Below are 137,856 nucleotides of genomic sequence, written 5' to 3' on the forward strand. Positions count from 1 at the left end.
CAAAATCCAATTGAATCCAATTCAAGATCCCCTCGAGAGAGATAAACAAAATCTAAGCTGGATAAAAGCAAATTACTGTGATGCTGGAATCTGAAACCAAAAGAGAAAATGCTGGAAAATCTCAGCAGGTCTGGCGGCATCTGTAAGGAGAGAAAAGAGCTGACATTTCAAGTCCAGATGACCCTTTGTCAAAGCTCTTTGACAAAGGGTCATCTGGACTCGAAACATAAGATCTAAGTTGACAAGATAAGGCATTGCACCCCATCTTGGGCTTGACCTGACACTTGATCTTAGCCAAAAGACCGAAAAGCATAAATAGTTAACAGTCAAGGAGTGTTTAAGTCAGTAATTGTAGGTTAATTGGTTAAGTACATCACTGGGTGTATATAAAAGGGAAATGGGCGCAATGGTGATAGAGTTTTACGTCATTGGGAATAAAGCTGCAGCTGGAAGAAGTCATGACTTGGTTTCATTGTTACCAACCAGCCTTCGGAGTTTATTGTCCCTGCCGGCTCAGGTTTTCTCACCAAGAGCTGTTGTTCCAATCACATTCCTTTGTCCACTTTGAGTCACCAAAGTGCCTGATTTTTGTTCTTCAAAACATTTGTTATGTTACTTTGTTTTCACACTTATTGTACAATAACCGGAATGTATTGGGCAGCAGCTGGTTGAGGGGCAAGTAGAGAAGGAATTGGGAGGCTAGAGAAAAAAAAGGAGAATTTGGGGTGAGAGGACAGAGACGCATGTGGGGTAAGGAATGAGGGGTACTGTATTTTAGGATTTTATTGTAGTTCACAGGTTAGGGAAGAAAATAGGTTAAATGGAGATGAGAAATCCTGCATGAATTTAGAGGAATGAGAAAGAGGTGTGAGGATGCTTGGGTGCCTGTGATAGAGCAAATGGCGGGCGGGGGGGGGGGGGGGGCGGGTGGAGGAGGGGGGGGACAAAGCTTGGGACTGGTAAAATAAAAACAAATGAAAGAGATACAAACAGTATTGGAAGAGAATTGTGGACTTGGGAAGGGGAAGGCTAACAGAGATAAATGCATTGATCTATTGTGTGGGAAGTAAGAAAGACAGCAGAAGGGATAAGATGAGTATCAGGGGAACAGGCAGAACAATGGAGAGTGGGAAAAGGAAAAGAGAGAATCCTAGGATTTGAACAGCTGAAAAAGAGAGTAGTTGTTGAGATGCAAATGACAGAAAGTGTCAGAATGAGGCCATTGGGTATTATCTACTTGTCCTGTAATGTCATTACCCATCACCCCATGGCCAACTTACACTAGTGGCTACCACTATCAGCCAACCCAATCTTCAACAGAAACCTATCTAAACCCCTCACCAGAATCGTTCCCCAGTGACTGCTTGTGTTTCCCATTAACCAGTGTCTGCATCTTTCAACAGAAAAAAACCAAAAGATTAAAGAGAACAAAGCAATGAAAGAAAGAATAGGACACCCATTCCAAAAGAAGACAAAGAAAGAGTGGGACAAAAGAGGGCACACATCCAAGCAGAAAGAACAGCAAGCAGAAAGAGGAAGACAGAACCACCAAACAAAAGAGAACCACAAGGAAACATGAAAGATGGATTCTGATTTGTTGTGTGCAATGTTAAAGCAAGGTCACTGTATCTGGGGAAAAAAACCTGGTCCATTGTGTCTATTGATTAATCTTCTTAAAACAGTCTCCGCTCACTCCAACTTTTTTCTTTTCTCCCTGAAACCTCAAATCCTTCCCTTATGAACATGTTCAAACTCGATGAGCAGGAATTTCCAGCCGCGCTCATCCCAAAACCAGGAAATCCCACCCGAGGTCAATGGATCTTTGCATGGTCCGTCCCCCACCTGCTACAGTTCCCATGGTGGGTGGGACGGAAAAATTCCCCCTGATATCTTTCCCACTCCCTGTTTCCCCCCTCCAACCTGTCTTCCAATTTACCCTGAGTAACACGATAGTAGATATGCCAGTGTACATTGGTTTAGAAACTGCTCTGTGCCTGAATTTGGCAAATAGGAACCTCCACATCAAAACTGATGGCACTGGAACAGAAGGTCTACGAGGGGAAAGACCTTGCATGCTGCCCTTGGACACCAACCACTATCAAGAATGAACCTGAAACAAGCATTAAGACCCTGATTTGTGTTGGCAATAGGTGTAATACCTATTTCAGATGGCATCCGTATCAATATGGCATGCAATGCACATCTGGTATAGAATGAACATGCCAACATCACATGCTATATTGGGCGTAGTGGTGGTGACACTGGACTAGCACTCCAGAGGCTCAAGCTGATGTTTTGGGAACTAGATTCAAATCCTATCACGGCAGCTGGTGGAATTTGAATACAATTAACAGTCTGAAATTGAAAAGCTAGTCTCACTAATGGTAACCATGAAACCATTGTTGATTGTTGTAAAAATCAATCTGGCTCACTAATGTCCTTTAGAGAAGGGACTCTGCCATCCTTACCTGATCTACTTGTGAATTTTATTGCCGGTATGTGTGGGATATGCAATCTGAACTAAGCATAATGGCGTCGTTTGCAAGTAATTTCACTGGATGTTGGAGCCATGTGATACATTCCCGATGTAGGCTCTTAACTACCCAATGTTGTGGCATGCCACTCAGTTCAAGGGCAATTGGGAAAGGCAACAAGTGCTGACCTTGCCAGCGATGCCCACATCTCATGAATTTCAAAGCCATTTTTTTCACTTGCAATTAATTATTCAATGTTTTTCAAAATTCATTTGTCCAGTTGCACGCTCTTCATAGCTACATTTAAATACCACCCAGCTAGATGTAAATTGTATTCCTGAAAAATTTAGTATCATCAACAAGCTTTGACGTTCTGCTTCCAATCTGGATCATTAATTAACTGAACGGATCTATGTGGGGTTCCTTGAGTTACTGCAGCCAAGTTTGTGTAAGTATTATATAACCATCCCCTTTTCTTTTATCATGCCAATTTTGTGTTTAACTTTTAGCTTCTTCCTTGACCTCTTCCACTTTCATTCAAGCAGTAAGTCTTTTGAAAGTAATCTTGTCAAATCTTTCTTCCAAACTTATAATCCTTCAAAATTGCAACAAATTTAGACTTGACCTCTCTTTCATTTGTGTCAGTGATCCTAAGTAACCTCTTTTATAATAGTTTCCAGTACTTTTCCTGTTATCTAATCTAAAGCCCACAGTGATGCTTCTATCCTCCCTTGAACACTGGAAACATTTTGGCACTTTCACAAACTTTCAACTTTGTTTAGTAAACTTCTTTTTTGAAAAATGCAAAGCACCTTCTGTGGCATTGCTGAGATGTTAAGTTTTTGCAATGGGGTAATGCTGGCTTTGGGAGCAGAAGAACTGAACACCTTTTTACTCAAAGGAACTGAAGAGAAACAACTGAGTGTTTTGTTCCTGAAAAAGAATGGAGATTGCAAACTTGGCAGCTAAGGAGGAGCAGAGCAATATTTGAGATGGAGAACCTATTTTTCTCCTGGCATAAATTCCTGGAGTTGTGGTGCTCCAGTTCACTCAGTGAGTCCATGTTACTTTACATGCAAATTGTCACCTGGAGCTTTATCATTATGATGGTAGAAGTACCAATGTTCTTTCTATCACATAGCTGATCAGGAATGTTCTGCTCTTACCTCCTGCCCTTGGCATGTGTAGGAAGAATTTGAAAATTGATAACCTGTTTGGCCATATTACCTTCCTTGTAAACCTTTAAACAGAGCCTCTGGCTTAGAGGCAAAGATGCTATCCATTGTACTAGAAGACTGATTCTATGATTCTTCTACGATTCTATGATTCATCATAAAGGCTGCAAAAGTCATAAAGTCATCATAATGACTTAGAGGAGGGGGCTGAAGGGTGGATCAGTAAATTTGCTGATGACACCAAGATTGGTGGAGTAGTGGATGAGGTGGAGGTCTGTTTTAGGCTGCAAAGAGACATAGATAGGATGCAAAGCTGGGCTGAAAAATGGCAAATGGAGTTTAACCCTGATAAATGTGAGGTGATTCATTTTGGTAGGACTAATTTAAATGTGGATTACAGGGTCAAAGGTAGGGTTCTGAAGACTGTGGAGGAACAGAGAGATCCAGAGATCTCTAAAGGTTGCCACTCAAGTGGATAGAGCTGTGAAGAAGGCCTATAGTGTGTTAGCTTTTATTAACAGGGGGTTGGAGTTTAAGAGCTGTGGGGTTATGCTGCAACTGTACAAGACCTTGGTGAGACCACATTTGGAATATTGTGTGCAGTTCTGGTCACCTCACTATAAGAAGGATGTGGAAACGCTGGAAAGAGTGCAGAGGAGATTTACCAGGATGCTGCCTGGTTTGGAGGGTAGGTCTTATGAGGAAAGGTTGAGGGAGCTGGGGCTGTTCTCTCTGGAGCGGAGGAGGCTGAGGGGAGACTTAATAGAGGTTTATAAAATGATGAAGGGGATAGATAGAGTGAACGTTCAAAGACTATTTCCTCGGGTGGATGGAGCTATTACAAGGGGGCATAACTATAGGGTTCGTGGTGGGAGATATAGGAAGGATATCAGAGGTAGGTTCTTTACGCAGAGAGTGGTTGGGGTGTGGAATGGACTGCCTGCAGTGATAGTGGAGTCAGACACTTTAGGAACATTTAAGCGGTTATTGGATAGGCACATGAAGCACACCAGGATGATAGGGAGTGGGATAGCTTGATCTTGGTTTCAGATAAAGCTCGGCACAACATCGTGGGCCGAAGGGCCTGTTCTGTGCTGTACTGTTCTATGTTCTGTACTGTTCTATGTTCTAAAAGGTTCTGCAGGAAAAGGGAATCAATTCTAGGGGAGGATCACATCAGCTTTGCAAACCATTGGATCCATGATCCTCTTAAGAGCATTTGACCATCTTCACAGTCTTTCCTCTTTGGTCTGGCTTGACATACTTGGTTAGACTGAACGTATGGCAGGTGGTGAAAGGGAAAAACATACTTCACCTGATCCTCACCAACCTGCCTGCCACAGATGCATTTGTCCATAAAAAGATCATCCCACACACAGTCCTTGTGGAACCAAAGTCCCATCTTCACATTGAGGACACCGTCCATTGTGTTGTTGCACTACAACCGTGCTAATTGGGATAGATTTAGAACAGATTTAACAACTCCAAGACTGCACAAGTATGAGGTACTGTGGGCCATCAGCAACAGCAGAAATGTATTCAACCAGAATCTGTAATCCTATGGCCTGGTAGAACAGAGACCACTCCATCTGACGAAGGAGCATTGCTCCGAAAGCTTATGGTATTTGCTACCAAATAAACCTGTTGGACTTTAACCTGGTGTTGTGAGACTTCTTACTGATATTACCACCAAGCCAGGGGACTAACCCTGGTTCAAATGAAGTGAAGAGGAGTGCATGCTAGAAGCAACGTCAGGTGTCAACCTGGTGAAGCTACAACACAGGACTATTTGCCAAACAGCATAAGCAGCATTAATAGACAGAGCTAAGCAATTCCACAACCAATGGATCAGATCTAAGCTCTGCAGATCTGCCACATCCAAGCTCTGCAGATTTGCCACATCCAGCCATGAATGGTGGTGGATAATTAAACAATTCACTGAAGGAGGATGCTTTATAAATATCCCCATTTCAATGATGGGGGAGCCCAACACATTTTGTAAAAATAAGGCAGAAGCATTAGCTATAATCTTCAGCCAGAAGTGCAGAGTTGATGATCCATCTGGGCCTCCTTCGGAGGTTCCCAACATCACAGATGTCAATCTTCAGCCCATTCAATTCACTCCACGTGATATCAAGAAACAGCTGAAGGCACTGAATACTGCAAAGGCAATGGGCCCTGACAATATTCCACCAAGAGTACTGAAGACTTGTGCTCTAAAGGTTGCCATGCCCCTGGACAAGATATTCCTGTACAGCTACAACACTGGCATTTACCCAGCCATGTGGAAAATTGCCGAGGTATGTCCTGTGCACAATATCCAGGCTTAGACTGATGAATGGTAAGTAACATTTGTGCCACAGAAGTTCCAGGCGATGACCATTTGCAGGAAGAGAGAGTCTAATCATTGCCCCTTAACATTCAATGGTATTGACGTTACTTAATCCCCCACCATCAACATTCTGGAGGTTACCATTCACCAGAAACATAACTGGAATAGCCATACTGTGGCTACAAGAGCAGGCCAGAGGCTCGGAATCTTGTGGCGAGTAATTCATCTCCTGACTCTTCAAAGCTTGTCCACAATCTACAAGGCACAATTCAGGAACTCTGGCTCAAAAGACGTGGGGGCGATCTTACCTTCTTGTCCCACCAGTTGATGGGCAGGGCAAGCTGATAAGATCGCGAGAGAGACAAAAAATTGGGTTTGCGCCCGATTTTTCACATATCGCGATCTTACCGGCCCTGGATATTTTGCGAGACCAACCTCACGCCTGGGATGGAAGGCTGATTATAATATTTAAATCAATGGTAATATTGATTTGAATATTATTAATGAGTCCAGGACAGAATCGTCTGGGCTCACTTGCCTTAGAGGCCTCACCGGTGAATGTCCTCACCGGCAAGAATCACGTGTGGTCCCCATCAGCAGGGACCTGTCGTGATGGCCTCGCCAGTAGCATACGCGGACATTGAGGCCCCCTGGGCAGTCAGGGGCAGGGAGGCCTTTGAGGTTTTCCTTAGAACCTCTTTTGCTTTCCAAAGATGTAGCTCAAATCAAAGTAGATAAGAGCATAATAACTAGGAGCAGGAGTAGACAATTTTGCTCCTTGAACCTGCTCTGCCATTTAATACGATCAGGGCTGATCTCATCTTGGCCTCAACTCCAATTACTTGCCCATTCACCATAACCCTTCAAACCCTTACTAATTAAAAGTCTGCCCACCTCTTCCTTCAATTTACTCAATGTCCTGACATCCATAGAACCATAGAACCATAGAAAATTACAGCTCAGAAACAGGCCTTTTGGCCCTTTTTGTCTGTGCCGAACCATTTTTTGCCTAGTCCCACTGACCTGCACTTGGACCATATCCCTCTACCCCCCTCTCATCCATGAACCCGTCCAAGTTTTTCTTAAATGTTAAAAGCATTTCCCACTTTATCCGATGGCTCATTCCACACTCGCACCACTCTCTGAGTGAAGAAGCCCCGCCTAATATTCCCTTTAAACTTTTCTCCTTTCACCCTTAACCCATGCCCTCTGGTTTTTTTCTCCCCTAGCCTCAGTGGAAAAAGCCTGCTTGCATTCACTCTATCTATACCCATCAAAATCTTGTACACCTCTATCAAATCTCCCCTCATTCTTCTACGCTCCAGGGAATAAAATCCCAACCTATTCCATCTCGCTCTGTAACTCATCTTCTCAAGTCCCGGCAACATCCTTGTGAACATTCTCTGCACTCTTTCAACCTTATTTACATCCTTCCTGTAACTAGGTGACCAAAACTGTACACAATACTCTAAATTCGGCCTCACCAATACCTTATATAACCTTACCATAACACTCCAACTTTTATACTCGATACTCCGATTTATAAAGGCCAATGTACCAAAGGCACTCTTTACAACCCTATCCACCTGTGACATCACTTTTAGGGAATTCTGTACCTGTATTCCCAGATCCCTCTGTTCAACTGCACTCTTCAGAGTCCTACCATTTACCCTGTACGTTCTTCTTTGGTTTGTCCTTCCAAAGTGCAATATCTCACACTTGTATCCACCACAATTGGCAAACAATCTCTGGGTATAAATTGTGATGTAACATCAGAGAAAAAAAATAATTAAACTGAGTGCTGAAATATTCTGTGATGCAAGAATGAAACTACCCAACTAGATGGAGAATGTGTTTGAACAATGGTAAATAGCTAACACACATTATCAGCAAATATCCAGTGAAGCACAGGAACCTTTGACGGGACTTAGGGACTGTAACCACTAGATGACACTATAAGATTCAGTATAACATAAATGCATGTCTTCAGGTTGAATAAAGATCACTCAATTTAAAATGAGATTTTAAAAATCATGGTAATTGAGAACAAATATATTGAAGAATTTGATAAAAGTTTAAATATAAATCTTTACCTGGAAACCTTTAAAAATATATTTTCTGCATCCTAATTTTGAAATACAATGACCAGCATTTCTGTCAATCATGAAAACATCGACACTTTCCTCGAATAAATGTTCCCCTCAGATAACACCCTACAGCTCATAGTTCAGATTATCATCAAGTAAGATTGAAGAATTTGATGGTAGTTTGAAAGTGAAACTTTACCTGATTTATCTTCATCTTCCATTTGGTTGTAAATAATTTAGGTGTGAGAACCTCCAGGATTTACATAGGGAATCACTGATTGTCCTCCCAGTAGGACTCGTAGAATATGAGTTCTCAGGTGATTGGTAATTACCTTACCAGATGGGACTTGTATCCCGAAGCCTTTATAAAGCAGGCCCCTGAACGGATCCATTATTGTAATGTCCCAGTTGGGACCTGTATGTTCACCACATGCTTGTGCTTTTGCTTTATTTTTACTTTGTGCAATAAAGCACAGTTCCTTTACAGCTGACTCCTGAGTTTTTACATTAGGAAAGCAAAAGGAACTTGAAAAACCTTATATAGCATTGGAAGAGAGAATTAAAGTTAAATATACGGATCAATTTTGCACTCTGCACTGTTCAGACTGCAGCATCCAGTGTCTCATAGTGGTCTTTATGGGAAAATATCACCTGCAAGTTTAGGCTTTTGCAAGAGCTCCAAAATCCTGAAGCTCAGAGAGACAGGTGTGGTCATGTTATAGTGAAATAGGAAACATTTCAATGCTTTTGGCATATTCCAAAGTTGGTGGTGTGGGGGTCAGGGGGCGGGGGGTCTAGGGGATGGCAGAGAAAGGGAAATGGTATATGGAATAAAATCTCAAAAAACCATCTTGAATAGTTTGCAAATCAACAAAACAAATCAAGGTGCAATAACCTGGAACTGAGACAGAATTAACTTGGTAAATGCAGCACAGGAAATTGCATTGTACAGTTGTGACGTTGACATGAGATTCTTGAAGTTCTTAAATCATAATAGTGATCACATTTCAAAAAGTATTTCACTGGCTTTGAAGTGCTTAGGAATGTCTGCTAGTAATGAAGGTACTATGTAAATACAAATCTCTCTTTTATATTTAGTGTACATCAGATACAATGTTTTTAAAGTGTTATAGTTACACAAATTTAAAGTGGAAAGATTTGTATGAAAATTTATTGCAGGTGAATGATTCAAAAACAATTGTGACCATGGGAACATCACCACTTGGAAGTTCCCGTCCAAGCCGCACACCATCCTGACTTGGAAATATATCACTGTTCCTTCACTGTTGATGGGTCAAAATCCTGAACTCCCTTCCTAACAGCAGTGTGGGTGTACGTAAACCACAGGGACTGCAGAAGGCAGCTCACCACCACTTTCTCAAGGGTAATTAGGGATGGGTAATAAATGCTGGCCTAGCCAGCAATGTCCACATCCCGTGAATTAATTTTAAAAAGTTTCTGTCAGATCTGATGAGTATTTGCAACACTTTCTGTTTCGAGTTCAGATTTCCAGCATGTGCTTTTGTACATGCTGTGGAGCTGAGAATCTAGTGTTTATTTTCCACTGCTTATCAATTGCAGAGTTGTTTGCAGTTCCAATATGGATTTTTAAAAAACAATAATTTTATATCTTGCAACCCTACCCTCTTACCCAACCCTAATAGAGCAGTAATGTACTGCTCAGAAACTCATTGCCCCAATGTGAGACAGACAAACTAATTTGTGGTGCAAAAATGGTTTGCTGAAATTTCTGCATTCTCGCTCCACTGTGGGTGTGCTATGGGGCAGGATTTTCAGCCAACAGTTTGCCCCACCCATAATCCCACCTCAACCCCATTTCAAATCCTAGTAATGGGGTCATTCCATTAAGAGAACATGTGCCTGTATCAATGACCAATACTTCGGTCCTCTGGTTATTTGCATTGTTTTTTTCTTTTTCTGTTTTCTTATTAAAGGTAGTTATAAGTTTGGGTTGTTGAAGAGTGAACATGCATGTGAAGAGGGAATAGTCCCTCTGAAAAGCAGAGGGGTAAGGAGAAGATTGTATTGATGGTGACATCAGGCAGAAATACTCAAAAAGGATTTTGCAGAGATGGAACCTGATGGAAAGAGATGGTGAATGGTGGGGGATAGAGTTAGTGGGGGACAGTCCTTTCGTAGCTATGAGTAGGGGGAAAAGTGAGGACAGAGGCAGGGGTTACCCTATTATTTGCATCTTGCGGCATTAAGGAGGTAGAAATAGGGTGTGTGAAGGTTTAGTTGTGTGCTTATTTTGTGTAAGAGAGGGAGGAAGAGATCTGCAGAAAAGATAAAATTGGTAGCCGTTTGTGAAATGGTGATTTGATGTTCAGTAACAGGGTTACTGGAGAGCCTCCAGACATGTGGTTTCTAGCTATTAAGATATCCTTGTACTGTGCCGGACAACAACAGTTTACATCAGCAGATTTAAGGGTGATATGAGGGTTTGAACTGAGAGAACAACACATTACCAGCTCAGAGGGAGATAGATTAGAGAAACAGATGATATATTTATTGAGCCATAAGGTTGCAATTTTCCAATTAGTGCAACTGGATTATCATCACCATGGTGCAATATATGAATTAGCACATCTGGATTACTATCACAATGGTGCAATACAGGAATTAGCACATCTGGATTACCATCACCATGGTGCAATATCGGAATTAGCACATCTGGATTATCATGACCATGGTGCAGTATAAGAATTAGCGCATCTGGATTACTATCAACATAGTGCAATATATGAATTAGCGCATCTGGATTACTGTCAACATAGTGCAATATATGAATTAGCGCATCTGGATTACCACCACCATGGTGCAATATAAGAATTCGCACATCTGGATTACCACCACCATGGTGCAATATAAGAATTCGCGCATCTGGATTACTATCACCATGGTGCAATATAGGAATTAGCACATCTGGATTACCATCACCATGGTGCAATATAAGAATACGCACATCTGGATTACCATCACCATGGTGCAGCATAAGAATTAGCACATCTGGATTACCATCACCATGGTGCAGTATAAAAACTAGCACATCTGGATTACCATCACCATGGTGCAATATAAAAATTAGCACATCTGCATTACCATCACCATGGTGCAATATCGGAATTAGCACATCTGGATTATCATGACCATGGTGCAGTATAAGAATTAGTGCATCTGGATTACTATCAACATAGTGCAATATATGAATTAGTGCATCTGGATTACCACCACCATGGTGCAATACAGGAATTAGCACATCTGGATTACCATCACCATGGTGCAATACAGGAATTAGCACATCTGGATTACCATCACCATGGTGCAATATAGGAATTAGTACATCTGGATTACCACCACCATGGTGCAATATAAGAATTCGCACATCTGGATTACCATCACCATGGTGCAGTATAAAAACTAGCACATCTGGATTACCATCACCATGGTGCAATATAAAAATCAGCACATCTGGATTACCATCACCATGGTGCAATATAGGAATTAGCACATCTGGATTACCATCACCATGGTGCAATATAGGAATTAGCACATCTGGATTACCATCACCATGGTGCAATCTAGGAATTAGCACATCTGGATTACAATATTAATATTACAATATAAGAATCAAGAGGCTCATTTCCTGCTTGTTAAAATGCTAAATTGTGGTGTTCACTGTTGAATCCTGATTGGATACCTTGAACTTTCAGCAAGCCGGATTCATGCTGCTGCTGATTGGGACATCCGATACATTCCAGTGTGGGGGAGGGACTGTTGTCTGTTTGCCAACTAACTGCATGAAGAAGGGTTCTAGTGCCTGAATTTGGAAAATCATCTGTTGTACTCTATTACCATCCCAATTAGCACCAGAATGCCATGTCAATCATCATAAAATGTTAACTATGCCCATGAAAATTGTACTGCCGTTATGGTGCTTACATGGCAGATGTATTCATGAACGATTTTTGATTAGTTCTATTCTGCTATGTTTACCTTTTTTATCTTTATTCAGTTCTTTGGTGGAAAATCAAAGTAAACTTTCAAGACATCACACCTTGCTGCTAAACTAAATCTGGTGCCATTGGGATATTTCCTGAATGGGGTGAGTAGCTTCTGTGTTTGTACTAATAACATGTGCATGAAAACCATCTTAAATGCTATCTTTCTTTCGAGTGAACCAAGCAGTGATATGTGCGGGGCCTAAAAAGGGGATCTCTCAGGGGGCCAGCGACTTGATAGCGTGGAAAGCATTAAACAAATGTGATGCTGATGTATATATTCTTGTTTATTTCAGGCAGATACTTAATGAGTACTGCTTGGGGTAGAGGGATTGTGAAATAAGTATGTGGGGCTCTCTGGAGTGAGCTTATATATTATTGGGAGAAAAATCTTATTTGTTGTAAAGGCTCAAAGCTATTTCTTAAGAACTTGTTCAATTTTACAGAGAGGTATAATTATTATAGCATTTAGATGGACATAAAATGCTAAGATTCTGATTAAAGAGCTACACAAATTGTTCCCTCACTGTTTGATATCATTTTTTGACAGTGTTGTATTTCGGAAAATTTTTGAGTATTCCAACATTAGGACAGCATACATTTTTTACTGTATTTTAGTAACTAAATGTTGTATGACTTAATTCAAGGGGATAAAGGGAAGAAAACATAAATTGGCAAGACACAATATACCGTGACAAATCTCAATAATTTCTACACTTATGTCATGTGCAATTCACTGCCTGAGTAACAAAAGTTTGGATAAAAAGCGATAGAGACTGGAAAATTATGCATCTAATTTTAATTTTTGGGGCCTAAATGTTGGATGTGGCTACCGGGTCAAGTAGGAACCTTGCATGATCCTGTCAGCTGATCATAAGATTCAATATCCTGATCCCACCTTCCCCTCATATCCATTGATCTCTTTCGCTAAAGAGCTATACCTAATTCTTACAGGCATCAAAGGGCCTCACAAGTATGTTTGTAATATTACTTATCTGCCACTTTCTAAAATTTGCTTAAGATGGAATTTAACTCTGTTCACTCCTCCTAAAAATTATTTTTTATCCTACATCCTGGTCAATTAGCAATATTTGTCTGTGCAATTTATTTATTGTTTTATTTCTCTCTTCTTGAAAACTCATTTTTCCTCAGTCATTTAGAAAAGATTTTTATCTGCTTTATTTTCCCAACTGGATTTCTGCTTCTTGCTGACTCTGTCATTGACCTAGCTAGAGGAGGTTAGCTCAGTTGGCTGGATGGTTGGTTTGTGATGCAGAACAATGCCAACCGTATGGGTTCAATTCCTGTACCGGCTTAGGTTATTCATGAAGCTCCTGCCTTCTAAACCTTGAAGTGTGGTGATTTTCAGGTTAAGTCACCACCTCAAAGGGTCATCTGGGACTTTACCTTTTTTTTGTGGAATTGTATTGGCCAGTTTTCTGTTAATTCTTTGTTTTTGAAAGATAGCTTTGAAAAAAAAGGAAAAATTTGAATTCTCAGTTTTCTGCAAGTATTTCTTTGAAAGAGCCAACTCTATAGCTCTTCAAAGACCCAGCAAAGGCATGTCGGGCTGAATGGCCTCTTTGTGTCTCAGGTCATTCTATGATTTGAGTGACGGTGCCAACAGGGAACAATTTAACTGCGGTTGGTGGGAAGTCGGGGCAGGAAAAACTTGATGTGGTGCAAAGGGATTTCAGCACCTAATGATAAAACTTAGCATGCACACACTTCACCCCCTCATGTTTTCCTTGCACTTTGCAGTTTGTTTTTTATTGTAAATGTGCAAGAACAATTGTTCACACAGGAGAAATATTGATCGAAAAATATACACATTAAGAACTGCAGCTTCTTATTTTTCTCCCTCCCAGGAATTATCATTGGTTCACATGGCTTCAGCAATCTGGCTAAGGTCAGTATTAATTGAACACCCTGCAGCAAGGTTAGCCAAAGCTGGAGCACGTCTCAGATACACTAAAGCAGCAAAAAGGGAAAACTATGCATGTTGATAGTAACCAACAATAAAATGTTATTTAATTTTTAAAAAATCAGTGCAACTGCTTATTTTTAACCCACAATTTTCTAGAACTTGCCCTTAGCAGAAACATTGAAAGGGTAGAATCGTAAAGTTCAATCTCCCTCCAGTTCCCCACAGACCAGACAAGACTCAATTTCTCTTTCACTGGTTTATTCGATCATATGCAAGGGAGACCGCACTACAGGCCATCTGATGTTTCTGCCCTGTGGCTACTTGCATTGCTTTTTCTTCTAGCTAAGAGGCATTGATGTCTCTATTCATTGTGAGTCTTTATTGTCTTTAGATATTATGATGCATTACCATTAAAATGGTTGTTTCAAACTAGCCTTTATTTGGCAGGGGAAGGGTGGAAATTTCTTCAGGACTATGTTCAGGACTCAGTCGTGCGCTGCACTCTGAGTGCATGTCCCAACCGAGAGACTCAAAGCCAGCCAGACCCTGAGCCTCAGGCCTCTTTAATGTTACATAGGAAGCGTTTGTGGTGCCTGTCTCAACTCCACATTCACCTCACTAACTTTTACAAAGATGAATATTGGTCCACATGCTTTGCTGGGGAGATGGTGGTGTAGTGGTATTATGACTGGATTAGCAATCCACAGACCCAAGGAAATGCTCTGGGGACCTGGGTTCAAATCCCACTACGGCAGATGATGAAATTTGAATTCAATAAAAATGTGGAATTAAGAGTCTAATGATGACTATGAAACCATTGTCGATTATCATAAACACCCATCTGGTTTACTCATGTCCTTCAGGGAATGAAATCTGCCGTCCTTACCTGGCCTGGCTTACATGTGATTCCAGACCCACAGCAATGTGGTTGACTCTCAAATGCCCACTGAAATGGACGAGAGTTAGGGATGGACAATAAATGCTGGACCAGCCAGTGACTTCCACATCATATAAAAAATGAATTTTTAAAAGTCCAAAAGTAGGTCCCAGGATGGAGGTTGGAGTGGCAACCAGGGTGCCCATTCAGGAGTGCTCTGAAGGAATGACTTTTGAAAATATTAGAAAAATAATAAAATTTGTCTTTTTTGTTGGTGACGGTTGTTTAGTCCTTGGCAGCAACTGGAGAGTTTTGAGTGGAACTGGCTCTGCTTATTGGTGTTCAATATCCCAGAAGAACCTAAAACATGTTGCCCAAAATGACCCTTGGAAAACAGGCACAATGAAGTCCAATGTGCTTAGGATGGAATTAAAGTAAATTAAAATACAAAATAAGAACTTGGCTCTTCTAAAGAGAGGCTGCCCTTTGCATCTCATTGGAACTTATTTTTCTAAAAAAGCTCAGAAATGATAACACTGAAATATATCACAGGATAAGCATAATCGAGGAGACCACCTGACACCTTTCGTTTCTCCATCTTGGAGACCCTCAAATTCCTCTCCTTTATCATCCAATTTATGTTTGAATGGTTTCAGAGTTTTTCGCTTTGCTATTCCATCTGAGATTCCATAATATGCATTGATCACTCGATATTTTGAGAAAACTTTCAGACGTCAGTCTTACATTGTCCCTCTACCAGTTGGAAGCTAAAGACCCTTATTCTTACCTTGCATTTTAATTTTATGGATTTATCATTTCTAAGGCATTTGCAAACTTATACCTCAATGAGATCAACCATCGGACCTTCTCAAGACACAGACTTCAGAAATTGGGGATCAGCTTTGTGGGGCTTCTTTACACTGTCTGCCACACCTGAATGTTTTTGTTGTGACTCCATGCCCAGATTTGAACACCAAACTGAAGGTGTAGTCTGACCAAGTAACATTCAGTTTTATAACTCCATTCTCTGACTGTCTTTTGGCATTTTATTGTTTTTGTTGGTTCCAGCCCTGCATTGATTGACATGTTAAGCACAAAGTCTACAAATATTTCAAATAAGGAATTGCTTCAACCTTTGCTTTTTCAGTGCCATTAATAATGCATAAGTTTTACTATTTTATCTTCTTACGTGTAGTTCTTTAATTTTGTTCATATTAAAACATCATCTTCTTTTCTTCGTTGCATATTTTGTCTATGTTCTGTAATTTCATGAGTTGCCTCTTCCAATTCAACTGCTCCTCATAGTCTGGGTAGCGTATGCAGATTTGGCCATTATGTATTGGGTATCTGAGTCAGTGACTCATTCATTGACTAGAGATTCTCATCCTTGCCTTCCATAGCTCTTTCCTCCCTATCTCTGTAATCTCCTCTTGTGTTACAACTAACAACAATAACTTGTATTTATATAGCACCTGTAAAGTAATAAAATGTCCCAAGTTGTTTTACAGGAAGATGATGGAAAAAATTTTGACATTAAGCCACATGAAGAGGCATTAGATCAAATGACCCAAAGCTTGGTCAGAGAGGTAAGTTTTAAGGCATATCTTAAAGGGAGAAAGAGAGGCGAGAGACCGAGAAGTTTAGAAAGAGAATTGCAGATGTTTAGTGCCTTGACAGCTGAAAGCATGGCCATCAGTGGTGGACCGATTAAAATGGAGAATGCTCAAGAGGCCAGAATTACATGAGCGCAGATATCTTAGGGATGAAGGCATGGAGGGATTTGAAACAAAGACGAGAATTTTAAAATCAAGGCGTTTCTTCACTGTAAGCCAGTGTATGTTACTGAACACAGGACTGGTAAGTGAACAGGACTTGATACAAGTAAAGACTTCGACAGCAGAGTTTTAAATTACCTCAAGTTTATGGAGGGAAGCGCATGGTAGGCCTGTCAGGACTGTGTTAGAATAGTCAAATCCAGGGTTAATAAATGAATGGATTTCAGCAGCAGATGAGCTGAGGCAGGGGCAGAGTTGGGCAATGTCAATTAAGTGGCAATAGATCAGCACGGATTTGTGAAGGGCAAGTCGTGCCTCACAAATTTAATAGAATTTTTTGAGGAGGTAACTAGGTGTGTTGATGAAGGTAGGGCAGTTGATGTCATATACATGGATTTTAGTAAGGCGTTTGATAAGGTCCCCCATGGTCGGCTTATGATGAAAGTGAGGAGGTGTGGGATAGAGGGAAAGTTGGCCGATTGGATAGGTAACTGGCTGTCTGATCGAAGACAGAGGGTGGTGGTCGATGGAAAATTTTCGGATTGGAGGCAGGTTGCTAGCGGAGTGCCACAGGGATCAGTGCTTGGTCCTCAGCTCTTTGTGATTTTTATTAATGACTTAGAGGAGGGGGTTGAAGGGTGGGTCAGTAAATTTGCTGATGACACCAAGATTGGTGGAGTAGTGGATGAGGTGGAGGGCTGTTGTAGGCTGCAAAGAGACATAGATAGGATGCAAAGCTGGGCTGAAAAATGGCAAATGGAGTTTAACCCTGATAAATGTGAGGTGATTCATTTTGGTAGGACTAATTTAAATGTGGATTACAGGGTCAAAGGTAGGGTTCTGAAGACTGTGGAGGAACAGAGAGATCTTGGGGCCCATATCCACAGATCTCTAAAGGTTGCCAGTCAAGTGGATAGAGCTGTGAAGAAGGCCTATAGTGTGTTAGCTTTTATTAACTGGGGGTTGGAGTTTAAGAGCCGTGGGGTTATGCTGCAACTGTACAGGACCTTGGTGAGACCACATTTGGAATATTGTGTGCAGTTCTGGTCACCTCACTATAAGAAGGATGTGGAAGCGCTGGAAAGAGTGCAGAGGAGATTTACCAGGATGCTGCCTGGTTTGGAGGGTAGGTCTTATGAGGAAAGGTTGAGGGAGCTGGGGCTGTTCTCTCTGGAGCGGAGGAGGCTGAGGGGAGACTTAATAGAGGTTTATAAAATGATGAAGGGGATAGATAGAGTGAACGTTCAAAGACTATTTCCTCGGGTGGATGGAGCTATTACAAGGGGGCATAACTATAGGGTTCGTGGTGGGAGATACAGGAAGGATATCAGAGGTAGGTTCTTTACGCAGAGAGTGGTTGGGGTGTGGAATGGACTGCCTGCAGTGATAGTGGAGTCAGACACTTTAGGAACATTTAAGCGGTTATTGGATAGGCACATGGAGCACACCAGGATGATAGGGAGTGGGATAGCTTGATCTTGGTTTCAGATAAAGCTCGGCACAACATCGTGGGCCGAAGGGCCTGTTCTGTGCTGTACTGTTCTATGTTCTATGTTCTAGATGGCCTTAGTGATGGGGTGATAGTGGTTGGAAGCTCATCTCGGGTCAGATATGATACCAAGGTAGCGAACAGACTGGTTTAGCCTCGGGAAGAGGAATGGAATTGGTGGCGAGAGAAGGGAGTTTGTGGTGGGGCTGTTCACACCCTGCCGCTGCAAGCGAAGGTGGAGAATTTGGCACTCAGCTAAATCTCCGTTAACTGCAGTGGGACCAGAAAATCCCACTGCGTGAATGGCCATAAAATTCCCCCACCCCCCAATGTCTTTGCCTTCCCAGTGTTCAGATGGAAGAAATTTCTGCACAGCCAAAATGGATATCACACAAATATATCTGTGCTATTCCAATTCATGTCCCTTGTGTATACTCACCAGCCAAAGCCCTAAACTCTGTAATTTCCTCCAGGAGTTTTAAGATGCTCCTTAAAACCCAGTTCTTTGACCTAGTCCTTCGTCATATGATCATGTGAAGTGCTTTGGGGCATTTAATATGTGAAAGCAGCTACATAAATAAAAGCTGTTGCCATAAACATATCAACTCTCGTGGATTGATCATAAGAGATATAATTTCTCAGCAAAGCCTCAGGGGCTCTGAAATCTTGGGATTTTGTATCATGCAGGGCTCCAAGCTGGCGTCTGTGTCTTGGCCTGAAGTAATGAGATATTAGTAAATTTTTTTAGTGGTCCAAGACAAGATGACATTGGACTCAATTCCTGCACCTATGCTTAGTTTGTTGGGTCGAGCCTAGCAATGCAAGGGTTCCCAGTTGGTCTTATTGTTCTATGAGCATTGGAGAGGAAAGATAGGACAGAGTTTCTCCTTCTGAATTGCTGTCTAGTGATCTCTTCTAGGAAGTGCACACAGGTATGGGTTTTTTTGTGCTTGCATAACTGTATGTTACATGCAGATATTGGGTACAAACAAAATTTTACTCATTTCTGATGCTCTTCTGGGCTGAACAGCTGACTGAAAGTCTACTTTGATGGGATACCAGCTGAACTGTTAGGCAACAGGAGCTGGTGCCTAAAAATGGAGGGTGTGGGGAAAAGGGAATTGGATAAATAGAATCATAGAATCCCAACAGTGCAAAGGAGGCCATTCAGCCCATCGAGCCTGCAACAACAACAATTCCACCTAGGCCCTATCCCCATAACCCCACATATTTACCCTGCTAATCCCCCTGACGCTAAGGGGCAATTTAGCATGGCCAATCCACCTAACCTGCATATCTTTGGAGTGTGGGGGGAAACTGGAGCACCCAAAGGAAATCCACGCAGGCACAAGGAGAATGTGCAAACTCCACACACAAAGTGACCCGAGATCAGAATTAAAATTGGATCCCTGGCACTGAGGCAGCAGTGCCACTGTGCCATCCATAAATACTCGAGGAGGTAAAAAAAAGAACTTCAATGTCTCTGAGGATAGATGGATTCGATAGCTCTGACATGAACTGGCATAAGCACAATGGGCTGAATTGCCTTCTACTGTGGTGGTGGGAAGGGGGGGGGGGGGGAGAGCAAATCCTTTTTCATATGTGCTGGGATTACAAGTAGATTTAAAAAATGTAAAACACTTCCAAATACAATCACATCGTTTTTGTAAAGAGCTCTGACAATGCTTGGGATTAAATACGCCACTAGCAAGGTTCAGAAAGCAGCTGTCAATCCATATTAGATGATGTTTAGGGGGGAAAAAATAGCAATTCGTGATTTTTATGCTAAGTGGCTTGAATTGGGAGACGGTGTGGGGTTGGCATTATTGCTGCTGTTTCTCTTTTAACCACTCACACAGGAGCTGCATTGATTGACCGGGTCCCTTCACAGCAGGCAGCTTTTAAATAGAAATTGTCCTCTCTGCACTGTCCATTTTTTTTTGTTCTAACCGACGTAAATTCCCGACCCTGGCAGTTTCCATGGTTTCTGGGATCACGTGTAAACTGGGAGTTCTCTTGCGAAAGATGCTGCAAATGTTATCCATTGGGAAGTGGCAAGGGATGGGAATGGGAAGTACAGTGTGACACTTTCACTCAGCCAAGCGGCATTCCCGCCCCCCCCCCCAACTTCCCAATGCAGAGTATTCAGGTCAATTCCAGCTTTCACTGCGGTCTCCAGTTTGAGACTTATTTCGGTTAATAAGTTACAATCACTCCCCCCCCCCCCCCCCCTCCGCCCTCGCCCTCGATACATCCATTTGTATCCATTCTGCGAGCGCTCATTCCCTGGGCATCGCAACATTTAGGAATGAGCATTAAAATCCCCGCTGGTCTGACTGACTTGCTGCAGAGCTTCACGGTGGAGGTGCTGAGGAAGCAGCCGGCTGACCTGGTGGAGTTCGCCGTGCAGTACTTCAGCAAGCTGCAGGCGAGCCACAAGCTGCCGTTCAGCAATGAGAAGAGCGGCGGCGGCGGCAGCAGCGCCTTGCGGGCCGGCAAGGCGGTCAACTTCGCTGATGAACCCATGCAGACCGACTCGGAGAACGGCGGAGAAGAAGAGGAGGAGGAAGAGGAGGAGGACGAAGAGTTTGAAGGTGCAGATTTCCCTCTTTCCTTTGTAAAGAAACTTTTATGCGCCTTCGGTTTTGAATAAATGAGATTTACTTTTAATTATGCGGGAGAGGGGATTTAAAAAAAACATCATAGTCATGTCATTAATGGGAAACTTGTTCAGTACAAGAGGGAGAAAGGACTGGAAAGCATATAATATAGCAAAACAGGAGACCATTCGGCCCAACTGGTCCTTTTTTAAAGTTTATTTATTATTGTTAACACTGCAATTTAGTTACTGTGAAAATCCCCTAGTCGCCATACTCCGGCGCCTGTTCAGGTACACTGAGGGAGAATTTAGCATAGCCAATTCACCTAACCAGCACGTTTTTCGGACTGTGGGAGGAAACCAGAGCACCCAGAGGAAACCTATGCCAATCCCATGTGAGCCTCCTCCAGTGCCTAACCCCCTCAAATGTACAAGATGACCTGAATGCCCTCCTCCTACGGTATGCCGGATTGGGTGATTAGTGGGAGGAAGCTTGTATGCAGCTCCCATTCGCTTGTTGGGCCGAATGGTCTGTTTTTCTGTGATGTGTGTAATTGGCTATGTTGGCAGTCCGCCTCATTAACTGGAGCCCCACAGGACACATCGTCTGATCTACACTTGATTAAAAAATCCCCTGTAGCTTGTTTTTTTTTGTCGGAGTAAAATGTGGATGTGGCAAGTGATGGTTACTATTTTATCATTTTAAAGTTGTTTCCAGTGTTAGTTGGGCGCAGCATTGGTTAATGCACAACTCGCTGATAACACCCCAATGCGCCTGTGAGCAGAAATGCTGCCAACTTGAAATGGTGCTTTTCTAGATGTGTAATATTTTTCAGAAAGGAATCTCTTTAATTTGGTTTCAGTATGAGAAACTAAACAGGAAGGCTGAAAAGCAATTGATTGACATGCGACAACTGTTAGTGCAAAGTTTAATAACTTGTGCAGAGATCAGAGTTAACCTGCTCATTATACAGAGCTATTAGTTAACCTTACTTTGCTCTTACATGAAGTGTTATTGTAATTTGTAATGCTACAGTTTGTAATCCTATACATTCTAACCAGTATCTCCGCACCTTGTTTGACATCATTAAAGTTTATTGCTCCTTTCTCTGCCCCTCCCCTCCATAAATCCATTTTGAATAACTCCACTCCTAAATACCGAGGAGGGACCAGATTATGTCACTTATTATGTTGAACTCCCCTCACTTATTATCTTGAACTCCCCTCACTTATTATGTTGAACTCCCTTCACTTATTATGTTGAACTGTTTGCTGCTCTGCATAATTTAAAGTTTTGAGTTTATTTATTAGTGTCACAATCAGGCTGCAATTAACATTGCAATTAAGTTACTGTGAAAATTCCCTAGTTGCTATACTCCGGCGCCTGTTTGGGAACACCGAGGGAGAATCTAGCATGGCCAATGCATTTAACCATCACGTCTTTCGGAATGTGGGAGGAAACCGGAGGACCCAGAGGAAACCCATGCAGAATGGGACAGTTACCCAAACCTGGGAATTGAACCCGTGACCCTAGCGCTGCGAGGCAGCAGTCCTAACCACTGTGCCACCCCAGTATCGGCAGGTATTGTGAAATTTACATTGTGACCTGTATCTGACAACATCTTCAGGCAAAGCATAAATAAAGCCAGCTTTAATGCTGTGCCCAAGGTTTCTCAGTTGTCGATTGGAGAAATTGCTGAGGCAGCATAATCTTTCGTTGATGGAAGTTTCCAAGAATTAAATGCCCACTGTTAACAGTGATCCAGCATTTCAGGAGGGAAATCTGTTGCTTATAAATGGAGTTTTGTGCCTCCCAAATTTAACCAGTAATCATAATTTGTGACTGATCTGCAATTAGGGGTTTAGCAAGGAATCACTAACTATTCTGATCTCAAACTATGTTACAGCAAGTTAGCATTCCAATCAATTGTGTGCAATAGGAAGCAAACACTGTCAGAACTGATCTACCATAGCATTGCACAAGGAAAGTTGAGCCTAAGTGTTGTCTTCACATGGCAGGGTGTAATTTAAACTCATGAATTCTGGACTTTTTAATATCTCTCAAATTCTTACTAAATGTTGTCTCAGCATTGTTAGTCTTCTGCCATTGTAGAGCTTCCACTGGTGGAGATTGTAATGGCAAGTGTACAAAGAATGTTTTCATCTTCAATGTGGTTATAAGAATTTATAATCGAAAATTGACAGAAGGTGTAATCGTTTATGTACGCGTATGCTTGTTTAATGTAGTAATGTACAAAAGTTTCAAAAAGCTCACAGAAACATCTGGGGTTTTGTTGAATTGAGTCAAAGAAGGAGCTAGCTGGAGAGATGATCAAAACGTTTTTGCAAAGACAAGTTTTAAGGCGGATAATGAGGTGGAGGTGGAGGGGCTTTATCAGTGTTATAATATTATACCTCAGATCAGTAGAGCATTAGATGTACATTGTTTGTGTAATTTTAATGCTGTTTTTAGATATGTGACTGAGCTTGATTAAAAATGACAAGGCAGATGTCCGCAAAGTTCTCTTTAGTCAGTCGGATCAGCCTTTGCCACACGTTGCACTCTTGTAATTCCAAATGTCATTTTGCCATCTGCTCCTTTCAGCATAATTTTCGGACACATCCGTCTAGCTCTTCTAATTTTGGTTTCAGTATTTTACAGCTGATGTTAACCCATTATTCTACTATTAAAATACCAAGATGACGAGGCTTCTGTGCCTTCTCATTCTCGTTTTAAAATACAACTGAAATCATGGCTGTTAACCATAATACAAAATATTTCAATAATCTGGAAATACAAAAACAACACTTTCATTACAACTTTTGTAAATCACTTATTCTAACATTTCTCTCGAACTTTATGTGACCAATTCTTTTGTTCCTCAGCACATTTGATTTATTATTGTCACATGTATTAGTATACAGTGAAAAGTATTGTTTCATGCACGCTAAACAGACAAAGCATACCATACATAGAGAAGGAAAGGAGAGGGTGCAGGATGTACTGTTACAGTCATAGCTGAGGTGTAGAGAAAAATCACCTCAATGTGAGCTAAGTCCATTCAAAAGCCTGATGGCATCTTTCCCAGTACATCCCAACTCTGGAACTCATCTTTAATTTTCCTAATAATCTAATCCATATTTTTGTTTTATCATCTCTACTTGTTTTTTTCCAGCCTTGATTGTGTCTTGATATACAGGCTTCTGACATTTGCCTGAATTTCTCCCTTTAGCTTAAAAAAAAGGTTTTGGCATGTTAGCTGAACTAAGAGAATGCAGAGTGCAGGAGGGTACATTAGGGGCAGCACCAATCATACTTAAAAATGAGGTGTCAACCTGGTGAAGCTACAATACTGGACTACCTGCATGTCAAACAGCATGAGCAGTAAGCGATAGACAGAGCTAAGCGATTCCATAGCCAATGGATCAGACCCAAGCTCTGCAATCCTGCCACATCCCGTCATGAATGGTGGAGGACAATTAAACAACTGGAGGAGGAGACTCCACAAATATCCCCATCTTCAAATCGAGGAGCCCAACACATCAGTGCAAAATACGAGACTGAGGAATTCACAACAATCCTCTGCCAAAAGTGCCGAGTGGATGATCCATCTCAGTCTCCTCCGGAGGTCCCCAGCTTCACATGTCAGACTGCAGCCAATTCTATTCACTCTAAGTAATATCAAGAAAGGGTTGAAGGCATTGCATAACAACAACAAAGACTCTGGGCCCTGATAATATTCCGACAGTAGTACTGAAGACTTGTGGTCCAGAACTTGCTATGCCCCTAGCCAAGCTGTTCCAATATAGTTACAACACTGGCATCCACCTGGCAATGTGGAAAACTGCCCAAGTATGCCCTGAACACACAAAGCAGGACAAATCCAACCCCATGAATTACTGCCCTATCAGTCCATTCTCAATCATTAGTAAATGTTGGAAGGGGTTATCAACAGTGCTGTCAAGTGGCACTAGCTTAGCAAAACCTCAGTGACATTCAGTTTGGGTTCTGCCGGGGCCACTCTGCTCCTGACCTTGTTACAGACTTGGTTCAAGCATGGAAAAAAGAGCTGAATGCCAGATGAGGTGAGAGTGACAACCCTTGACATCAAAGCAACACTTGACCAAATGTGGCATCAAGGAGCCTTTGCAAAACTAGAGTCAATGTAGAGTCTATTATCTCAGCTCCCGGACATTACCCTGAGGAACTCCTGCAGGCCCAAACACCTTCAGTTGCTTGATCAATGACCTTCCTTTCATCGTAAGATCAGAAGTGAGGATGTTTTCTGATGATGTTCTCAATGCACCATTCACAACTCCTCATACTGAAACAGTCCATGTCCAAATGCAAGACCTGGACAATATTCAGCCGACAAGTGGCAAGAGCATTTGCACCACTCAAGTACCAGACATTCACCATCTCCAATAGGAGAGAATCTCACCATCAGCCTTGATATTCAGTGGCATTACCAGGTAAGCTCAACAGATTTCCGTCCCTTAAGGACATTAGTGATTGCTTTTTATGACAATTGACAATGGTTTCAAGGTTATCATTAGACTTTTAATTCCAGATTTTTATTGAATATAAATTTCACCATCTGCCATGGTGGGATTCGAACCCTGGGTGCATTACCCTGGGTCTCTGGATTCCAAGTCCAGCAACAATACCACTATGTCACCTCCTCCCCTGTGGCAAAGCCTGTCCACCATCTACAAGTCAGGAGTGTGATGGCATACTTTCCCCTTGCCTGGATGAGTGCAGCTCCAGCAACACTCAGAAGCTTAGCACCATGCAGGACAAAGCAGCCCACTTGATTGGCACCACATCCACAAACATTCACTCCCTCCACCATCCAGCACAGTAGCAACATTGTGTCCCATCACCAAGATGCACTGCAAGAACTCTCCCAAGATTCCTTAGACTGCACCTTTCAAACCCGTGATGGCTCCCATCTCGAAGGACACAGGCAACGAACATGTGAGAACACCATCACTGGAGGTTCCCCTCCAAGCCACTCACCATCCTGAGTTGGAAATGTTTCATTATCCTTCCGCTGTCACTGGGTCAAAATCCTTGAACTCCCTCCCTAACAACACTGTGTATACCTATACCATATTGACCGCAGCTAATTAAGAAGGCAGCTCACCACCACCTTCCCAAGGGCAATTGGGGATGAGCAATAAATGCTCGCCATTGATGTCCACATCCCGTGAATGAATTTTTAAAAACTGGACCAATGCCACTGGGGCTTATCACCACTCTGTTTATTCCAGATCAGAATGCTGTTCAATCTTGTAGTTTCCTTTACCTAGAAACAACAAAGACTTCTTTGGGAAGTACTCTTAATATAATTTGTGGGGAATGGTTGCCTGGTGGTAATGTCACTGGATTAAGGCCCAGGCTAATGCTCTGGGGATAGGTTCAAATTCCACCTTGGCAGCTGGTGGAATTTAAACTTAATTAATAAATCTGAAATATAAAGCTAGTCTCTGTTTTGGTGACCATGACAATTATCATCGAAGGTTGTGAAAACCCATCTGATGCACAAATGTCATTCAGAGAAGGAAATCTGTGCTCCTTACCCAGTTTGGCCTACATTGACTCCAGCCACACAGCAATGCAGTTCATTCTTAACTGTCTCTGAAGTGGCCTAGTAAGCCACTCACTCCAAGGGCAATCAGGGATGGGAAACAAATGCCGGCCTTGCCAGTGATGCCCAAATCCCAGGAAAGATTTTTAAAAGTGCATCAAGTGCTTTCTGTCTAATTCCAACCTTAATAAATCACTATGTTTTGTTTTCTTTCAAGGAATGTAGACATAACTGGCTTGGTCAGCGTTTGTTGCACATCCTTAATTGTTCTTGCAAAGGTATAGGTGACCTTCTTGAACCGCCGTAGTCCATATGGTGTAGGTACATCCACAATACTGTTAGGGAGGGAGTTCCAGAATTTGAATCCAGTGACAGTGAAGGAATGGTGTGATAGCACCAAGTCAGGATGGTGTGTGGCTTAGAGGGGAACTTGCAGGTGGTGGTGTTCCAATTTCTTAGCTGCTCTCTTGTCTTTCTAGGTAGCAGAGATCACAGATTTGGAAAGTGCTATTGAAAGAGGCTTGATGGATTGCTGCAGTGCATCTTGTAAACCGTAAACACTGCTGGCACTGTTTGTCAGTGGTGGAGGGATGAATATTTAAGATGGTGGATGGCATGCCACTCAAGTGGGTGGTTTTGTCCTGGATGCTGTCAAGATTCTTGATTGTTGTTGAAGTTGCATTCATCCAGGCAAGCAGGGACTACTCATCACACTCCTGACATGTGCCTTGTAGATGGTGCATAGGCTTTGGGGAGTCAGGAGTTAGTTTCTTGCAGCTGTATTTCCACCTTCTGACCTGCTGTTATAGCCATGGTATTTATAATCCTTGTCCAGAATACTTTTTGGTCAATGTTAACCCCCAGCATTTTGATAGTGGAGGAATTAGCGATGTTAATGCCAATTGGAGATTGTATTCTTTGTTGGAATGTTCATTGCCTGGTATTTGTGTGGCACGAATGTTACTTGCCGCTTATCAGCCCAAGTCTGGTTATTGTCCATACCTTGCTGCATTTGGACACAAACTGCTTCAGTATCTGAGGAGTCCTAACAGATGCTGAACATTGTGCAACCATCAACGAACATCCCCATTTCTGAACTTGTGATGGAAGCAAAGTCATTGATGAAGCAGCTGAAGATGGTTAGGACTATGACACTACCCTGAGGAACTCCTGGTTTGATGATCTAGGACTTGGGTGATTGACCACCATCGTCCTTCATGCCAGGTATGACTTCAACCAGGGTAGAGTTGTCCCCGTTTCCAATTGATTCCAGATTTGCTAGGGCTTCTTGATGCCACACTCGGTCAAGTTCTGCCTTGATGTCAAGGGCAGTCACTCTCAACTCACCTCAGCATTCAGCTCTTTTGTCCATGTTTGAGCCAAGGCTGTAAAGAGATCTGGAGCCAACTGTGTTTATTATTGTGTAAGTGCCACTTGAATCGCACTATTGTCAATACCTTCCATCACTTTACTGATGATTGACAGTAGACTGTTGGGGCGACAATTAGCTGGGTTGGATTTGTGTTGCTTTTTGTGGGTTGGACATACCTAGGCATTTTGCCATATTGTCGGGTGAATGCTAATGTTGTAGCACAGGTTTTCAGCACTACCGGAATATTGTCGGTGCCCAACACATTCACAACATCCACTGTGTTGAGCAGTTTCTTGATATCACGTGGAGTAAATCAAATTGGCCGAAGACTGGCATCTATATGAATCTTGGAACTTTCGGAGGAGGCCAAGATCGACCATCTGCTCGGCACTCCTGGCTGAACGTGATTGCGAATGCTTCAGCCTTGCCTTTTGCACTGATGTGCTGGGCTTCCCCATCATTGAGGATGGGGATAATTTGTGGAGCCAACTCCTCCAGTGAGTTGGATAATTGTCCACTACCGTTCATGACTGGAAGTGACAGGACTGCAGATCTGGACTTTTGGTTGTGGGATTGCTTTGCTCGGTTGCATGTTGCTCCTGCTGTTTGGCATACAGGTCAACCTGTGTTGTAGCTTCACCAGGTTGGCACCTCATTTTTAATTCTGCCTTGTGCTTCTCCTGGAATGCTCTGCGGGTCACTTCATTCATGTTAAGCTGCTCAAGAAGTTTGTTACATCATATGGAGTCTGAATCTGGTATTTTATTCATCCACTGTGAACAGTTTTAATGTTGTGTAGCTTGCATGGGGCTGATGTGAAAAGCTCTGGGATTCAGAATTCTTTTGACCTCCTCAACCCAATTTATCATGCATTGTATTTTACAATTATCCAGGAGGACAGCTTTTTAAAATAACTAATTATTGCTAGTCACACATGCTAATATAACAGAAAAATCTTGCGTTGATAAGATTCTTTCCCGCACTTGACAACCAATGATGTGCTTTTTGACCCATTGAACTTCCAAGTGATGTTGATTGACAGTTACATTTTGCCCAGTTCTTTTGGGGAACTCCCCATTCATCAAAGATGTGGGATCTTTTTCTGCCTACCTGTAACATTTAACATCACCCAAAAGATAAAGCTGGCCTATTTGTGGCTCTTCAATTACGCAAAGATGATTCCATAATCCTCATTTTAAAAAAATGCTGTTTCCTGATCTTTTGCGGTTCATTTAGATTGTTGTTAACTGTTCAGAAGATTGGTAATTTCAAAGCGATGTCCTTGAATCTAATCATCCCCTAATCATAATGGTGTTTGGTCCACTCTTCTACAAGTATGCACACTTTTCAGAAATGTAATATGCTGGCTTTTTGCAGCAGCCATTGCTTTTCCAACTGCTTTTACCTTCAATACCTTGAACAGAAGTCCACCCCCAATAACTTTTGTGATTTCATTTTTTCTCTTTTGATAATATGAAGTCTTAGTTGTATATGGATGACTACCTTCCTTTGCCACTTTCATGTTAGATGCATTCATGTTGCCATGTTATTATGTTATCTGGGAAATCATAATTCTTACCAAATTTTAAGCCTCCCTGTCAAATTTGATATTGGTTGCCTTCGATTCAAGACTCCGACTTCAGATGGTATCAGCACTTTTTATGTGCTTTTGAGGGTCTTGACATTGCCACATTGATGCAGCAAGTTCCATGCTCTAACCAAAAATATTTTTTTGAGGTTGATTTTATTTTTTGGTCAAGATGTTTCTTTTACACACTAAATTAGCCTTGGATTCCTATCCGTGTTGTTATGCAGAATTAACCTGCTAAATGGAAAAAGAATGGACACTGCAAAATGAATAAGATTCCTACATTAAGCACACCAATTTGATTTTAAAAGCAAATAATGGAATGGACAAAATTGCTGGAATCTTGTTGATGTCGATATTTATACAACTTGTACAGTGATACATTGATTTCAGCTTTGTTGGAATCTGGCGGCACAGTGGTTCGCACTGCTGCCTCGTAGCACCAGGGACCCAGGTTCGATTCCTGGCTTGGATCACTGTCTGTGTGGAGTTTGCACATTCTCCCTGTGCTTGCATGGGTTTCCTCCGGGTGCTCCGGTTTCCTCCCACAGCCTGAAAGACGTGCTGGTTAGGTGCATTGGCTATGCTAAATTCTCCCTCGGTGTGCCTGAACAGGCGCCGGAGTGTGGCGACTAGGGATTTCACAGTAACTTCAATGCACTGTTAAGACTACTTGTGACACTAATAAATAAACTAATCTGTGATGGTGTTTTTGAGGAGGTCTGCATTTAGTATTTATCTAAGAATTTGGCTTTTATTATTGATATTATTGGTAAGTGTTAAAGTGCAATCCATGGAAATTTACTTTGTGATGACCACTTTATATATTTTGCACCTTGGCAGAACATACATAAATTAACTTCTATACATCTAACCAACAACAAATTAGTACAACTACAAAGTATGTAAAACTGGATAAAATAAACAGCCTAACAAGAACATGTCCTTATAATTGGTTTGCATCTGGTCACTGGAACATCGATACACCAAGGGCAATACCACTTGCATCACTGACTATTACTCTGATCTAATGTTTAATGTGTTACTGCATTTTACACTTAGTGCAACAAGTTGGTACTAGATCAATAAATTACTTTGAAAGCACTTAAAAATGTTCAACCCATAATAGAAACTTCTATAAGATATAAAGGAGTTGATAACGTTGTAGACTAATATACTCCTTAAGGAAAGGAAATGTGTCACTCTCTAGTTAGGTGGCCTCCATTCATCGAATAATATTTAATCATAAATGCTATTTTGCTGCAATGTATTTTATTGGTCATGCAAGCTTAATTGTATGAGTAGAAAGCAGAATAGATTCCATTGGAACTTCCTGGTCCATGTGACTTGTTGAGTTTTTGCTAGTAGTTTTAGCAAAATCTAGACAGAACTGGTTGAACCAATGCAGAGGATTGGGGGATTTTAAGTGAGTGGTCAATTGGGCCAGTGGGCTAACAAATGGCAGATGGAGTTTAATTTTGATAAATGCGAGGTGATGCATTTTGGTAGATTGAACCAGGATAGGCCTTACTCATGTGTTTTCTGTCAACTTTTATGATTTGGCCCATATCCCTCTCTACCCATCTTACCCATGTAACTGTCTAAATGCTTTTTAAAAGACAAAATGGTACCTGCCTCTACTACTACCTCTGGCAGCTTGTTCCAGACACTCACCACCCTCTGTGTGAAAAAATTGCCCCTCTGGACCATTTTGTATCTCTCCCCTCTCACCTTAAACTTATGCCGTCTAGTTTTAGACTCCCCTACCTTTGGGAAAATATATTGACTATCTGGCTGATCTATGCCCCTAATTATTTTATAGACCTCTAATAAGATCACCTCTCAGCCTCCTATGCTCCAGAGAAAAAAGTCCTAGTCTATCCAGCCTCTCATAACTCAAACCATCAAGTCCCGGTAGCATCCTAGTAAATCTCTTCTGCACACTTTCTAGTTTAATAATATCCTTTCTATAATAGGGTGACCAGAACTGTGCGCAGTATTCCAAGTGTGGCCTTACCAATATCTTGCACAACTTCAACAAGGTGTCCCAACTCCTGTATTCAATGTTCTGACCGATGAAACCAAGCATGCTGAATGCCTTCTTCACCACTCTGTCCACCTGTAACTCCGCTTTCAAGGAGCTATGAACCTGTATCCCTCGATCTCTTTGTTCTGTAACTCTTCCCCCATGCCCTACGATTAACCGAGTAAGTCCTGCCCTGGCCCAATCTACCAAAATGCATCACCTTGTATTTATCGAAATTAAACTCCACCTGCCATTTGTCAGCCCACTGGCCCAATTGATCAAGATCCCGTTGCAATCGGAGATAACCTTCACTGTCCACTATGCCACCAATCTTGGTGTCATCTGCAAACTTAGTAACCATGCCTCATATATTCTCATCCAAATCATTAATATAAATGACAAATGATAGTGGACCCAGCACCGATCCCTGAGGCACACCGCTGGTCCCAGGCCTTCAGGTTGAAAAACAGCCCTATACAACCACCCTCTGGCTTCTGTTATCAAGCCAATTTTGTATCCATTTAGCTACCTCACCCTGGATCCCGTGAGATTTAATCTTATGCAGCAATCTACCATGCGGTACCTTGTCAAAGGCCTTGCTAAAGTCCATGTAAACAACATCAACTACACTGCCCTCATCTACCTTCAAAAGGTTTTGAAGGGTTACCCCTTCAAAAAGCTCAATCAAATTTGTGACCCTTGATTTTCCACTCACAAAGCCATGCTGACTGTCCCTAATCAGTCCTTGCGTCTCTAAATGCCTGTAGATCCTGTCTCTCAAAATACCTTCCAACAACTTGCCCACCACAGATGTGAGTTTCACCGGCCTGTAGTTCCCAGCCTTTTCCCTGCAGCCCTTTTTAAACAAAGGCACAACATTTGCCACCCTCCAATCTTCAGGCACTTCACCTGTGACTATCGATGATACAACTATCTTTGCTAGGGGACCCGCAATTTCCTCCCTAGCCTCCCACAATGTCCAGGGATATGCTTTATGAGGTCCTGGAGATTTATCTATCTTGATGCGCTTTAAGACTTTCAGCACCTCCTTCTCTGTTATATGTACACCCCTCAAGACATCACTATTTATTTCCCCAAGTTCCCTAACATCCATGCTTTTCTCAACAGTAAATACTGATGAGAAATATTCATTTAGGATCTCACCCATCTCTTGTGGATCCGCACATAGATGACCTTGTTGATCTTTAAGAGACCCTACTCTCTCCCCAGTTACTCTTTTGGCCTTTATGTATTCGTAGAAGCTTTTTGGATTCTCCTTTGCCTTATCTGTGAAAACAATCTTGTGTCCCCTTTTTGCCCTCCTGATAACTCTACTCCTACATCCCCTATGCTACAAGGGATTCACTTGATCCAGCTGCCTATGCATGTCATGTATTGGGATACAGTGAAAATGATTGTTTCTTGCATGCTATGCAGACAAAACATACCTTTCATAGAGTACATTGGGGCGAAGGAAAGGAGAGGGTGCAGAATAAATGTTGAATCAGGCTCCATCCAAAAAACTGGCCAGGCCCTCGATCAAATTTGCAAGATTCTGCCAGTTGCGCTGGTTCAGGTAGGCTTTTCAAATTCCGTTCATTTTCTTCGGCATCCAAGTGCAGTGGCCCAGGTACCACTGAGCTGCATGGAAATGTGTCCTTGCAGCAGCCAGAAAGATACCACGTAAGCTTTGTGGTAAATGCCGCATGTTCCTGACAACTGGCTGCTCAAAGCAAGTAAGTTTCAAGGGAACTTTGTTTTCTCATATCAAAATGATTTAATTCACTTAGAAGTTGACTAGTGTACACCAGTGAAATATTTAAAATGGTTAAGTATAGATTTACAAGTCATTTTCAGTGATTTTAAAAATCAGCTTATTCATAGATGGGGAACTAATCATCCTTATTTAAAAATGCTCAATTTTGGTGTAAACCCATTTTCAGCCGTATTAATATAATTGCAACATGTTTCCATTCTTAGATACACCAAGGAATAGTTTATAATAAGAAAAAAACCTATTCAGTTACATGGTGATATGCTTTCCAGTTGCTCTGGTTAGTGGAACATTTGACTTTTGGCTAAGCAAATAGATTTAACGGAAATTTGAAGTGTAACCTAACAAGCGTATTTTGGGTGCAAATTCTCACTTGCAGCCAAAGCAGAAAGTAAATTCAAGAGTCTTCAATATAGCAACATGTCTTTGAGTGGATCATCGGGTGGGAAGTGTCGCAAGGGTCACCAAATTAGGTATGAAAGAGTTGGGGAAGGAAGCCAAAAATGTGACTGAATAGATGGAGTAAAGTAGGTCTTAGAAAATTCAAGCTGCATAATAGTAATGATGGAATGGATCTTTTTCAATGATAACACAAAGTTGTTTCTAGATTCTTTCCCTCTTGAGTATGTTTTATTTTCAGCAGACCTTTCCTCTAACATTAGAAGTATATACCTGTACTAGAAAGCCTTTCACTTCGGATGGCCTGGGTCATGGGACAGGGGGAACAAAATGTAATTACTTTGCAAACAGCAGATTAACAATTCAGTCTCTGTGTAGTTCAGTGCATCAAATTATTCATGGTTATGATTCAGAATGTGGTATTAATTAGTGGTTTGTGCGAAGTTGTTGGGGAAATATGTCTTTGATGTTTGTATCCATAGTGAAAAAAGCAGCAAATGCAGATTCATTAACAGAGGTACTAAAGCCACAAACGTAGCTTGATTGGGTTTCATGCTGTTAAACTGTATGTTGGAACCATTTGTTTTCATAACATACCTGAGTATAAATTATTTAGGCTATGCAGAAGCTGAATGCTTACAACAGGTATTTAAACATTTGTGTTCTGAAAGAAAATGCATTAGTAATAAATTGCAAATAAAGCTTTTCATCTTTTTTCTTCATGTCAGCTGATGCTATCTGACTGGGGTTAATGACCTGTCTATCACTGTTCAGTAAAAGAAACCAGCCCCTACAGCAACATGGAAAATTGTAGGTTAAACAAAGACTTGCTTTGAATAGTTTGTTTTGTACAGGTAATCCCGCAGATTAGAGCATACGTCAAAGCAAAAACTCATTGAAGGACTGAAATTATAGTTCACACCACAAGAGTGAAGTTCAACTGGATTCTGACCTCTGTTGGTCATGCCGGACGTTAATCGGAAAAAGTGTGGTGTTTTGTATAAATGTATTTTTCCTTTGGGCAGTGGACTGGGGTTTTCACAGTGGAGTGACACATACAATGAGTTCTTCAAATGTACCACGTGATTTCGTCTGAATGGGGACAGCTAGTTTGATTTTTACCTGCATGGACTTTGTAAAACTGGGGTTACAGTTACTCTTTATAAACCATCCACACTATTGTTTGAGTCTCTCGGTTAATCTTGTAGTTTTGCATTACACTATCCGAGCCAGCTAGCTGTGTATAATATTTAATCCATTTAAGTTGATGCTTAGTATAGGGGCATTATACTTATATAATTCTTTCACAGAAAATGGATTGCCAGATTAGTTGTACTCTGCTCAAGGGAGCAGGAGATTGAAAAGGTGGCAGAAATTTTAAATGGCCTTCATTTCATTGCTACATCTATGTACTTTGCTACAAGTTAAGGACTGAAAGCTTGGTCCACTATTTGTATTTAACAGCATCCTCTCTGATGTAGGACTCTTTTTGGTTGAGTGAACTAACGTAGGTTTGCGAGGAATTGTTTTTGACATGCCTGGATGTTTATATATCTGCCTTGGAATTTGCACAAATACAACTGCTGAGTTATAGCAAGCCACCATGAGTTTAAAGATTTCCATAAAAGGATGGTAAGTCCAAAGCACAAAAAAAAAACTGGGCAGAATCTTTCTTAATTTTCCTTCGTGAGACTTGGCCAGTACTAAAACTGGCATTCCAGAATTCCCAAGCATATTGTTTTTGCTTGACAGTGTTAAAATAACGTAATTGTAACTGACTCAGTAGGCTGAGATATTTACGACTTTATGAAATGTATATACTTTTGGGAGAAGCTTACACGACAGGAATATGGATATTAATCTTTCACCTTGTGACCTGGAAACACAGACTATTAGTGCCTCCAAGTCTTCCTGCAGAGCACCAAAGAGCGAATGCAGCTGTGAACTCCTCCTGTGCTGATTAAGTTGACATTTAGATTGCACAGCAGATGCTGAAAATAATACTTTAAGGTTAATCCCCTTTTGCAGGTTATAAATTGCCACTGTTAATTGAAAGAAGTTTAATGGGTTAAGAATTATCTGACATTCCATCCAGTGGCTTGTTAAAATTTCACTATTATTTCCTGATGTCTCTGTTTAATGTCTTTTGCGTGTTTTAAGAAAGCACTTGACTTTTCAAAACCTATTCTTCTTCATTCTGTACTCTAACTTTACAGTATCATGAACTTTTCACTCTTTTCTGCCTTCTGGTCATTTAGGCTCTGCACAGTATTCCTGACCGTATGCTATTTAAAATTGTCTGTATGGAGGTTGTCAAGAGTACAGCCTTAGTTCCCCATTTTTAGTATTGTATGGCCAATTCCCAATACTCCCAAACCACATGTTGCATCAAAACAGTTTGTCATACACCTCCTCACAGCTGCCCATTCTGTGCAAGTAATGGCTGTGCATCATGCCAGTTTATTTATGAATTGGTTGGTCATGGTGTCAAATGCTTCACCCAGATTTTGGTGTGGTCCAAATAATTAGAAATTCCTTTGAGTCATAAATAGCAATTTTGCAGCTCCTGTTAGTGGAATTTGTTAGTCGGGATAATTGGATACCATTTCTACCACAATGTTGCCTTCATGATTCATATTGGGCTGGATTTTAATCTCAGTGGCACATAATTGGCACTAGCCATTCATTGCACTCACACTCGTCCTCAGATCTTATAGGGGATTTTGCAATGGAACTTGCCATACTTATAGAACCATTTTGGTGCAGCGCCCTCTTAAGCGAACCTGGGACATATGCAAACAGCACCAATCGGATTGAAGAATCATTGAGGAGCCCAGAGCCTGAACCAGAATGTGTCAGATTATTAGATCTATGGTTATAGCACAGCCTGTCTGAGCTATGCCTGGCCCTCTGAAGGAGAAATTCAATTAATGCCACTCCCTTTTTTTTTTCCATGGCCCTGCCACTTTTTTCCTTTTCAGATACTGATACATTCTTTTTTAAAAGCCTTAATTGATCCTGCACCCACCACCCTTCTGAATAGCGCATTCCATTTCCTAATCATTTTCACTGCATGAAACGGTTTTTCCTCATGTTGTCATTGTTACAGCTAACTAAATCTGTGCCATCCGGTTCTAGATCCTTCCACCGTTTCTCCCTCTTTACCCTGTCCAGACCCTTGATGATTTTGAATACCTCTATCAAATCTCATCTGAATCTTCTCCAAGAAACAGTAAGAAGTCTCTCAACACCAGATTAAAGTCCAATAGGTTTATTTGGAATCACGAGCTTTCGGAGTGCTGCTCTTTCCTAAAATCTTGTGCCCAAAACTGAATGCAGAACTCCAGTTGAAGCTGAACCAGTGTTTTATGCAGATTTAACATAACTAACTTGCTTTTCTACTCTACGACCCTATTTATAAATCCAAGGATGCCCCATGCTTTATTTGTGTACACATATTGTCCAATCCCTCTGCTTCTGCACCCCATTTCGAATTGTACCCTTTATTTTGTTTTGTCTCTACATTCTTCCCACATTTATCTGCACTAAATTTCATCTGCCACCTGTTTGCCTATTCCACCAACTGTGTCCTTTTGAAGTTCTACATGACCCTCCTCATGGTTTGCAATGTTTCTGAAGTTTGTATCATCCACAAATTTTGAAATTATGCCCGATTATACCTAGGTATAAGTCATTGATATATATCAGGAAGAGAAATGTTGGAATCAGATGCAGCAAGCAAAATGAAGAGACAAAATAGTGGGATTGAGAGAGCTAAACAAATTCCAAGAAAAGGTACACTTTAAATCTGCCAAAATAGTTAAACATCTGAAGAAATGAACCTGCTCACTTGGAAATGTTAATTTTCAGAGCCAGTGAGCTTGTTTGGCAGGAATGAAGACATATCACTGGACAATCCTCACGTTCTCTGGTGAGTTTAGTGGGTATCTATCATGCAAATACAGAAACCTCATGTAATTCAATGCCAGTTCTCTGAGATATCCACTCTCCTGAAAATGCAAGTTGTCAACCCATACTTGACTGCGTATGTGCACTGGTCCACGCATGCACAGCAATCTAATGACATCGCAACTGTCAGGCTGGCGAGGTAATGTAACAAGGATCCAGGGCCCACAACAACTTCAGAGAACCTAATTCTTCCCCCCCCACAAGGACACAAACCCCCCTCCCCTTCCCTGGGAGAACACCCCCTGAGGTCTGGGGAAAGACTCTGGGAGAGACTACAGCCAAGCAGCAGTGAGATTAGTGATAAATAAAAGCAGAAAATGCTGGGAAAGCACAGCAGGTTCATTTTATTTATTAGTGTCGCAAGTAGGCTTCCATTCGCACACTGCAATGAAATTACTGTGAAAATCCCTTAGTCGCCTGTTCGAATACACTGAGGGAGAATTTAGCACGGCCAGTGCATCTAACCATCACATCTTTAGGACTGTGGGAGGAAACTGGAGCACACGGGGAGAATGTGCAAACTGCACACAGGCAGTGACCCAAGCCGGGAATTGAACCCTGATCCTTGGCGCTATGAGGCAGCAATGCTAACCACTGTGTCAGCATCTGTGGAGAGAGGAACACAGTTAGCAGTTCAAGTCCATATGACTTCTTCAGAGCAATGGAATAATGTTGTGGCTGGAGGGAAAAGCATGGTCAGGGGGACAGATCGAGGTTGGGTCAGGGGTAGGGGGTCTGCTCTATAGTCATCATGGTCAATCTCTCTTAAAAGTTTTCTGGGCTGCTTTGTGAAACATGATAAAGGCTGGAATTTTACTGTCGCACTCGCCATGGGAATTGGAGCGGGCAAGGGGTGGACAATGGTGCGAAGCTACCATATGTGGGATTATGACTGAACCCCTTCAAACTCAAAATCCCGCCTAAAAGTTGACCTCGGGCGGGATTTTATGTTTTCAAGATGAGCGAGGCCACAAAATCAGCACAAAAAGTCCACAAACATAAAATCCAACTTTATTTAGCATTATACATTGAAGTTGAAACAATGGACTCTGTTAGGGTCACACTACAGGTCAACATTCTTATAAACGCCCAATTTAACATTTCCATATCCAAATTTTATGCAAGAAAAAGTTCCACACTGGCAGGAGCCAGAACTCAACAGATTGTTAAAGTAATCTGCACTCCCTGGTTTCACCTTGTACCATGCTCCTAAACCGCACCCAGAGTAAAACACAAGAACTATGCATGCACGGCGTTAACAACAAAGGCAGCTCGAACTATCAAATATACCACAGCTTCTAAAGGAGCAGGGCAACTTTCTGATCTCCGCATTTAACTGTGCAAGTACAGTCAATGCAAGTTGCTGCTGGTCTGGCCATTTATTTCAATAGTGAAATCCCGTGGCCAATTAGTTACTTCTGTGCCGAGGAGCGGATTCAAAAGATTCGATCACACCTGGTTTTACTTCCAGATTTACCCAGCCAGCTCCTACCTTACAGCTCTTGTATGGGCAATGCCCCTTTTTCATTTTATAAATTTGCCCAATAAACTCATTAATTTCATTTCTCGCCTCATTCTTCATCTTGAGTGACATTTTGGTTCAGTTCTGTGCAAGACCCTATAGGTATTTTTTTATTTTAAGAAATATATCACCTTAAATAAAAACTGGATTATTGCAATGGACCCTTATTCTACTATGAGTAATTATGGTGCTTCTATCAGGTTTCACATCAACCAACTGTAGGATTTTGATAATTCTAGTGCAATAGGTGGGAAGTGTCCCATGATATGTGTTTGGGTACCAGATCAGAAACCCCAAGGTATGTTATGAAGCCAGACTAGACACCAACATTTTTTTCTATTTTGGCATTAATGTGAGGATAGGATGTTTCACTTCAGGCACGATTGTACTGACAAATTAGGAAACTTTCATCAAAACAAACTTCATTTAACAAGCAAGAAGTCTCTCAACACCAGGTTTATTTGGAATCACGAGCTTTCAGAACGCTGCTCCTTCATCAGGTGAGTGGAGTAGGTTCACAAGCATGGCATATATAGGCAAAGACACAACTGCAAGATAATGGTTGAAATGCAAGTCTTTACAGGTACAGACAGTGCGAGTGGAGAGAGGGATAATCACAGGTTAAAGAGGTGTGAATTGTCTCAAGCCAGGACAGTCAGTAGGATTTTGCCCAGGCCAAATGGCGAGGGTTACATGCAATGTGACATAAACCCAAGATCTCGGTTGAGGCTGTCCTCATGTGTGCGGAACTTGGAGTTTTCAGAAAGCCTCTGGAGAGAGAAAGAGAGACACTACTTTCCTCTACCAGCTCCAGGCAGCAACTGCTCCTCACTTTAAAATGAAAAAGGAAACTATTCTTTCCTGCAAGTTTAGCTCCTCTCATTAACCACATGCCTCTGTCCCTTTCAATCACCCTAATCAGAAACTCACATGACTCTGCATACTTAGTCTAAAATCCCAGGAGAATATAAGTAAACAAAAGATCCATTAACTTTACAAAGCAATGCATTCCTAGATGAAATCAGTTATTATTCTGCGTCCACAGCATTTGAGCTGCATGTTTTCCCAGACAAATCGACTTTTGTAACAAAACACTGCCTCTTAAAGCAGCCTCACCATAAACATGAATATATATCAGAATAGACAATATCATCACATTTGGAAAGCTGAACATTCAGCTTGCATGAAGTATTCAAACCTGGTTCAGTCCACCCAATTTAATTCTGTGAACAAATGCTTCCCGAAGCTTGGATATTTGATTATATGGTCTTAAAGTTTACAAAGCTGAACTGCTACCGTGCCTAATTTTAAATTTCAGGGCTACTTTGTGCAAGTAATGTTCGTGAATGTTTCTTGATGCAATTTTAAAAAGTGCTTTGAATATCATTGAAGTACATTTAACCAAAGAGCTTGCACATCAGTCTTTGTTTGAAGAGGCTTTAGTACAACGTCAAGAGAAAGGGATTTGGGAAAGAAAACATCTGTCAGTATTGAGTGAGCCAAAATACGTGTGCAACCGACCTGATGGTTTATAGTTTTAAATCCTGGCTTTCCGACAGACTCTGAGGTCTTTCTGTTCTCTTAATACTGTCATGTCGATGGAGAAAAACATGTCTATTTTTAGCATAATTTTAAAAAACATTATAGTGATAATTTTCTTAGAATTCTGCAGAGATTGAGCATGGAGTTGGTTTTGAATTCCAGTTACTTTGTGCATGTTTCTCAAATGTTTTTCACAGTTAGATCGCCATAAACCCTAACAATGATAACCCATGGCACTGGGAAAACAACAGATTTATAAAAATGAAATGGAATGAAATATTCCAAAATGTGTCAAATCTGCAGCACTGAGGGGCAAAGAGAATTCTATTTTTGGTTGCTTTATGAAATGCCATTTTCTATTGACTTTTTTTTACCTGCAAGAATGGCCTGTTCATTGCTACAGTAACTGATCCTAATTTTCTGCCAAACAAGAAGTCAGTCTGCCTTCTTTAGAGACACAGGGTTTTACAGCACTGAAGGAGGCAACTTTGGCTTGTTGTATCTGCACTGGCCATCAAGTACCTATCTATCCATTTCCCAGCACTTGGTCTGTAGCCTTGTATGGCATTTCAAGTGCTCGCCTAAATTCTTCTTAAATGTGAGGGTCCCTGCCTTGACCACTCTTTCAGGCAGTGAGTTCCAGATACCCACCACCCTCTGGGTGAAAAAACTTTTCCTCAAAAGCCCTCTAAATCTCCTGCCCCTGACCTTAAATCTATGTCCCCTGGTTATTGACTCTTCTACTACGAGGAAAAGTTTCTTCCTACCTATTCTATCTATGTCCCTCATAATTGTTTACACCTCGATCAGGTCCCCATTTGCCTTCTGTTCTTAAAAAAAAAACAACCCCAACCTAGCCAGCCTCACTTCATAGCTGGAATGTTCCAGCCCAGGCAACATCTTGGTGAATCTCCTTTGCACCCTTTCGCGTTCAATCACTGCCTTCCTATAGTGTGGCAACCAGAACTGCACACACACTACTCTAGCTGTGGCCCAACAAGCATTTTATACAGCTCCAACGTAACCTCCCTGCTCTTGTATTCTAGGCCTCAGCTAAAGTTTATTAGTCACAAGTAAGGTTTACATTAACACTGCAATGAAGTTATTGTGAAATTCTCCTAGTCGCCATAGTCTGGCGCCTGTTTGGGTCAATGCACCTGACCAGCACGTCTTTCATGATGTGGGAGGAAACTAGAGTACCCGGAGAAACCCACACAGACACTGGGAGAACGTGTAAATTCCACACAGACAGTGACCCAAACCGGGAATCGAACCCGGGTCCCTGGCGCTGTGAAACAGCAATGCTCACCACTGTGCTACCATGCCGCCCATAATAAAGGCACGTATCCCATTGTTTTCCTAACCACTTGATCTACCTGTCCTGATGCCTTCAGGGGTCTTTGGACATGCATCCCAAGATCCCTCTGTACCTCCTAGCATCCTGTCGTTCATTGCATATTCTGTTGTCTTGTTAGTTCTCCCAAAATGAATCACCACACACTTTTTTCAGGGTTAAATTCCATTTGCCACTGCTCTGCCCAAACGTAATAAGGGGTAAAAATGCATATGACTTTGCTACAGAAGAATCATCTGGACTTAAAATGTTATCTCTGTTTCCCGCTCCACCAATGTTGCCAGACCTGCTGAGTTTATCCAGCATTTTCTGTTTTTACCACCTTATTTTCAATATTAGTGGATTTCTCATAGCATTGTACATGTTTGTTGGGTGGGAAGGGTGGACAGATAATTCTTTTGAAAACTGGGATCAGGTGGAAATAAAAGCTAACAACTATGTGTTTTGGAATTGGTGAGTGAAGGAATATGTTTGTGCAGTCTGGGCGAGGAATGTGGATCAGGTAAGTGGGAAGCTCTAGTGACGCAAAACTTTGAAGGATCTAGGCTAAATTTCAGCGATGAAGTAGATTCCAAGAATTGGGACCAGCGATAGGATTAGGCTGGGATTAGGAGACTGCTGGTTGCATAGACTGCCAAATGTTGAACAGTCACAGCCATGGGATTGGTTCAAAATGTGGGAGCAGGTTGGGAGCATATGGTTGATGTTTTCTAGAAGGGGGCACCGAGGAAATATAGAAAATAGAAGCAGGTGTAGGCCATTCGGCCCCTCGAGCCTTCTCCACCATTTATTTTGATCATGGCTGATCGTCAAAATCAATATTCTGGTCCGCCTTCCCCTCCATATCACTTAATCCTTTAGCCCCAAGAGCTATATCTGAGGTTTTGAAGACTCAAGGCTCAGTACAGAGAGGGAACATTTTTAATTCGGGGTGGGAAATCTGTTTGGGATAGAGTTAAAGTTTAGTGGAGAGTGGGACTGAATTGGTCATGAAAGAGAGCAGGGGCTACAATGGGGAGGCAGAATCTTTTCTGGAGCCTGAGGCGAAATAGCTGAGAAACTGGCAAGCACAGGCCTAGGAATGCAAGTAGGGCTGGGCCTCTTGTGTTGTGAAGACATCCAGATTGCAGGCAGCCAGAAATAAAATTTAAAAAAGAAACAGAACTTTTTAAGACTTGGGCAGGCAGCCAGAGGTGCTCAGCAGTTTGGTGGGAAGCGTGTAACTCCAACATGATGGGTAGATGTTTACATCACTGTTATAAATATTTCTGTAGGTAGTTAGGTTAAGAGTTGCACAAAATTATGGTTCAGGGAGTGTCTCTGTGCAAGATTTTCAATAGCATGCATGTTGCACGTTATTCGTAAGAATCTAACGTTAAGAAATAGGAGCAGGAAAAGACCATGTCAGTCAAGCCTGCTCTGCCATTCATTGTGATCGTAGCTAATCTTGGGTTTCGACTGCACTTTCCTGTCCACTCCCCCCCAACCCCCTCCTATCCATTGATTCTCTGAGAAATAAAAATCTCTCTGTCTGAAATAAGTTGAAGGATGGCACACCCAAAACTCTGAGGAAGAGAATTCCAAAAATTCACAACCCTTTGAGCTGAAGACATTTTTTCCTCATCTCGGTCCTAAATGGTCATCCACTTATCTTGAAAATGCGCTCCTTTGTTCTAGATTTCCCAGCCTAGACCTCGGAGAAGCATCCTGTCAAGCCCCTTCATAATCCTGATTCTTTCAATGAGATCACCTCCCCTTCTTATAAACTCCAAAAATTATAGATCCAGTTTACTCAGTCTTTCATTGTAGAAAAACCCTCCCATCCCAAAGACCAGTCTAGTGAACCTTCACTATACTGTCTCCAATGCAAGTATATCCTTCCTTAAATATGGAAACCAAATTTTGCTCACGGTATTCCGAGTCTGATCTCACCAAAGCCCTGTACAATTTTAGCTAGACTTCTTTATTAACAAACATAGATGCATTCCTCTTTTACCTTTGTAATAGGTCCCTTGCACAGATCCTTACAGGACTCCGCTCGTCGGCACGGATAGGGCCTGGGTGGGATTGTGGCTGGTGCAGACTCAATGGGCCGAATGGTCTCTTTCTGCACCGTAGGATTCTATGATTCTATGATAAAAAATTGCAAAGTCACAGCCTGCCAACTTGCTATTCACAGCCTGCCAACTTGAAATGCCCCATTTATCCTTCCTTTCCGCTTCCTGTCTATTAACCAATCCTCTATCCATGCTAATATATTGCCCCAACTCCATGAGCCCTTATCTTGTATGGCATCCTCTCGAATATCTTTTAGAACTCCAAGTGTATTACATCTGTTAGTTCTGCAGGTCCAAGATAACTAGAAATTAAAATTGTAGCAACATGTTGTGTTTTGGGATGCATAACCATTTTGCCACAGAAAACATGGTTATAATTATATTTTAAACTTGAGTTTGCAAAGGTTTAAAACTTATTTCAAGCAGAGCTTTTGGGGGCGGGGGGGGTGATTTGTGAGAATGCTGCTTCTCTCCAGATCAAACAATTCGACCCCAATCAGACCCTTTGTATCAAGATAATCCTCTTTATTTTGGCAGTGGCAAAGGCCTCCACCCAGAGCAGATTGACTGACGGAGTTGGCAGCCCCACTGTCAAATCTCTGGAAATGTTTGAATGTAAGCTCTCTGTTTCTTTTTTGAAAAGGAAATTAAGCCAAGAGTTAAATGTATCTATTGGGCCGGCCGGTAATATCTGCCGAGAGTTGGAAATGAGTTGAGGGCAGTCGACCTCGAGAGCTGACGTTTAAGGACACGTCATGGTGGAGAGGTGATGCTACCAACTCTTTTGGAGTGGCCCACGGCATCTGGCCACTGGTTCAGTTTTCACTTGTAAGGAGGGATCCGAGTTGAGCAAAATGAAGAGATAAACTTAATCATGGCACAGAAGTGTCACAGGCAAGAGGATAATGACGGCAGGAAGTCAGTTTATTAGACAGGAAGCGTGTGCATGTGAAAAAATTGAGCAGATACTAGCAGATTTTAATGGAATTGCAAAACGCAAAGTGTCTTGTTTTAAGTTTATTTATTAGTACCACTAGTAGGCTTACAATAACACTGCAATGCAGTTACTGTGAAAATCCCCTAGTTGCTACACTCTGGCACCTGTTTGGGTACACGGAGGTAAAATTTAGCATAGCCAATGCACCTAACCAGCACATCTTTCAGACTGAGAGGGGAAACCGGAACACCCGGAGGAAACCCACGCAGACATGGGAAGAATGTGCAGACTCCACGCAGACAGTGACCCAAGCCAGGAATTGAACCCAGGTCCCAGCTCCTTGAGATCCATTCTCTATAGGTTAAACTCAATAATATTTGACGACCTGAGGTGGTCAGGTGATCATGTGATCAAACCTCCAGGAATGCCTCCAGGGAGAGTTGGCAGTCCTACTCGAACAGTATATCAGATACTGATATGCTGTTTTGGGCTTATGTCACTGGCCCAGAGTAATTCTCTGGAAACATGGCCCCATCTTGGCAGCTGGTGGAATTTAAATTAAATTATATAAATCTGGAATTAAAAGATAGTCTCAGTAATAATGACCATGAAATCATTGCTAATTGTTGTTAAATCCTACCTGGTTCAGTATTGTCCTTTTAGGGAAGGAAATCTGCATCATTGCCTGGTCTGGGCCACATATGACTCCAGACCCACAGCAATGTCGTTGACTCTTAACTGGCCTAGCAGGCCATGCAGTTCAAGCATAATTAAGGATGGGCAACAAATGCTGACCTTGCCAGCACCAGGTACATCCTATGAAAGAATAAAAAAGTCACCTACCCACTCCCCAGCACATGGCAGCTGCAATACATGGAGAAAGGGGTTTCCTAGATTGAGGTCTGCAGGATGTTAATTCTCATAAATTTGGCTGTGAGCTCTCGGGCACTGCAACTAATTACCCCTGTGCAGGCTGCCATGTAACTGATCCTGGGATTGGGCCATTCACCCCTCAAAGCAAAAAGGCTTTACAATGGCAGTGAACCTAATGAACTGATATTTCATCTCACTAGCCTGACTACAGAATTAGCCACAATTCCAATCCAGGATAAAACAAAGAAGGAACACTGCAGGAGATGCAGTAGAATAGTTCTGGGGGTTTTTTCCAATAGTCATTTTGGAAATCGGGACACCCGTGCAAGTCCCTTGAGTGTCCCTAATTTACAGGTTTCGTTGTAGTCAAAGAGCACTATTAGATATAACTAGTATTGGAATGAGACAAGACCTGATCCTCTTGCCCTACTCAAACTTGCAAAATTCACCTTCTTAATGTCATGGTGTTTGTCATGGTGAAGACACAATGGTAAATATCGTGAGAGTCTTCAAAGTGGAGGGGAACTGGTAACATAATCCAGTTGTGTCAAATGACCAGTTTGTATGAATCCCAATGGAGAAGTGTTTACTTTGCAGATTGGTGTGGGAGACTGCTGACATCATTACATTATACTGGAATCTTCCACTTGGATTGCAACTGGAAATAGCAAATCTTTGGTCCATGTATGAGGTTCTGTTTGACTTAATGCATTGGATTTGATTTAAACTGGATAACAGGAAATTTACAGCTCAGAATTGGAGTTATCGTGCCTGTTGGAAAAGAGCAATTCAGTCTAATTCTACTTTTCAGCTTAGTCCATAGCATTTAGGTTATGCCACTTCCAAGTGGATGTCCAATTTTTTTTTGATTAAATATGTTGATGGTTTCTGCTTTAACCATCCTTTCAGGGAGAGTTTCTGAGCTGCTCTGCCCTGTGGATGAAAAGAATTCTCCATCTCATTTCTAATCCATCTGTAATTTTAGATCTGTGTCCTCCTTTCAGCTAAGGGGAATAAGTCCTTCTTATCCAACCTATCTGGATCCCACATAATTTTATACACCTCACTTAAATCTCCCCTTGGTCCCTTCTGTTTCAAAAAGCCCCAACTCATCCAATCATTCTTCATGGCTATAATTCTCCATTCCTGACAATATCCTCATAAATCTCCTCTGTACCCTCTCTCTCGTACTCTAGCTGCTACCTGACTGGTTTTATATAGTTCAAAGGTATCCTCCTTCCTCTTGTATTTTATGCCTGAGCTAATAAAGGAAATTATCCAGTATCCTTTCTTACTCACCTGATCTTTTTGACCAACCTTCAGGGATCTTTGCACATGCACTCCACTCTGTTCCTCTACGCTTCTCAGCTTCCTAATCATTTATTATGGATTCCCTTGCTTGTTTGCCTTCCCCAAATGCATTACCTCACACTTCTCTAGATTGAATTCTATTTGCTATGTTACTTCCCCCAAGCATATCAATTGATTGATACCTTCCTACAGTCTGCTGATTTCTTCCTCACTGAGTCTTACAGCTATTTTTGTATCATCTGCAAACTTCTTAATCATGTCTCCTGCACTTGGGTCAGAATCATTGATATGTCATGAAAAGCAAGGAAACCAGCACTGCAGTACCCAATTGCAAGCAGTCTTCCAGTAACTCAATTGCCTGTTGACCACTATCCTCAATTCCTACCATGTTCCCTTGGATCCCATGGACTTTTATTTTTCTGACCGAGCTTACATGTGGGACCTTATCGAAAGCCTTGCTGAAATCCATATAGGACAGGATTTTCCAGTCCTTTCCACCAGTGGGATCTTCTGATCCCGCCAATGACAACATCACCCCCCCCCCCCCCCCCCCCCCCCACGCCTCCCCGGCTCCCCAGTGGCGGAATTGTGAGTCACGCAAAATGCTGTAATGTTGGCGGGACCAGAAAATCGTGGCAGTGCCAATGTGTGTATGTGCTGGAAAATCCCACCTATAGTTCTTGTTGCTCATATAATCTCCACATAAAGAATCTTGGTCACTGGAAACTGAGGACTCCCTTTGCCGCTATTTTTATGTTTATCTGATTAGGATTTTGTTTTAGAAGAAAGAACACCCAATGTGTGATTTGAATTTGGTACTTGGTTTGGCTGTGGCGATGATTTTCCATTTTAAAATGTAGCATTGAAATAAATTAGTTGCAAATGTCTAGCTGACCGCAAATTTTCCGGTACGGTGGTGAGTGAGTACTTTATCGATTGGCAGGATATAAGTAGTAATCTACTCGAGGACTGTTTATTTCAATTTGTATTACTTGGACCTTGAGATGAGAGACAGAATAATTATGATTAAGCTGACTGATACCAAATTAGGACAAGACAGGCTGTAAGGAAGAATTGATGAGAACACAGTGGCTGAGCAGGTATGTAGATATGTGCCTGATGCAATTCAATGCAAATAAATAAATAGAGTGGCATATACGTGAGAAATTCATAGAAGGAAGTCCACAGTGTATGGCAGTATGTGAATAAAAATTGGGTTTATATATATGCAGCATTGAGTGCAAAAGGGAAGACTGTAGTTGTGCTGTAGTTTTTCTATGTTTCTATAGATAAGTACATGGAACTTAGTAAGATAGAGGGTTATAGATAAGCCTAGTAATCGCTAAGGTAGGGACATGTTCAGCACAACTTTGTGGGCTGTAGGGCCTGTATTGTGCTGTAGTTTTTCTATGTTACTAAATGTATGTACAGGATGTTTGATAGGCTACTTTTGATGTACTATACATAATTCTAGGCATCCGATTGTTAAAAATTACAGTATAAAAGAATGCTCTATGTTGGGGCTCACAGGAATTGAGAAAGCGGGGGGCAAGTTGGGCATTTTTAAAAACTTATGATTTTTGAGAGGATAAGTAGAGAGTGTTTTTCCTGATCAATAATAAATGACAAACTCAGGATGCTCATAAAGAATGAAGGAGGAACTTGCAACAATATTTTCAACAAAAAGTTATTAGAACATGAGAACTTTTTATATTGAAGTTATTGAGGAAGATGTTCACAATATTCAGATGGAAATTGGATAAATATTTCAAAAAGGTAGTGACAATGATAGAAGGGAGTAAGATTAAAATAGTTGCAATTTAAATCGAGTATAGGTATGATGGACAGATTAGCCTCCTGTGCGGTGATTCATGATCCTGTTATTTCATGAAGGTTTTGCTGTTCGTCTGAATTTTATTTTAATTGAATGGATTTTTACACCTCTGCTTGCAAGTCAACATCACCTTGATCTTGCAGTGGTGATGGTTCCTGGTTTCACTATTGTTAATTTATTATCACAGTGACTTGGTATCTTTAGTGGAAGGATTCAAAGATTTCATATTGTAAGTGTGGCAAACTTGTCATCAAGTTTAACTACCAGTTTCATGTTGATTACACTGCATTTATTTGATGTATTTTCTCTATTTTCAGCTTTCAGAAAAAAAAAGTTTGTGAAATATATGTAAATCTTTGCAACGTTGACATTTATATTGGATTTTTAAAAATATAACTATTCTCAAAGGTTTTTTAATTAAAGCCAGTATGCTTTTGTCAATGGTCTCAGTGAAATTTCCTAAGTATTGACTAAAATACTGCATTCTTCCTTTTTGTTTTGCAGCTCCCGTATTAAACAGATTTACTCGACGAGTGTCTGGTAGGAACATATTATGCACTTACGATTCTCCTTCATGATATGGATACTGGGAGGATGAATGAAATGAATGCTACAGAATTTAATTCAAGCCTTGACAGTTAACAGTCTGACTATAGCACAGTATGCTTGAAAACGTTATTGCATTCTTGTGCTTCACTGAACCAATGGACAATAATTTCACTGAATTCTGGAATAATGTAATGAAAAATATAAGCTAAAAAGACCAGCATTTAATAGCTGGCATGACTGTAAAGTTATTTGAAATACAGCATGGCCAGATTTTGATCGTCAGTTTTGATAGAGGGAGAACTTAAGGAAATGACTTTTCAACCTCTTTCATTTATTCAGTTGGCTCATGTATATTTGCCTCTATCAATTATCACTCGCAGACTTGTCATTACCAGTGAGCTCTTCTGTAAAATGTCTTGTCCCCATCATGCACACACTCAGAACTATAAGATACTTGATTATGTGCATCGGATTAGGGTTGATTTTAATCTGATGATTCTGGTTTTTGGTTTCTTTTTACTTAGATGGAGGACAAGCTAGACATAATGAAATGGTTAAAAGTTGTCCATTCCCAAGATGGTTTAATGTGTCAAGGTACAATTTAGCTGACTGTTGTTTAGCTTCTGCTGAAAGTGCAGGATGTGCGGTTCAGGTCTTGTCCTATTTTTGTGACTGCATTGTGAAACGCGATAGCCAAGGTAGTTCTGAGGTAGGAAATGGAACAAGAATTCAGGACGATTAGTTACATCTTAAATGCTAAACAAGTTGGCATCTGTTGTTTTTGGAGGAAATATCTCGTTTCTGGCTGTCTTGTTCGCAGTTACATTTGTCATGCCATAATGGATCAGCAATGCCTGCCTTCGTAAGAGATGGCCCAGGAAGACCTTAAGATTTTTGTAACAATTTGGCAAGAGAGTCAGGATTAAAGATTACTTGTCTGCTCAGGAGAATAAGTATTTATTTCCTTCTGTCCACTGCTCAAGGATATTGCCTGTATTTAGACTTGGTCTAAATCAATAAAAAAACAATATTCAGTGTCATTTTCCAACTTTCTTGTAATCCATTGCACGTATTCTTAATAAAATTTTAACTTAAAATCTATTTTTCTTATATGGCCATATATTGTTCCTTTGGAATGACTGAAATGTAAACTTTGCCGATATTCTCTTTGGTATCAATATGTTTTAGTCGGTTGGTTTGACTATTTCATTAAAATTCAGTGGGTTGAGAAATCAGTCAGGGTAAATACAAATCAGTTTTGCTTTTGAAGAGTTCTATGCAAGATCAAGAGTGGGATTTTCCAGGCGTGCTCGCCCCAAATCTGGAAAATCCAGTCCGAGGTCAACGGACCTTTGCATGGTCAGCCCCCTGTCCACTATGATTCCCGTAGCGGGCAGATGAGAAAATCCTCCCCCCACACACACATCTGTTATCAGAGCATCTGTTCTAAAAGAGACTACAGTGTACTCTATTTTAAAAAAAGCCTGTTAAAAGCCAGCTTATCTCCCATCACAGAAGAGCAAACTAGCAGTAATATCTACATGAAATAATGGTTGCACTTATACAGAAATAAGAATAGCCTGTTACAGTAAACCACGCTTACAGCTTCCTGTAACTTCACTGATACTATATTAAGTCATTACTATTGCAACATTAAATTTGAAGCCTATTAAATCTATTCTAGGATCATAGCAAAAATATCTCATGTACAATCTTTTTAATAGCTCTTTTTTGGTAAACTATTGCCCATGTTTGCCATATCTGATCCAACTGTTACGGACAGTTCTGCTGCTAAGAAAAAAGACCGGCTCTCTAAACAGCAAGTGGAACCCTTATAACTATTTTCCAGGAAATATACGAGATTTTCTTTTTCAAAAAAGCATTTCTATTCCACAGGCCCGTGCTGCGACCTTGACTTTGCAGTTCCCCAGTCATTAGAAACTGCAGTGTTGCTACTGTGTTACAATCAGCTTGTGACCTTTTGTTCACCAATTTAACTTCCTTTAATCTTTGCCTCTGCGTGCTGAGGTACAATGTCACAGAGAGCCAGTCTGCCCTCCGCTATGTACCCAAGTGGCTTTTGTTCATGTGTCAGTCTTTGTGATGGGTATTTGCAGGCTGCTCAATGTGGAGACCATCAGTCAAACATCACCAATTCTAACACTTGAAAACCCTCTTATTTTGCCTGCGGTAATTGTACGACATGTGTCATGATTTTGGCAGAAGTCAGTCAAGTTGGCACAAAGCGAAGAGATGAAACCTGGGAGCATCATGAACCTCACAATTAGTCAGAGTCTTCAGAGAAACTCTGCCATTTTAGTTTATTGAGGAGAATAATTCCCGAAATTTATGTTCCCTCCTTAAAACATGAAAGCGATTTATTTTTCCTTAGCATTGAGCCTATGAAGGATTCATTTCCAAAGTTTCCTGAAATGGGCAGAATAGGGCCTGCCCTTGCTGGAGGTACATACCAGAGAACAACCTGGTTCCAAACCTTTTATCAGTTACACACCTTAATTCTGTAAAAACATTTTGAGGCACACCTCCTATTTTCTCCAACTGAACTGCCCTCAAGCAAAAGCCTTTTATCTCCAGAACCTCCTAAAAACATGACAAGCCATTTAATACCATTTTCATTAGTTTAAGAAATTTACAATGGAAGCCTTATCACCAGTTGCTTTCAAATAATTTTTTTTATTGAACATGAACCCAGTTTTAAAGCATTTCCCATGAATGATTTTTCAATTGTTTTCTGCTTTTTTCCATCTGCATTTCTCAATGTGAAAGTTCATTATTGAAGGAAATGCTCTGAGCAGCACCTTACTGATAACCTTAGTGTGGCACCCGTTCTTGCTCCAGTGTCACAGGAATGTACCCTTTTTAACATTTGTAATCTAAACCATGTGTGTGCCAGCTGGGAGAGGGCCACACATACGCAGTTCAGATATTTTACATTGGTCAGGCCCATGCACATGCGCCTTTGCAATGTAAAAAAACCCAACTGCCCAAGTTTCATCAGGACTCGGAGCTGATGATGAAGGTTCGTTCTAGTTTATTTACATTAATTTTTAATCATTTTCAATCTTATTTTGTGGCACATTTATGGGGTCTTGATGGCACATTAGTGTGTGCTGCGGCACACCAGTTGGGAACCACTGTGCTGGAGTATGAATTTATTTTTTAGGCCAAAATTGCTCCTGTGCGGGTCATAATGGGGATCAAGGTTTTGTGCCATCTTGTTTGGATTTGAAGCTCGAGTTAGGTTTGTGGAACCCAGGAGGGAGAAGGGGAAGGAAGAAAAATGGTTCTGCATACTTGTGATCATGTTAGTTAAGATTCTCGTCCTTCATGGTCTGTGGATGGGATACTGAGATGGGAACTTTGTATTGAGGGAGGCTCCAAGGCTGTTTCCCCAGGCAGAGGCTGCTACCTGAGATGGAGGGGTGTGTTTTTGTGTGTGTGTGTGTTTTTGTGTGTGTGTGTGCTTTTGTGTGTGTGTGTGCTTTTGTGTGTGTGTGTGCTTTTGTGTGTGTGTGTGCTTTTGTGTGTGTGTGTGCTTTTGTGTGTGTGTGTGTTTTTGTGTGTGTGTGTGTTTTTGTGTGTGTGTGTGCTTTTGTGTGTGTGTGTGCTTTTGTGTGTGTGTGTGCTTTTGTGTGTGTGTGTGCTTTTGTGTGTGTGTGTGTGTGCTTTTGTGTGTGTGTGTGCTTTTGTGTGTGTGTGTGCTTTTGTGTGTGTGTGTGCTTTTGTGTGTGTGTGTGCTTTTGTGTGTGTGTGTGCTTTTGTGTGTGTGTGTGCTTTTGTGTGTGTGTGTGTTTTTGTGTGTGTTTTTGTGTGTGTTTTTGTGTGTGTTTTTGTGTGTGTTTTTGTGTGTGTTTTTGTGTGTGTTTTTGTGTGTGTTTTTGTGTGTGTTTTTGTGTGTGTGTGTGTTTTTGTGTGTGTGTGTGTTTTTGTGTGTGTGTGTGTTTTTGTGTGTGTGTGTGTTTTTGTGTGTGTGTGTGTGTGTGCTTTTGTGTGTGTAGTACCTATATCAGGTTTTAAAAATTGCACTTGGGTGTATGGAAAGATTGATGCCAATCCAGAAAGAGTGGGTTAACTAAAAGCTGTTGAGAAGTAGGTTTAAGAAGACTCTCCAGGTCAGAGAAAGATGATCATTTTCAACTTGAGGCATGCTCTGGGAGCTCCCATTGCACAAGATTGGGGAGAAGGTTAGCAGACCTAATGGAATCTTCAGGAAGGTTAAGACCTTTCGGTAGGCAGAAAGGATTGTGCTAGGGTATTTCTAGCTTTTTATTTCACTCTTTTCTCTTCTCAAATAATGGAAGAACCTTGAACCCTGTGGGAGCCTGGCCTGGAGACTGGTCTTCATTCCTAGTCATCAGTTCATGGGCGGCACAGTGGCACTGTGTGCATTGCTGCCTCACAGCACCAGGGACCCGGGTTCAATTCCGGCCTCGGGTGACTGTCTGTGGAGTTTGCACGTTCTCCGTGTCTGCGTGGGTTTCCTCCCACAGCCCAAAGATGTGTAGTTAAGTTGATTGGCCAAGGTAAATTGCCCCATAGTGTAAAGGGGACTAGTAGGGTAAATACATGGGGTTTGGGGGATAGGGCCTGGTTGGGATGTGGTCACTGCAGCCTCGATGGGCTGAATGGCCTCCTGCACAATTGGGATTCGATGAGTTTTACTGGGCACCAGGCTATGATCTTGGGTTTAGGCTGTCCAAAGGAATTGCGCAACATTGTGAAGATTTGAGTCCCTTCCCGCTCTTTCTCATTTCAGGAGCTGAAAACACATCTAGCTTTCCAGTGCCCACTTTCTGGAATTCCCTCCTGATCTTTGCATCTCTGCACCCATTTCTTTTCTGACAATCTTCTTCAGAGTGAAGTATAGAAAACCTCCACTGAATTACCATCACCTATCTCCAACTGATACTCACTGGTTAAGTTTGGGGTATTGAGCATTTGGCTGCGCCTATTACTGAGAAATGGAATGAGATAGGGTAATTTATGAATTGGCACATTTTCAGAAACTTCCCAAGAATTTTCAACTCGCCTTAAAAGAAGCATTGACGCAAATAGGGCTGTGGTCTATTTGTAAGCGATTGGTAAAAGAGGGGAGTAAACTGAGTGAGGTATATTTTATGAATGTAGTAGTGTAAAAAGGCAGCAATAACTAAAGTGGTAAATTGTACTTTTTATTTCTGAGAATTCAATAGTTTCTCTGGAATTCATAATGCTCCTTGATGTGAGTAATTAAAATGTGCATGTGGTGTTGGAATTCACTTGAAGCATCTGAACACTGAGACATTCACAGTCACAATGGAAGGGTTGAGACGTTCTGGTTCCAACAAGTGAAAACAATTTCAAATAAATTAACAATTGGTTGGTGTTCAAGTTTTATCTTAAAATGTTTTCATCAAGATCTGAAGGGATGTGGTCAGATTTACCACTTAGTTGAAAATATAAATAATTAATGTTTCTCACTTTTTGATCAGATACGATGCTAGTTTTTTTTTTGTGACCAGGACATTAAATCTGCCTTATTACAGCTTTATAAAACTTGCAGGAAGTACCCTTACACATGGATATAACTCTAAGGCAAAGATCATCTGTTTTATAATAATTATCGGCTTGTTTTAGTTTCATTATTCATCCAAGTTGTCATGTCTTCTGGTTCGAAGATTGGTGGCATGGTGAAAAGTTGGACATATGATGGTCTTTTTTATATGATGGCCAATTCAAATTTTAGGTTAGGGCACGCAGTCTATTTGGGGACTGTTTAGCAATGGTTTGGACTGTTGAAACCAAATGTTGATGTGCTTTGTGACAAGTGTCTGAATGAAGAGCCTTCCTGCCAATTGATTACCTCACATTCATGAAATTCGAAATTCATTGCGTTCGAGCTATTGATTTTTCATTATCGGATCAGCAAGTGCAAATTCTCCAACGTCACAGCCCGCCCCCGGTGCCAATTTTTGCGTTAACTTCAACAACTTGGATTAAGATGCATGATTTTTTAAAAAAATCTTGATTACAAAGAAAGCTTTGATGTACTCTAACCTAGTAACATTCCTTTAACTTATGACCTTCTACTGAACAGCTGAAGACCTCTCTCCCACTGTGAGAGTGGGAATTAAACTGCTGATTGATGTCAAACAAAGGATAAATGGCATGAATAGTTGAATACTCCACTGGTTTAGATGGCACCCTGAGGGCAGAGCATAGTGGGGAAGATGGAACTGATAGGGAGTAAAGGCAGAATCTTTGCGTGCAAGTATTTAAGAAGTATAGTCATTCCAGATTAGCAAAGCTGTTATTTTGGTTTCAGTAATGGACTGAAATTTAAAGTGAATTTTATTGTACTTTAAATTCATTTAATTTTTTTGTTGACAGATTTGATTTTAATTGTTTTTTTTTAATTGAATGCTGAAAGTATCAGGAATGCAGAGGGAGCTGAGTTGAAAGAATCTGCCAGGATGAGATGACAAATACGGTTTTAGTTCATAATTAAAGGATCATGTTCAGTTTTGGTTGTCCTATTGAAGAGGTGACATGAAAGACATCAAGAGTGTATATTTTTCGTATTCGTTCATGGGATGCAGGTGTAGTGGGCAAAGCTAGCATTTATTGCCCATCCCTAATTGCCCTTGAGAAGTTCATAGAGAGCCACCACGTTGAACTGCTGCAGCTCACTGAGTGTAGGTATACCCATGGTGCTGTTTGGGAGGTCGGTCCCTGATTTTGATCCAGTGACATGAAGGAATGATGAAATAGTTCCAAGTCATGGTGCTGTGAGACTTGGAGGGAAACTTGCGGGTGAGAGTGTTCCCATATATCTATCTATGTTCTTCTTGGGTGGCAGAGATTATAATTTTGGAAGATGCTGTTAATGAACCTTGGTGCGTTTCTACAAAGGTAATGGAGGGAGTGAATGTTGAAGGTGGTGGATAGAGCGCTACTTGAGCAGGATGCTTTGTCTTGGATGGTGTCTGACTTGTTAAGTGTTGTTGGATTTGCACTCATCCAAGCAATTGGATTGCATTTCATCACACTCATGACTTGTGCCTTGTAGGTAGATGGGTGACAGGTTTTGGGGAGTCAGGAGTTGAGTTATTCACTCCAGAATTCCAAGTTTATGATTACTCTAGTAGCCACATTATCATATGGCTAGTCTAGTTACATTTCTGATAAATACCGAGTCCCAGGATGTTGATGGTAAAGAATTCAGTGATGATAATGTCACTGAACATCAAAGGGTGGTGGTCAGATTTTGCCACTTCAGTGGTGTGGATGTTATTTGGTGTGGACTTATTAGCCCAAGCCTGAATGTTGTCCAGATCTTTCTGTGTATGGACACGGATTATGTTTATAAGATGTGAATGGTATTGGACTGTGCAATCATCAGCCAAACATCTCCACTGCTGACCTTATTTTGGTGGGAAGGGCACTGAAGCGGCAATGTCATGGATGCCCAATTTTGAACTGTTGGGACTGTTCTGAATCTTTTCCATTTAGCAGAGTGCTGATGCCACGCAACATGATGGAGGAGTCCTCAATGTGAAGAGACCACTTGGTCTCCAACCTTTGGTGGCCATGCCTAACAGTACTTGGACAGATATATTTGCAATGAGTAGGCTGGCAAGATTGAAGTCAAGTAGGCTTTCCTACTTGCTGGTTCACTCACCACCTGCCGCAGACACAGCCTGGCAGATTTTTCTTTCAAGACTTGGCCAGTTCCATTATTACTGGTGCTACCAAGCCACACCTGGTGATGGACATGATGCTCTCAATTCAAAGTCTGTTCTGGTGCCATTGTTGTTGTCAGTGCTTGGTCTAAGTGGTGTTGAACATGGAGGAGTACAGATTCAGAAGTTGAAGGATGGTGATCAACAGGAGGTTCCCTTGTCCATAAGACTTCCTGGGATCCTGAGTGAATTTTGAGGACTCCCAAGGTCAATCCTTCCTGACTGTATATACTTTGTCACTAAGGGGCAAGGCCATGTGTACAAAAGTATTACGGTCTTACTGATCAGTGAAAGCGCTATCACTATTTTGTCACAGAATTTGTGTTCATTGTTGCCCTCGATCAATGTTTTTGTATGTGTGAGGTCATTGTATGTTCTTTACTCTTGTCCCAGTAGTTCCAGCAGCAAGCAGTTGTGAATTTAAAAATAAAGAAGATTATTTATTATCACGCTCTTGCTCCAGAGGTTTAACGTGTTGTCTCCCACTTACTATTACACACTCGAATAGAAGCAGACTAGGAAAAATTTAAGTACTTGTGCAATTTAAATTATTTTGGTCTCTTTTGTAGCAGGCCTGTAGGTTCTGAACCGAATTAGTGATGTAGCTGGAGCGGGGTTGGGTAGAAGCAGAGGATCTTCAGCAAGTTGCAATGTTTCTTGTCATTGAATTGCCAGGAGGCTGGCTTTCAGGTGAACTTGAAGCTGGAACAGGTTTTGTGGAGGGAGGGAAGAGCTCCCTCTTTCCAGGTATAACTGTTTTACCTTGGCTGTGCTGTTTTGCAGCTAGTTCTATGGCTTTTCAGGTGGTCTTTCAGATGGAATCTCTCATGTTTTCTCTCTGATCCAAACAACTTTTGCTGTAACAGTTAAAAGCAGTTTCAAACATGGCTTCCTTAACGATGTGACCTATACAAGGCCAAAGACCTTCGCCAAATAAGGTCGTGCGTGGGGCTGAAGTACACTAAGGAAAAAGCAAAATACTGCGGATTTTGGAATCAGGAAAAAAAACAAAATGCTGCAAAATCTCAGCGGGTCTGACAGCATCTGTGGAGAGAGAATAGAACCAACGTTTCGAGTCTGGATGATCCTTCTTCAGAGCTAAGAGCAAAGATAAGCAGAAGAGATTTATACTATGAGGATGGGAGAGAGGGCAATAATTCTTTATCTTCTACTGGTAACACGCTATATGCTGTGCCTCCTTCGTTACTCATTAGTGGCGAGGTCACAACCACAGTCATTAGTCCAGCTGCCGCCTGATTAAGATTATGCACAGGTCAGCATTCTCATCTTGTGTGTTCCAGGCTAATAGATGCAAAATTAAGGTTTCTGTTGAAAAACAAAATACTGCAGATGCTGAAAGATAAAGAAAGTGCTGAAAATATTCTCCGGTTAGACAGCATCTGTGTGTGGAGAGAGAACCAGATAACGTTTTAGGTCAATGACCTTTTGCAGCAGAAGCCTGCACAGTGCACATTTGTTGCATTTTCTTTATCATGGCCCATGATCTCTTCAGAGTTCTGTGAGGTTATTGAAGTCTGAAGACCGAACATTTTCTGCGTTATCCCTGTTTCATTTTGAAAAGGGGTTACACTGTCAAGTTTAAGTTTATTTATTAGTGTCACAAGTAGGCTTACATTAACACTGCACTGAAGTTACTGTGAAAATCTCTGAGTCGCCACACTCTGGCGCCTGTTCGGGTACACTGAGGGAGAATTTAGCATGGCCAATGCATCTAACCAGCACATCTTTCGGACTGTGGGGGGAAACCGGAGCACCTGGAGGAAACCCACACAGACACGGGGAGAACGTGCAGATTCACCAGGCGGGCCTCTGATAAATTTTTTTATACAAAGTTTTGAGTTGTTTCGGTTTCTTCTCTAACTTCCTTTGGCATCCTTGGATGTGAACATTCTAGTCCGTCTAGTTTAATTACCTTAATTATTTTTATTTGCTCATGGGATATGGGCGTCGCTGGCTGGGCCAGCATTTATTGCCCATCCCTAATTTCCCTCGAGCAGAGTTGCTTGCTCGGCCATTTCACTGGGTATTTTAAGAGTCAACCACATTACTGTGAATCTGGAGTCATATGTAGGCCAGACCAGGCAAGGATAGCAGATTTTCTTCCTTTAAAAGACATTAGTGAACCAGATGGATTTTTATGAAAAAAATCAATGGTTTCATGGCCATCATTAGACTTGAATTCCAGACTTTTTATTGAATTCAAATTTCACCATCTGCTATGGTGGGATTTGAATCCAGATTCCCAAATTCCTGTGCCTCTGGATTCCCAGCTTGCGTCACTGTCTATACGGAGTCTGCACATTGTCTTGTGTCTGGATGGATTTCCACCAGCTGCTCTGGTTTCCTTCCACAGTCTAAAAGACATGCTAGTTAGGTGCATTGGCCATGCTAAATTCTCCCTCAGTGTATCCGAACAGGTGCCGGTGTGTGGCGACAAGGTGATTTTCACCGTAACTTCATTACAGTGTTAATGTAAGCCTATTTGTGACACTAATGAATAAACTTTAAAATATCTGGTGATTTTTACCATCACAATCGCTACCACTTTTTCTGACAGCTTTCCTCTTTGACCTAACCATCTTATTCTTACCTTCAATTTCTTCTTGCTATGAATGTGCCCATAGGAAACCTTCTCTGAACTCGCTCAGACTTTCTAATGACCTTTCTGTAGCTGTTTAATTTAAGTATTTATCTCTTGGTAAATGTCTTTGAAAGGATACCTGTTGGCTCAAGTGCATGATCATAGTAAGAAAGTCATGAAAAACAGATGGAAATCAGATACTCTTGATGGAACTCTAAGTTATAGTGCATATGCCTAATTATTCTGTTAAAACCCTAGCTTAGTACTTTCACGTGGATTTTCATCAAATGTTGCTTTCCTTTATAGCCTAATAACTTTCTGCAGCAATTTTGAGGTAAAACATAATTATGAAATGTAAATCAGATTTCAAGCATCAAATGTGGTGATCAACTTTAATAGTAAATCAGGACCCAGCTTCGATCCTGTTAAATTGTTTTGTGTTCGACAGGCATCATTTCTTCAAGGTCAGCATTTTGTTATCTTTGTGTCAGTTTGCATGGCACAAAAAATGTTAACTTGCATAGTCACTCTATCTTTGGCTATTAGAACAGACAGAAATTTGTAAATTAGTTCAAAGATGGATTGGAGGCGGGCAAGCATGGCGGCACAGTGGCAAGCTCTGCTGCCTCAGTGCCAGAGACCTGGGTTGAATCCCGGCCTCGAGTGACTGTGTGGAGTTTGCACGTTCTCCCTGTGTCTGCGCGGGTTTCCTCCGGTTTCCTCCCACAGTCCAAAGATGTGCAGGTTAGGTAGATTGGCCATGTTAAATTGCCACTTAGTGTCCTAGGATGTGTAGGTTAGATGGATTCGCAGGGTAAATGTGTGGGATAATGGGGATAAGATGGGGGAAGGGCCTGGGTAAGGTCCCTCTGCACTGTTGGGATTCCATGAAGTAAGCCATTTGGCGCTTCTGTGCCAGTTTGTTGCCACAATCCTGACTCTAAGCGATTTTCGGCCACTTCTTCCCAGTGGGAAGTCAATTGTTGGTCATTTTGGGGCCTATTCAATCCTGTTCCTGTGATGACTTGCATTTTCAATCAGCAATGCAGGCAGACCACGTCAACTGGGATGGACATGATGGATTACGTGTGGCCTCTGATTAAACAGCGAATGCACTCCTGACTTTTAGTTGACCACAGCTTCGGAAATCAGAATGGGCTTGATTAAAACCCAGAACTAGCTCCTGTGTCAGGCGCCCAACGCCTAAGTGAAATCTAGCCCAAGGTGCATGAAGGATTGGGATGGCAAAGAATAAATGTCTAGTTGGTACAATCAAACTTACGCAATTGCAGTGAGGTATGTGTGATGTGGGGGAGGAGGATGTCAAATATCAATGTGTCTTTTTCTTTACCCATGGATGCAGTTTATTGAATAATATGTTAAAATCTTCATTTTTCAGCCTATGCACAGAAATAAATCAGGATTTAATTAATTGTTTAGTACCTTGATAGGTAAATGTTGCATCTGTATGATTTACTTAAACTTGACACTGGATGGTCATTTTCGAACAAAGCGTTCTTCAGGTTGATAGCCGCACAATGAAATGTTGAGCTTATTGGGCATATTACTTGTGCGCTCATTTAATGGAAGCAAAATTAAAATTCTTTAGGAGCTGTGGTGACATTGAATCAAATAAAAATGACATTGCATAAAAATGCAAATAGACATATTTCATAAGAAAGATCTTGAAGGTCAGAGTCAGATTTCTTATTTGCATCTCAAAATAGATGTCAAGCTGATGCAGTCGAAATTGGACGCAAGGTTTCTTCTCACTGGGAAATGTCCAATGGAAGTATTGTACAGAATTTCATATAGTATCTTGGACCTTATGTGTTATTAACTAATGGGATACATTTTTCTTATTCCCATAACTGTTTGAAAAATATTATTTTTGTAAGCTTATTTATTCTCGATTGAAGAGACTTGTTAAATTACCTTTCACATTTAAGCTATTTTCTCACCTTTAAGGGAATGTATGCAATTTGCATTGATACTTTTGTTTACATCAGGTTCAGCAATAATCAAAAAATATTTTTACTAACATTGGGAACTGCAAGTGAAATATTATGAGCTAAGTATATTTTGTAGTATTCTGTGTTGAAAAATTTCTTGCAGTTTTTCTGATCAAATTAAGTGTTGTTAGCATTGAGGAGTTAAATACTTTGGATGTTTTGTAACCACCACCCAACACAGATGACAAATGTGGGATATGCTGATGGTAGTTTCTGGGATTTTCAGACTTTCCTATAAATAGATTCCATTTCACACTCTGTTTTGGTTTAACTCCAATAACCAGTAGCCAGTCATAATCTGGCCCACAGCAATTAAAAAACCTTCCATTGGATTAACTGGATACTCTAATATTACATGTGCATCCACATGTGATTCTCCCATCTTTTGAAGGTCCAATTGATTCAACACATTTCAGTGAAAAAAGGCCACATGTAAATATGGAACTGGTTGATTTTTGCAACTATGACATGAGCAGAATATCTGGGCGGCATGGTGGCACATTGGTTAGCACTGCTGCCTTACAGTGCCAGGGACCTGGGTTCAATTCCAGCCTTGGGTCATTGTCTGTGTGGAGTTTGCATGTTCTCCCCGTGTCTGTGTCTGTCTGTGGGGGTTTCTTCCGGGTATCCCAGTTTCGTCCTGCAGTCTAAAGATGTGCGGATTGGGTTGATTGGCTGTGCTAAATCACCCCTTAGTGTTAGCGGGATTAGCAGGATAAATGCATGGGGTTTCAGGGATAGGGCATGGGTGGGATTGTTATGGGTGCAGGCTCAATGGCCTCCTTGCCAATGCGAAGTGATGCATTTTGGTTGAAATAATGTAGGGAGGAGCTGTACGATAAATGGCAGAACCATAAAGGGTGTAGATACGCAGAGGGACATTGGTGTGCAAGTCCACAGATCCTTGAAGGTGACGTCACAGGTGGAGAAGGTGGTGAAGAAGGCATATGGCATGCTTGCCTTTATAGGACGGGGCATAGAGTATAAAAGTTGGGGTCTGATGTTGCAGATGTATAGAACGTTGGTTCGGCCGCATTTGGAATACTGCGTCCAGTTCTGGTCGCCACACTACCAGAAGGACGTGGAGGCTTTGGAGAGAGTACAGAGGAGGTTTACCAGGATGTTGCCTGGTATGGAGGGGCTTAGTTATGAGGAGAGATTGGGTAAACTGGGGTTGTTCTCCCTGGAAAGACGGAGGATGAGGGGAGACTTAATAGAGGTGTATAAAATTATGAAAGGCATAGATAGGGTGAACGGTGGGAAGCTTTTCCCCAGGTCGGTGGTGACGTTCACGAGGGGTCATACGTTCAAGGTGAAGGGGGGGAGGTTTAACACAGATATCAGAAGGACATATTTTACACAGAGGGTGGTGGGGGCCTGGAATGCGCTGCCAGGCAAGGTGGTGGAGGCGGACACACTGGGAACGTTTAAGACTTATCTAGACAGCCATATGAACGGAGTGGGAATGGAGGGATACAAAAGAATGGTCTAGTTTGGACCAGAGAGCGGCACGGGCTTGGAGGGCCAAAGGGCCTGTTCCTGTGCTGTATTGTTCTTTGTTCTTGTTCTTTGTTTGTACTGGAGGGATTCTATGTTCTATCTTAAATCTCATAGTTTTTCAACACATTTTGTTACCAAGTATAAAAGTAAAATTAATTACATGCACCATTTTCTCCCTTTTGGGTCGGAAGATCTTCAGCACCTTTCCATTTGTCCCAATTGGTTACATGTTGAATTGAAAAAGGATCCACTTGCTCGGTCTGGAACCCTTCTTGGATTCTACCAAGCTTTCACATTCTCTGTCAGTGAACCTGCTGGTATCCTCTTGTTAACTGTGTGCTTCTGTTCTTTTGTTTCTTGGCTTGACAAGAAACCAGCAGCTTAACCTTTCACTGATTCCCTGTCTGGGAGTTAGCTGGTAAGGCTGCCAATTAAATCAGTTCTGCCTCCTTAGGTGGTCTATGTAGAGATATCTCCTCTGCTCTGAACACAACAGCAGAGGGCTTCGATCCTGAACTAATGAGTCTCCATAATTCACAGCAAGGTCCAAACACACTCTGTTATCTCGCGCTAGCAACACTGATTTGTCTGGCTCAAATCGGGGTAGAAGATACACTAGGGTGGCAGGCAAATTTGTCCTCAACAACCCCTTAAAAGCCTGTGAAGATTAAGTCACAAAGACAGCCAATGAAAGAAAATGTGCCCCTGTGCGAGGAAGAGACCAAACCTGTGAAGAGCTGCTCTTCCAATCACAGATTCTGTCTCTATTGTGCTATTGCTCCAGCTCCTCCAATCACAGTGACGATTGGTGTAGTGGTATTGTCACTGGGCTAGTAATTCAGTGACCCAGGGCAAGATCTGGGTGGCCAATCAACCTAACCTGCGTATCTTTAGATTGTGGGAGGAAACTGGGACACCTGGAAGAAACTCACGCACACACATAGCAGATGGTGAAAGTCGAATTCAACAAATATCTGGAATTAAAAGTCTAATAATGACCATGTTGATTGTTGTAAAAAACCATCTGGTTCACTGATGTCCTGCAGGGAAGGAAATCTGCTGTCCTTACTTGGTCTGGCCTACATGTGACTCCAGACCCACAGCAACGTGATTTACTCTCAAATCCCCTCTGAAATGGATGGCAGTTAGGGATGGGCAATAAATGCTGGCCCGGGCAATAAATGCTGGCCCAGCCAACGATGCTTATGTCCTGTAAGTGAAGGAAATAAAGGTTCTCCCTCTCCTGATCTCTGAGACAGATGTTGAAAATCTCCATTCTCGTTTGTGACTGGGATTCTCTGGTTCCACTGAAGCCATTGAGCCTGCACCCATAACAAATTCTCCGGTCTTTCTTGCAGCGGGGCGGGCAAGGACGAGATCGGAGATTCTGGGCAGCCTTCAGTGATTGGAGGAACAGAAAGGGCAGGAGACTCAGGAACCTGGAGGTGCCAATGAGAAGCAGAGTGCAATCAAGATCGTTACTGAAAACACAAGTGTGCAGATGAGAAATGTGTCAATCTGCTGTTACAATAACCCTCTCTGACTCCCTCCAGTAGCAACCAGCCCTTTCACAGATGGCTCGGAAAAAACCCCCCCACCCGGAAGAAATATTGGACTGATGAGGTTGGGGTGGGGGGTCTAGAACACAGTCTTAGAATCAGGGGCAAGCCATTTAGGTCTGAGATGAGGAGGAATTTCTTCACTTGGAGGTTAATGATTCTTGGGAATTCTCTCCCTCGAGCTGTGGCAGCTTAGTCAATGAATATGTTTAAGACAGAAACCAATCGACATCTAGTTACTAATGCCATCAAGCAATACGGGATTAGCATGGAAAAATGACATTGAGGTAGATGATCAGCCATTTGGATGGTGGAGCAGGCTTGAGAGGCTGAACGGCTTGCTTCTGCTCTTAAGTTCCAATGACTGATGTTATACAAGGCTGCCCTGCAGTCGTAATGCATCCTGGGTGCCTTAAGGTGGGACCTCTGCCCCTCATTGTGCTGCCAACAGTCCCAGCATATTCCATTGTGGGTGCTGCTAGGACTGCAAGTAGATCCCAGGATGGAGACAACCTGGATCCTGGGGAGTAATAAGCTGAGCATATTGCACGGGGGAGGGTTCAAGGAACAAAAGAAAGGGTGGTGAGTTGGATTGGGGCTGGGTTTTGGTGGCCACAGAGTGTGACACAGTGGGGAGGGGGAGGGAGTGGGGAGTTATCCTTGATCAACAGCGAGCATCCCTGAAGGACATAATCTCCTTCCTTCCTGCCTATTAACCAGCTGGGTTAAAAATTCTTTCCCACGCCAACTGTATTAAGGCATTGGCAGCATAATATTAGGGTCAGTTGGCTTGTCAACAAGTTCAATTGCTTGTTCTGTTAACTGTTATTTTAAAAATGGTTGGCAAGATGCCAATTTTGACACCCACCCAGTTACCATTTTTTTGGCAAATGGGTCGTGCTTGGTAGGGAAGGTGGCGTGCTGTTGCCCCCATTATATTTGACATGGGGACAGTTGGAAAATCCAGCCCATTGAGTGCAGTGCCCCAGATACTTATACAAGAGTCTCCCAATCTACACAAATAACTGGATTGAGTTTTAGTGCTAGTGAACTTAATTTGAAGATGAGAGAGCAGAAGTAGTCAGAAGGCCTTTAAAGTCTTATAGGGCAACGAAGTGACATTTAAAACTGAGTAAATGAATTCCAATACAGCAAATTAAACTTATCTAACACCTTTAACATAATGAAACTTTCCAAAAGGCTTCACAGGAGCAATATAAAATAGAATATGACACTTAGCCACATTAAGACATAGTAGTTCCACAGGAGCAGGCTGAGTGTAAGAAAGATTGTGTCTGCATTTTATTTATTTATTTTTCAGTTAAATTTGGCTTAAAAATCGGAGGTTTTTTCAAAACGGAGTAGACCCAGGAGCAGCCTGGGGAAGGTTTTTTGGAGGGTTTAAAAGCAGGCCGCACTTTTGAGCGGGCAGCGTCTGGAGCGGGCAGTGGAGTGAGCAGGGAGCAGAGTGTGAGCTGTAAGGGCTTTGGCTCACAGGGCTTCGGCGAAGGCGAGGAAGTTTGTTTGCTTTTCTTCTGTTACACCCCCTTTTTTTGTTTTATCTCCCAAAAACTAAAAAGGACATGGCTGGTATGAGTGGGAGGCCAGTATACTGCATTCGGTGTGGGATGTGAGAGTTCCTGGAGACAACTTGCCTCCCGGAAGTCCATATCTGTGCCAGATGTGTGGAACTGCAACTCCTGAAGGATCGTGTAAGGGAGCTGGAGCTGAGGCTCGATGAACTCAGTTTAGTTAGGGAAAATGAGAGATTAATAGATAAAAGTTATAGTCAGGTAGTGACACCAGGGTCTCGGAAGGAAGACACGTGGGTCACAGTTAGGAGAGGTAATAGTCAGACGGGTGATGTGCCAGAAAGTACCCCAGTGGCAGTCTCCCATAAAAGAAAGGGATGGGCAACAGATGGGAGAAGGGAAAGAGTGAGCAGTCTGTGGAGGGATCCCCTGTGGTTGTCCTCCTCCAAAATAGGTATATTGTTTTGGATTCTGTGGAGGGGGATGACCCTCCAGGGGTAAGCCACGAGGACCAGATCGCCTCCACGGAGACAGGCTCAGGGGTCCGGAAGGGAAAGAAGGGGTTTAGGAGAGCGATAGTTGTGGAGGACGCAATGGTTAGAGGCACGGACAGGCGGTTCTGTGGGAGTGAACGAGAATCCAGGATGGTAGTCTGCCTCCCTGGTGCTGGGGTACTGGATGTCTCCGAGAGGGTAGGAAGCATATTTAAAAAGGAAGGTAGTCAAACGGATGTGATTATACACATTGGTGAAAATGATGTAGGTAGGAAGAGCAGGGGGGTCATACGAGAGAAATTCAGGGAGTCGGGTGCTAGGCTAAAAAGTAAAGCCTCCAGGGTAGCAATCTCTGGACTGCTCCCAGTGTCTAGTGCAAGTGAGGCTCGGAACAGGGAGATTCTACAGTTGAACGCATGGCTAAAGGACTGGTGCAAGAGGGAGGGTTTTAAATTCATAGATAACTGGGAAATCTTCAAGTCAGGATGGCAACTGTACAGAAAGGATGGGTTACACCTTAACTGGAAGGGAGCAAATATCCTGGCTGGGAGTTTTGCTAGAGTGTTTCGGCAGGATTTAAACTAGTGTGGCAGGGGGGTGGGGAACAAAACAGTAGGTCAGTAAATACTGAGGCTGGGGTTGAGCTGGGGGCCAGGGCAAGGCTAGCTAAGAAGAGGAGCACTCTGGAGGAGGATGACCTGAGTGGGCCTGGAGGTCTGGAGTGCATCTGCTTTAATGCGAGGAGCGTAACGGGTAAAACAGACGAACTTAGGGCCTTAATGCTTATGCGGAATTTGGATGTGGTTGCGGTGACGGAAACTTGGTTAAAAGAAGGACAGGACTGGCAGCTGAATATTCCGGGGTATAAGTGTTTTAGGCGAGACAGAGGAGGGGCTAAAAAAGGTGGGGGAGTAGCGATATTAGTTAAGGAGCATATTACCGCGGTGCAGAGGGTAGACAACTTAGAGGGGTCATGTACTGAGTCGCTGTGGGTGGAACTCAGAAACAGGAAGGGTGCAGTCACTATGCTGGGGGTGTACTACAGACCACCCAACAGCCCACGGGAAGTGGAGGAAAGGATATGTCAGGAGATTCTGGATAGGTGCAGAAAACATAGGGTTGTTGTAGTGGGGGACTTTAATTTCCCTGACACAGACTGGAAAGTGCTTAGAGCTGAGGGTCCGGACGGGGAGGAATTTGTAAAATGCGTACTGGAAGGTTCTTTGGAACAGTATGTAGATAGCCCGGCTAGAGAGGGGGCTATACTGGACCTAGTTCTGGGAAATGAGCCCGGTCAGGTTGTCAAAGTTTCGGTAGGGGAACATGTGGCAAATAGTGACCACAACTCTGTTAACTTTAGGATAGTAATGGACAAGGATGAGTGCTGTCCTACGGGCAGGGTGCTAAATTGGGGGAAGGCTAACTATAGCCGGATTAGGCAGTAATTGGTGGATGTTGATTGGGAGAGGATGTTCGAGGGTAAGTCCGCGTCTGGCATGTGGGAGTCTTTTAAGGAACTATTGATAAGGCTGCAGGATAGGCATGTGCCTGTAAAAAGGAAAGATAGGAAAGGTAGGATTCGAGAGCCGTGGATAACCAGGGAAATTGAGGATCTGATTAAAATGAAAAGGGAGGCGTACGTTAAGTCCAGGCAACTGAAAACAGATGAAGCTCTGGAGGAATACAGAGAGAGTAGGAAAGAACTCAAACGGGGAGTTAGAAGGGCAAAAAGAGGTCACGAGATGTTCTTGGCAGGCAGGATTAAGGAGAATCCTAAGGCATTCTATTCATACGTTAGGAACAAAAGAGTTGTCAGGGAGAAAATCGGACCTCTCAGGGACAAAGGAGGGGAATTATGCTTAGAACCCAAGGGAATAGGGGAGATCCTAAATGAATACTTTGCATCGGTATTCACAAAGGAGAGGGGCGTGTTAACCGGGAGTGTCTCGGAGGGAGGCGTTGACCCGTTAGAGAAAATCTCCATTACAAGAGAGGAAGTGTTAGGTTTTTTAGGGAACATTAAAACTGACAAAGCCCCAGGGCCTGATGGCATCTATCCTCGACTGCTCAGGGAGACGAGAGATGAAATTGCTGGGCCTCTGACGGAAATCTTTGTCGCTTCTTTGGACACGGGTGAGGTCCCTGAGGATTGGAGGATAGCGAATGTGGTCCCGTTGTTTAAGAAGGGTAGCAGGGATAACCCAGGAAATTATAGGCCGGTGAGCTTGACGTCCGTGGTAGGGAAGTTGTTGGAGAGGATTCTTAGAGACAGGATGTATGTGCATTTAGAACGGAACAATCTCATTAGTGACAGACAGCATGGTTTTGTAAGAGGGAGGTCGTGCCTTACAAATTTGGTGGAGTTTTTTGAGGAAGTGACAAAAACGGTTGATGAAGGAAGGGCCGTGGATGTCGTCTATATGGATTTCAGTAAGGCATTTGACAAAGTCCCACATGGCAGGTTGGTTAAGAAGGTTAAGGCTCATGGGATACAAGGAGAAGTGGCTAGATAGGTGGAGAACTGGCTTGGCCGTAGGAGACAGAGGGTAGTGGTCGAAGGGTCTTTTTCCGGCTGGAGGTCTGTGACCAGTGGTGTTCCGCAGGTCTCTGTACTGGGGCCTCTGCTATTTGTGATATATATATATAAATGATTTGGAAGAAGGTGTAACTGGTGTAATCAGCAAGTTTGCGGATGACACGAAGATGGCTGGACTTGCGGATAGCGAAGAGCATTGTCGGGCAATACAGCAGGATATAGATAGGCTGGAAAATTGGGCGGAGAGGTGGCAGATGGAGTTTAATCCGGATAAATGCGAAGTGATGCATTTTGGAAGAAATAATGTAGGGAGGAGTTATACAATAAATGGCAGAGTCATCAGGAGTATAGAAACACAGAGGGACCTCGGTGTGCAAGTCCACAAATCCTTGAAGGTGGCAACACAGGTGGAGAAGGTGGTGAAGAAGGCATATGGTATGCTTGCCTTTATAGGACGGGGTATAGAGTATAAAAGCTGGAGTCTGATGATGCAGCTGTATAGAACGCTGGTTAGGCCACATTTGGAGTACTGTGTCCAGTTCTGGTCGCCGCACTACCAGAAGGACATGGAGGCGTTAGAGAGAGTGCAGAGAAGGTTTACCAGGATGTTGCCTGGTATGGAGGGTCTTAGCTATGAGGAGAGATTGGGTAAACTGGGGTTGTTCTCCCTGGAAAGACGGAGAATGAGGGGAGATCTAATAGAGGTGTACAAGATTATGAAGGGGATAGATAGGGTGAACAGTGGGAAGCTTTTTCCCAGGTTGGAGGTGACGATCACGAGGGGTCACGGGCTCAAGCTGAGAGGGGCGTAGTATAACTCAGACATCAGAGGGATGTTTTTTACACAGAGGGTGGTGGGGGCCTGGAATGCGCTGCCAAGTAGGGTGGTGGAGGCAGGCACGCTGACATTGTTTAAGACTTACCTGGATAGTCACATGAGCAGCCTGGGAATGGAGGGATACAAACGATTGGTCTAGTTGGGCCAAGGGGCGGCACAGGCTTGGAGGGCCGAAGGGCCTGTTTCCTGTGCTGTACTGTTCTTTGTTCTTTGTAGGTCGAATGACCAAAAGAGGTTGGTCTTAATATGCCTTAAAGGAGGATTGTGAGGAAGAGAAGCTATAGGGAGGGTATTCCAGAACTTAGGGCCTCAGCAACTGTAGGTATGGCCACCAGTGGTGGAACGATTGACATTAGGGTTGCACAGGAAACCAGAACTAGACATCTTGGACAGTTGTGGCGCTAAAAGAGATTGTAGAGAGAGGTGTGGCCATGGAGCGATTTGAAAACATAAATGAGAATTTTAAAATCAAGATGTTGCTTGATTGGGAGTCAGTGTAGGTCAGCCAGCACATGGGTGATGGGAGAATGGAACTTGCTGTTCGTTAAGACACAGGCACTACTGTTTTAGGTGACCTCAAAATTGAAGAGAGTAGAATATGGGATACCAACAAAAATTGTACAGAAGATAATAAAGATATATGACTGCATTACCTAATAAAGGGAGTTATTGAGAATGAGAAAGGAGACCCTGAAAACCAAAAAAAGGTAGACCCTGAAAAACACAAGATAACCCTCGCAAAAATCTCAACAGCTGACCCCCCCACCCCAAAACAAATTTGACCCCGGACTTGAATACAAATTTCTTAGATCTCCTGCTAGAGAATTAAATTCATGTAACCAACTTATTGAGCAGCACAGGAATGCAATGATACAAAAGCAAAATAACTGAGGATGTCGGAAAGCAGTTAATGCTGGATAAACAATAAGGAGATTGGGCAACTTTACAAGAGAGAGAAACAAGAGTTAACCTTTCGGGTCAATGATCTTTCATCAGATTGTGGACTGAACTGGATGTACGGCGTTTGTGAAACATTCCTTCATGTGAATATTCCCCATCTCCCTTAAGATGGCGAAACAGTTTGTGAGATGAGGCCAGGTGTGAATTGTGATGTGCTGCTGGTGTAACAGTCAAAATAAATTCCTCTTGGTTCATCATCCTTCGTGTTCAGAAAATATAGGTTGGGGGTGTGGGAAGGGAATTGGCCAGGTGCTAATCCCCTTGCATACTTTTGGAATTGCGTTTCTATCCTGGCACCTTTTAACTGCAAAAGCTTCCATTTGACTTCCAATGTCTAGTTGAGGATTGTTTGTCACAGTCCTTTATTCAAAAGTACACATGATCCCTGCCGCACCGCCTGAACTTGGGTATTTCCTCCTTTTTTAACTATTGTGATGCTACTGTGCCTTTAAGGAATGTATTTTTAAATTATGTTCTTTGCAGTTATAAGCAGCTTTGTTTTTTTTTAATAGTAGCACTGGCTGCCTGATTAGATGTCCTTTTATTACTGCTTAAATGGTTTACATAGGGTTTTGTTTATTTTTACTCTGGTCCTAATGCACTTTCTGGGAGTTTTCGACCTTTTGAATTGTTGTGGGAAGAATGACTGACATGTCAGGTGGGACAGTTTTTTTTTCTCTCCCTAGAGTTCTTACTTTCAGTTTTGGGTGCTGGTTAGTTAGAAGGTGTTTGGACTTCAGGCTCGGTGTAGTGTTCCGTCACTCTTTCCCTGGTGTTTTGAGAAGCTGTTCTGACTCCAAGCATGTCTGGATGTCTGTCAAGAAAGCTGCAGAATCCAACAACAAAATGTGAGCATAAGAGCTTCTTGCGCTAATCCCAAATAGGATGTTTGAGGGGCTGGAACAGTGTATTTAATTGCTAAGGCTTATACAATGGCATTTTTTTTCCCCCTTGTTTGTAATTGGTAAAAGTTATTGCTAATTTTCTTTCTATGTGTTAACTGTATTCATAAATAAACTTTGTTTGATAAAAGCTCCCCAGTGGGTCATTTGAATTATACCTGAAGTGAAACATCGTATCTTTACCCACACCAAATTCAAAGTGCAAACCTTATGGTCGAGTCTGACTTCATAAAATACAAAGAACAAAGAGAACAAAGAACAATACAGCACAGGAACAGGCCCTTCGGCCCTCCAAACCCGCGCCGCCCCCTGGTCCAAACTAGACCATTCTTTTGTATCCCTCCGTTCCCACTCCGTTCATGTGGCTATCTAGATAAGTCTTAAACGTTCCCAGTGTGTCCGCCTCCACCACCTTGCCTGGCAGCGCATTCCAGGCCCCCACCACCCTCTGTGTAAAATATGTCCTTCTGATATCCGTGTTAAACCCCCCCCCTCACCTTGAACCTATGACCCCTCGTGAACGTCACCATCGACCTGGGAAAAAGCTTCCCACCGTTCACCCTATCTATACCTTTCATAATTTTATACACCTCTATTCGGTCACCCCTCATCCTCCGTCTTTCCAGGGAGAACAACCCCAGTTTACCCAATCTCTCCTCATAACTAAGCCCTCATAACTACCTTGGAGTTTCTGACCTGGATTATAACACCACGACCTTGGGAGGCTGAGGTGTAATGTTTGACATTTTGTCCATTTAGTGGCACCAAGTCCTGACAACCAAAATGACAACTGCCTGTACTGAAAGTATATTCTCAGCAAACAATACAGAGAAAGGATGAGAGAGAGAGAATGGAAGGATCTGAACCATAAAATGGCTGAAGCTGCATCTGTTACCAGGATAGCCTGTAGAAAAGATCTTTTCTCCTTGGAGAGACGAAGGATGAGAGGTGACCTGATAGAGGTGTACAAGATGTTGAGAGGTATAGATCGGGTGGATTCTCGGAGGCTTTTTCCCAGGGCTGAAATGGCTGCTACGAGAGGCCACAGGTTTAAGGCGCTGGGGAGTAGGTACAGAGGAGATGTCAGGGGTAAGATTTTCACTCAGAGGGTTAACAAAGAACAATACAGCACAGGAACAGGCCCTTTGGCCCTCCAAGCCCGCGCCACTCCCTGGTCCGAACTACACCATTCTTTTGTATCCCTCCATTCCCACTCCGTTCATATGGCTGTCTAGATAAGTCTTAAATGTTCCCAGTGTGTCCGCCTCCACCACCTTGCCTGGCAGCGCATTCCAGGCCCCCACCACCCTCTGTGTAAAATATGTCCTTCTGATATCTGTGTTAAACCTCCCCCCCTTCACCTTGAACCCATGACCCCTCGTGAACGTCACCACCGACCTGGGGAAAAGCTTCCCACCGTTCACCCTATCTATGCCTTTCATAATTTTATACACCTCTATTAAGTCTCCCCTCATCCTCCGTCTTTCCAGGGAGAACAACCCCAGTTTACCCAATCTCTCCTCATAACTAAGCCCCTCCATACCAGGCAACATCCTGGTAAACCTCCTCTGTACTCTCTCCAAAGCCTCCACGTCCTTCTGGTAGTGTGGCGACCAGAACTGGACGCAGTATTCCAAATGCGGCCGAACCAACGTTCTATACATCTGCAACATCAGACCCCAACTTTTATACTCTATGCCCCGTCCTATAAAGGCAAGCATGCCATATGCCTTCTTCACCACCTTCTCCACCTGTGACGTCACCTTCAAGGATCTGTGGACTTGCACACCCAGGTCCCTCTGCGTATCTACACCCTTTATGGTTCTGCCATTTATCGTATAGCTCCTCCCTACATTATTTCAACCAAAATGCATCACTTCGCATTTATCAGGATTGAACTCCATCTGCCATTTCTTAGCCCAAATTTCCAGCCTATCTATATCCTTCTGTAGCTTCTGACAATGCTCCTCACTATCTGCAAGTCCTGCCAATTTTGTGTCGTCCGCAAACTTACTGATCACCCCAGTTACACCTTCTTCCAGATCATTTATATAAATCACAAACAGCAGAGGTCCCAATACAGAGCCCTGCGGAACACCACTAGTCACAGGCCTCCAGCCAGAAAAAGACCCTTCCACTACCACCCTCTGTCTTCTGTGACCAAGCCAGTTCTCCACCCATCTAGCCACCTCCCCCTTTATCCCATGAGATCCAACCTTTTTCACCAGCCTACCATGAGGGACTTTGTCAAACGCTTTACTAAAGTCACAAAGGGTGACTAAAGGGTGGTGGGTGAGTGGAATTGGCTGCCGTCAGTGGTGGTGGAGGCAAACCCGATGAGGTCTTTTAAGATACTTCTGGATGAGTACATGGGACTTAATAGGATTGAGGGTTATAGGTAAGCCTATATATAAGCCTAGGTAGGTAGGGACATGACCGGCGCAACTTGTGGGCCAAAGGGCCTGTTTGTGCTGTATTGTTTCTATGTTCTAAAATGAGAATGCAATTCTGGAATTATGCAGATTGCAGTCTGCTTCAAAGAAATACTGTTGAGATGGGGTGGCACGGTGGCACAGTGGTTACCGCTGCTCACAATGCCAGGGACCTGGGTTCAATTCCCGGCTTGGGTCACTGACTGTGTGGAATTTGCACATTTCTCCCTATATCTGCGTGGGCTTCCTCCGGGTGCTCTGGTTTCCTTCTACAGACCGAAAGACGTGCTGGTTAGGTGGATTGGCCATGCTAAATCCTCCCTCGGTGTACCTGAACAGGTGCCGGAGTGTGGCGACTAGGGAATTTTCGCAGTAACTTAATGGCAGTGTAACCCTACTTGTGACATTAATAAATAAACTTAAACTTCAAAACTACATCCAACCTCTCGAGATATCCCAGTGAATGGACACACTAAGTTGTGTTTGCCTATCATCTTAGGGGGCTGCTCGTTGATTTTGATTTGATTTGACTTATTGTTGTCACATTTATTAGTATACAGTGAAAAGTATTGTTTCTTGCGTGCTATACAGACAAAGCATACCGTTCATAGAGAAGGAAAGGAGTGCAGAATGTCATGTTACAATCATAGCTAGGGTGTAGAGAAAGATCAACTTAGTGCAAGGTAGGTCCATTCAAAAGTCTGATGGCAGCAGGGAAGAAGTTGTTCTCGAGTCGGTTGGTACGTGTCCTCAGACTTTTGTATCTTTTTCCTGATGGAAGAAGGTAGAAGAGAATGTCTGGGGTGCGTGTAGTTCTTAATTATGCTGGCTGCTTTTCCGAGGCAGCGGAAAGTGTAGACAGTGTCAATGGATGGGAGGCTGGTTTGCGTGATGGATTGGACTTAATTCACAACCCTTTGTAGTTTCTTGCGGTATTGGGCAGAGCAGGAGCCATACGAAGCTTTGATATAACCAGAAATAATGTTTTTTATGGTGCATCTGTCAAAGTTGCTGCCTTTATAAGGGAAGCTTGATTTTTGAAAACCGATTGTACTGATGATTGGAGCTTTTAAGAAATGCCAGGAAGCTGCATTTTGGAAATGATGCCAAGGCCTCAAATTTTCTTCACTTCCTCCTTTTTATCTTTCGTGCATATGGATACAATTTCATGTACCCATTTTTTTTTAAACTCATGTAACTTTGTTCATTTGTTTGTGAAATGTGGGTGTTGCTGGCAACGTCATTATTTATTGTCCATCCCTAATTGCTTTTCAGAAGGTGGTGGTAAGCCTCCTTGAACCACTACCATCCGCGAGATAAAGGAACCTTCATGGTGCTGTTCAGTGAGGAGTCCTACAACTTCAGTGCCGCTGAAGCAAAGGTCACATATTTTGAGGTCAGGATGGTGTGTGACTTGGAAGTGAATTTGGAGGTGGTTGTGCTCCCATGTGATTGCTGCCCTTCTCCTTCCTGGCGGTAGAGGTCACAGGTTTGGAAAGTGCTGTTGAAAGCTGCAGTGCATCTTGTCCAGTCTGAAGTAGCCAGCATCTGACCTGCTCTGGCAGCCACAGTACAGGCAGTCCTCAGATTTACATCTCAATTGGTTCTTGAAAATCAAGTCTTAAGTCAAATGTCATAACTCGGAACTGATTTTCCCATAAACAATGTTAAAAAGGGGGGATTAGATCCTGAACCACAGCCCGATACACTATTTTCAGGAAAATAGCCCAGAATTTTGTACTCCCATCAATTAGAGATGAGTAAGATATTAACGTTATGATCTTTAATGTCAGTGAATGTCAAATGTACAGGTACATACAGTATTGAACTGTCCATTACCCACAAATTATATAAAAAGCATCGACAAACTTTTAAAGCCTTGTAGTAATTTGTCATCTTCACTCCTGAGTGCATGGGTAGGTTTGGCTGGTTGAGGTTTTCAAGGGATGGATTTCTTTGAGGTGACTTTGCCAGACTTTGGTTGGAGCTTTTGAAGGGTCATTGGCTGGAGTCGTCTTCGGAGTCTTGGCTTCATGTTTTTCTGGAGTATTCTCTGCTTCCTTAAACAAAGTGTCCAAGGAAGTTTGGACAATTGTTCTCCTTATAAATTTCCCTGTCACAGTTGGACATGTTGTATATGCCCCTATTCACTGGCGCACTGCATTTAGTGTTAGCGTCATGTCTCTCAAACAGGAACATGGCAACTTCCAAATGTTGAAATGTCTCAATCAGACTTTACAAGGAGGAATCTCTTCAACAGTGGGTGCATCATCACCTTCCTCTTCCCCCTTGTCACTGTTCCAATTCAATGAGGTCCTCATTAGTTAATTCTTCAGAATGCGATGCCAACAACTCCACAACATTCTTGACAACGTTTTCTGGTCACCCCCTCAGCAGTGTCCATAAAGCCTCAAAAATTATACACAAACTCGGGACACAATTTTCTCCAAACGTCATGTGAATTTGATCATATGACTTCATTCCATGCCTCACCTATGGTTATGTTCTTAACTGCATGGTAATAGTTGATGACCTTCCAGAATTGCTTGAGAGTTGGTCCTCCTTCTTTCTCAATTGCCCCAATGGCCTGGGTAAATGTGCACCTAAGGTAGTTGGCTTTAAAGGCTGCAATTATTTCTGCTGCAATAACCCCTGACACTTGGCACAAAATGATTGTTGAACCAATCCTCAAATGGTATTCCTGTTGACCCAAGTCTGAGGATTGGATTTCCATAGCACTGGGAAAAAAGCCTTGGAATGTCCCTTGAAAGCCCTGGGGTTTTCCAAATGGCACACAAGTAAAGGTATCAAATGAAAGTCACCCTCAGCATTGACAGCGAGCAGAAGAATGAGCCTATCTTTAGCAGCCTTGTAACCTGGGATGGATTTGGCAATGAGGATGCTCAGCATTTATTTCTCAAAAGGGCCCAGTTTCATCAACATTAAAAACTGACCGAGTACAATATCCACCCTCTTCAATGATTTCAGCTAATGTCTCATCATCAGCACAGGCAGCTTCACCCGAGACCTTGATGTTGTGCAAATTGGGCTTGGCTTTATAAAGCATAGACCACCCCCTACTCTAATTAAAAGGCTCAGCATTAGAACTCTTCCCCCTGTTGCTTCTTTAGATCATCATAAAGACTCCTAGCCTTTTCCTGATTTATGCTTAAACTCAAAGCACTGGTCCTGTAGCCAAACTAGTTTCTCAACCTGAGCAATAGATTTAACCCACTGTTTAGTTATCACAGTTGACTGCATGGGAGCCAAACCCATAATGTGTTCCTGAATTGTCTTTCAGGATGGTCACACTGGTCTTTTGGGGAATATCCAAAACTCTCCCAATTTCAGTGTGCGTCTTGCCTTTTCCAGACTTTTAATTATTTCCATTTTTGTTTCCATAGTAATTGCTGTATGTTTCTCAGAAGAAGAAACATCACTTGCACCAGATTTACACTTTTCTGCCATTATCATGGGCAAAGAAAGCCTAAATTTTAAGAAAATGTTTGGAAAAACGTCAAGTACCGCAAAAATGCATCAGACAGCAACTGAACATCGATGCACATGTACAAATGCCACTGGGCTGGCGTTGTGAGGTCGAAACTGATGTGGGAAGTCAAAACAGGCTGTTAATTTTTAAATGGCGTAAATGCTGTTTGTCATAACTTGAACATTGTAAAGTCAAGGACTGCCTGTATTTTTATTGCTCGTTCAGTTGAGTTCCTGGTCAGTAATGGCTTCCAGGATGTTGAAGGTGGGACTCCCACATAGCAACCAACTCAAGAACAGCTTCTTCCCTGCTGCCATTAGACTTTTGAATGCACCTACCATATATTAAGCTGATCTTTCTCTCCACCCTAGCTATGACTGTAACACCTACATTCTGCACCCTCTTCTCTCCTCCCCTATGTACTCTGTGAATGGTATGCTTTGTGTAGCATAGAACCAACAATACTTTTCACTGTATCCCAATACATGTGACAACAATAAAACAAAGGAAGAGTGGGAAGAGTCATTAGCCCAGTACTTTGGTGGCATGAACGTTACTTGCCAGTGCTAATTTTTCTCCTAGAGGATGTGAACTTTCAGCAGCTTTCTGCATCTCTTTTCTTTCCTTTTTGGTATAAAATTTCCAGCATCTGCAGTTACTGCCTTTTGCGATGCATTGGACTTAATCGAAAAATATTTATCTTAATTTAGAACCGCACCCGCAAAACAAGATTGGATTTATGGATCAGTTCAACAATACAATTCTCAGCTGTAGCTCTAGCTGTGCAGAGCACAGTGTTCCAGCATTTGCCTGTGTGCAGTGTAGATTCTTTCAGGATCTTCCACAGCTGGTTCAGGTCTTGGGAGAAACAACATATAATGAAAGTCTTCAACATTTCGTGATGATACATTCCTGGCATTGGGAAACTCTTGAATTTTAAAAGCGTCATTTGCCAAGTGGAAAGAGATTTGTTTGTGCTATGGTAATAAGACAATCCTTTCACACCCATAAATTGACATTTTTCTTTGCTTTATTTTCAACAGTTCTACTGAAGCACCAGAGATTTCTCTGTTTATAATCCATTTAATAGCCAAGCCTCCATTTATAGGTGGAACTCTAAACGTTAGCAACCTCTGTTGTTAAGATCCATCATAAGGACCTGAAAGATTTAGCCTTTTATTTTAACCAATGTGCAGACAAAGGATTTGAAAAGTCATTTGGAAACAAAATACAAATAGTATGATGCCAGCACATGTAGATTAATTGATTCTGGGATTCCTAGACATTTAGTAGATTAATTGATTCTTGGATTCATAGACATTTACAGCACAGAAGGAGGCTATTTGGCCCATTGTGTCCTCCCCAGTCAACAAAGATCTGACTACACTAATCCCATTTTCCAGTGTTGGCCCATAACCCTGGAGATTATGGCAGCACAAGTGAATATCTAAATCCTTCTTAAATGTTGAGTGTTTCTGACTCGATCTTCCTTTCAGGCAGTGAATTCTACAAAAAATAAAGTCGTCGTCTTAAAGTAATACTGCTGTCCTTAATTAGTGACTCATCGAGCCAAAGTGATTTAGACTCCTACATCAGATTCACTAATGTCTGTGTTTGAACCATATAGGAGACTAGATACAGTTTCCATGCAGTTGGTAACAGTGCCAGCATTCTTTCAGCCCTTGCATTCTTGAGAACTTGAATGTGAAATGTATTGCACGGACAACTTTTGAACCTTGCACATTGCCTCAATAAGCTGAAAGGATTTGCCTAATTTTGTGACTGATTTGGATCATTTGGCAAATAAAATTTTTGGCCCCGATTACCAAGTGATATTTCCATTATGGAATATGTCTTTTTTTTGTCATGAAGTGACAACTTTTAGATCAAATGAACACACAGTTTCCCAGTTAATGGTTATATTTGGACCGATGTCAAAGGGTATGGGTTCCATTTGTCAAATGGCTGCTAATCTTCTTTTCCTGGCTGAATATTGTTTTCTGAATTCCTAAAGATTCTCTTTAAGACAGATCTCAGCATTAACTTTTAGTTAACCCACTGGTCACAGGCCCCAACTTGATGTACAAATGGAAGTATGGTGGATGGGTGTTCAGAGAAGTTCTCTGAATACATATGTGGGAGTTTTTCAGAGAGCTAAATATTATGCTGCCTTTATGCAGGAGATTTATCTTTATTAATACTGCTCAGCAAATACAAAGAACTCATCGGACACAGTAGTTTCTGGTTGAAGGTGTATTTTATTGACCCAGGCCTGGTTTCCACTATGGAGGGAGACTGATTTAAAACAGCTCAAATCAATCTGATTAATTTATCAAGGCATTCTGTAATTATACTTCTTCAGAAATCATCTGCCCGCCTACTCTGTCCATCTTAATAGGATGGACCAATCATGTTAATGTGGATTATTTACATTGGCCAGTTACATCCTATTCTCTGGCAACATGAGAATTCATTGGTTCATATAATCTGGAAGCTCTCACCCACTTGTCTCTTAGCAACTTTTATTACGTAAGTAATAGAGTTCAAAGGTAACCTTCTCACTGACTCTCCGTAGAGTTCGTGAGTTGCCGTTCCCATTGTCTGCTCAGCATCCCTTATCAGTACTAAATGTATTGTTCTATTGATTTAGTGTCTGGGAACTATACTGATAAAAACTGTGCTCTGTGGCCATACTGTTCTTAAAGAATGTGGTTCATCTCACTTAGCTTTCATCCCATTATGCCTTGGGGCAGTCTGTATTTGGTCATGATGTACAGAATTCTTTCAGAAATACATACTTAAAATCTCTACAGTGGTCATAGGTGTTTCTATGAATCTGTCCCTTTGTAATTCCAAGTACGTCATACCTTTTCTGTACTATATTATTTTCTAAATTAGTCTACCCTGAGGTTAGTCTTTAATATCAGACTACCCTTATTTCCTCTAATAACATACTTCTCTCTTAACCCCTTTTCCGAATTGTTATCACTAGTTTGGGATGTATGCACTTGCTTTTAGAAAACAAATGAAAATTATGTTATTATGGCTTTAATTTATGTCACTGCAGTTGGAAACGACCACTCCAGAGTGGAATTGAGGGTGGATTCGTTATTTTGCAGCGACAAATTGGAGGGAGAAAAATCACATTTTCTTTAAATGCAGATTTGAGAATAATCACTTTGGTGGCTGGGGATTTGGCTGATTGATGGCATCATTCTCACGGTACATAGAATATTGATACATGCTTAAAGGAAGAAACCCTGTTACACCAAGGTTTGCCAATTGATTTAACCCTGCTACTGAGTGTGTGACACTGAGTGTTAGATATGAAGCTAAATTATGTTCAGCGTGATCCATTGCAGCTCAACACCTGATATTACTGCAGAGAATAATGGAAAGTCATGTCACTGAAATACTGTAGAACTCCTTTTGTCCTCTGCTCACAACAGAGCTTGAGACCTACGGGAATTAGACACCTTTCTTTTCTGCAAAAGCTTCTTGTTTTCTTCTTCAGTTGTGAGATGAGAGCATTAAAGGGGTGCTTCAGAGACATTATGTTATTGTAAGCAACTAAGTAATGGTACTACTTATAAAAAAGTTCTTTCATGGCAAGGCCAGCATTTGTTGTAACAAAGGGAGATTCTCTAAAAGACTGCAATGAATCAGATGGGCTTTTTAATGATAATTGATGATCATTTCATAGTCTTCTATCACTTAGACTTGCTTTCATTTCCAGATTTATTCATTGAATTTAAATTCCACCAACTGCCATAGTGGGAATTGAAACCAAAAGAAAAAATGCTGGAAAATCTCAGGAAGTCTGGCAGCATCTGTAAGGGGAGAAAAGAGCTGACGTTTCGAGTCCAGATGACCCTTTGTCAAAGTTTGTCGAAACATCAGCTCTTTTCTCTCCTTACAGATGCTGCAGACCTGCTGAGATTTTCCAGCATTTTCTCTTTTGGTTTCGGATTCCAGCATCCGCAGTAATTTGCTTTTATGGTGGGATTTGAACCTATGTCCCCAGAGAATTAGCCTGGGCCCCTGGATTGCCCAGCCAGTGACTTTGCCACCACTCCGCTGTCTCCTCTCCTTATCTACATTGAAACCTACCACTTCTGAAAAATGATCCACTCAAATTAACTGAATTGTTCATGTGAATATCTGTCACGTTATAATTAAGTTTGTGATTATTTATTTGCAATACTTCTATATCTGAAGCCATCGGAATGCTCAAATATTGAAAAAACAAATCTGCAATGTAACCTAGAATTCCCGTTTTATGAAAGGTGGGCCTTTTAATTTAATATAAAATGTTAATCATGTTTAAAATATCTGCACTGAAGCTATCATTGATATTTTACAATTGTATCTTTTGGTGTGAATTAGGCAGCCATGCAGTCCTTTCTATATTATTAATGTTAGTATCTCTTTTTAGTATGCGCAGAAACTTTCAACCCTGATGAGGAAGAGGAGGACACGGAACCTCGGGTAAGTGACATTAAGAGATGGAATGCAGCAGAAAATGGATGAAAGCAATAAAATCTATTAGTTTAAGCGGAAAATAAGTAGCTTCTTCCCATCCATCAACCCACCTCCATAATCTTCCCCATTGGTGGTTACGTTTAAAATTTAATTATTAGTGTCACAAGTAGGCTTACATTAACACTGCAATAAAGTTACTGTGAAAATGCCCTAGTCGCCACACTCCGGCGCCTGTTCGGGAGAATTTAGCATGGCCAATGCACCTAACCAGCACGTTTTTCAGACTGTGGGAGGAAACCGGAACACCCGGAGGAAACCCAAGCAGACACGGAGAATGTGCAGACTCCGCACAGACAGTGGCCCAAGCTGGGAATTGAACCTAGATCTCTGGCGCTGTGAGGCAGCAGCGCTAATCACTGTGTCACCAACAGAGACTTGTTGCACACTGTCCAAATATCTGTGTCTCTTGATTTTTTTTTTAAAGAACGGATAATATTTGGTTTGGAAGAGAGTTATGCACTGGTCATGGAATCCCTACAGTGCAGGAGGAGGCCATTTGGCCCGCTGAGCCTGCACCGACAACAATCCCATCCAGCCCCTATCCCGTAACCTTACATATTTACCCTGCTAGTCCTCCTGACACTAAGGGGCAATTTAGCACGGTCAATTCACCTAACCTGCACATCTTTGGAGTGTGGGAGGAAACCGGAGCACTCTGAGGAAACCCACGAAGACACGGGGAACATGCAAACTCCGCAAAGACAGTGACTCAAGGCTGGAACTGAAACTGGCTCCCTGGCGCTGAGAGGCAGCAGTGCTAATCACTGTGCCACCCACCGTGATGGTGAGCAGCAGACTTGGAATAGGGAGTGCAAGGAGGAATAGTGTAGCAGAGGTCCTGAAGATGTAAACCACTCGCCTTCCTGTTGTAGTAGTGTAGCAACAAATATCTGAACCAGACAGTCAGACATAGAGATACAAACTCTCACTCACTGTTTTGAAAAAGGAAAGTAAGGCAATCCAAAAAATTCAAACCAAATCATGAAAATGTGCAACAAAAACAGAAAATGCTGGAAAATCGCAGCAGCTCTGACAGCATCTGTGGAGAGAGAACAGAGCCAACGTTTCGAGTCTGGATGACCCTTCATCAGAGATGCTGTCAGACTCGCTGAGATTTTCCAGCATTTTCTGTTTTTGTTTCAGATTCCAGCATCTGCAGAAATTTGCCTTTATCTTAATGAAAATGTTCAAACAAGAGGGGGGGGGGGGGCATTTTGTAAATTAAAATGACAAACATTTGGTTGTTTTAAATGAGGAATACCTTTTTACCACTTGGCAACTGCAGTTTTGGCTGCAGTCACTGCCTTAAATTTGCATTGTGAAATCAAAGCTGATGAAAGCTCTGGCCGCGTGAATGTGAGAGAGAACAGCAGAGGGCAGTAGCTGTCCAGTGAACAGGGCTTTGGTCATGTGGCGCTGGGAGGCCTGGGGAGACCGAAATGTGTTGTGCAATGCAACAAAAAAAAGTAATAGAGTGATCGCAAGTAACAGTAAAAAATGAATTTGACCAGTTATGAAAGTACATCAGAGAAAGTCTATTAATTGTGCCGTGTCCCAACTCTTTACTGTACTGTACATGAGGGAACAAGCAAACTGTCTTTGTATTATGCTGAATGATTCGCCTAATTTGCATGTTATCAGTCGATTTAAACCTCACTGCATAAATAGCCTAAATGCTGAGATTCTTTGTTAGCACTTTGAGTTAACAGTCTTAAACTCCTATCTCTCTCTGTGATATAATGAAGCCTGACATTCTAATGCAGGTAATTATTTTAAAAGTTAAATTTTCTTCCATGCCTGAAGCTCTGTATTTTTTTTTCATCCCTTCCTCTGTTGAGAGAGCAGTTGGTAAATATTTGTTTCTTTTTGTTCATGGGTTGTGGGCATCGTTGGTTGGGCCCATCCCTGAGGGCATTTAAGAGTCAGCCACATTGCTGTGGGTCTGGAGTCACATGTCAGCCATACCAGGATGACAGATTTCCTTCCCTAAAGGACATGAGTGAAGATGGGTTTTTACAACAATCGACAATAGTTTAATGGTCATTAGACTTTTAATTCCAGATTTTTATTGAATTCAAATTTTTCCACCTATCATGGTGGGAATCGATCCCAGATCCCCTGAGCATTACCCTGGATCTCTGAATTACTAGACTAGCGACAATACCTCTGCCTCCCCCATTTGATTCCTAGGCTCTGCTTGCACTAATCATGAGAGATGGGAATTCCAAACTATTTTTCCATGCCCCGGCAGCTGCTTGGCAGTTCCCTATGATGGCAGTGGTGAGACCCCATACTAATGTGTTAATGTCTTGGTACAAACCTGCAGCCTATGCACTTGCCTGATGAACAGGGACTGTTAAATAGTATGAATTTGTAGACTTGTATACAGTGAAATCCTATCTGCATTTTAGGTTGTGCATCCCAAAACAGATGAGCAAAGAAGAAGATTGCAAGATGCCTGTAAAGACATTCTTCTCTTTAAGAATCTAGACCAGGTATGACCTTGTCATTAAGCTTTAGACTATAACAGAAATAAGCAGAAGTTACTAAACTTCTGGTCTAGTGGGCACATGAGTGGCGCAGGCTTGGAGGGCCGAAGGGCCTGTTCCTGTGCTGTATTGTTCTTTGTTTGTTCTAAATAATTGTGAAGAAGTCTAAACTGTTCCAGCTATTTGAAAGATTCTAGCCTCTCATTATATTGCAAAATAAAATATTGTCCACGTATCTGATTTGAATTCTATCCTTTCGCTCTGGGGGAAACCAAGATCTAACACTGACATGGACTGGGTTCTGGAACCAGAAAAGGGCATTATGCCAAATGAGCCCATCTCTTTCTTTCTTTCTTTTCCTTGGTGTTCATCAACCCTACTTTTGACCATTTCTTGTTCAATTGTGTAATTGTTTCCATGATCATTCATCCTTAGGAATCTGCTTTACAACTCAATGATCAGGGTTTGTTTGTTGTTTGGAAATGTCAGTCACATCACCCTAAGTCTTGCCTTGTGAAAGTAAACTGTGGAAATGAGGAATGAATGATTAAATTCACAAGGGGTCACAGTCTGAGGATTCAGGGTAGACCATTTCGGACAGAGGTGAAGAGACATTTCTTCACCCAAAGAGTGGTGAGCTTGTGGAATTCATTACCACAGGAAGTAGTTGACGCCAATACATTGAATGTATTCAAGAGGTGGCTGGATATAGCACTTGGGGCAAATGGGATCCTAGGTTATGGGGAAAAAGCAGGATTAGGCTATTGAGTTGGATGATCAGCCATGATCGTAATAAATGGCGGAGCAGGTTCAAAGGGCCAGATGGCCTCCTCCTGCTCCTATTGTCTATGTTTCTTTGTTAAATGTAGTCTTGCCTGGATTGTTTGTATTTCAAATAAGTTTGTTACAAATGAAAAGGGAAAAGGTTGAATATAAATGCGATTCTGTCAGTAAAACTCCTTAGTGTTGTATCTCACTTGGAACTAATAACTGTTCCATTTATATAACTGAAAACAAAGTGTATATAATGACTTTTTTGTACCTAATGTACACCTTTTGGTACGTACTGTATAATGAGCCGTAACTTAATGCATAGGCATTTATTAGTAGCTCCTCACACACAAGTGATCTTTCTTGTATCAGCCATTTTGGCTTTCATTAATTGTGAATGATTGTGCCATCAAAACAATCACAAGTTGCCCCTTAATACCTGAAGGGACTTGTGATAGCATAACCGCTTTCAAGGGGGTGATCACTGAGGGCCATAAGATCAGGCTGGACCCTATGGAGAAGCAGCACAGGAAGCCAAGCCAATTGGTGCAAGGGCATGCGTGCGGGGTTGGGGAGTGTAGTGGGGTCATCGAGGTGACCAGTACTGTCAAGAAATCTCAGACAATACAAGACTCTCAAAGTCAGTGTTTCTCTGTATAAAGACGTAACTTTATTAAACCAGCAGCTGCCTTGGGATCATCAAAAGGTTAAGTAGCTCTGGCATAGAGCAATAGAACCTCTTCGATTAAATCTAACAACACAATCAAAAAACAGATCAATTATAGATTTTTCTTATCTATCATTCCCGCTTTACAATAACTTTAAATCAAGATGCACAAATCAACAAGAATACCTGTCAAATACTCTAGCCAATTGCATTCCACTCCTCAACATAACGGTGTTTTACTAGTCCGTGAAACCCAGAAGCTAACTCCTATCTTGGCTGACCCCTTCACCATGGTTGCCTAGAAACCTAAGATGCTTAGCCCAAAGTTCAAATTCATGTTCTCATAGGTTCCTTTGAAGTTCACTGTCCAACTCCTGACACAACATCTGGGCACCAGTCCATCTTGCCTGGACTGTGAATAAGTCCTATTCTTCATATGTGATAAAGTGTTCTAACTGTTCTCGCATCTGAAACTTTAGCTGATAGATCTTGCATATTTCCAAGGTTCAAATATTCTCTTGAAATATGGCTTCACCCTAATGACTTTTGCCATGATGCCTTGTGGTAAAATGCTTTTGACCAAAGTGAACAATATTCCTTAAAATTAATAATTACATTTAAAATATCAGCATTTGTGTTTTACAATCATAATCACTTATTTGAATCAATCACTGCATCTCATATGTGTAAATCGCTTTTTGTTAGCTTATTTTAAAGTCATTTAACTGAATACTGCTGGTTCTGTCAGTGCCTTAATGTGTACTGTTTCAAAATGTCTCACTAATCTTATTACACCACTTCAGGGAGGAACCTCGGCTGGAGCCAGGGAGTAGAGCGTAGATGTGTGTTGCAGCTCTGTCAGACCCTTGTTTGTATGTAAATATAAATAGTTTTGGCAGTAAACTAGTTATTTCTTGAAGCCACAACAAGTTGCCTTTGAAGTGATTACAGTACTGTTAACTGAACCATTTTAAATAGATACCTAATGGGTGATTTTGAATCTGCGAGTAGGTGGGTCACATTGCTGAGGGTGCTTGCCTGCTTATATCACACTCTTCCCGTAGTCGTCTGATGAAAAGAAAACAACCTGAAAGGTTAACTTTCTCGCTCCGCAAACGCTGCCTGATGTTCTGAGTATTTCCAGCATTTTCTAGTTAGTGCTTTACATTCGAAAATACTTCATCAATTTCTGTCATGTTTTATAAATGTGAAGTCGTTAGCATGTGCAAAAACTACAGACGCTTGTCAAAAAGGCAACTTTTGAAGCATCACCTTTGATGTTTAGCAAGAGATTCAATTTCTGTTTAGATGAATTATGTTCTTGTTATAGTTCAGAAATGTATTGCAGAATAGGATACTTTTTCACTTTGGATACCTAAGGGGCAATTTTGACTTCTGCCATTGGAAAGCAGGCAGGCAGTTAACATTGCCAAGGGGACTTAGCTGCAGTCTTTGATTTTATTTTGCTATTCTGAGCAGGTCAGAGGGACGCAGAAGGGATCCGACTTTAAAATGAGCAGATTGGTCTGGAGAGGGACATGCAACCTATGACATGAAGAGTATGTTGAAAGAGTGGCAAATTCACAGGATCCATATTTTTAAAACCCATCTCTGTTTATATTTTCACTCTTCCTCCCTTTACCAGCCCCTTGACAGAGTCTGTGGTTGAAATTTAATGCTCCTTTGAAGATGGGGTGACGGATGGTGGGGGAGAAAGGGAAGGGGGGCATAAAATTGGGTTTTGTGCTGCTTGCCTGCCCCATTGGGTATTCTGCCTCTGATGTCAGGATACTTCCATGCCCATGGGTCAGTTGTGCCCCTTAAGGGATCAATTCATGGCCACTAAGGACCTCCTCTTGCATCTGAAAATGAAATTGAGAAATTAATTGAATTACCACGGGGGAGATTCTCCTGGCTGGCTGCAGACTTGAATGGAGCTCATTTAGCGGGCATCCTGCTGGGCGCACGCCTCCGGCCGCTGGATTTCCGGCATCATCAGCTCCGCGTGATTTAAATATTACAATGAGTATTTACATTTCACTAGTGGGCCCAGGACTCTAGTGCCCCCACCCCTGGTATTCTCGGAATTGCCAGCCTGTCAGTTAGAGCTTGATCCATCGGTGTGGATCTTGCACCACCGTTCAGTTTTAACACAGTGTGCTATAAAATTGGAGCTGTGTCCAGCTGCTGCCTCGCCTAGCTGCCAAGGTACAAATGTAGAAATGTGCTGTTTTTCAATTTGCTGAGTCATTTGCAAACATGGAATACCATGTTAGTGCTTGCAGTAGCTGATGCCCACTGCCTTTTACAGGAACAAATGTTTCAGCTGTTGGATGCCATGTTCGAAATGCACGTCAAAGTTGGTGAACATGTCATTGATCAAGGGGATGATGGGGATAACTTCTATGTGATTGAAAGGTAAGAATCTTTCTCAATTCCATTTCATTTTCTGACCAGTTTCCGTATTGCATTGTGATGTTTTAGGGTTATTAACTGAGGCTACCTGGCTTGGGATTTGACTGCAGAGGAAAATGCAGGCACTACAAATTTTCTCAGCTGCAATTTAGTCTACACAATATCTCACTGAATGACTGCTTGAGCAGGCAGTCTCAAATGACCCATTTTGTGTACTGGATGCTCTGATCTCTTGCATGCTGTCACACGCCACCTTCTGTCTTGCTGGAGACTCACAGAAGGTGCAGTAACCTGATGAAGTCATGAGGCACGATTGCAGTCCTGATCTGTTTTACTTGAAATATTTGAATGGACCGAAAACACATTTTCCTGTGAGATGCACCTAGTTCTTGTACTCGTTGTAGCATGAGGCAGGCATGATTTGTAGGCTAACAACCCTAACTAGAAATACTTTTAAGCACCAAGGTCACATGGGTTCACTGTCATTCTTTAGCCCATGCCTATTTCTGGTTGACTCTCCCTATCATTATATGTCTATATCCACATGGTCCACAGTGGTCGAAAATACACACACAATTCGATTTGATTTATTATTGTCACGTGTATTGGTATACAGTGAAAAGTATTGTTTCTTGCGCACTATACAGACAAAGCATACCATACTTTGAGAAGGAAAGGAGAGAGTCCAGAATGTAGTGTTACAATCATAGTAGGGTGTAGAGAAAGATCAACTTAATGCGAGGTAGGTCCATTCAAAAGTTTGATGTCAGCAGGGAAGAAGTTGTTCTTGAGTCGGTTGGTACGTATCCTCAGATTTTTGTATCTTTTTCCTGATGGAAGAAGGTGGAGGAGAGAATGTCCGGGGTGCGTGGAGTTCTTAATTATACTGGTTGCTTTTCTGAATCTACATATAATGAATATGCATCATTCTAACACTGAAATGCCAACTACTTGGGAATGCATTCAATACCACATCCCATTGTCTCAAATAGAGCATACTTTGTAAACATGCAGTTTCATGACTATTCCTGCCTGGCTTCCATCCAGAAAATATCTTAACATTCCTCAAATCACTTGTACATCATAGAACCATAGAATCCCTACAGTGCAGAAAGAGGCCATTCGGCCCCTTGAGTCTGCGCTGACTCTCCGAGAGACATTGGAGGCAGTTCAGAGGAGGTTCACTCGATTGATTCCAGAGATGAGGGGTTTGTCATGTGAAGAGAGATTGAACAGTTTAAGCCTATACTCTCTGGAATTTAGAAGAATGAGGGGAGATGAAATTGAGGTTTACAAGATGATAAAAGGTATTGATAAAGTAGACGTGGAGCAGATGCTTCCTCTTGTGGGGCATTCTAGGACAAAAGGTCATAATCTCAGGATAAGGGGTAGCAAATTTGAAACCGAGCTGAGGAGAAACTACTTCTCCCAAAGGGTCGTGAATCTGTGCAATTCACTACCCCAAAGTGCGGTGGATGCTGGGACAGTGAGTAAAGTTAAGGAGGAGTTAGACAGATCTTTAATTGGTGATGAGTTGAAGAGTTATGGGGAGAAGGCAGAAAAATGGTGATGAGGAGCATATCAGCCGTGATTGAATGGTGGAGCGGACTCGATGGGCCGAATGGCCTAATTCTGTGCTTATATCCTATGAACTTATAAGACCACCTTACCCAAGCCCGCCCTATCCCCATAGCCCTGCACACTTAGCTTGGCTAATCCACCTAACCAACACATATTTGGACCGTGGGAGGAAACTGCAGCACCCGGATGAAACTGGAGCACTCAGAGAAAACCCACGCAGACATGGGGAGAACATGCAAACTCCACACAGTCACCTGAGCCTGGAATTGAACCCGGGTCCGTGGCGCTGTGAGGCAGCAGCGCCAATCACTGTGCCACCATGCCGCCCAAAAACCTTTGAGAGTTGAAGCTGGATAGCATCTTGGACCAGCAGCCTAATTTTTAAAAGTGCCCAGACCGTAAGTAAAAATCCCAAATGTTATCATTCTCTTGTTAATGCTAACCTTGTAGGATTAACCGAGCATCAACTTCAGTGGCAATACCTATAATAGCAGACTCCCATTTGAGGAAGGAAACTTGCATCATTTTCGTGGCAATGATCTAACCTTGGGCTCCCAGTGACTTGCGAATGGGGAACGTGGATCATGAACTTGAGCATTTTTCTGATGCTGTCGTCTTGCGTTTCCTTCCTGTTGTCTATCATTATATAAGTCAGTTGAGTTATAATTCTGTCACCCAGCTTAAATTTCAGAGAACTGATGCAGGTTCTGGTGGCAGCTAAAGCTAAATAATATAATGGCCTTGAAACTCCCTAGTGGGTCAGTATAAATATCCACATATCTTGAGTATTGCTGCAACCCTGAACCAGGTAATTAATTGGTAACTGCCATGATTATTTATTTAAATGGTGCTGTAAATACCTAATGCACTTTTACTCTTGCTATAATTCACTTCAATGTGTGAAATGAATTTTTACTTTCAAAAGTACCTGACTCTTCAGTCTTCACTATTTTTCAGGAAATATGAGAGAAATTAAATGCGCGGCCGTCTAATAATCTTCCCTCTTTGCAAGAGTTTGCAGTTCCTAACATTTACAAAGGTTTTGGCTCTGCAATATTAGAATATTAATTTCTTCTGGCAAAAAGATTGTTGCATTAACAATGGCATTCATTACACAGCTCCAGTGCTTTTAATTGTTGTATTTTTAATCCTCTTGGTTTTTCTGATGGGCCATTTTTAATAGCATTGAACGAAGGGTTTACTCATTTTGCTGAACTTCTGAGGCTGGGATTTTGTGCCAGTGTTCGCTGCGGGTGAAATTAGCGATGCTGGTGGAAAATCCTGTGAGACGGCAGGAACGAGAATCTTGGCATCAAGATCTCGTTCTCAGATTTTCCCTGCCCCTTGCTGGTGATGTAACGAGGTTCCCACCCAAAATAAAGGGCGGGAGCCTCATTTAAATATGTCGGCAAAGTTTACTACAGTTGAGGGGAACCTGCTGTGGGTGCAAAAGTAAGTATAGCTGCGGGGTTGGGGGGGGAAGAGAGAGTGAGGGACTGCCACCCAGGCAGGGTGGCAGTGCCAGGCGCAGGCCCTCTGGGGAGCTCCAATTGGAGGGGGGTATGGGGGGGGGGGGGTTTGCCCCAGTGCTTGTGTTGTGGGAGGGGGGGGTTTCCCCTTATTTTAAAAGGACACCCGATCTCTGTGGAGCCAGCTTTGCCAGCTCGATCAGGCTCCGCCCTGCCAATGTGATGCCGCAAACAACAATGCCAGATTTTCTGTGCACAGAGTGCCAGAGAGCTTGGAGAGAAAAGTCTTTCCCAGCCATAGTCCTGACTTTTCATCCTCGAGGTGGGTACTGGAAGTGGAGGAAATGCTTGGTCTGGCATGGCCTGCTTCTGAAAAAAGTGCCTGCAGAGACGGGATCGTCATTGCTGGGAGCAGCTGCGTGTGTGAGCCACCATTCTCTATTTTAATAGTGTTACTGTAAGGAACTGTAATTACACCGTGTCCGTGTAACATTGTTCAAATTGTGGAAATAATTGTGCACGGTACAAAATAGGTCCGTCTAGGCCATTGATACAATGCACATTGCTGCCATCCAGTGGAGCTTGAGGCCACTGGATTTATGCAATTTCTTCCTTTTTGTTCTTTTATTCCTGATGATTTGTTCACCAAGCTGGTTTTCCAGTAGTTCTGCGGAGTGCGGTGCTGTCTGTTCCTCTCGCTGTCTTGCTGATCGCTCTGTAAAGACTGTCTGGCATTGCAATTCATTTTGATGCATGAGAAAGAAATGAACGGATGTGTGGACAGATCCGCAGATATGAGCGAGAGTTTCTTTTGAAGCTTTTGTGTTATCTTCCCTTTAAGTTGCTCAGAGCTGTGGAATGTAATCTGCGGAAATCAATGAGACCAGACAAGTCCATGTACATTCAGTGCTGAAGTTAGTCATTGCTCTAGCTCCTCCAATCACAGCTTCCCTCTCTCCCAGTCTTGTCACTCCTCCAGAGACAGAATCTATGATTGGAGGAGCAGTCTGGGTGGGAAAAGGGGAACCTGTGAATGGAGGAGCCAAAGCCGTTATACTGGCCGTTCCCACTGGCCATCATACCGGAGTCTTTCAGCCGCACTGAACAATTCGTGACAACATCTTGCTTCTGATTTATTATTGTCACATGTACTAGCATGCTGTGAAAAGTATTGTTTCTTGCGCATTACACAGACAAAGCATACCATTCCTAGAGAAGGAAAGGAGAGAGTGCAGAATGTAGTGTTACACTCATAGCTAGGGTGTAGAGAAAGATCAATTTAGTGCAAGGTAGGTCCATTCAAAATTCCGATGGCAGCAGGGAAGAAGCTGTTCTTGAGTCGGTTGGTACGTGACCTCAGACTTTTCTATCTTTTTCCCGATGGAAGAAGGTGGCAGAGAGAGTGTCTGGGGTGCGTGGTCGTCCTTAATTATGCTGGCTGCTTTGCCGAGGCAGAGGGAAGTGTAGACAGAGTCAATGGATGGGAGGCTGGTTTGCATGATGGATTGGGCTACATTCACGACCCTTTGTAGTTTCTTGTGGTCTTGGGCAGAACAGGAGCCATACCAAGCTGTGATACAACCAGAAAGTATGCTTTCTATGGTGCATCTGTAAAAGCTTTCAGAGGTGAATGAGAAGTAGCAGCTGGAGCAGACCCAGGGGAGCTGCTACTCAGCTTTGCAACAGGCTGGACCTGGCTGTTGTCCACATCCGCGGCATGAGCTACTTTGAGAGAACAGGAAGTTCATTTCTAGTGATACAGACTTATCTTGAGCGAGGTGAGCAAATGCTGTGTCAGTGTGTCCAGTGGCGGAGGAGGGAGCTTAGGCAGCAGCAAGTGAATGGGGCTGTTCCCTCCCCTCACTCACTCCAGCTCCCCTTTCCTTCAACAACTCTCCAATAATGAGAGCTGTGGCATGCAGATGGTTTTTCTGTTCTATTCGGAATAGATAATCAAAATATATAAAACACAAGCTGAAAGGTTTCCTTGCAATCTGGATTACAGTTATTGAAACTGTCCTCCAAATATGAGTTTGCTGTCAATGTGTACGTAGGTTCGAATGCACAGATCGAAGCTGAGGCAGTCACCAAAGTCAGTGTTATTGTCTGAACAGTGTCATAAATAATGGGGATGTTCTCCTGTCACAGTAATAATATTGCACGATGCTATTAAAATGAAATTTGTACTCTCGGGCTTGTTTAATAGTTGCAGTGGGAGGATGCACACACATACTGCATTACATTGTTGCAGCTCTCAACATCAATAACCCATGCTGCGCATATATTGGACAATATTTGTAACCAACGATGAGTGATAAATTTACTTTACGTTGGGATACCTTTGAACATGTATAATATTTGAAATGATTCTTGAAACTTGCACATCTGATGTGCTAAGTGTAATTTTTACAAGATGTAAATTTTGAATTTAAATTCAATTTACTAGGATCTTCCTGTGTGTGTTTAGCGAATCTTGAAAAGGGGGAAAAAAATGTCATGTTTGATTGAGGGTGGGTGTTAAAGGAGAGAGAAACAGGCCCGTGATTTCTCTTCCTGGCCCTGCTCCCTTCCTAACAGCACTGTGGGTGTGCCTACACCACATGGACTGCAGTGGTTTAAAAAGGCAGCTCACCACCACCTTCTCGAACATAATCAGGGTTGGGGGATAAATGCTGGCCCAGCCAGTAATGCTGTTTTTTAAAAAAAAACAAATTTTGAGTTCTCAGACCGGGACCATTTCCAGGTTCCCAGCTCCACGATTGCTGAGTGTGCGCCCACTGGCGTGATCCTGTGGGAGAGAGCCTCCTAATTGTCTGCTTCTGCCATCAGATTAAGGATGGTGGGTGGGTTCCTGAGACTGTCAGTCCATTCAGAGGAAGCTCTGAAAGCAGTTAGACTAAGCGGAGTGCTGTTGCTGCAAGTTTCGGGACTGTGGAGGCAGCTCCATCTTGAGGCCCCTCTGAAGAACTGGTCCCCCCATGCCGACACTATAGTTAAGAAAGCCCACAACGCCTCTTCTTTCTCAGGAGATTAAGGAAATTTGGCATGTCCGCTACAACTCTCACCAACTCCTACAGATGCACCATAGAAAGCATTCTTTCTGGTTGTATCACAACTTGGCTCCTGCTCTGCCCAAGACTGCAAGAAACTACAAAGGGCTGTGAACGAAGCCCAATCCATCACTCAAACCAGCCTCCCTTCCATTCACACTGTCTACACTTCCTGCTGCCTCGGCAAAGCAGCCAGCATATCAAGGACCCCACGCATCCTGGACATACTCTCTTCCATCTTTTTCTGCTGGGAAAAAGATACAAAAGTCTGAGGCCACATACCAACCGACTTGAGAACAGCTTCTTCCCTGCTGCCATCAGACTTTTGGATGGACCTACCTCGTATTAAATTGATCTTTCTCTACACCCGAACTATGACTGTAACGCTACATTCTGCACTCTCTCCTTTCCTTCTCTATGTACAGTATGCTTTGTATAGCGTGCAAGAAACAATACTTTTCACTGTATACTAATACATGTGACAAATCAAATCAAAGAACACTGGATTTTAAAAAAACTCTCAGTCCTTCCAGGCCCAATTTGATGCACTGTTCACGATTTGGAACCAACATTGATCCTACATTCTTAATTCCAAATGCCGATTGGATTTAAATTGAGGGTTAGCAGGGTTGCTATTCATAAAGTATGAGGATGTTTTTATTTAAACAATGAATGTTTATGTTTTACAGGGGGACATATGATATATTTGTCAATGTGGATGGATTGCAAAGGTGCGTTGGGGCCTATGATAATCGCGGTAGCTTTGGTGAGCTGGCCTTGATGTACAATACTCCCAGAGCAGCTACCATCGTTGCTACCTCTAATGGAGCACTATGGGGTCTGGTAAGTGTTGGGGAACTTGGATATTATAAATGAATACGTTATATGTTGTCCAGTCAGTGCAGTTGAAATGAGAAACTAATGCATGAGACATTGAAAATCCCAAGTGGTTTTTAATAGTCACTTATCTGAAAACACTTACTTGTGGAATTGAAATTTAGGCCCAACTGTCTTCAGCTGCTTCAACGTCCCTCCACCATAAGGTCAGAAGTGGGGAGGTTCACTGATGACTGCATGATATTCACGACGACTCAGATACTGAAGCAGTTCATGTCCCGATGCAGCAAGACCTGGACAACATTCAGGCTTGGACTGATAAATGACAAGTAACAATCGTGCTACACAAGTGCCATGCAATGACCATCTCCATCAAGGGAGAATCTAACCATCACCCCATGACTTTCAATGGTATTAGTCCCACTATCCACATCCTGGGGTTTATCATTGACCAGAAACTGAACTGGACCAGCCATATAAATACTGTGGCTACAAGAGCAAGTTAGAGGCTGGGAATCCTGCAGAGAGTAACTCACCCCCTGACTCCCCAAAGCCTGTCCACCATCTAGAAGGCACAAGTCAGGAGTGTGACGGAATACTCGCCTGGATGAGTGCAGCTCCAAGACTCAAAAAGCTTGACACCATGCTGGACAAAGCAGCCTGCTTGATTGGCACAGCATCCACAAATATTCACTCCCTCCACCACTGACTCTCAGTGGCAGCAATGTATATCATCTACAAGATGCACTGCAGCAACTCACCAAAGCTCCTTCGACATCACCTTCCAAACCCCTGACCTTTGCCACCTAGAAGAACAAGAGAAGCAGATGCATGGGAACACCAGTACCTGGAGGTTCCTCTCCAAACCACATACCATCCTAACATGGAACTATGGTGCCTTTCCTTCACTGTTGCTGGGTCAAAATTCTGGAACTCCCTTCCTAACAGCACTGAGTGTACCTGCACTACAGTTCAAGGAGATGTCTCAACTTCTCTTGGGCAATTAGGGATGGACAATATATACTGACCGAGCCAGCAATGCCCACATCCCAAGAATGAATATTAAAAAATAAGCCCAGTGGAATAGGATGAGTATTGAAAGATTTTGGAAAAATATTCTCAGATAATGATTTGACTGGCCCTAAAATGCTCAATATATTTTACAACTCTCTCCCATACATTTTACATCCTGAACACTGAAACTCTGATTTAACTGTAACTTGGTGTAAGGTGGGTAATCTGACTGTATTGATGTGGCTGTAGAATAGTTTTACTTCTCCCCCTATGAATGTAGTTAACCATAGAAAGTCACATGTTTTGACTATCTCTGGTGGACTTTCTCCTGTAACCACTTAACTATTTAACCTGATGTTGCTTCCAGAATGATGTTTGGTAGGGAAGTAACAATTTTGAGCCAGTGACAATGACAATATGTCCATGTCAAAGAGGTGTGTGACTTCCAGACCAAGCTAGAGGCGATAACGAAGTGGATAGATAGTCAAACATGAAAACGATTATGTATACTGATATCTCCATGAGTAGCAACATAGAATCCCTACAATACAGAAGGAGGCCATTCGGCCCATCGAGTCTGCACCGACCACAATCCCACCCAGACCCTATTCCTGTAAAGCACACATTTACCCTGCTAAACCCCCACACACTAGGGCCAATTTACCATAGCCAATCAACCTAACCTGCACGTCTTTGGACTATTGGAGGAAACCGGAGCACCCGGCAGAAACCCTGCAGACACTGGGGAGAACATGCAAACTCCACACAGACAGCAATCAAGGCCAGAACTGACCTGGGTCCCTGGTGCTGTGAGGCAGCAGTGCTAACCACTGTGCCACCGTGCCACCCAGTATGTTAAATGAACCAAACGTCAGGGCCAAAGACCTCAGTGAGTGTAACTGGGTCGGAGGGGAAACCATTTTTAGAGATATGCTACCGTCATTGGACTTCAACCAAACTTAGCCAGTCCCCAGAAGTGAGATGGCGGAGTATGAGAGAATGGGCAATTGTGACAACAAAAAGCCAAGACATTAAGGGCAAGGAAAGATAATGACTATAGTTACAGTTAAGTTTCATAGAAACTTCAACTAATATCATCTTGCTGCTATGAGCGCGTTGGTACTCATGCTCAGGGCTTGAAAGATCAAACTTTGAGGTGACTACCTTTGTGGCAATGATATCTATTCAGTACTGTATTTACTTTCAGCCATGATGTGGAGATGCCGGCGTTGGACTGGGGTAAGCACAGCAAGAAGTCTCACAACAACAGGTTAAAGTCCAACAGGTTTATTTGGTAGCATAAGCCACACGCTTTCGAAGCACTGCCCCTTCATCAGGTGAGTGGGAGTTGTGTTCACAAACAGGGCATATATAGACACAAACTCAATTTACAAGATAATGGTTGGAATTCGAGTTTTTACAGGTAATCAAGTCTTCAAGGTACAGACAATGTGAGTGGAGATGATACAAAGATTGGAGGTGTAGTGGACAGTGAGGAAGGTTTTCAAAGCTTGCAGAGGGATTTGGACCAACTAGAAAAATGGGCTGAAAAATGGCAAATGGAATTTAACGCAGACAAGTGTGAGATATTGCACTTTGGAAGGACAAATCAAAGTAGAACGTACAGGGTAAATGGTAGGACTCTGAAGAGTGCAGTTGAACAGAGGGATCTGGGAATACAGGTACAGAATTCCCTAAAAGTGACGTCACAGGTGGATAGGGTCGTAAAGGGTGCCTTTGGGACATTGGCCTTTATAAATCGGAGTATCGAGTATAAAAGTTGGAGTGTTATGGTAAGGTTATATAAGGCATTGGTGAGGCCGAATTTGGAGTATTGTGTACAGTTTTGGTCACCTAGTTACAGGAAGGATGTAAATAAGATTGAAAGAGTGCAGAGAAGGTTCACAAGGATGTTGCCGGGACTTGAGAAGCTGAGTTACAGAGAGAGATTGAATAGGTTGGGACTTTATTCCCTGGAGCGTAGAAGATTGAGGGGAGATTTGATAGAGGTGTATAAGATTTTGATGGGTATAGATAGAGTGAATGCGAGCAGGCTTTTTCCACTGAGGCTAGGGGAGAAAAGAACCAGAGGGCATGGGTTAAGGGTGAAAGGAGAAAAGTTTAAAGGGAATATTAGGGGGGGCTTCTTCACGCAGAGAGTGGTGGGAGTGTGGAATGAGCTGCCGGATAAAGTGGTAAATGCGGGGTCACTTTTAACATTTAAGAAAAACTTGGACGGGTTCATGGATGAGAGGGGTGTGGAGGGATATGGTCCAAGTGCAGGTCAGTGGGACTAGGCATAAAATGGTTCGGCACAGACAAGAAGGGCCAAAAGGCCTGTTTCTGAGCTGTAATTTTCTATGGTTCTATGGAGAGCACAGGTTAAAGAAGTGTGTATTGTCTCCAGCCAGGACAGTTAGTGAGATTTTGCAAGCCTAGACAAGTCGTGGGGGTCACAGATAGTGTGACATGAACCCAAGACCCTGGTTGAGGCCGTCCTCATGTGTGTGGGACTTGGCTACCAGTTTCTGCTGAGCGATTCTGCGTCGTTGTGTGTCGTGAAGGCCGCCTTGGAGAACGCTCACCTGAAGATCAGAAGCTGAATGCCCATGATGAAGTGTTCCCCAACAGGAAGAGAACACTCCTGCCTGGTGATTGTCGAGGGGTGTTCATTCATCCGTTGTCTTAACGTCTGCATGGTCTCCCCAATGTATCATGCCTCGGGACATCCTTTCCTGCATCAAGGACAGTCACCTCAGCACTTCACTGTACCGCAAGCCCACGGATAACCTCTCGATGCTCCACTTCTCCAGCTTCCACCCTAAACACGTTAAAGGAGCCATCCCCTACGGACAAGCCCTCCGTATACACAGGATCTGCTCGGATGAGGAGGATCACAACAGACACCTCCAGACACTGAAAGACGCCCTCATAAGAACAGAATATGGCGCTCGACTCATCGATCGACACTTCCGATGCGCTACAACGAAAAACCGCACCAACCTCCTCAGAAGACAAACACGGGACACAGCGGACAGAGTACCCTTCGTCGTCCAGTACTTCCCCGGAGCGGAGAAGCTACGACATCTTCTCCGGAGCCTTCAACATGTCATCGATGAAGACGAACATCTTGCCAAGGCCATCCCCACACCCCTACTTGCCTTCAAACAACCGCACAACCTCAAACAGACCATTGTCCGCAGCAAACTATCCAGCCTTCAGGAGAACAGTGACCACGACACCTCACAACGCTGCCACAGCAACCTCTGCAAGACGTGCCGGATCATCGACACGGACGCCATCATCTCACGCGGGAACACCATCTACCAGGTACACGGTACATACTCTTGCAACTCGGCCAATGTTGTCTACCTGATACGCTACAGGAAAGGATGTCCCGAGGCATGGTACATTGGGGAGACCATGCAGACACTACAACAACGGATGAATTAACACCGCTTGACAATCACCAGGCAGGAGTGTTCTCTTCCTGTCGGGGAACACTTCAGCAGTCATGGGCATTCAGCCTCTGATCTTCAGGTAAGCGTTCGCCAAGGCGGCCTTCACGACAACGCCGAATTGCTGAGCAGAAACTGATAGCCAAGTCCCGCACACATGAGGACGGCCTCAACCGGGATCTTGGGTTCATGTCACACTATCTGTAACCCCCACGACTTGCCTGAGCTTGCAAAATTTCACTAACTGTCCTGGCTGGAGACAATACACAACTCCTTTAACCTGTGCTTAACTCTCCACTCACATTGTCCGTACCTTTAAGACTTGATTACCTGTAAAGATTCACATTCCAACCGTTATTTTGTAAATTGAGTTTGTGTCTACAAGTGCCCTGTTTGTGAACAGAAGTCCCACTCATCTGATGAAGGGGCAGCGCTCCAAAAGCTTGTGGCTTGTGCTACCAAATAAACCTGTTGGACATTAACCTGATGTTGTGAGACTTCTTACTTTACTTTCAGCAACAGGGACTTCGACTCTCTTTGACTTGGACGGACAAGAGCAGTAGGCTACTGTTGTGCACCATCTTGTGGCTAAACATGGGCATTGCTGACAGATGTTTGGGAAGACCTGGGAAAGGGGATTGAATAGGGTAAAGGTATTAATGCATCGTTGTATCACTGACCGGTGCGTTAGTACGTTACACTCAAGAATATACTTTCTGGTGAATTTTATCAAAGCATTACAAGCAGTCAGATATACAAATTAATAAAACTGAAAAAATAATTCTGCAATTTAACTTGATTGTATAAATTAATAACTAGCTACCCATTTTTCTAGGACAGGGCAACGTTTCGTAGAATTATTGTCAAAAACAACGCCAGAAAGAGGAGATTGTATGAAGAATTTGTCAAGTCACTGCCACTTCTAAAGTCACTAGAAGTAAGTAGGGTTTCCGCGGACTCTGTGTTGCCTGGGCTTGAAAATTGAAGCTATGAGGAGAGATTGGACACGCTGATGTTTTTTTTTCTTTAAAACAGAGGAAGCTGAGGGGTGAACTAATTGAGGTGTGCAAAAATATGAGGAACCTTGATAGGATAGACAGGCAAGACCCGTTTCCCTGTCCGGCAGGTCCACTTACCAGGGGGGCATAGATTTAAGATAATGGTAGAAGGATCAGAGGGAAATGAGGGAAATCTTTTTCACCCTGAGGGCGATGGGCATCTGGAATTCGCTGCCAGAATTGGTGTTTGAGGCTGAAAAGATACCAGGATCTGAAGTATTGTAGCCTGCAAGGTTACGGACCAGGTGTTGGAAAGTGGGATTGAAATGAGTGGCTAGTTTCTTTTTTTTGGGCCAGCTCAGCCACCAATGGGCTGAGTGGTCTCTCTGTGCTGTAATCCTACCATGGTTATTCCGTGTTGGATGCTACATTGAACCTATTATTCTGCCCTTGTAAGCTTAAAATTGTGTTAACGGTGTAAATATATTATTTAATAATGTGTGCAAATTGATAGGGCTAAGAAATTTGGAATTCCCACAAATTTTAATGTTAATAAATGATTAACAGCAAATTGCAGCAACAATTAGACAGTCTAACACATTCTATCCAAAATTTTTGTTTCCATTATGTAACTAAGTACTTAGAGCCGATTTCCGGAATAAATGCTTTTTATTTTATAAATGAGCAAGGACATTTACCCACTTGGATATTATAATTTGCAAATCGATTGAGAATTTAGGCCAAACCTTTTCATAAATAAAAAGAGAAAATGCTGGAAATACTCATCATGTTTGGCAGTGTCAGGAGACAGAAGCAGAGTAAACATTTCAGGCCTGTGATTTTTTTTTTCTTCCCCCAGTTCTGATGAAGGGTCACGAGCCCGAAATGTTAACTGTTTCTGATGCTGCCGTAACCGGCTGATTTATTTTCAGCCTTTTCCCTTTTCATTTCAGATTCCCAGCATCCGCAGTATTCTGCTTTTCAAACTAACTGCATGCTTGTGTGAAATGTTGCAACCAATAACAGGAAATTCTTTCACATCTCAAGCTAGGGGAACGGATGAAGGTCGTTGATGTATTTGGAACCAAAACGTACAAGGATGAAGAACAAATCATTGCTCAGGTACAGCATCATTTTTTTTCTTCTCCTCCTTCTGTCGCATGAAGTACTATTCCAAACGTTGTTCACAGTGAGTTCAAAACATGGAAAAATTCAAACCATTGGCAGAATAAGGTTTTTAAAAAAATGGCATTGACTTAAATAATTGTCGTTCTTGGTTTTGAATTTTGAGTAGTTGAAGCATTTTGACCAAGGATTAAGATTTTTGAATGGTTGTGAAGAATGAATACTTTACTAGTATAACAGTCACTGTCTGTGTGGAGTTTGCACATTCTCCCCGTATCTTCATGGGTTTCCTCCGGGTGCTCCGGTTTCCTCCCACAGTCCAAAGCTGTGTGGGTTAGGTGGATTGGCCATGCTAAATTGACCCTAGTGTCAGGGGGATTAGCTAGGGTAAATGTGTGGGGTTGCTGGAATAGGGCCTGGGTGGGATTGTGGTCAGTGGAGACTTGATGGGCCGAATGGCCTCCTTCTGCACTGTAGGGATTCTATGACAAATTAATTTTATCTCCGTGAAGTCATGAATTTTGCTAATAAGGAAAGGCTTGATGAACTAAACCTGTGACGTCACAGGTGGAGAAGGTAGTGAATAAGGCATATGGCATGCTTGCCTTTATAGGACGGGGCATAGAGTATAAAAGTTGGGGTCTGATGTTGCAGTTGTATAGAACGTTGGTTCGGCTGCATTTGGAGTACTGCGCCCAGTTCTGGTCGCCACACTACCAGAAGGACGTGGAGGCTTTAGAGAGAGTACAGAGGAGGTTTACCAGGATGTTGCCTGGTATGGAAGGGCTTAGTTATGAGGAGAGATTGGATAAACTGGGGTTGTTCTCACTGGAAAGATGGAGGATGAGGGGTGGCCTAATAGAGGTGTATAAAATTATAAAAGGCATAGATAGGGTGAACAGTGGGAAGCTTTTTCTCAGGTCGGTGGTGACGTTCACGAGGGATCATAGGTTCAAGGTGAGGGGGGGGGGGAGGTTTAACACGGATATCAGAAGGACGTATTTTACGCAGAGGGTGGTGGGGGCCTGGAATGCGCTGCCGGGCAAGGTGGTGGAGGCAGACACACTGGGAATGTTTAAGACTTATCTAGATAGCCACATGAACGGAGTGGGAATGGAGGGATACAAAAGAATGGTCTAGTTGGGACCAGGGAGCGGCGCGGGCTTGGAGGGCCGAAGGGCCTGTTCCTGTGCTGTATTGTTCTTTGTTCTTGTTGTTCTTTGTACAGTTTTTTAAAGTGGATATATGTCCCCAAGTCATTGAAAGTGACAGGATAAATCGAGAAGACTGGATGGAAGAAATCAAACCTAAGGGATCCTTGGTTTTATTAATAGAGGAATAGAGTATAAAAGCGAGAATGTTATACAAAACCTTTATAAAAGGTGGGTTAGGCCTCTGCTGGAGCAAGATGCTTTAGGGAGGATGTCAAGGCCTTAAAAAGGGAACAGAAGACATTTACTAGCATGGTACCAGGAATGAGGATTTTTAAAAAATTCATTCATAGGATTTGGGCATCACTGGCTAGGCTTGTATTTATTGCCATTCCCTAATTGCCCTTGAGAAGTCAGTTATGTAGATAAACCGGAGCTGAGAAGGTTAAAAGCAGATTTGATCAAGTTGTTCAAAGTCATAAATGGTTCTGGTAAAATAAACACCGAGAAATTGTTTGCAGATGGAGCAGTAACGAGAGGGCACAGAGTTAAGGTGATTGGCAAAAGAGCCAGAGGTGACATTTGTAAAACATGCAAATGTGAATTTTTTTTTACACAGCAAGTCGTTGCGATCTAAAATTAAAATGCACTGTCTGAATGGGCACTGGAAACAGGTTTAATAGTAACCTTTAGAAAGTGAAGTTGAAAACCAATTAAAGGGAAAAACATCACAAGGCTATGAAGAACAAGCAGGGGAGTGGAATTAATTGGGTAAGATGGGTATAGAGGGATATGGGCCAAATGTGGGCAATTGGGACTAGCTTAGTGGTTTCAAAAAAAAAAGCAGGCGGCATGGACAAATTGGGCCAAAGGGCCTGTTCCAATGCTGTAAACGTCTATGACTCTGACTCTATAACTGTACCAAAGAGTTAGCATAGGAACGATAGACCATATGGCAGCCTTCTACCTGTACAATTCTATGATTTTAAACAATATGGCGAATGCAATGAATTTGTGTCCCATGGTTAAAATTACCAGTCAAGCTTTGCAAGCTCAATTTCAGAAACATTTAGTTTATTCATGTTGGGTCCTATGTGATTGAAGTATACATGACTACAGTTAGTACAGAGTTGGACAATGCTATCACTCTGCCACATTAGAATTCTCCATTCCCTCCTTCCATCCCTGTCTTTTTTCCTTCTCCCTTTCATTGTTCAATGTTGCTTTCCTTTTCTGTTTGACTCGAACTGGGGGCAGGAAGAGGCAACACAACTGGAACTCGGGCAGGTGTCTGTGCGACAGTCAGCAGCTTCAAGGCTCAGGTGGCCAATCCAAAGTCCAGCATTGGGGGTTGGGTAAATGGGAGGTTAGAAGCAGCAGCATTATGGGAGTCCGCTCGGTGAGTGGTGTTGTGACTCAATTGATTGGCGAGACTACAAGAAACAATATTGAAGCGCGCGATATTGGTATGGTATATTTGGAAGCTAGAGACACTCATGTATGTTCGGAGCAGAGAGAGAGTCTCCTGGTTAGGTAGCCGTCACTGGGTTTGTTTGGAGGGTGGTGACTCAGGCTTTCTGACTCCAGGTCAGTCTGTCGTTCCAGTGTGAGGTATTCCCCTTTCCTGTCGCAGGACAGAACTGCAGATTGGAGAAGTAATGATGATTCAATTCTGCAAAAACTCTGCCAGTGGGGCAGAACTGTACAAAAGTCAGAACAGCTGGCCACCTCCGCAGTCTTGACATCAGATTGGTGTGCAAGTGTTGCACTGCTTTCAGTTGTCTTGCTCCTCCCAACTTGGGCCTTGTCCAGGGGACCCACAATACTGCGGGTCCCAACCGATGGAGGAGAGTGGTGTTGCTGGAAAGGATGGGGAAGGATGCATCATCTCCGTGGACTTAATGCTGAGAAACCCGTCGGCATTGTTGTGTCAGCCTTTAAGGATTGCGAGAGTGGAAGATCAGTTACTCCTCTCAGCAGGAGATCAGAAGGCTGATCTTTGAGTCAGGCAGTGTTGCTAGGTGAGTGGGAAGTTGGACATGCTGTGTTTTGCCTGTGCCACAATACAGCATTGGATTTCATTCATTCTCTCGACTGCCTCCTCCTGTGGCTCCGTGTATCAGTGTCCTCTTGTATCTTTATTCTTTCAACAGCCAATGCTTTATCATCACAGGGAACCAGTTCTTCCCACGAACCCTTGATCTTCTATTCCAGCTGTTTACATAGCCACATCAAATACGATTTAAAATAGAGGAGCGGCCATTTAAGAACTGCTAATCTCTTGACTCCTCAGCCCCTTCCATTCTTAGTAAGCAATCTGCGGGTTTCTGAAAATGCGAAGTGAGCACATGATTACTATTTAAACAAGTTGACCTTGTAGAAGCCAGTGGAGTTGGATTTGGCTTTCCCATGAACAAGTCAGGCTGATGCAACCTAACCTGGCCTATTTATTCCCCAGAATGGTATAATCAGCTCGGTAGTGCTTTATCATTCTGAAATCTCGCACAACTTGACACCACAAATCCACCTTCTAAGCTGACTGAAGGTAGCACAACTATACAGTGACAGCAATAATAATGTATTTATATAGTGCCTTTAATGTAATGGAACATCATCGAATAGAAGCCCTACAGAGCAGAAGGAGGCCATTCAGCCCACCGAGCCTACAGCACCGACAACAATCCCACCCAGGGCATATCCCTGTAACCCAACATATTTACCCTGCTAATCTCCCTGGCACTATGGGGCAATTTAGCATGGCCAATCAACTTAACCTGCACATCTTTGGATTGTGGGAGGAAACTGGAGCACCCAGAGGAAACCCCTGCAAACACAGGGAGAACATGCAAACTCCACACAAAAATAGTCACCCAAGGCCAGAATTGAACCCATGTCCCTGGTGCTGTCAGGCAGCAGTGCTGACCACTGTGCCCCTAAATGCTATGCTGCTTCATAGCAACATTATAAAATGAAGTATGGCATCAAGCCATGTAAAGAGATATTAGGTCAGATGACCAAAAGCTTGGTCAAAAAGGCAGTTTTAAGAAGTGTCTTCAAGGCGGGCTAAAAGATTAATGAGGGAAAAAAATATGAGTCTGAGAAAACGCTCACTGGAAATAAAAAGACAGATAGTAAAAGTTTCTGTATTGTTTTTTTGAAAGAGTTAACAAAGTGAGCAGTGATTCTATAGAAATTGGGTCTGGGGAATTAATAATGGAAAATAAGGAAATGGCAGAGGAATTGATCAGGTATTTTACATCAGTCTTCACGACAGAGAATACAAGTAACATCCCAGAAATAGCTGTGAATCAGGAATTGGGATTCAAGAACTCAGGAAAATTGCAATCAGCAGGGAAGTGATACTGAGCAAATTCTTGGAGCTGCAGGCTGACAATTCCCATGTCCTGGTAGATGTCATCCTAGGGTCTGAAGAGAAGTAGCTAGTGAGATAGTGAATGTGTTAGTTTTAATTTTCCAAAATTCCCTAGATTCGGAGAAGGTTCCATTTGCCGAGATTTTGTGCCTGGATTTGCTGCGTGCGCCAATGGCCATATGGGTACAACATCCCCCACTCGCATATATGGGACGTCCCTCCCAAATGGAGCTCTCTAGAGGGGCCCCCCCGGCACTGCTGTTGGGTCAGCGAGGGGGAAGTGGGAGAGATCCTAATGTGAGGGAACATATGGTGGCACAGTGATTAGCACTGCTGCCTCACAGCGCCAGGGTCCCGGGTTCAATTCCAGCCTCGGGTGACCGACTCTGTGGAATTTGCACATTCTCCCCGTGTCTGCATGGGTTTCCTCCAGGTGCTCTGGTTTTTTCCCCACAGTCCAACATGTGTGGGTTAGGTGCATTGGCCATGCAAATTTGCCCCTTAGTGTCCCGGGATGCATAGGTTCGAGGGATTAAGGGGTAAATATGTGGTGTTACGGGGACAGACCCTGGGTGGGATTGTTGTTTGGCTTGATGGGCCGAATGGCCTCCTTCTACACTGCAGGGATTCTCTGATCCCGTGAAAGTCAGAAAATGAGAATCTCGCTGGCAAGATCTTGGGCAAAATTTTCCTGTCCCAGCTGCCATTGGGAATCGTAGGGGGAAGGACATGTGGCAGGGAAAATTTGACGGACCATTTAAAGGTCTGTTGAACTTGGGTGTAAATTTCCAGTCTTGGGGCACGTGCAGCTGGAAAATCCCGCCCATAGTTTTCAGATTTTCCCCGTTACCCCCACCCCCCGCGCCAGTGACAAAATGACCTCATTTAAATAAATTATAATGTTATTAAAGGGCTTCCCTGCCATATGTTCCCCCCACATTGGGACCTCCCCTCCCCCGCTGACCCGACAGCAGTGCCATGGGGGGCCCCTCTGGGGAGGGGCATCCCATGTACGTGAATGAGGGCTTGCTTGTGTACATGAGTGGGTTGCCCGTGTACGTGGGTGGAGGGGGTCTGAATTTGTTTGGATGTATATGTGGAAAGTGCAGTGGGTAGGTGCCAAGAACTATAATCAATCTCGACTCTGTCGACCTTTTCAGGGGCAAGTTTATATTGTGCAATGCAGCTGTTGGTAAATAATAAATGATGCATTGCACAATATAACCACCCTTCTGAGCTGCCGTGTTAGATAACCTTCATAACTGCAGCAGTGTCTACTGGAGAGTAAAGCATGTTCCTAGATACTGTGTCAATATTCATGTACAGCAGTCTGTGCTTTACCACCCATCTTTTCTTGGTTTGCTGTTGGAATCTGAATTTCAGGATTGTCGTGAAGAAATGGCCAAGTGTAAACTAAATTTAATAATCTGTTCGCACGTATGTTTCTTTGAGAAGATGAGGGGGCCTTGTGCTTCGGAGAGACCAGCAAACCCAGAAACAGAGTTGCAAGTTTGGAACCTTTTAAAAATGGCTACCCACTGTGCCAACTGTGCCGCCCATGCCAATAATGTGATGATAGCTCCATTATCAGGAAACTCCAATTGTTATGAGAGAGGTCAGTGTGCAGTTTAACTGGGGTGATGTCATTGGCCCCAGTGGCATTGAGGAATCAACCTGGTATTTCATGACAAGGTGGCAACCAGCTCCTATCAAAACAATCCGCTGTCTCCTCACCAGGCTGCTGCTCGCCTTTTTGAGGGAAAGAGGATATGTGTCACCTGGAAAAGAGGGCACTATTAGAGTGGTGCTTTTTTCCGTGCTGTGTATTTGAAATTCTGCGGTCTTCTCCACCTTCCTCACCATTGCATTAGTTGGAGCAGTTAGCGGCAAATTCATTGTCACCTCTCTGCTTTCGGACCCACTTGAAGTCTTCCTTCATTCCCTCTCCTTTTCTCTCACTCTACCCAAACTCGCATGTCACCACAACTAACATAACTCATTGCTCATTAATGGAGTAGTCACTTGCCTGATCTGGTATAACTACCAGGATGTTGGAAGAAAGTGGGAGTGGTCCTTTCCAGCTAGCTTTGCTTTTTTGTTATGAGAAAGGTGCAAGACTGACTGACTTTTATCCCATGGGAGAGACCAAACATAATAGTGGGATTCTCCCAAAAAAAAATTCTGAGTGTCGAATTCGTGTAAAAACTGGAGTAAATCACGCAGGATTTTCCAAATGAATCTCCCACACGCTGTGCATCACAGAGCCGTAGCATAAATCACGGTGAAAATCAGTGGGCTGGGCCTATTCCCGCTGGAGAGGCTGGCAGCATAGTGCTGAGCAGACCACTGCGCATGTGCTGTCCTGTCAACTGCAGTAGCCCTGCTTTGCCAGCCTCCCGATCACTGGCCTCCCAGACATGTCTCGGCCAGCCCTGATTTCGCGCCCCCCCCCCCCCCCCCCCCGCCCAAGCAGGGCAACCCTCCCTGCACCCCAATCGTCAGTGCTGATCGCTGGCCTCCCTCCCTCTGTCACCCCCCCCCCCCCCCCCTTGGCACTGCTTGATGCCTGGCGGAAAGGGCAAAGGTGCCCCCTGGGCATTGCCACTTTGCCCCTTGGGCAGTGCTGGGGGCAAGGCTGGCAGTGTCAGGGAGCACCCCCCATTACCCCTGACCACCTGGGGGGCTCCAGGGCCTCCCTTCACTCTGGCGGGTCAGGTCATCGGCTGCCCGCTAGTGAGATTTAAATGCTCGTTATAATAATTTATTCAGCTCTGCGCCGATTTCTGTCATGGAGCTGACGACGCCAGAAATCCAGCGGCCGTGGCACCCAGCGGGAAGCCCGCTACACTGCCTCTGCTTATGTCTCCTGGCCCGCTGCGCTGCTGGGAGAATCGCCCCCAATTTCTTTTGGAGTTAAACTCCAAATGTCTTTTTGTGTGAATACTCCAAAGATTGTTATACTAACTCGATCTCCATGTCAGGATAACTCTCCCAGAAAAATTCCAGGGAATTTAATTACAAGGGTAGGCTGGAGAAACTGGGATTGTTTTTCTTGGAGCAAAGAGATTTGAGGGGAGATCTGATCAAAGTGTGCCAGATTATTGTATTTAATAAGGTAGGCAAAGCAAAGCTGTGCTGTTTAGCAATGGCACAAGATCCAGGGGCACAGAGTCAAAGTTTTGGATAAGTGATATAGGGGGAATGTGAGGAAGAATATCTTAATGCAGCAACTAGCAATGACCCAAAACTGGCTGCCCATGAGGGTGATGGGAGTGGAGACGATCAATGATTATTGAAGGAAATTGGACAGTTTCCTGAGAGAAGTTAACTTGCAGGACTAAGGGATGGAATTGGGGAAGAGTTCCAGCATGAATTTGATGGATCAAATGACCGCCTTCTGTGCTGTAAGGATTTCACGCGGTAATGATTCTAACACTCCAATTTCCATCTCTTTTTAAACATAAATAAAACTTACCTTCACTATGCATAAATTTAACTAGTTGTTTTTGTCCCTCAGGGAGAGAAAGCTGATTGTTTTTATATCGTAGAATCTGGAGAGGTTCGGATAACAATGAAGCACAAGGTAAGTACAACCACTCAGTCTTTTCGAAAGACGAGTTAAATTACGAATTGCACATAAATGTATTTGTAAATGACACAGACTGTGTAATGCCTCATTGAAAATCTTTGCATCTTTGTGGTGGCATATTGGCTGTGCCACCGTGCTGCCTCGCAGCGCCAGGGACCCAGGTTCGATTCCTGGCTTGGGTGACAGTCCGTGTGGAGTCTGCATGTTCTCCCCCTGTCTGTGTGGGTTTCCTCCAGGTGCTCTGGTTTCCTCCCACAATCCAAAAATGTGTGGGTTAGGTTGATTGGCCATGCCAAAGTGCTCCATAGTGTCAGGGGGATTATTATGGTAAATATTTGGGGTTATGGGGATAGGGCCTGGGTGGGATTGTTGTTGGTGCAGGCTCAATGGGTCGAATGGCCTCCTTCTGCACTGTAGGTAGTCTACGATTCCACAATGTTCCATTGTTAATCCTATCCTGGTATAAAATGAGAAACTGGATGATAGGACAAATTAAACAGAGGAGCGCTTTCTGCATCCATGTTCTTGTTTTTCCCACTTCACACTTATTCAGTCAATGACTTCTGTTTGGTCATGAGCTGGTTGACATTCCCACTTGAAAGTCTGCGTTTCTTCAACTTTCTCCCCTTTCCTGCAGCTTCCCTGCCCTCAAGAAAGGAAAGGCTGTTTCACAAATTTCACAGATTTTACTGATAAAAATACCCAAGTTAATAATTGTGAATGTAGATGATTAAGGGACACATATTGGACAGAAGAGTTCACTTGAGCAAGCTGACCCTAAGACATTTTCATATTTATAATTTAATACAACTCTCCAATATTTTGCATGGAGTTGCCTTCATTATCCCATTGCAAAATACCCTGCATTAACTCTGAGAAATGCAGCTAAGATGTTCATTCCAGATGCTTGTAAAGCAATTGACTAGATGACTCTAGTTGGCCAGCTTGAGCTCCATCCATTTTTGAATTAAATTTAGCTGGTGACAAGACTTTCATTTTAACATTTCTATATTAAGCTGCACACTTACATAAGATAATCTAAAATGGGATATTATTTTTATTTTATTTTAATTTTCATTAGCATCACAAGTAGGCTTACATTAAGACGGCAATGAAGTTACTGTCACCACACTCCGGCGCCTGTTCGGGTACACTGGAGGAGAATTTAGCATGGCCAATGCAACTAACGAACATGTCTTTTGGACTGAGAGGAAACTGGAGTACCCGGAGGAAACCCACACAGACACGGGCAGACTCCGTATAGACAGTGACCCAAGTCGGGAATCGAACCTAGGTCCCTGGTGCTGTGAGGCAGCAGTGCTAACCGCTGTGCCACCGTGCTGCCCGTTAAGATCTGATCAAGTATAGCACATAAAACTTACGTTTATATAAGATTTATGGTTGGGGATGATTTATTTGTAAGAATTTGTCTGTACTGATTATGTAATCTGGGGATGAGTTTCCCGTCTGTAAATTCTTCCCTCCTAATACCATGTAAAAGGAGTTTCAAAAATGAACACTGTAAATTCAGCACACTTCTGTGAAAACAGAGGGGGCATGACAACCTCAAAATACCTTCAAATTTGATCAAATTGAAACACCAAAAAGCAATATTGAATAACAACCTGTGGATTTTAAAATTTAATTTTTAATTATAGGCAAAATTATATTGGGGTTTTTAAATTCTACTATTACTATTTTTAACGTGGTGCTTTTAAAACCCATGATAATTTCAAAGGTGGTAACTGTCCTAATCTGCTGCTCAGTAAGCATGCAATGCAAAACAAGAACTGGATCAATTAGACTTAACAATAGTGGAATGTAGATACACTTCAGAAAATCTCTTGGATTACTATACTAGCGTAAGCACTACATTTCAATTCAACAGAATTGAGACCTTCAGGATTAGCACTTAAAATGGATTGAAGAAATCATTTACAACAACAAAGAATGATTTATGACTGTTCCTGATCTTAGTGAACAAATATTTAAAGCACGGCTATGACAGTTTTTGTCTGCTATTTTAATAAGAGTTGGCTATAATAAACTGGTTTAATGCCTGCATTAAAATAGCAGGCATAAGATTATTATGCCTATGTCTTAGGTATTTAGGCTCCAATACAGCAAGATTTTTTTTAGCTGCACTATTCTGTTCTGAACAAGATTCGTTGCTCTTTAGAAGTAAAAAATACAGATGTTGAAGAACTGGACATTATACTTGTATAATGCCTTTAGTGTAAGAAAATGTCCCAAGGAGCATTATGAAACAAAATGTGACAACGTGCCACATAAGATGTTGGGTCAAATAGCCAAAAGCTTAATAAGAGGTAGAGTTTAAACACTGTCTTAAAGAAGGAAAACAATGCGGGAGGTGTAGGATGGGAATTCCAAAGCCTGGGGGCCTAGTCAGCTGAAAACACGGTCATCAGACTCGATGGGCCGAATGGCCTCCTTCTGCACTGTAGGGTTTCTATGATTTCTATGATCCATGGTGACGCAATTAAAATCAGGGATGCTGAAGAGGCCAGAATTAGATGAGTGCAGATATTGCAGATGGTTCTGGGGCTGGAGGGGATTACAGAGATGGGGAATGACAAGGCCACGGAGGGATTTGAAAAGGATGATGAGAATATTAAAATCAAGATGTTCCTTGACTGGGAGCCCATGTAGGTCAGTGAGCACAGGGGTGATGGATGAATAGAACTTGAGAGTTAAGACATGGGCAATAGAGTTCTGGATGCCCTCCAGTTTACAGAGGGTAGAATGTGGGAGGCTAACCAGAGTGCAATGGAATAATAAAGTCTAGAGGTAACAAAGGTATGAATGAGAGTTTCAGCAGCAGTTGAGTTGCAGTAGGTGAAGCTGGGTAATGTTCTGGTGGTGGGAGTAGGCGGTCTTGGTGATGGTGTGAATCTGTGATTGGAAGCTCATCTCCGAAATAAAAAGTTGGGCAGTATCTGTGGAGAGAAAAGAATGGAGGCATTTAGGTTTGGGGGCATGAACGCTTTGTCAGAATTCAACTCTTATTCTGTTATATGTTTCACGATCTAAATGCTAATTCCTCTGTTCTCTCCGCAGCTGCTTCCTGATCTGTTGAGTGTTGCCACCATTTTCTATTTCTGTTTCTTCAAACTTTATTTACACATGGGACTAATGCATTGAAAGATCATCTTTTTTTGGTTTCTTTTAATATAGACCAAATCTGATGCAGATGGTGGAGTGGAAATAGCTCGCTGTTCAAGAGGGCAGTACTTTGGAGAACTTGCTTTGGTTGCGAATCAGCCCCGTGCAGCTTCTGCATTTGCTGTAGGAAATGTGAAATGTTTAGGTAAATCTTCTACAGTTCATGGGGCATTTTAAAAAATAGCTGGGAAGGTTGTGGGAGGGGAGGGGGGGAGATTTCTTTCTATTGAATTGCTTCAAAGCAAGTGAATGTTGTTCACAGAGGCTAGAAATTTCATGGACTAAATGTAACCCAGATGTATTGCTTTAGAAGAATAGAACTTCCAAGCAAAGCTGGGGAGCCGGAAAGTGCCACCACCGAGAACAGCTGGAAAATGCTGCCCGTGGTTAAACATGTATTGGTTAGACCAGACTTGGAATGATGCGTGTAATTCTGGCCTCCGTGTTACAAAAAGGATATAGACATACTGAAGAAAATGAAAAATAAATTCATAAAGATGAAACGAGAACTGGGCAGCTATAATGATCTGGAAAGGCTGAGCAGACTGGGGCTATTTTCTCCAGAAAACAGCAGGCTGAGGAATGATACAATTAGAGGTCTTGAAAATAGATGCAGATGCATTCACTTGTGAGAGTTCAAAACTGTGGGCAATAAATATAAGATGGTCACTAATAAAGTGAGTGAAGAATTCAGGAGAGCTTTGATCGCCCAGAGTATGGTTGCAATGTGAAACTTGCTGTCAAATGGAGTAGTTGAGATGAATAGCATAAATGCATTCAGGACCAAGTTAGATATGTGAATGAGGGAAAAGGGAACAGAATGACGTGCACATTGGGTTAGATAAGCAGGGCGGAAGGAGGATTGGATGATGGGACCAAATTTATAGTAGCTGAATTTGCTGATGACACAAAGATAGAAAGAAAGTTGTCAAGAGGACATAACCTACCTCAATCCCTTTGTAGACAGCTTAAGTGAGTGGGCAACTATTTGGCAGATGGTGGATAATGTGGGAATTGTGAACTTGTCCAATTTGGCACAAAGAATAGAAAAACAGTATACTATTAAAATAGAGAGAAACGGTTGGAACTCTAGGGCACAGTGTGTGTCCTGGTATACTAATTTACTGTGTGATATTTTTCCTGACAAGAAACCAGATGAGAGAGTTATATCTCAGTAGATGTGGTAACTAATCTCGATGCCACCGATTCTAAAATTGTGAATTAGGTCTACTTCAATGTGCTCCTTTGATTGCTCAGAAAATATGATACACACATGCTGAAAAAAAGACATTTCTATCTTGCACTCATCAGAACACACTGCAAGAATACCAGCATTAAGGGAAAAACAACAATTTATACTAATGAGAGGAGAATGGCGAGTGGACTCCGATTGGTTAGAGCCATTGCCATGGAGAATGCACCAGTTGATGGTGACTGACAGATAACTGCCCAGCTTTGTTATACACCATAGCTTAACCCTGACTGGTCAAGGCATTGCCCAATATGAAATGGACCATGTGGACCAGGAAATTTACAGTTTAATCTTTGGTCTTTGCAGAGTTTGCTGTTCATCGAATAATGGTTGAGGCATTACAAATGCATTATTGCAAATTGATGCAGCTAGCAGTACCTGACAACCTCTTCATAAGTGTGACCCCACACCAATGAAGCTGACATGTAAGATCTCCGATATTTAAGTCACATGATAGGGTAGTTCAATATAGGTTCCTGTCATGTTCAAGAGCAGGCATTATTTCTGACATTTTAAAGGTTTATGTAATCTGTCTTCCAAATCAAAAATAAATCCTGCCAGGGTCAAGTATGAAAATTAAGTAGTTATAAAGATTGCAATACAGTTTTACAGGTCCCAGCTCCTTTCATTGGAAATTGAAACTCCTTGGATGGAATTTTCCCATTCTGCCCGCCACCGGAATCATAGCGGGCAGGACAGAAAATTTGGCAGACCATGCAAAGGTCCGTTGAACTCGGTTGGGGATTTCTGGTCTTGGGGCAAACTTGGCTGAAAGATCCTGCCCATTATCCCAACTTTCCCTATCCTGGATCCCATTGTAATGCAGAGAGAAGTGCAGGATTGGCAGATTTGTGTTTGCTGATTTAGCCATCATGAATTCATTTTGGAAGTGAAGACAGCAAATATATCAAAAGCAAAATCTTAAAACAGTTCTTAGGAAGGGCGATACTGAAACATCATCCATCATTAGATACACCTCTTCTTAAAACCTTAAAACATGTGTTCCTGCCAAAATAATTTTTTAAAAAACTGGAAATCAACTGTCACATGAAAAGTGCATTAAGAGGTGGTTTAAAGGAGCAGGCACTGAGCTGAAATTTTAGGCTGGCTATCTGTAATCTGGGGTTTGTAATTTATTCTACTCATTTTGATGCTGATGTTATAGTGCAGGCTGTCTCTCTGGTTATTGCATGATGAGAAAGGACTTCCATGAATGCTACAGATAAATTGAAGCAATTTATAAAATTATGGAACGTAATGTGGTGCTACGCCAATAGAAACAAAGGCCCACGTCTTACATTACAGGCATTTCAGGGGAGGCGAAGGCCTAGTGGTGTTATCACTAAACCATTAATCCAGAAACTCAGCTAATGTTCCAGGGACCCAGGTTCGAATCCCACCACGGCAGATGGTGGAATTTGAATTCAGTACAAAAAAAATCTGGAATTAAGAATCTACTGATGATCATGAAACCATTGTCGGAAAAACCCATCTCGTTCACTAATGTGCTTTAGGGAAGGAAATCTGTCGTCCTTACCTGGTCTGGTGTACATGTGACTCCAGAGCCACAGCAATGTGGTTGACTCTCAACTGCCTTCTAAGGCCAACTTGGAATGGGCAATAAATGCTGGCCGGCCAGCGACGCCTATGTCCCACAAATAATTTTTTTTTAAAATTCTATGTACAATGTGAAACTTACCACTATCCTAATCCCATTTACAGTTTTGCTTCCAATTCATAGCAGCTTCTTGTATGAAAGGGTTATTCTAAGAAAAGACTGATTACAATGGGCCTATATTCTATGGAGTGAGGTGATCTGTTTAAATTGTACAAAATACTGAGAAGGCTTGACAATGCAGATGCTGAGAGACTGTTTGTTTTCTCTGGCTGGAGAACCTTCAACTGGTTTCTGGATAAGGGGTGAGCCGTTTCAGTCGGAGGTGAGAGAACTTTTCACAATGTTTGGAATTCTCCACTCCAGAGAGCTGTGGATCTTCCATCGTTGAATATGTTCAAAGATGGAGACTAATAGATTATTGGACACTGAAAGAATTGAGGGGTATGTGGGGTTCAGGCACGAAGTGGAGTGAAGGGAGACAATCCACTCCTTGTGAATGGCAGACAATGCTGGAGGAGTCATGTGGCCTATTCCTGGTTCTGTTCATATTATGTCAGGGCAATTTAAAGGAAAAACAGTTAATAAATTCACAACAGGAGACCGGCCTCTTTATCTCCAAGTGACTGCAACATGCATTGAAGCAAGTAATTGGTCATTTGGGATAACAATTGGGCAGGACTGTATTGGGGAAATTGTTTTACCAGCTGTGTTTAATCAGTTTACATAGTATTTACAACATAGGCTATTTGGATCACAGGTCCATACGGGTATTTATGGATATGTGGACGTCAGATGAGGACAGGATGGGGTTCAATTAAGATGCCTGCTGTTGCTAAACAGCCTGCCAATGCTCAACTGTATGGGCTCACTTGGGAAATGAGCACCAGGCAGGACATTAAAGATCTACCAGAACCTATGGAACCATATACAGTAGGAATTTGTACATTGAGAAGGAAACAATAAATGCATTCCTTCCTTCATCAGTGCAGGGTTTCTTGCCTTCTACAATACATAAGTTAAGTGTAATATTTGGGTGTTATGGGGCCGGGGCGGGGGGAGATCCAAGAGGAACTGTTTCTTTGTGCAAACTGATATTTTTTTGTTGTTTTCTTTTTAACCCCCATTTATTTTGGGAAGCAATTCCCCTTTGGTGGAACTTTCTTTTAAAGCTCAGGACTCCGATCACAACATGGAACATTTCAGAGGCGGACTTAACTTTTGACGTGTGTAGTATGTTAGTGGAGTAATTGGTATTAATTTCTGGAGGCATATTTTTAATGCATTCTCTAAAATACTAATGCATGGAATGCAGCTATTTCAATTCTGGACTATGGTCTAAAGCCTAAATGGAATGAGCAGTGGTTGTATTTTGGTTTGTGTATAAAAATGCTTTTAAGAAACTGGTTATTTATTCGCAGCTTGACAGTGGGATGGGTATTCCTGCTTCTCACTGCAGAGTCTGCCTATCCTTCCCGCTCGGGCAGGGAACAGAAATCCGCTTCTCATTCGTGCTCATTTGCCCACACGCTTAACTATGGCACCCATGGCAGTTGCCAACAGTGCCCCAGGCTTCTGCAGACCTTAGTTTGAGGACCATTTGGTTTATATGACCAAATAGATAGTGAATGTCAGCAGCAAAGCTTTTTCAATCTAGAATAATGTCTTGTTTTTGTGTTTGGCTATTTATTTTTTCACAGTTATGGATGTGCAAGCGTTTGAGCGACTGCTTGGTCCTTGTATGGATATTATGAAGAGAAACATTGCAAATTATGAGGAGCAACTAGTGGACCTTTTTGGAACAAATATGGATCTCACTGATCCAGCTATATGAACAAGCAATTCAAGGACACCATCATGATACATCACTGTGGAAAAAAGTGGATTCCCCACTGAAAAGTGCATTTGAATTGTATAGAAGGGAAGCATTTTTGTAGCTATTCTGTTTACTTATTTTCTAACCAAAAAACAGAATTAACACCATTACAGTATAGAGATAACCTAGAACCTAGCTTTTATGTACTGATTTTCTGAAACAAACCAGTAACTAAATAATAGATATTTGACTAAAAATGTTAAATGTGAGTCAGTATCCGAAATTCAATAAAATATTTGCTCAGCAAATATCTGCAGTGACTAAGAAAGGATAAGAATTTTTGACTTTATAGATTGTTGATCTATATTTTAACTTGAGTACAAGTTAGTTAACAAACCTTATTTGACTGTTTGTGACCTGGTTACGTTGAAATATCCCAGTAAATATACAGGAAATGTATAGCAGATTTAAGAGAATTTCTGTGTTTGACATGGAATTCTGTATCTTTGTCATCCCGTGAGTTTAATTTTCATGCTGAAGTATTTGAATATTTTGTGAATAAGATTTATTTATAAATTTTGTTTTCATTTTGTCATGGATGATCATAGAGTGAAAATTCAGAAATGACGACTATTGGAACGTGTTTCACCAAAGAAAAATGTGTATGGGGAGGTATAATTAAAAACAGTATTTATTTCTGAACTTAATTTCATAGAAAAGTCAGTTAACAGATTCACTTTTTCCCCTGCTTTGTGAAGATTCTCTTGCCTTTGCATGCTGGAACAATAACTAAATAGAGCAATGTGATGTGCTTTGAATCTGATTATGTGACTAAAAAGTACATTGAGGTAGGAGGCGATAATTGAATAATTAATTCCTTTCTGGTGTTGCACATGAAAGTATTTACCATTACAGTAGGCCCAGTGGCCCAGTAGACCCATTTGATCAGCCGTCTTTGAGTTTTAAAACCAGCCCTTGCCATTGCATGGAAAAGGAATTTCTCAATTCTAAAGTCTTTCACCATCATGTTATGCACAATGTGACCCCCTCATTCTAGTCCAAAATAGAAACCAAATTTAGTCCAATTAATTCAAGTCATGTTTTAGAAACATAGAAACCAGAAATTCGGCCCTTCGAGCTTGTTCCGGAGGATCTCCGTAGAGACCATCTACATGGGCCTTTACTTTTTACCTTTTTAGGTAAGTTAATTGCAAACTAGCCATTTCTCTAGAATATGTTTTGTCAGATTTAACACTGATCATAAAATCACACATTTAAAAGTAGCTAGGTGCTCAAGACTATTTACTGGGGCTAGCTATTTGATTGAGCTACGTGTAAGAGTGTTGTACTGTACTGGATTATAGTCTGATTTTTAAAAGACCCTTTGGCACTCTGGTTATGTTGAGTACAACTAGGCATTTTTAGACATTTATGCATCTAATAAAATATGGACTTATTTAAAAAAAAACACGTGCGGATTTTTATTGAATAATAGTGGACAGTATTAAAATTAAATAAAAGGGTTTATCTGTTGCAGATTTATCATTCTAAAGATATTACGATCTTTTTATAAACTTTAAGTTGTTATCTTCAATAATGTCATTGCTCATTATGAGTCTTATGAGAGAGATGTGGACATCAGTAAAATCATTGTATGGTTACTAAAAAAAGTCAATTACCTAATTTAGAGTTACTATGAGGGAAAGAAAGTTTACAACAGATTCTTGTTTTGCTCATATGTAGCTTTAGGTCAGGAATGCCAATTTAGGCAGAGACACTACTCGTGAATAAAGCACTTCGCTTTTTCACTGACTGCGGTTAAGGGACTGGGACCCCTGAATTGCTAGGCCATTCTGGCAGGCTCCTGTTCTAACTCCAGTGCCGGACTTTTGGAACTGATGCAATTTCAGTCAAAGCCTTGACACACCCGCTCCCAGACTTGTAATGGAGCTGTGGCCTTGTATATCAGTGGAATCTCCACCCACCCCAAAAAGGCCACTTCAGTGGAGGGGCTTAATACACAGACGTCCTACTTTGAGCTCTTGCTTCCCTGGAACCTAGTGTAAGTCTGGAGGCTAGTATGTTCAGTGAGATGTAGTACTCTGGCCTCCTGCTTAGGGGAGATAGGGCATCCAAGTTTAGATCATGGCCTGGACCATGCAAGATTGGGGGGAGTCAGGAGACTTATAAAAATATACATTGTTAAAGGTGCCCTGATAGAGGACCAATGAGGCAACTATTCTTGGGTGAGGTTTCTGCAGGTATTTCCTTCAGGATGCTGAAACCTTACTACTGGAAGTTTCTCTCCCAACCCAGTGAGCTTCAGCAGGGTCAGAACCACTCCCAATCCCAGGTCTGTGCATCCTATATTTCAGGAGATGGGGGTTTATGTAGCACTGGCTACATAAGGTGACATTTTTACACAATACCAAGTTGAGTTGTTTATATCTTTGGGTGTGTTTCCATGATAATGCTGGCAATGTTGTAATGCCAAAGATGTACTGTAAATGGGGGGAGCATTGTGAGATTCCTTGAAGAAAAGATCTTCCAGTGCTTCTGTTTGTCCCATGCTTGATGCAGCTACTTGCATTATCCAAACACTTTTCCAGAATATATCCCACTCCCTCTTGCACATTATTATTGAACCTGCTTCAAGCAACAGCAGTTTGCATTTCTGTTGTGTCTTCAATGCACTCATTCCACCTGAAATGTTGTGAAAGCCAACAGAATTTGAGTCAGAACAGAAAATGCTGGGGAAACACAGCAGGTCTGACAGCATCTGTCAAGCTCTGATGAAGGATTATCCAGACTTGACATGTTGACTCTATTCATAGAATCATAGAATCCCTACAGTGCAGAAGGAGGCCATTCAGCCCATCGAGTCTGCACTGACCACAATCCCACCCAAACCTATCTCCATAACCCCATACATTTACCCTAGCTAGTCCTCCGAACACTAAGGGACAATTTAGCATGGCCAATCCACCTAACCCGTGCATCTGGAGGAAACCAGAGCACCTGGATTGGTTTCACAGGTCGGCGCAACATCAAGGGCCGAAGGGCCTGTTCTGCGCTGTAATGTTCTATGTAACTTCTGGAAGAGGAATTCTGCAAATGTATGTAGACCTTTGTAAATAACAGAATTGTACTTTTCAGTGCAAAAGGGGTGCTGCCTGGTAGATGCAGGAACTCAGACTGTTGGCTGCAATCTGTATGTACGCCATCCTTCTTCAGTCAATATTTCTATAATGGTGCTTGACATCACCCGATGATTTAAGATGTTTAAAACAAGACTGTTTGTCACCACCTCACTCCAAATCTGGATAATGGTACTCCTTCCAGAATTTGCTAATATTTGTTAATTAAGATTGGGAAAAACATAAATGGTGTAATCAATAGTTTACAGTACAAAACGTACCTGCTCTGAATCATTGCAATTTCCCTGCTCAGTGATTTTTCTCCTTGGGATTTAAGTTCCTGTGTTTGCAGAAGATCATCCAGTGATATAGTTTTTGCTTTTAGCAATTGTTGCTTTACATGTTCTTTTTATTTTATACAACACAACCAAATTTATAAAAACCTTTCCCCTTTCGCTCAGAGTCCTAAGTCCTGTGTACAGCTGAGAATGCTACTTACAAACAGCCTGCTATGGCACTCTGCATTTATATACAATACAAAATAAGGCAATGCTGGAAACTGTACCTGACATCCTTGATTTTTTTTTCAGTTAGCTGGACATGAAATGTTGCGCACACACAATGCTCAGGCTTCTCACACTGCACAGGCCTCCTGCACAGGGCGGCACAGTGGTTAGCACTGCTGCCTCACAGCACCAGGGACTTGGGTTCGATTCCCGGCCTGAATCACTGTCTGTGCAGAGTTTGCACATTCTCCCCGGGTCTGCGTGGATTTCCTCCAGGTGCTCCTGTTTCCTCCCACAGTCCAAAAGACGTGCTGGTTAGGTGCACTGGCCAGGCTAAATTCTCCCTCAGTGTACCTGAACAGGCGCCGGAGTGTGGCAACTAGGGGATTTTCATAGTAACTTCATTGCAATGTTGATGTAAGCTTGTAACATTAATAAAATAAATAAATTCCAATGTGAGAAAGATACCTTGAGCGCAACATGCTATTATGCACAAGAAGTCTTAACCTTTTGTATTAAGTTCTCAGCTTAGACTTTAAGCAAAATTGAGGCTGAAAGGGTCTTCATTACAAGGTGTGGACAGTTTAATTTGTTTGCGACATTTTATTGCCAGATTGTGCTGATTGTTCATTGTTTGTTTGTATAGATCCTTTGTAGTTTACCATTTGGACATTGTGTATTCACTTTACCGTCGTGTCATCGTTACTTGCTTCATGCTAAGGCTATTGACTGGTCCAATTTTCCTGCTTTCTCCCTAAATCCTTTTTAATATTTTTCTTTGCGTCTCTCATAAATATTGACTACATTCTTGTTTCTGGTCTGAATAAGCAGTGGATAGTTATGACTTTATTGGGAGGGGAGGAAGAGGAACTTTCTTCTTACTATTAGGAAGATTGTGTTCCTAGCCACTTCCTAAATTCACCCTGTACTTGCAGTGGCAGCTTGACCAGCTATTTTCCTGTGTAAATAGATATCTGAGATAATGGCTCTCTCATGGGGAACCTGCAGTGTATAATGTTTATCTGCCGGCCTGCTTTTAATAAGCAAAGCCAGGTAATTATAATTATAGTCATTATAAACGTCTGAGGTCAGAGGAGCATTGTAACAGATTCTGATTTTTAGACTTTGTCAAAAAGTTATCTTTTCTTAAGACTTGGCAATCTTCCACAACATTGCATGTATAGGGAGATGAGACAAATTTAAGATGCTTTTACAGTGTGATGGGTATGTATAAATATAAAAATTAACAATGCAGGTCACACTGCAAACTTGAGCACATAATCTTGGCTGGTATTCCTGTGCACTTCTGAGGGTGTGCTATCCATTTGGATGTGCCATCTTTCAGGTGAAATGCTGAACTGAGTCTGCATTTGCCCTTACCGTTGGGTGTAGAAGATCCCATAGTTCTATTCAAAGATCATTGGAATTCTCCTGTTCTCAAGTGTTTATCCTTCAAAGACTTGGTGGCTCAGTGGTTAGCACTGCTGCCTCACAGCGCCAGGGACCCTGGTTCAATTTCTAGCTTGGGTCACTGTCTGTGCAGAGTCTGCACGTTCTCCCCGTGTCTGCGTGAGTTTCCTCTGGGTGCTCCGGTTTCCTCCCACTGTCTAAAAGATGTGCAGGTTAGGGTGCATTGACCGTGCTAAATTCTCCTTCAGTGTACCCGAATGGGTGCCGGGGTGTGGCGACTAGGGGATTTTCACAGTAACTTCATTGCAGTGTTCATGAAAGCCTACTTGTGACAATAATAAATAAATTTGCTCGTTTATTTCATTGCAATTTGTGGGACCCTGTTGTGGGCAAAATGGCTGTCATATGTGCCACACTTAAAAGTACTCAGTTGCCTGTAGAGCACTTTGGGGTGTCTGGGGCACTGTATAATGTCAAATTAATTCGCTACTACAGACGCCACAGGCTGCACTGATCTTGAAATGCTACAAACCAGAACTGGCATGTTTCGATTTGCCCATCAGCAAAACCCGAGTAAACTAATACATTTTATGTGATGTAAAAACTGTTACAAACGCATCTATTATATTTCACCAAGGCCTTGGGTTGCTATTTGTTTCTTGCCTTTACAGCTGTATCCGGATCCCGACTAAACACTGCACTTCTGGCCATAAGACGCTTTTTGCCACACTCCTGGGCTACGAGTATCTCAGACTGGACTACTCCACCTTCAGACATTGCACATCACAATGGTATGCCAGCTCTGACTTGCCATGTACAACGCAATGGAACATCTGCTGGAATTGGAAATATTTTGTTATACTTCCAGTATTGCGTGAACGTTTCGTGAGCAGCTCAAATTTCTGTTGTCCATGTGGTACAGGTACATCCATGGTGCTATAAGGAAGATAGTTCCAGCATTTTAACCCTATGATAGTGAAGGAGCAGCGATATATTTCCAAATCAGAATGGTGAGTGACTTGGAGAGGAATTTGCAGTTGGTGGCGTTCCTATCCATCTGCTGCCCTTGTCCTTCTAGCTGGTGAAGGGCGTGGGTTTGGAAGGTGCTGTTGAAGGACCTTCCAAAGTGAGTTGCTGCATTGCATCTTTGTAGATGCCTCATTTTGGAGGGTCCTACCCCTCTCCTCGACACTCCTGTTGGCTACCTTCTCCATACCTCATGCTGGCTGACCTTCCCTCTTGTCACCTCTGCAGTTTCTGGCTTATTTCTGCAGCCTGAAGTTGTTTTCACTCCAAAGCCGCTCTTCCTGCCTCTCGTGAGTTATCTCCTGAGCGCACAGCCCAGCGTGGGTTTGGGTGACGGAAATGAAGTTCAGCCAGCAGGAAGGTCCAAAGGCACAATGTGAGCAGGAGGTTTAATGAGCATGATCGATGGCGACTGGCAGGAGTGAGGAACAGAAAAGCAATGAGGACGACAATTGGCAACTGGGAGAGGCAGCAAAAGGGAGGTAAGTAGAAAGAGTTAGCATATTTATTTTTTGGTTTATTAAATAGTCATTTGGTAGTACAGATATGAGTATTGCTTTAAAAAAAAGACATTTTGTCAAAGCTTTTCATCTTGCACCCATCAGGACAATTCGCAAGAATGCCAATATAAGGGAAAACAACAAATTTATACTGTATAAGAAAGCACTGATTGGTTGGCAAGTGAACTGTGGTAGAGATGTTGCCATGGAGAATGTACCAGTTGATGATGACTGACAGTGAACTGCCAAGCATTGTTTGAAATTTAAACCAGGCAGCTTGACTCTGGTCAAGGCATTTTTCTGCGGAATGAACCAGCGAAAACTTATTTAGCTGAAATAGGTGCAATGTGTTCTGTCTGCCTGCAAAGAACAGGGCTCTGAGTATTAATATATGTAGCTTCCAGTACATGCAAATGCACCACACTGCAAGTCCAACTGGTCATCTTAAATTGGTGGTTAGCGTAATTCTTAGCATACTGGGGATTATTTAACAAATGTTATCCAATCGCTGAATCGCATCTGATGTTGGACATTGTGCTTTGAGTTTTGCAAGCATGGGCTGGTTAGATATAGTCTGCATCTTTCCCATTGTGAACAGCCAATGAGACATGCTGCTTGATACGATCTGCCTGTCATTGGGATGTACAGCCTACTTACCTAGCATCACAGTGACACTGAAATTCATATGCCACTATTGATTTGTGCGATGGGCAGAATGTCTTTTTGGCTTGATGGCAGCATCCTGTTAGTGGGCAATACAGCTCACATTGCTACTCTACTCCATAATAATCAATGTGAAATGACAAGCCTCACCTATTGCTCAATTGTTTGAGATGGGGCATTTTTCAGGTGCAAAGAGCTTTGGGCCCGTTCATGACTTTGCACAAAATGATCTGATCAGGGTAGCCATTATCCCACAGGATGGTTTTGATGCACCCTGTTTCAGCATCAAGCTTCCATGGTGAGCAAATGGCTCAGAGGTTGCTGATGTGGCCGATCTTACACCGCATGATGAATCCCAATGCGTATATAATATAAAGTTGAGTTTCGTATGACATTGGTATTCTTGTGATTGTAATGCAAAGCAAAAAGCTCCTTTTTCACTAATACTTCATTTTAAATGTAATTTCATTTATGAATATAGAAATTTATCAATGTACATATTTCAACTTATAAAGTATGTTTTAATTAATTTTTCTAAGAAAAAAGGCCAAACAGAACTTAATGATTTGCTTAGTGTCATTTCACTTAAAGTTGCACTTTTCAGGAAATAACTACAGTATGTGTGGGCTTGCTATAACTAGCTTATATTTAAGGTTATTAGTTTTGAATTCTCAAGTGGAAACATTTCACATCTATTCTGTCCAAGCCATTTGTAATTTTAAAGACCTCTATCAAGTCTTCTCCAAGTTTCTTTTCTTTTCTCACAAAGGGTCGTGAACGAAGCCCAGTCCATCACTCAAAGCAGCCTCCCATCCATTGATTGTGTCTACATTTCTTGCTGCCTTGGAAATGCAGCCAGCATAATCAAGGACCCCCCACACCCTGGACATATTCTCTTCCACCTTCTTCCGTTGGGAAAAAGCTACAAAAGTCTGAGGTCGCATACCAACCGACTCAAGAACAGCTTCTTCCCTGCTGCCATCAGACTTTTGAATGGACCTACCTCATATTATGTTGATCTTTCTCTACACCCTAACTATGACTGTAACACTACATTCTGCACCCTCTCTATGTATGGTATGCTTTATCTATATAGCGCGCAAGAAACAATACTTTTCACTGTGTCCCAATACATGTGACAAGAATAAATCAAATCAAATCAATCACCACCTATACATGTCTGACATCCTTTTCATCTGGCACAACAGGCAGCTTTCTTACATTCTCTCCGCCTGTTATCATGCAGGACAAGTTGACTCATAACAAGAGAGATCGATCCTAGGCCGATGGTGGAATGCCCAAACTTCAGGTCCTGACAGACTTTGAGAGTAACACCATCCAGTTGGTTAGTAAGGATGTGGACTGCTCCTGTGCTGACGGTGACGACTGCAGCGCTGAATCAAATGAGCATCCCTCACTATAACATCCATCAGACAACCAAACTGTGGTGGTTTCTTCTGCTCCGCAACCTCCTGCCGTGCACTAATGATCCCTCCTTCCTTTCACAGGCACATCGGGACAGCATCCAAGGCCATCCATGAGCCAAGCTCCCGACTCGGTCTGAAGACACTTCGGAAGATTAATCTGATGATATCTCAAGACCAGTCACAGCGTTCACCCACAACCCAACCTGCGCAGAGACACCCATCTTGGTGTGACCTAGTTCCAGAGTAGCCTTGGGGTCACAATCTGATGAGCACAGCATACTGTCTGATCCACTACAGGTTGAAGCGGGGATATCCCAGGTGCCAGACACCCGGAGGCCAGGAATCATCTGAGTTCGAGTCCAATGATGAGCTTTTGGACTTGGCTATACCTCAGCTACTGGAATTACAAAGTCAAGCCTGGGAACATCGGGAAGGGTTGGCTGCTGCATTCCTCAGATTACAAGGCACAGTGGAGGAGTCCGTGAGCCTTCAGTCTGAGGTGATCGCGCTGACATGCCATTGCATTGAGGCCAACACTTGTAGGATCGTGGTCACGATGGAGACGTGGGTCGAGGACATTGGCCCTGCACTGTTGCATGAGCTGCATTCCATTGTTGAGGCACAAGTTGGCATCCATCAGTGTCAATGTGAGAGGACTGCAGGCCATCTAGATTTCATGCCAGCTGCCCATTCTCCTCAATGAGCCAGTCAAAGATCTACGCACACCCATAGGAAGGAGGACCAGCAAGTCATGCCCTCTAACTCCTCATGCTGAAGAAGATGCCACACCACACAGCAGTTCAGGTCACCAGGTGCATGTATTTTAAAGGCAGTTGTAAAACACGCCATTTTGAAGCCATGCTGACATGGGATTTGAATTTGATGTGGAGGGGGGGGATGATTGTGGTATGTGGCCACAGTAATGAGGTGCTAATTTATTAAAATTAGGCTGCTGATGTTTGACAGTGGGAAACACAGCCCACCATTGCCAGGAGAAGGGGACAATTTACATTATTAGAAACACAACTCGGGCCTTCTCTCCAGATTCTCTGATCTCATCACCAAATACACTTGTCACTATCGTGTGTGGAAAATCCCAGCCATTGTATTTAATACTTCCAATTTCAAGGGTAACAGAGGAACTGGTAAATGAAATTAGTTCTTAAAAAGAGTTTGTTAAAACATGGAGCAGTGAGAAGTGTTAGTCTATCAGGTAAATATAGATTTATATCTATGATTTTTGGTTCCTTCAGTAAAGGTCTTTTTTGGAAAGTTCTGATCGCAGCTTGCTCTTGTTCATGAGTTCTGTGCAGCTTAATAGAAGAGTTGTTTTCACCACATCGAGCTTGGGTGCTTAAGAAAAAGAACTGCCCAGCAGAATGCAGAAACATTACAAGATCTCTGTGCATGCACTTCATTTGACACTCTCTTCAGTTTCAAATGAAGTGCCTTGTTCTTTTTTTAAAAATCAACTTGTTTCCTGAAGCATGCCCTGAGTGCTCCACCTTCTCTTGATCTATTTTTTTTATTCATCCAGCATTTATTGCCCATCCCTATTTGCCCCTGAGAAGGTTGTGGTGAGCCTCCGCCTTGAATCGCTGCTGTCCATCTGCTGTGGGTTGACCCACAATGCTGTTAGGGAGGGAATTCCAGGATTTTGACCCAACAACTTAGAAGGAATGGCGATATATTTCCAAGTCAGGACAGTGAGTAGCTTGGAGGGGAACTTGCAGGTGGTGGTGTTACCATGTATCTGCTGCCCTTGTCCTTCTAGATGGAAGTGGTCATGGGTTTGGAAGGTGCTGTCTAAGAATCTTTGGTGAATTGCTGTAGTGCGTCTTGTAGATAGTACACTCTGCTGCTACTGAGCGTTGGTGGTGGAGGGAATGGATATTTGTGGATGTGGTGCCAATCAAGCAGCCTGTTTTGTCCTGGATGATGTCAGGAGAGTGTTTTTGGAGCTGCACCCATCCAAGCAAGTGGAAAGTATTCCATCACACTCTTGACATGTGCCTTATAGATGGTGGATAGCCTTTGGGGAGTCAGGAGGTGAGTTACTCGCCGCAGTATTCCTAGCCTCTGACCAGCTCTTGTGGCCACTGGGTTTATGTGGCGAGTCCAGTTGAGTTTCTGGTCAATGGTAACACCAAGGATGTTGACAGTGGGGAATTCAGTGATGGTTACACCATTGAATGTCAAGGGGTGGTGGTTAGAGTGTCTCTTGTTGGTGATGGTCATTGCCTGGCATTTGTGTGATGCGACTGTTACTTGCCAACCCAAGCCTGAATACTGTCCAGATCTTGCTGCATTTGAACATTGACTGCTTCAATGTCTGAGGAGTCACAAATGTTGCTGAACTGTGCAATCATTAGCAAACGTCCATACTTCTGACCTTATGACAGAGGGAAGGTCATTGATGAAGCAGCTGAAGATGGTTGGGCCTAGGACACTACCCTGAGGGACTCCTGCAGAGATGTCCTGGAGCTGAGATGACTGACACTTCACTACCACAGCCATCTTCTTGTGTACCAGCTATGACTCCAACCAGCGGAGAGTTTGCCCCCTGATACCCATTGATTCCGGTTTTAGTAGGGCTCCTTGATACCACACTCGGTCGAATGTGGCCTTGATGTCAAGGGCTGTCACTCTCACTTCACCACTGGAATTCAGCTCTTTCGTCCATGTTTTAACCATGGCTGTAATGAGCTCAGGAGCTGGCGAAACCCAAACTGGGCATCACTGAGCAGGTTACTGTTGAGTAGGTGCTGCTTGATAGCACTGTTGATGACCCCTTCCATTGCTTTACTGATGATCGAGAGTACGGTAATCCATATGATAGGTACTGCCATGGCAAATCCCTTATTATGTAAAATAAAATAATTTGCCCACCCACTGTCTCCACACCCTGTATAGACTATCAAATTGTCTTTGAAAGCAGATGCTGAGCCTACGGACAAAATTATCCATTATCATTGAAAATAGGGTTGTCCCTGGCGTTGTTTAATTGCCCATCACCATTCATGGCTGGATATGGCTGGACTGCAGAGCTTTGATGGAATACAATTCGGCTGCTCCTGGCCCTCATGGATGTCCAGTTTTGAGCAGCCAGAGCGGTTTTGAATCTGTTCCATTTAGTAGTAGTGCTACATAACTCCAGAGAGGCTGTCCTCCGTGTGGAGATGGGACTTCGTCTCCACAAGTTCACTCCTATCAATACTGTCATGGACAGATGCATCTGCGACGTATTAGTGGAGACAAAGTCAAGCAGGTTTTTCAGTTGTACTAGTTCACCGACCACCTTCTGCAGGCCTAGTATAGCAAGTATGTCTTTAAATAGGCAACTGGGGAAAATCTCACAAATAGTAAAATATTTTGGTCATCAAAATATATTGGAAATTATTCTCAAGATACAACATATATGAGGTGGCAGATAAAATTTAAAATTTGTGCTGGTTTCATATTCTTAGAAAGAAATTTATTTAAATATCATAGAAAATAAACTGAACATTTATGGGCACAGAACAAATCCTAGACAGTAGCTTGATGATTCATGTACGGTTGCAGATATACCTACTTTATTATTCCCATTTGCCGCCTTTTTGTTATTATGTACCATGTCCCATTACTGCTTTATGTCTCTGTACAAATTTACAAACTTTTCTCTCCTGGTCCCACTACCATCTCTCTGAAAATTGCAAATATTCCTTGCAAGTAACTCCTCTTGTGCCAGCAGAGCTAATGGTGAATGCACCTCATGCTCTACCCTCAGTCCCCCATTAATCACCTATATCCTATCCCTTGGGAATATTATCCACAGAAGCAGCTTTCACATGAATGCTGTTTGAACCCAATGCTAGCTAACTCTGAGTCCACGATTAATTCACACCATGTCAAAATTTCCTCTATGTCGCCAGCAAGGCTGAGTCCCTTCTTTCAGCATTTGCATGCTGCTGAGATTGCACTGAGCCATCATCAGGAATTTGGGAGCATAGATTTTTTTTTTAACTGGACTATTAATCCAGAGGTCTGAAGTAGTGATCCAGAGACATCAGTTCAAATCCAATCACAGAAGCTGGGGCATATAAATTGGATTAATTAAGAAAAGGCTGTCTTTGCTGCCAACACGGTACAAGGCACAGTTGTAATGTTTATTCCATGAAGCCATTGGCAGTGATGGAATAAGCAGCAGCAGGATAGAAATAAAGGGGAGTATCTATGGGAGGGAGTGGGTAGGAAGGAAGTGGAGGAGCAGGTCAACCTAATGGGGGCTGCCATGCAATCAACAAAGGGCAGCCCCCAAAGAGCAAGAATCCCCCCTCCCCACATTCCTTGCTGCCCTTTAAACATATAAGTTTAAAAATCGGGTTTCCCACTCCCACCCTGTTGGCCATGCCAAACGTTTTATGACATGGGCAGTATTATTATGAGGGTCAACTAGTTAGATAACAAGTTAATCAGCCCTTAAATCAATTAAATAGGGTGAGCAAGCTGTAGCTGTTAGTTTTGGTGCCCACCTGCTTCCTTGTGTTATGAGGGTGAGCCGAAGAATGGCAGGGAAGATGGGAACTGCATTCATCCCATTTTACGTGCACCCTCCCACCCTGCTTGCAGGAAACATGCCTGCGGGGAGGTGGGGGGTGACCTAAAATTCAGCCCACAGTGTTAAATAAATCTGGAATAAAAACATCAGTTATGTTGACTACGAAAAGTACCAGACAGCTACTAAAAAGTCATCTCGTTCACTAATGTCCTTGAAGGATGGGCATTACATGGACTGGCTTCAGAACCACTTAACAATGTGGCTGACCCATAACCAAGCTCAGGAATGGTCGAGCAAGCCACTCAATTATCTTCAAGAAGGCAGCTTGGGTATAATTGGCATTGAGCAGTGACGCCCACATCCAAATAAATTAACAAAAAAAATCCTCCGAAGATGCCTGCTATGAGTAGACCACTGTCAATGTCTGCTTGATTTTGATAATGTGCATCTCCTGCGTCCATACTGCCAATGTCACACCCTCTCCACCCTTTACAGATGCAAATTAATCAAATTCTGTATACAAACAGCCTCAGGTATTAAATTTTGAATGTCTATTAACCTATTCTTATCGAGCTCACCCAGTTTTAAGTCTCCCAGTCCATTAATTTCCAACTCATACCTTTGCCCAATCCTAATAACAACTTCCAACTATTTTGACAAAGATGTCAGAATTGCTGTTTCCTGTCAATACAAAACTGCCTGAGATGGTTTCTACCCTCCAAGGAAGGGCACTTGACGATCCAGACCTTGACTTTATACCCTTATCTGAGGAAGGATGGCCTTGCTATAGAGGGAGTGCAGCAAATGTTTGCCAGCTGATTCCTGGGATGGCAGGTATGTCATGTAAGTCGGTTAGGATTATATTCATTGGAGTTTGGAAGAGAGGAGATCTCGGAAACATATAAAATTCTAACGGGATTAGATGGGGTGATTTCAGAAAGAAATTTCGTGATGGTTGTGGAGTCCAGAACTAGAGGTCATAGTTTGAGGATAAGGGGTAAACCTTTTGGGAGTGAGGTGAAGAGAAACTTCTTAATCCAGAGAGTGGTGAATTTGTAGTTGAGGCCAAAATGTCGTATGATTTCAAGAAGAGATTAGATATAGCTCTTGGGGCTAGAGGGATCAAGGGATATGGAAGGAAGGCATATTGAATTTGATAATCAGTCATGATCAAAATGAAGGCCGGAACAGGCTTGAAGGACTGAGTGGCCTATTCCTGCTTCTATTTTCTATGTTTCAATTCTGTCTGAGCACACATCCTCTTCTGGATATTGGCTTCCTGCTTGATCTTCACTTCTCCTGTTCCACCACCAGTGGGCAATCCTTTGATCACCACAATCTCCCTAATCTATATCTCACTTCCTGCAAAAACATCTTTTTAAAAAAAAACTCACCTGGCTACATTTTTGGTGTATCTTTTATTTACCTCCTCCTTCCTGTGTGTCCTCCTTCCCTCCTTTGTTAAGCATTTTGATTTTCTGACATGGTATTAAACAAGTAAACAATTTTTATTGCCAAAAGCATGATTGAAAAATGCCTGGTCCAGAAAACTGAAAGAAAGAAACAGGAGAAATTCTCAAGTCTGAATCCCTGTCTTGGATCACTGCCAGTGCACCTGCATAACTGCAATACTTTCAGAGGAGATGGTGGTGTAGGGGTAACGTAGAAGTGGATTATAACTCTAGCCCCAAATATAGACAATCCTAGATCAGGAGCACTCCTCAACAAACACCCTCACCTGAATTCAAGGCAGCAATTTCACACACAGTTACTTTGGGTCTGAGAAAGTGAATCACATCTCACCCAAGAAAAGTGACTAAGAGATATTACTTTTTCTCAGATATCCTGATAAACAATTTGTCGGCCATGTTTTAATTACCCAGGTATTATAAGAGTCCAGGGGTCTCTCTTCAAAAATTCTATCCACTTTCAAAAAGTGGAGGGAAGGTGATGGCCTTGTGGTATTATCGCTGGACTATTAATCCAGAAACTCAGCTAACGTTCTGGGGACCCGGGTTTGAATCCCGCCACAGCAGCTGGTGGAATTTGAATTCAATAAAAGAAGTCTGGAATTAAGAATCTACTGATGACCATAAAACCATTGTCGATTGCCAGAAAAACCCATCTGGTTCACTAATGTCGTTCAGGGAAGGCAATCTGTCATCCTTACCTGGTCTGGCCTACATGTGACTCCAGAGCCACAGCAATGTGGTTGACTCTCAAATGCTTTTGGGCAACTGGGGATGAGCAATAAATGCTGGCCAGCCAGCGACACCCATGTCCCATGAATCAATTTTTAAAAAATGTACAAGAGAGGTGGGTTCTTATACTGCATTCGGAGACTACAATAGACAGCAGCGGGGCGTGAACAGCCAGAAAATTCCGGCCTATATTTTACCAACTTTACAAATTTATTACAGAATTATTTAACATATAATACACTTTAAAGTGGATAGGTGTGCGGGGCGGGGTGCAGCAGCTGATGAATCTTTGTCTTGGGTCACTGCCAGTGCATCTGCATAACTGCAATACCTACAGAGGAGATGGTGGTGTAGGGGTAACGTAGAAGTGGATTATAACTCTAGCCCCAAATATAGACAATCCTAGATCAGGAGCACTCCTCAACAAACACCCTCCGATGAAGCTGGATTCAGAGCGCTCTGGTGCCATTCTGCAGGGCGCCCAAATCTTCTAGTGAACCCCTCCATGGACATCGGACCCCCACACCCCCTGTATCAGCGGCATCATCACCCTCCACACCAACACGGACCGCCGGCATCAGGGCCCTCCCAATGGGTCCCCTGGTGGACCCCTGACCTGACACCCCCCTCCCCCGTCATGACCACCTCTGCTGCCCATCCCTGTATAACATCTCCCTCTGCTTGATACCCCCAATGCCCCCCCCCCCCGTGCATAGGCAACTGTCATTGTGCATAGCCCCCTCACCCATCATTATACATAGTCACCACCCCTGTCATTGTGCACAGCCTGCCAAAGTGCGTAGCCCCCTTGTCACAGCCACACCCCCACTCAGGCCCATCCCCTTGGCACCACCCTGGCACACTTATACTGCCCAACAGCATTGTCAGTGTGCTAGGTGGGCACTGCTCGGCCATGCTTCTGACCACCCAGGGGTATCAATGGCCTCCAATCCCCTCGTAAGAAGTCTAACAACACCAGGTTAAAGTCCAACAGGTTTATTTGGTAGCAAACGCCACTAGCTTTTGGAGAGCTGCTCCTTCGTTAGATGGAGTGGGAGATCTGCTCACAAACAGGGCACACAGGGACACAAACTCAATTTACAGAATAATGATTGGAATGCGAGTCTTTACAGCTAATCAAGTCTTAAAGGTACAGACAATGTGAATGGAGAGAGTATTAAGCACAGGTTAAAGAGATGTGTATGGTCTCCAGAGAGATTTTGCGGGGGTTACAGATAGTGTAACATGAACCCAAGATCCCGGTTGAGGCTGTCCTCATGTGTGTGGAACCTGGCTATCAGTCTCTGCTCAGTGACTCTGCTGCCGTGTGTCATGAAGGCCGCCTTGGAGAACGCTTACCCGAAGATCAGAGGCCGAATGCCCGTGACCGTTGAAGTGCTCCCCATCAGGAAGAGAACAGTCTTGCCTGGTGATTGTCAAGTGGTGTTCATTCATCCGTTGTCGTCGCGTCTGCATGGTTTCCCCAATGTACCATCCAATCCCCCCAACATGGTGGTGATCAGTTGCGATTCACGCCGATGTGCTGTCTCGTCAGCTTGGTGGGAAGCATTCAGAGGGGGAAGGATGCAGCCATGCCGGACACACTAATGACATGGAGATCCAGGCACTCTGGCGCTAGTGAGCTTTGCACCCTTTCTGGGCGCGAAGCCATTCTCGCATGTAAAACGGGGCCAGACTTTTGGCCTCTCACGCTGTGTTCCCAGCTCGCCACTCTAATCAACAGGAGCGGCGAGCTGGTAAGATTGCACCCAAAGTCTTAGTCCTAATACAGAATCTAATAAAACTTTTAAAATGTACAATGTCACAGCTCATATCAATTTAAGAATACTGATTAGTATTCAAAGTAATGTTTCAGCTAAATCCCTGAGTAAATCAGTTGTTGGTGCAACTGGATAGAGATGCTGTCTGCTTTACAACAACTTCTTGATGAACATTGAGGGGATGCTCCCAATACCTTTCTACAGTATTCCTGATCTTCTGAAAGGAAACTGAAACAGTTATACCTACTAAACCAGACTACATCATTCCTTAGCAGCAATGCGTATTGCCTCGATTAACTCCTCCTCTTCAATGTGTGTCCTTATTGTTCACTCTGATTTAATTGTTAAAATGGTTTTATTATCCATGATGTGAGCCTATAAAGGTTGTTATGTTCTTAAATATATGCTTAATATCTTTCCTGTTTCCCTCCAATTGTTGCTATTTTGTACAGAAGTGATTTTAAACTTTTAATATAGGAATAGATTTTTCAAAGTCTATTTTTCTGATTTGCTAAGGTGACACTGAAAAATGCCTTCTGAATAGAAAAAGAGAGACAGTATAGTCAAAAAAGCTTTCACAGTTCCTTTGAAGCTTTTTCTTATCTTTCCAAAGAGTGTGGGGAATTTGAAAGGCCCTGGTGTGCGAGGTACAGACGGTGTCTGTTTAACTCATGTTGAAATCAAAGCTGTCAGTTAGAGCTGCCCATGTATATGCTTTAAGGCATCTTGATCAGAATGGCTACACATGAATATGTGTCCACGTTCTCAAAGTATAATATCCTAAATACAAATGAATTCTACCTATTTTTTCATATTTCCTTCACAATGTCACTCGACTAGTGATCCCGAGGCCTTGGCAAAGGCTCTGACAACACAGGTTCAAATCTCACCTCGGCAGCTTGTGGACTTTGAATTCAATCGAAAATTCTGCAATTGAAAATTGGTAATGGTGACCATAAAACTATTACTGTCATAAACTCATCTGATTCACTCATGTCAGGTTCATTAAGGATGAATGTTCCTTTCAGGAAAGTAATCTGCCATCCTTATTTGGTCTGGTCTATACGTGACTGCAAACTCACAAGAATGTATATGATTCTTAACTGCCCTTTAAAATGGCTAACAAACCATTCGGTTCAAAGGCAATTAGTGTTGTGACATCCACATCCCATGAAAGAAAACCTAAAATCTGCTGCAACCTGGTAAAGCTAGAACACAGGATACATGTACACAAAACAACAGAAGAAGCATTGGTTCCACAACCATTGTATCAGGTCAAAGCTTTGCACCTCTGCCACATTTAGTTATGAATGGTGGCCGATAATTAAGTGACAAATGGGAAGAGGAACATCCCCATTCTCAGTTGATGGTACAACTCAGAGTGCAAAAGACCAGACGGAAAAGTTCATAACCATCTTTAGTTAAAGTGCAATGTGCATAATCCTTATTAGCCACAATCAAAGATGGTGTTTGGTCTTTGACCAATTTGACTTAATTCATAGAATCACAGAGTAGAACGATAGTATCCCTACAGTGCAGAAGCAGACCATTTGGCCCCTCAGATCTGCATCGACTCTGATAGGGTCTGGGTGGGATGCTCTATCTCTGTAACCCCACATATTTATCCCACTAATCCCCCTAATCTACACATCTTGGGACACTGAGGGGCAATTTAACATAGCCAATCTACCTAACCTACACATCTTTAGACTGTGGGAGGAAACTGGAGCACCCGGAGGAAACCCACACAGACACGGGGAGAATGTGCACACAGACAGTAACCCAAGGCCGGAATTGAACCCGGGTCCCTGGCTCTGTGAGGCAGCAGTGCTAACCACTGTGCCAACTTGCCGCCCTTCATATGAGAAACAGTGGAGCGTTGGACATAGTCTCTACAAGATCCTAGCTCTGCATTGAAGGCCTGTGCCCAGAACAAACTGTATTCTTAGCCAAAGGGTTTCAAAGCATATACAACATGGGCATCATTCCAACAATGTGGAAAATTGTCCAGGTATGACTTGTCCACAAAAAGCAGGACAAATCCAACCAAGCTAATGGCTGCCCTATCAAACTAGTCTTAGTTAGACTATTGAAACAGACTGTTCATTTTAACTTACCAATAATCAGCATTTTCTGTTTTTGTTTCAGATTCCAGCATCCACAGTGTTATACTTTTATGCCTGTGTTCTTCACCACACTATCCTCCTCCAACACCT

At 42.5% G+C, this 137,856-nt stretch overlaps 1 protein-coding gene across 2 annotated transcripts; it reads left to right on the forward strand.

The window, feature by feature from the left end:
* Window positions 1-20,185: 20,185 nt before the first annotated feature.
* Window positions 20,186-119,908, forward strand: LOC144507571 (cAMP-dependent protein kinase type II-beta regulatory subunit-like). 2 transcript variants are annotated; one of them, XM_078234719.1, is made up of 11 exons: window positions 20,186-20,752; window positions 49,411-49,446; window positions 82,490-82,542; window positions 85,008-85,091; window positions 88,835-88,941; window positions 95,728-95,881; window positions 101,183-101,284; window positions 102,393-102,467; window positions 110,512-110,577; window positions 113,779-113,911; window positions 118,334-119,908. In XM_078234719.1, the coding sequence occupies exons 1-11, from the start codon at window positions 20,467-20,469 to the stop codon at window positions 118,465-118,467; spliced, it is 1,230 nt and encodes a 409-aa protein (XP_078090845.1). In that variant the 5' UTR covers window positions 20,186-20,466; the 3' UTR covers window positions 118,468-119,908. The 2 variants fall into 2 exon arrangements, with proteins under 2 accessions (XP_078090845.1, XP_078090844.1); XM_078234718.1 differs by having other exon boundaries at window positions 20,419-20,752; window positions 102,372-102,467.
* Window positions 119,909-137,856: the final 17,948 nt, after the last annotated feature.

The sequence above is a fragment of the Mustelus asterias genome, chromosome 19 (genome assembly GCF_964213995.1).
Source record: "Mustelus asterias chromosome 19, sMusAst1.hap1.1, whole genome shotgun sequence".
Classification (NCBI taxonomy): Eukaryota; Metazoa; Chordata; class Chondrichthyes; order Carcharhiniformes; family Triakidae; genus Mustelus; species Mustelus asterias.

Coding starts and splice junctions, on each gene's coding strand:
- LOC144507571 (XM_078234718.1), top strand. CDS start 20,467: ATGAGCATTAAAATCCCCGCTGGTCTGACTGACTTGCTGCAGAGCTTC. Junction 85,092..88,834: donor TCTTTAAGAATCTAGACCAG/GTATGACCTTGT, acceptor TGCCTTTTACAG/GAACAAATGTTTCAGCTGTT. Junction 113,912..118,333: donor AGGAAATGTGAAATGTTTAG/GTAAATCTTCTA, acceptor ATTTTTTCACAG/TTATGGATGTGCAAGCGTTT.